General features: G+C 37.6%; 7 protein-coding genes, 1 long non-coding RNA gene and 1 other non-coding gene across 9 annotated transcripts; 4 read left to right on the forward strand and 5 right to left on the reverse strand.

Annotated features, from left to right (window-relative positions):
• Nucleotides 1–29,445: 29,445 nt before the first annotated feature.
• Nucleotides 29,446–74,946, reverse strand: LOC133032559 (uncharacterized). Its single transcript, XR_009685178.1, has 4 exons — nt 74,598–74,946; nt 73,674–73,736; nt 30,164–30,226; nt 29,446–29,664 (listed from the first exon to the last, which is right to left on the reverse strand). It is a non-coding gene; the product is annotated as an uncharacterized LOC133032559 (long non-coding RNA).
• LOC133032862 (small nucleolar RNA R71) lies at nt 68,549–68,655 on the forward strand. The gene has a single exon (XR_009685449.1). It is a non-coding gene; the product is annotated as a small nucleolar RNA R71 (small nucleolar RNA).
• Nucleotides 74,947–76,930: 1,984 nt separating the features above from the next.
• Nucleotides 76,931–81,673, forward strand: LOC115703193 (extra-large guanine nucleotide-binding protein 1). The gene is made up of 8 exons (XM_030630713.2): nt 76,931–78,780; nt 78,888–79,025; nt 79,126–79,230; nt 79,408–79,587; nt 79,825–79,999; nt 80,133–80,374; nt 80,575–80,738; nt 80,855–81,673. The coding sequence occupies exons 1-8, from the start codon at nt 77,707–77,709 to the stop codon at nt 81,456–81,458; spliced, it is 2,682 nt and encodes an 893-aa protein (XP_030486573.2). The 5' UTR covers nt 76,931–77,706; the 3' UTR covers nt 81,459–81,673.
• Nucleotides 81,674–89,517: 7,844 nt separating this feature from the next.
• Nucleotides 89,518–91,978, forward strand: LOC133031985 (uncharacterized). Its single transcript, XM_061105792.1, has 4 exons — nt 89,518–89,668; nt 90,174–91,020; nt 91,114–91,489; nt 91,787–91,978. Exons 1-4 carry the CDS (start codon nt 89,665–89,667, stop codon nt 91,976–91,978), a joined length of 1,419 nt encoding a protein of 472 aa, XP_060961775.1. The 5' UTR covers nt 89,518–89,664.
• Nucleotides 91,979–92,021: 43 nt separating this feature from the next.
• Nucleotides 92,022–92,995, forward strand: LOC133031986 (uncharacterized). Its single transcript, XM_061105793.1, has 2 exons — nt 92,022–92,609; nt 92,912–92,995. Exons 1-2 carry the CDS (start codon nt 92,022–92,024, stop codon nt 92,993–92,995), a joined length of 672 nt encoding a protein of 223 aa, XP_060961776.1.
• A 245-nt stretch (nt 92,996–93,240) lies between these two features.
• LOC133031987 (uncharacterized) lies at nt 93,241–96,434 on the reverse strand. Its single transcript, XM_061105794.1, has 4 exons — nt 95,844–96,434; nt 94,360–95,325; nt 93,592–94,106; nt 93,241–93,487 (listed from the first exon to the last, which is right to left on the reverse strand). The coding sequence occupies exons 1-4, from the start codon at nt 96,432–96,434 to the stop codon at nt 93,346–93,348; spliced, it is 2,214 nt and encodes a 737-aa protein (XP_060961777.1). The 3' UTR covers nt 93,241–93,345.
• A 15,738-nt stretch (nt 96,435–112,172) lies between these two features.
• LOC115703195 (uncharacterized) lies at nt 112,173–130,286 on the reverse strand. The gene is made up of 15 exons (XM_030630715.2): nt 129,866–130,286; nt 124,560–129,498; nt 124,292–124,477; nt 123,907–124,021; nt 120,746–121,799; nt 120,001–120,448; nt 119,701–119,754; nt 116,728–119,581; nt 116,525–116,638; nt 116,130–116,260; nt 114,934–115,026; nt 114,497–114,766; nt 113,752–114,388; nt 113,120–113,195; nt 112,173–113,039 (listed from the first exon to the last, which is right to left on the reverse strand). Exons 1-15 carry the CDS (start codon nt 130,111–130,113, stop codon nt 112,940–112,942), a joined length of 11,319 nt encoding a protein of 3,772 aa, XP_030486575.2. The 5' UTR covers nt 130,114–130,286; the 3' UTR covers nt 112,173–112,939.
• A 168-nt stretch (nt 130,287–130,454) lies between these two features.
• Nucleotides 130,455–131,273, reverse strand: LOC115715237 (uncharacterized). The gene has a single exon (XM_030644079.2). It carries the CDS (start codon nt 131,271–131,273, stop codon nt 130,455–130,457), a length of 819 nt encoding a protein of 272 aa, XP_030499939.2.
• Nucleotides 131,274–136,565: 5,292 nt separating this feature from the next.
• On the reverse strand, nt 136,566–137,837 carry LOC133031988 (uncharacterized). The gene is made up of 4 exons (XM_061105795.1): nt 137,429–137,837; nt 137,200–137,244; nt 137,061–137,108; nt 136,566–136,976 (listed from the first exon to the last, which is right to left on the reverse strand). The coding sequence occupies exons 2-4, from the start codon at nt 137,200–137,202 to the stop codon at nt 136,566–136,568; spliced, it is 462 nt and encodes a 153-aa protein (XP_060961778.1). The 5' UTR covers nt 137,203–137,244; nt 137,429–137,837.
• Nucleotides 137,838–144,179: the final 6,342 nt, after the last annotated feature.

A 144,179-nucleotide genomic window follows, 5' to 3' on the forward strand; every position in this document is an offset into this window, starting at 1 on the left:
ATCGATAGGGAAACTTTTAGTTCTTAGTTTTAGTCCCCGGGAAGTGATTTAGCGTGTCACTTATAGCGTTGTGATTTTTATGGTTTAGGAGCCGCAATCCGTTGCTCGGCTTCGGTTCCGGTCAGGTTGACCGCACACCCGAAATCTAATCCAGTGTAAGATTAGTATAACGGTATGCATATGTAGATTACATGTTTAGCGTGCATGTAGGAAGCCCGCTAGATTACATTAGTTATGTATTTAGGCTTCGAACCATCCAACCCCGTCACGCTCGGTGACGAGCCGGAGTATGACCAGCGGCGGAGTATGACCGGCTCGACCGATCAGCCGACACTTGGTTGGTGGTTCAGTGCTATTGACCTATCCCGTCGGTACAGGTGGAGTATGACCAAAGAAATTCTGAGTATGACCGGTTCGACCGATCAGGAGGATACTTGTCAATAGTACCGTCCCCTGAACGTTCAAAACTCAGTACCATGTTGGACATGGCAGTAGTGGCTCAGTACCATGTTGGACATGGCAGTAGCGGGACTCAGTATCGTGTTGGACACGGCAGTTAGTTATGTATGATATTATTATGCTTTTCTTACTGAGTCTGTCGACTCGCAGTTTATGTTCATGTGTAGGTAAAGGCAAGGCTGTAGCTGATGGACCGTGAGCGAGCTTATGAGATTGTACATGTCGGGGCGGTTACGCCTGGAGCGTACGATCCTCGGGACAGCAAGGCTGAGATTTTTGTAACTGTCGTTAGACGACTTTCATTTTGATGTAATAGTTAAACAGTGAAACTTTTTGTAAATATTTTTATAATCGGGATCCCGAGTCTTTTATAATATGTTTTACAAATTTAATCAAAAGCAAAATTTTAATTAATCACGTTTTTCCATAAACCTCGTCGATTAGCAACGAGCTGCACAGTACGTTTAAAAATCACGTAATACGCCTAAGGTAGTTAGGGTGTTACAGTCCTTCCCAGTTTGGTTTAAACACTCCAGCAAATGGATCTCATGTGTTTGCAAATACTTATCTTAACACCAAATCTCCAACATTAAAGAGTCTTTTCTTAACTCTTTTGTTAAAGTATCTCGTGATTCGATGTTGATAGGCTACATTAGTTATTTGTGACTCATTACGTCTTTCTTCAAGTAAGTCCAAGGATAGGCTCAGAAGCTCTTGGTTTTCTACTTGATTATAGAATTCACGCCTATGGGTCTCAGTATTAGCTTTTACTGGTAGCATTGCCTCCGAGCCAAATGCTAACGAGAATGGAGTGTGTCCCGTCGCTAATTTCTCTATTGTTCTGTGAGCCCAAAGTACTTGTGGTAGTTCATCTACCCATCTTCCTTTTGCAGCATCCAACTTTTTCTTAATAGTATCTTTTACGGTTTTATTAACTGCTTCTACTTGTCTAATTGCTTGGGGTCTTGATACTGACGAGAAGCTTTTGATAATTTTATTCCTTTCACAGAATTCAGTAAACACTTCGCCGTCAAACTGAGTCCTGTTATCAGATACTATTTTGATTGGTATTCCAAATCTGCAAATAATTTTCTTGACAACAAAATTGAGAACTTTTTTGCAAGTTATGGAAACTAGAGGTTCAACCTCTGTCCACTTTGTAAAGAAGTCAACTGCTACTACAACGTACTTTGCTCCTCCTCGCCCTGTGAGTAATGCCCCAATCAGATCAATTCCTCATATTGAAAATGGGTATGGCGAGATCATTCTCAATTTTAATGGTGGTATGCGAGGTATATGTGAAAACCTCTGGCACTTGTCGCATTTCTTGACAAATTCATGCGTGTCTTTGTTTATCGTTGGCCAATAGTATCCTTGACGGATAATCTTTTTTGATAAACTTTTCCAACCTGCATGATCTTCGCAAAAGCCCTCGTGGATTTATTTGATTATTTCAGTAGCTTCTGCCGGTAACACACATCGTAAGAGAGGCATTGAATATCCTCTCCTGTATAATTTTCCCTCGACTATTGTATAGCGAGGTATTGAATACAAGAGTTTGCGTGCCTCAGTTTTGTCTGTAGGAAGTTCCCTGTTAAGTAGATATTTGACTATGGGTGTCATCCATGTTGGCAAGGCGTCTATCATCTCAACCTCTTCCTTTTCACATATACTTGGGTCACTCAAGACTTCGACCGGTACAAGATTTAACTTATCGAGTTCATTGTGAGGCCAATTTTGCTAGTGCATCGACATTTGAGTTATGTTCTCTTAGAATTTGTTCAATTTTAAAATAATCAAAATTTTCCAAGTTCTTCCGAACTTTTTTTAAATATTTTGCCATCTTTAATCTTTTTGCCTTGTATTCACCTAGGACTTGATTAACAATCAATTGCCAGTCAATATAGCATATAATATTTTTAACTTTTTAAGCTTTAGCTATTCTCAAGCCAGCCAACAGAGCCTCATATTCTGCTTCGTTGTTTGAAGTATCAAATTGAAATCTTAATGCATAGTGGAATTTGAAGTTATCGGGCTACATCCTTATCACTCCTGCCCCTGAGCCATTCTCATTCGAAGCTCCATCAACATATAATTTCCAAGTTTTAGTATCGTGCTTGACGAGTGGATCTTTTCAATTAGAAAATCAGCCAAAACTTGGCCTTTGATTGATGTTCTCGAGTGGTAGGTTACAACAAAGTTTCCCAACTCGATTGACCATTTTATCAATCTTCCTGAAGCATCAGGTTTTGATAAAACTTGTCTTAGTGACTGATCAATTAAGACTTTTATGGGATGCACCTGGAAATAAGGTCGTAGTTTGCGAGATATATGAATCAAGCATAAGGCAAGTTTTTCAAGAGGGGGATATCTTGACTCTACCCCAAGTAACCTTTTACTAACATAGTAAACAGGTTGCTAGTGCTTTCCCTCTTCTCGCACCAAGGCTGCACTAATTGCATTCTCCGACACAGCTAAATAAAAGTATAAAGTTTCTCCAGTTATTGGTTTGGCCAAAACTGGAGGTGTTGATAAATGCTTCTTTATGCCTTTAAAAGCTTCCTCGCATTCTTCTGTCCATTCAAACTTCTTATTTCCTTGTAAAACATTAAAGAATGGTAAATATTTTTCTGTTGACTTTGAAATGAATCTGTTTAATGATGCCATTCTTCCTGTTAAGGCCTGGACTTCTTCCGGCATCGTTGGTGAAGGCATCTCGATTAGGGCCTTGATTTTTTTTGGGTTGGGTTCAATTCCTCTCGCATTTACTATGAAACCAAGAAATTTCCCCGAGGAGACCCCAAAAGAGCATTTCTTCGAGTTAAGCTTCATATTGTATTTTCTAAGTATCCCAAAGCATTCTTCGAGGTCCCTCGTGTGATCTTCTCTTTTTATCGACTTTACCGACATATTATCGACATAGACTTCCATATTGTAACGTCCCCGCTTCAAGCCTCCATTGGGTCCTTACACCCACGGAATAAATGGCTCTTATACACGAGTACGTCACTCTGGCTGCTTCCCGGATTGATGACTGACCCTACAGACCAACACGAGTGTTTTCAGCGTGCTTTGTCCTCACTCACACGCATCCTGGGAAAACTTCCCAGGAGGTCACCCATCCTTGAAATTGCTCCAAGCCAAGCACGCTTAACTGTGGAGTTCTTTCAAGATGGGCTACCGAAAAACAAGATGCACCTTGTTGATATAGGTAGTACCAATCAATCCATTTAAGCTCTCTTCAACTGTGTAGTCTCATACCTACACAGTCTTAGAATCATCCCACTTGACCTTCCCCGGGCGATGTGGGATTGCACAGCTTAACCGGTATTTCCCCTTACGGATCACGGGACTACTGACTGTCACACATATTTTGTCCAATATTTTTTTTTCAAACATCCCATTTACTAGTCGTTGATACGTTGCCCCAACATTTTTTAAACTAAAAGGCGTGACTTTATAACAATAAAGTCTCATATTTGTTACAAAACTTGTGTGTTCTTGATTAGGGACATGCATTTTGATCTGGTTATATCCAGAATATGCGTCCATAAATGTCATTAGCTCGTGTTCTGCAGTTGCATCCGCTAACTAGTCAATCCTTGGTAGTGGGAAACAATCTTTTGGACATGCCTTATTCAAGTCCAAAAAATCAATGCAAGTTCTCCAGGTGTCGTTTGGTTTTGGGACGAGAACAAGATTTGAAATCCACAAGGGATAAAAAGCCTCACAAATAAAGTCATTTGTCAATAATTTGTCCACCTCTTCTTTAAGTGCCCCTTGTCTCTCGGAATCTAAGGGTCACCACTTTTGTCTTTTTGCTGGGTAATAGGGATTGATATTCAAATGATGACAAATCACCTTAGGGTCAATCCCTATCATATATGAATGGCTCCAGGAAAATTGATCCTGGTTTGCCTTCAAAAAGTTAATTAGCTGCTTTTTTAGTTTTTCATCCATATTTTTCCCAATAAACACAAATTTAGTGAGATTGTGTGGATCTAAAATAACTTCTTCCAGCTCTTCAATTGGTTTTAGCTGGTTATTCTCATCTTGGATTCTAGGGTCTAGATCCTCTTTTTTCTTCTCGCCTTCTTCTGTTATGACCACCATTAATTGATGGTTGGCTCTTCTATTTTGAAGTTCTACATGATAATATTCGCAAGCCAACAACTAGTCGCCTCGTACCACACCTACTCCTGCTGGCGTTTGGAATTTTAGGGATAGGTGTTTGATTAAACTAACTGTCCCTAGTCAAATCAATGCAGGGCGACCCGTCAATATGTTATAAACTGATGGTAGATCAACAACTAAGAACTCCTGCATAAGTGTTGTAGATAACGGTGGCTCTCCCACAGTTAATGGGAGTCTAATGATGCCTTGGCTGGCAACACTATCACCAGTGAATCCACATAAGCTCACCATGCAAGGTTTTAACTTTGCATCTTGTAGTCCCATTTTCTTCAATGTATCCCTGTAAAGGATACTTACCGAGCTTCTATTATCCACCAACACTCTTTTTATTCTCTTGTTGGCGAGCTGAACTGTGATGACGAGAGAATCGACATGTGGAAACCTCACGTGTTTTGTATCTTCCTCCGATAATATAATTGGAGGTTCTTCTATTTTTACTTTTTTAGTGGTTCTGGAGCAAATACCGATTGCTCGTTCTTTATTTCATTAACATATCTTTTCTGGGCATTACTACTCTCTCCAACGAGATGTTGCCCTCCCGAGATAACCAGTATATCCTGGCCCTCAACCGGGGGAGGTTGCAATCTTTGGTTATCTGGGTTGTTGGGCTGATTGGGCTGGTTTGGCTCGTTCCTTTGACGCTTCTCATACTGTTTGAAATATCCACGCGATATTAGGCTCTCTATCTCGTCCTTCAGTTGCCGACACTCTTCGGTTGTATGCCCTATGTCTTTATGAAATCGAAATTTTTTTGTTGAATCTCGCTTATATCTCGCATGTCTCATTAGTTCAGGCTTGCAGAATGCAACCCTGTGCTCATTTGCAAAAAAGATGTTTTCACAAGTTTCATTCAACTCGGTGTACACGGTGTAAATTGGAACATATTTGTCGTGCTTTTTCTGTTTCTTCTTATTTTTAGATGATTCTCTCAAGTCATCCTTTCTTTTGGTGTTTGAACCATTCGGATTATCCACTTTTGTTGAGATAGTACTTTCTGTGGTAGTACTTGCATTGGGTTTGTTTCCTTAGCCAGTCTTCAGCAATTTCATCTAATTTCTTGCTTCCTTTTTGGCATAAACACTTGCGCTCTTTCATTTAATTCATTATTGTTTCTTACTGGACGACCTCTAAGTCATCCCATAACTCGCCCCCAGCTGTTGAAAGATCGGCTGTGATCCTAATTTCTAACTTTTGCAGCTGCTGTGCTGAAGCGACTCAGGTAAGCCTTAAGTGACTCGCGTGGTTACGCTTTATGTTAGTTAGGGATGATGCTTCAAGTCGTCTATCTGTAGCAGCTTTTAATTGTTTCTTAAAATCCTTGGACAACTATTCCCAAGACATTATCAAATGGTGGGTAAAATTATCGAACCAGCTGCTCGCTGCCCCAATTAAAGACGTTAGGAATAAAATGATCGCAAATTATTTGAGACATTGTTGGCTCGCATTATGGTATTAAAGTTATTCAGGTGAGTGACTGGGTCCGTAGTCCCATCATACTGGGAGATGTGTGGATTTTTGAATCCTTGGGGGAATTCAGAATATCGGGATGAAATGGCTCGATTTCCTCATCCAAGTCAGAGCCAGGTAATTTCCCATGTTCACCATCCTGATATTTTCTAAACTTATCCTTCAACTCAATGATTCGCAGTTGGATGGGATCCACTTGCTATTGGTTGACATTAAGTTGATGGCGTAAGTCAGGTGCATTCTGATTTAGTCGCTCGCGAAGATCGGGTTGTCTTCATTTCAAATGTTCACGAAGGTCAGGTTGTCTTTGCTCATAATTGCTCACAGATCTCGTCTTTGAGTAACTCTCAGATTGATAGCTTCGTGTATTGCTCATTCTTTCTTGATCAACATAACATCAAGGCCTGTTTCCTTCTCGTGTTTGCCTTCCTGATCGACTGTGTTCTTGAGATCTTGAGTGTCTCAAGCTAGAACTTGCCTCGTCTTGTACTGGCCTTCTCCTTCGAAAGAGATTAGATACACGTCCTCTATTTAGGTACGTGTATACACCTTCCATCTCGGATCGAGAAGGACGTTGAGGGTGTCTCAGTGGTAGCCCACTTATCCTAGGTTGAGTCTCAGGATTTCTCTCGTTATTACAGGGGATTTCCTGTTCCCTAGTTCGGGGCTACCTTGTGTCCTCATTCCTGCGAGAAGCCTCTGGTACACCATTACGTTCATTCCCTTGATTCATAAGTCCTTGAGATCTTTGAGGAACTTCTCGATGTTATTCTTGGTTATTTTGTTGTTCATCCACTGGAACATCCCTAGTACCCCCAAGTTGCTCCTCCTAGGTGTTTTGGGGATTTCCTTGATTCACTTCTTGTCTCTTGGCTCTTGAACCCTGAGGTCCACCTCGTGGTCTTCTTACCCCAGGATCAGGTTGATTCTGAGTATTAGTCCCTATAGTCACTTTAGCCGCTGCAGCCTCTCTATCTAACTCAGCATTTTGTCGGTTAGATTTGGCTAAGCATTGCCGAAGTTGTCTATTTTCTAATTCTACTAATGGTACATACCTAGTTAGATCTTAAGCATCCTCACTTCTAGGTACATATCCTGTAGAAGTATTAGTTTCTTCATTCCTTCCTTCTGGGTTTTGATTATCACCACCATAATTTCTTCTTGAACGTGTTGTTCCAGAAGTATGGGGTCTTTGAGAACCCATTGGCTCTTTCCCAAGGTGATGTGTAGTTTCCTCAGGACGATTTCCATCGTTTTAATTGTGATTAGCCATGGATAGATTTCGGTTTGTAAGGGGGGATTTTTTTGAGTTTTATCACTTAGGCTTTCAATGAAAGCACCAAACTGTTAACGCAGATTTTCGTTAACTAAATATAATAAACCTTTACGTAAGAAATATATCACAAAAATAGTAATAAACTATTAAATAACTCCAGGGATTTTACGTGGTTTTGCAGTTAATTCTACATACTCCTCGAGTCTATTTTATTATGATAGTTTTCTGTATAATTGATACAAGATACAATTGGTGATCTTTTTTCTCTCTAAATATTCGTCCCTTTTTCTGTGGAATTTGCCCCTATTTATAAGAATATGGGTCGGCAGTTATTTACATTTGGGATCAATTTGAAATGTAATCGTTCATGAAACGTGAACAATTCTCACGTTTCATTTAAATGCATGTAGGATAATACTGGATAACTACTTAATTTCTTTTTGTTCTTATCTTTATAGATAGTTATTGCTGATTTGGACAATTATATCTCGCTTAACCCCGAGTTATTATCTTTGTTTATCATAATGTGGAAAAAATCTAAGTGTTAATAGATAGTTCGCCTCGCCAAGTTTCTTTAGTTAGAATAGCGAGGTGGCTGTCTCGCTATTTGTAACCCGAGGTTGCTTTGCATGATTATATTCACTCTACTTAAATAAATGAATTATCTTTTTTGGTTGTGAACTCTGAGGCAGGTGTGTGTCCCGTCAATATAAGTTTCAATAGTCTTTTATCCTTATCTCGCTTAAGACTATGTAGTCAGCGAGTTATAAATATTTTTTATTATTCCTTTATTAGCGAGTTATTCTTTTTCTTTGCATTAAATGATATAATTTCATTATATCAGGTGGTTCATATTCCACTGCAAGACGTGTGTCACTTTCTGAAGTGTAGCCGAATTTCGGGTATAACAACAACAACAACAACACCAACAACAATAATAATAATAATAATAATATTTTTTGGTTGCTACCGATTTTTATTTTAGTTAGTTAGAATTTTTTTTTTTTTAAATTGTATATAAATATTTTTTTTAGTTAATTAATCAATTAATATTTATAAAAATAATTAAAAATAAAAAATTAGATAAAATTATTTTAAGTAATTTTAGAGTGTTATTTTATTAATTTAAATGAGATATTTAAGGAGAAAATAGATAGAGTTATTTTGAGTGATTTTAGAGCGTCGTATCACCGTATACTTCTCCTTTATATATAGATATATATAAATATATAGATTGATTGATAGGTATACGTTTTATAAATAAGAATGAATTAATATATTTAGGGTAAATGGCGGTAAAACTCCCAATACTTTCGTTTTGGTTTCACTAAAGCCCAAAAACCCAAATTTGTGCGGGTAAACCCCCAAAATCAAGAAACTACTAACAATTTACCATTTCCGTCTAAATTTAGCTGTTAAGTGCTAGGTTGGATTGTCCACGTGGACACAATATACACGTGGCACAATTTTATTGGTCCACGTAAAAAATTATTTAAAAAAATTAAAAATAAAATTAATTTAAAATTAAAATATATACATAAATAAAAAACAAAATTCTTTTTTTTTTATTTCTTTTTCTTTTCTTTCTTTTTTTTGTCTCTCTCTGTAACTCCTTCATCTCTTTCGCTATCTCTTTCTCTATCTCACCACCACCATCACTCTTCTTCAAAAATATCATCACCACCACCACCATCATCCACCACAGATGCCCACCACCACCATCACCATTCACAGCCACCGAAACCACCACCTACTGGTGCCAAAACCACCACCATTGCCTATTTTCAAATCCAAATCACAAAAAAAAAATCAAAACAAATCACCACCCACCGATATACACACATATATACACAAAACAAACCAATTTAAATAAATACAAATCCAACAAATAAACAAACACACATATATATATACACGAAATTTCAGTCCAAAAACACAAACACAGATCTATTAACAAAATTGCAAAGAAAAATTTTGAAAACCCTAAATGAGAGAGAGAGGGGGGTATCGGGCAAAGAGAATAGGGCTCGGTGGTCCTCGGCCAATGGCTCGGTGTCCTCGTCAACGACCAATGGCTCGGTGGTCCTCGTCGACGGCGGACCTGGACCTGCATCATCATCGAGAGAGAAGAGGGATGATAGAGAGAGACAGAGAAGAGGGCTGAGAGAGAAAGAAAGAGAAGAGGGTTGAGAGAGAGAGAGGCGATCGACTTACCTGGGTCGGGGGAGCCTCAGCAACGGCGTGCGCCTGGCACGGTGGTCGTCGGGAACGGCACCGTGGGTTAGGTACCTGCATCGAGAGAGAGAGAGAGAGAGAGAGAGAGAGAGAGAGAGAGAGAGAGAGAGAGAGAGAGAGAGAGAGAGAGAGAGAGAGAGAGAGAGAGAGAGAGAGAGAGAGAGAGAGAGAGAGAGAGAGAGAGAGAGAGAGAGAGAGAGAGAGAGAGAGAGAGAGAGAGAGAGAGAGAGAGAGAGAGAGAGAGAGAGAGAGAGAGGTTTCACCAGAAAAGGAAAAAAAACAAAAGAAAGAAAAAGAAAAAGAAAGAAAGGAAAAAAAGAAAGGAAAAAAAAAAGAAAAATTATTTTTTTTATTTCTAATTATGTTTTTAATTTTAAATTAATTTTATTTTAATTTTTTTAAATAATTTTTTACGTGGACTAATAAAATTGTGCCACGTGTATATTGTGTCCACGTGGACAAGCCAACTTGGCCGTTAACAGCTAAATTTGAACGAAAGTGTTAAATTGCTAACAGTTTCTTGGTTTTGGGAGTTTACCTGCACAAATTTGGGTTTTGAGAGTTTAGTGAAACCAAAATGAAAGTATTGGGGGTTTTGCCGCTATTTACCCATATATTTAATGAGTTATACGATATATGTATATTTATGAATTTTTTTTATTAACTAATATTTTGAAATAGTTAATATAGAATTATAATTAAGGAATAAGGATATAGATAATTATGTAGATATTTATAAAAAAAAATGAATTTTTTTTGTGTTATGGGTGCATATAATTTTCTTAATTAATAAATATATATATTTTAATTAATTATTAATTATTAATATTTATAAATTTAATATTAATAAATTTTTTAATTGATTATTAATCATTAATATTTATAAAATTAATAAAAAATTAAAAAATTAAGAAAATTAAAGAAATAAAAAATAATACTATTTAATTGTTTTTTTTTTTTAATTATTTTGAGGTCCTTTCTCGCGCCTCTCCCTCTCTTTTGGTGACCCACCGGAGCTATGGCGAAAAGGGCGAAATTGGCCGGGAAAGTTAAAGCTAAGGGCAAGAAGACAGGTCCTTCATCTTCAGATAGGGTCATCAAGACCAGATCCATGGATGAAATACTTGGAATAAAGGAATTAGAGGTTCTAGAGGCTTTCGAACCAGTGGAACAGTACCAAGAGCTTCCCTCCCCTGCTGCGACTGAAGCGTTCCAACGAAGTGAGTTTCAGCAGGAATTTTCTGTGTGGTTGGATGTTGCAAATAAGGCATCTCAGGATGTAAGTACTGGGAAGAATCCTTCTCCCCCAATACTTAGATCTAGTGTTGTTCGAAATCTGGAAACTGCGTTCAAAGGCTCGGAGTTGAAAAGTGAAGAGAAAGTGCAGGGTTCGAAAAACAAAGTGAAGATTGAGTTTGCTGACATTGAGGATGAAGTCAATTACTAGCAACCATCCCTTGTTTCCTATGTAATTGGTGCAAATCCTCCTGTCAACATTCTTGATGGCTTCGTGAGGTGTATATGGAAGGATTATGTGGTGAAAGTAGGGCTGCTGGCTAAGGGGATTTTCATCATCAGATTCCAAAACATGGAACAGAGGGATAAAGTGATGCAACAAGGATATGTATTCTTTGATAGGAAACCTATGGTGATGAAACCATGGAATCCTATTGATAATTTCACCAAGGAAGAAGTCACCAATGTCCCTACATGGATTCAACTGAAAGGCTTGGATATCAAGTATTGGGGGGAAACTTCTCTCTTCAAGATTGTTAGCCAAATTGGTGACCCGTTGCAAGTGGATAATATCACAAAGAACAGAGATCGACTTCAATATCCAAGGATTCTTGTTCAGGTTAGTCTTTCACAGGAATTTCCTAGCACGATTTCCTTCACTGATGAATTTGATCATGACATTGATTTGGAAGTTAAATATGAATGGATTCCTCTTGTGTGCTATCATTGTGCTGGTATTGGTCATGAGACAAGTAATTGCAGAAAAAAAGAGACAAAAGAGGAGAAAGAGAAGCAGGTGTGGGTTCCAAAACAGAAACAAAGTAAGGAAAATGAGGGGATTGATGAAGATGAGTTTCAGAAGGTAGCTAAAGGGAAAAAAGTGGTTGTGGATGAGGTTGTGGCCATAACCGAAATGAAGAACATGTTTGATTCTCTTACAGAGCACATTTACATTGGAGGGGGGGAGATCCCTCTACTTCCAATGGATAGGCTGCTATGTTGGAATGTAAGGGGGATTAACAGTCAACAGAAACATCAAGAAATCAAGAAATTGATTCACTCGAAGCAAGTTGGCTTGGTTAGTCTCCTTGAAACGAAGGTACAGAATAAAAATATGGGGAAATTGTATGCTAGTCTTTTTTCGGGTTGGTGCTTTTCGAATAATAATTCATGGTTGGATAAGGGGAGAATAATAATGGCGTGGCAACCAAATGTTTACACTGTCGACATTCGGTTTTGTTCAAGCCAAATGATGCACTGTTTGGTGCAGTTCAAACAACACCAGGGACATTTCCAACTTACCTTGATCTATGGATTCAATGATGAGAATAAAAGAGAGCAAATGTGGCATGATTTGGAAGAATTGGGCAAGAACATTAAGGAGCCTTGGCTAGTAATGGGAGACTTTAATGAGATCCTTAATGCTAGTGAGAGGGTTGGCAAAAGAGCTGGGAACAAGCCATCACAACGGTTTAGAGACTGCACTGATCAATGTGGTTTAAATGATTTGAAATTTTTCAGGCAATTTCTTTACCTGGAACAACAAGCAGAAGCCGGATGAAAGGGTATTTTCTAAGATTGACAGGGCTTTGGTGAACTTGGATTTGATGGAGTCTTTCGTGGATTCAGAAGCTGTCTTCCTACCTGAAGGTATTTTTGATCATAGCCCTATTCTTGTATCAATATACTTAGATAGGAGCTTTGGCAAAAAACCTTTTAGATATTTTAATATGTGGAGATTGGCACCAGGGTACGAAGATAGAGTGGGTCAAAGTTGGAATCAGCCGATTATGGGGACTAAAATGTTTAAAGTAGTCACTAAACTGAGAAGGCTGAAGCAGGTATTAAAAGATATCAACAAAGAGGGGTTCTCGGACATTCATAAAGCAGAGATCTTATCGAGGGAGGCATTAGCAGAGGCTCAAAAGGAACTGAGTACTGATCCTCTTAATGAGGAAAAAATGAGAATTGAACAGGATGCAAGCAGGAACTACTTAGAAATACACAAGGCTTATTCGTTATTCCTTACTCAGAAGGCAAAGGTGTCATGGCTAAAGTATGAAGATGAAAACTCAGCCTTGTTTCATGCTTCAATTAAAGCTAGAAGGAACCATAATAAAAAAATTTCTATTGAAGATGAGAAGGGGAATTGGTGTGATAATCTATATCGGGTTCAACAAGCATTTCTTGAGTACTATACAGGCCTGCTGGGTAGTTCTTTGGATCAAAGAAGGAAAGTTAATCAGAGTATTATTGATCTTGGGCCTAAGCTCAATGAAAGCCATAAAAGGATGTTGATAACAGATTACACACCCTCAGAAGTAAAGGAGGCTCTCTTTGCTATCCCTGGTACCAAGTCCCCTGGTCCTGATGGATTTGAGAGTGGTTTCTTTCAGGATAACTGGCAACTTGTGGGATCTGAAGTGGAGGAAGCAGTACTCTCTTTCCTGAACTCAGGAAAGATTTTAAAGGAGATCAATGCTACAACCATCACTCTTATTCCTAAGCTGACTTGTCCAAAGAGCGTTGCTGATTTTAGACCAATCTCCTATTGTAATGTACTATATAAAATTGCCACCAAGATGATTTGCAATAGATTAAGGACCATCTTGCCTGATCTTATTGCAGATAATCAAGGTGGTTTTGTTCATGGGAGATTCATTGCGCATAATGTGTTAGTTTGCCAGGATTTGGTAAGACTATATGGAAGAAAGAATTGCAAACCAAGTTGTATGATCAAAATTGATCTCAGGAAGGCATACGATACAATTGAATGGGATTTCATTGAGGAAATGATGATAGCTTTTGAGTTCCCAATCCAATTCATTTCCCTTGTAATGAATTGCATAAGAACTCCAAAGTTTTCATTACTCCTTAATGGATCCATGTGTGGTTTCTTCAATGCTAAAAGTGGATTACGACAAGGGGACCCCATGTCCCCATTGCTATTCGTATTGGGCATGGAATACTTATTAAGAATACTTAAGAAAGTGGGAGAATGGCCAGGCTTTAAATTTCATGACAAATGCTCTAGTATGAAGTTGAACCACCTCTGTTTTGCTGATGACCTTCTAATTTTCAGCAATGAGGATTTTATTTCGATAATGCTGATGCTTAAAGGGATGAAGTTATTTTCTACAACCTCTGGTCTCCTCCCTAATGAGCAAAAAACTGCCATTTATTGCTCAGGAATGGCAGATGGAGATGTTCAAAGAATACTTGAGGCATCAAACTTTAAGAGAAGTTCTCTTCCATTTAGATATCTGGGGATTCCTATATGTTCAAAGAAGATTAGTAAAGCTGAATGTCAAGAACTCCTTGAGAAAATGGTGAGCAGAATCCGAGCTTGGAGCACGAGGAATATTTCTTACATGGGAAGAGTAACTTTAATAAATGTTGTCTTGATCTCTATTCACACTTACTGGGCACAGATAATGATCTTGCCTAAGAAGTTACTCAAGGATATAGAAGCTGTATGCAGATCCTTTTTATGGAAAGGAATACAAGGAGGAGCAGGCCCTGGTTTAATAGCATGGGATGCAATCTGCAATACAAAAAACTCGGGGGGACTTGGTTTTAGGAATATTCAACAATGGAACATAGCAGCTCTTGGCAGGTACGTTTGGGACATTGCAAGGAAGAAGGACTGTTTATTTGTGAGGTGGATACACTCAGTATATTTGAAAGATCAACAATGGTGGGAGTATGATGCTCCCAATGACTGCAGCTGGTATTGGAAAAAAGTTGTTGGAGTGAAGAATCAGTTGAAGGAGAAACTTGATTCTGCTGGTTTTTTAATGCAGCAGTACATGATTCAAGTTGGATATAAATTGCTCTTCACCAACAATGAAAAAGTTCCTTGGAATAGAGATGTATGGGATAGACTTAGTATTCCAAAATACAAATTCATATTTTGGCTAGTCATGTGGGGAAGGTTAAACACCAAAGAGAGGATAGCCAAATATGACATACACATAGATGAGACATGTCTTTTCTGTGGAAAGGAGAAAGAATCGATCAATCATCTATTTTTTGCTTGTGATTATAGCAGGAAGTGCTTGCAATAGCTTAAAGCCTGGCTGTTATGACGAACAAATGCAGATTCAATTCACAGCCTGCTACGAAACATTAAGAACAACAAAGCCATATCAGCAACTCGCAGAAGCATGCTGAAGGTTGTCTTAGCCGGATTGGTGTATCATATTTGGGAGGCTAAAAGTGATGTATTGTGGAATCAAAAGGTAAGACTTGTTATAGCAGTGGTGAAACAGGTACAATAGGAGAGCAAACTCAGAATTATAGAAACAATGCCGAAAAAAACCAAAGATATAGATAGAGAATGGATTGGTAATATGTAATCATGTGCTGGAAAATGTAATACTGTAGTATATTTACTTACATAGAACACATAGGAGGGGGAAAAAAGAAGATTTTGGATGTAATCAAGTAAGTTGTAAATGTTGTGAATGTTGTTGAGCAATACAACAACTTTATTCATCAAAAAATAAAAAAAAAAAATAATACTATTTGAAGTGATTTAAAATTGACATGTGAGCACCTTATATTATAAATATATATTGATATAGGTGGAAAGAATCACTAGTCAATTAAAGAGTATAATTATTATTTATTATACATAGAGACGATTACAATTATAATGTGTAACTGCCGTTAGGTGTTGACTATAAGATTTTAGCAGCTTTCTTGAATTCGTGTAGCTGTTTTACATTTCCAGTATGTATATATAGTTGACTTTTGTGAAATCACAAAAATCGGACATCATTTTATACCCAAATTAATTATTAATATCCATTTTCTCCTTCCTCTAAATATCTTTGAGAAATAAATGTATCTATTCTTTTTCATTTCTAAATTAATTAATTGCAATTATACTCTAATTCAAATTTTTGGCCACTTATCTCTATTTAAAAAATTAAGAGAAAAACTAAAAAATAAGTCAAAATGGTAATTGACCCAGGGCCGGCCCAAGCATTTTGGAGGCCTTGCGCGAAATTTTAAAATTGAGCCCTTTAGAAAAAAAAAATAAAAAAATAAAACCATGTACATTAAAACTACAATTTTGTTAGTAGCTTTTTTTTTTAAAAAAAAAAAATTGCTTCATAAATTTTCAATTAATTTTTTATTTATTTATGAATAAATAATAGAAAAAAAAAAAAAAACATAGGCCCTTTTAAAAAAAAAAAAAAAAAAAAATTAGGCCATAAAAAAATGGAGACCTTGTGCAATGGCCCAAGCTGCCCAATGCTTGGGCCGGCCCTGAATTGACCAATACATTAAGCAAAATAAATAAATAAAAGCAATGATATTTATTATGGTGTAAATTTAGTGCATGGTATATTTATGTATAATTGAGTGCTAAAATAATAGTGTAGTGTTATATAATATTTTAGAACTTATAAGAAAATTTGTTTTTCAATAGCAATGATGTGCTAAATTTTGTGCAAAATTTTATGTTAAATTGGGCTCATGCTATTTTGAAATTTTTTATTAGTTTATATTTTACTTGATTTAATCAAGTGGTAGAGTCTAAAAATTTAGTTTTTTTATATCTTTTTTTTCTTTGTAAATAGACATTCTAATATAATTTATTTTTTGGTTGTTGTTTTGAGACCTTTCAAGTAGTTTTTCAGTGTTACACAAGTTAAATCTTCAACTCTTCTGGTATGCTATTTGAGGGCGTTATATTGAACTACTACAGATTATGAACCAAGATCAATACTTTATTTAGAGCATCACAAACAATATAAAACCACATACCTCCCATGTTTGCATTTTCCATTTTACTATGACACCAAATTCTTCAATGTATCCCAAGATAGTAGAAGAGGAGCCTATGAGAGCAAAACCCTTATACTCATCACCACACACCTTCACACCTTATACTAACACATATTAACCATTTTTATATCCAACACCTAACCCTAAGGGGTTTTATTAGGCTTATTGGGCTAATGAGTATAATTAGTGGTGGACTATAATTTAATGGGTCAATTATAGTTTTAGGGTGCTCTCATGTGCCTCTAATACATTTATTAATTATTAACCATCCCATTATGGTAGTGAGTAAATATTAGACACATAGTTAATGATTGTGTTTATGGTATTAAGCTCATGATTATATTAGTCCACAATAATAATTCTAACACGTTATAGTTTTACTGTCTAAATTTTGGGAGCAGTTTTGCCTCATGTTTTGCTCGCTTACTTTAGCAGTTTATGATTCGGCAAATCATGACTTTTGGTTAGACGATGAATTATCCTGGTTCAAGGAGATTCCTGCACGCGGTTTGTAGATATCTACATCATAAATTCATGAGTTATTCTAATCACTACGTCAAAAAAAATTGGCACATGCTAAAAGTTGTGTCAAATTTGATACAAGATATAGCATTTGTGGCAAATTTTGCACACAATAAATGTAATTTTTTAAAAGGATAATTAAAAAAAAAATTAAACAAAAACAACAAAAAAAGATTACAACAATACGGTTTGTACAAAATTTTCAATATTTTTACGGCTTTTTATTTACAAAAAAAAAAAAACCATCTTTTTGATATATTTATGTTGTACTCCTGCTATTTTATTGTTAATTTTCTATTATTTGTATATTATTTTTTATGTTGTTTTGTTATTATTTTTTTGTTACTTTTATGTGTTTTTTTGTTATTTTTTCTATTTTTATAGAATACCGCAAAAATATATATATATATATAAAAAAAAAACTTTGAACGTAAAATGTAAAAAATTTACAAAAATTAGTATTTTATGTAATTATTTCTTTTTTTTAGTTATAATTTTGTCATTGATCAGGAAAAGCTTTAATGTATATTTTTTAATTATAATATTATCACTAGTTATTTTTTAAATATTTAATTGATCGTCATTGATTTTTTACTTTTTGTCATAATTTACAACTTAAAATACTATTATACTCTAATAGCAAAAGTTGTCTAATTAAAATTGTAGCAAATGTAACATTTTCTTGTTTTTTTAACTAAATTTAGCATAATATTTACATCTTGCATCACAAGCAGTCTAAATTAAGTGTAACTTTTAATATGTATCAAATTTAGCATATATTGTACACTACTATTAATATAGAATTCAATTTTATAAACATGAACTAAAAAGTGCATATCACTTTATTGGAAATGCTCTAAAGTGTAAAACATAAAGTTCTAAGATTATCTCCAATATAAAATATAAATATTGTGATAAATTTAATACAAAAATAAGTAATGCTATATTTACTATTATGCTCCAACGTGCAATAGCATTTTATATTGTAAATTATGATAAAAAGTAAAATATCATTAATGATTATCAATAAAATAAATATTTAAAAATAATGTAATGGTAATATTGTAATAAAAAAAAATATTAAAGCTTATCATTAATAATAAATGGCAAAATTGTCATTAAAAAAAATTGTATTTATTCTGTACTAAATTTGGCACAATGTATAAAATGCTATACCTTATGTCAAATTTAGCCCAACTTTTAACATGAAGTATTTCTATTGATGTAATGCTATATGATAAATAGCACCTATCAATGGCGGACTCTAGATTTAAAGTGAGGAGGGCGTAATTTTTTTAAAGAAGTGGGTAAAAGTCAAATTAAAAAGAAAAAAAAAGTGTTGTTTGTAGGATTTAATAATTCAGCTTAACCATTGCACCAAACCTACGATTATGTCTTTAAATATCATCTTTTATTATAAGTATATGTTGTAACTAATTAAAATACATATATATTTTTTTCTGATATTTTTTAGGCCCCCTTGCTACAATGTGGGTCCGCCCCTGACACCTATAGTGATTAACACTCATGTAAGGTGTAATATTACTGGTGTAATTCAATATTATGTTCCACTTATTTTATATTAATAAAAATTATAGTTTATCGCTAACTAATTATAAAACGGTACCACCTCACAGTGGTGCTAAATACCTTGGTGTCCCGTAACAATGCTCTTTTAGCATATTTAAAATATATTATAAAATTTAGAGTATTGCTATAAGGCACTAATAATGCCTAAAGATGATGCATTATAGTTAGTTAGTGATATTCTATAAAAATTAAATACATTAAATTATATAAAGACCAATTCTTAATTATACGAATAACAATATTATACATTAAAAAATATCAAATACTACTAGTATCTTTTAGTATTTCTTCAAAATTTAACACATTATTAAAGAAGTAATTTTCTTAAAAATGCTAAAATATAACACTACATCATTGTTTTAGCACTTACAGATGCTCCACACATGTATAATTTTATATGAAGATCGCCTTGTCGGCTAAACATGAGACTTAACCAAAATCGTATCAAAATATTAAATCATAAAATATCATATGCGTATATAGCATATAATAAAAAATTAGGCAGGTGTTCATTACATATATGAAGCTTATCTTTAACGGACCGTATAATAATATTAATATATATTTTTTATTATACACATTGCGGACGGTCATAATTAAATTATACTTTTTTATTTTTGCCTCTTATTTATCAAACACGTACGTTCACAAATTTTGAAATGTTATTCTTTAAGTTAGATTTGAGATATCATCTAATTTAATTAAGTTTCAATTTTATATTCCGAATCCAAATTAAATTTGTATAATAACTCAAATTTAATAGAATCTGTAAAACTATCGATTGCATCAATTATTTTAAATTATTTATTTTTTTTAATATTTATTAAAAATATATATTTTTTATTTTACTTAATTAACAACAAAATAAAATAAATTTTTTACTTTATGTCTCCAACAATAAATTAAAAAAATAAATAAATTTAAAGAAAGAATAAAAAAAATATTGTACCTAGTACCTACAATAAATATTTAATTTTATTTTAAATTATATTTTCTTAATAAATAACAATTAAATATACATTTGATCTACTAAATTTTGAAATATATTTGCATATTATATGTATTAGAATTTTAATTACTTGTACTTACATTGAAATATCTTGTGAGTGCCACTGTCTAAGGTAGTACTTAGCCATTGAAGCTGGTCTTTTTCGAGTTGCTTGCAGCAAAGTTCTTAAATCGTCCATTTTAGCTCTAGAGAGCTCCATACAAATTTTCTAGGGATGTGCATAAATACTTGGGGGAGTTACATCCCATCACTTCTGTGGTTCTAGATTTTATCATATAAACATAGAGCGACCCCATGAGCAACTGGTCGCACGCTATTTGTTTCTCATATTTAGAGCATGTTTGGTATTGTTTTCTGTTTTTTGTTTTAAAAAATTGTTTTTAGAAATGAGAACAAAAAATAGTTTTTAAAGTTTTTAAAACACAAGTCATGTTTGGTTAGTGATTTTTAAAAACATTATTGACCAAAGGTGGATTGGTTTTTAAAACAGAAAACAACATTTTGTTGTTTTTAAAATTCTTGTTTTTTGTAACTTTGTTTTCTGAAAACTGTTTTTAAAAAACAAGGCCAAACAAGCCAAATTGTTTTTAAAAACAATTTTCTGTTTTTAAAAATAAAAAATAGTTTTTTAGTTATGATGCCAAACATGCACTTAGTTTTCACATAAACTTCTAATCTTACTACAAAAAATCTTATTTTTAGTCACAATAAAATTTATCACTAAAAGTAAAAAATTAGTGACTAATTATAAATCATGATTATTATGTTGTGACTAAAAAATCCGTGGCTAAAAGTATTAGTCACAAAACTTACAATTCGTTGTGACTAAATAAGTTTTTAGTCACAATACTTGTTGTGACTAAAACTAAATTAGTGACAACTTTTAACTAAATACTATGTATTAGTCACAAGTAATATTTTGTTGTGACTAAAAGTCATATTTAGTCAAAAAAAAAATTATGTTGTGACTAAAAAATTATCACAAAATGTAGAAATTTTTTGTAGTGTTGGTTGGCTATCACGAGTACCAATCCCTGCTGAAACGAACACCATTCAATCGGTGGCTTCTTATGATTGTGGTGACCATTTTTTTTCACAAAACATAGTTATTACGATCTAATTTCAAAATAAATTGTTGAGATAGTGTATTACAAAATAGTGTGCTTGTAAAACTACCAAATCCATTCTGAAACTCTAACTACGAAGCTCCATTGAAGCCTGGTGGGGAGCTACTTTGGACGTAGTTCTGAGTCTTTTTTGTCCTAAAATTACTGACATCAGAAGGTACCTACTGGTCCCTTTGCACTGCTCCTGATGCTGGTACGTTGGTCGAGTGAATATTGGTCCAACTGAAATATGGCTGTGTGAGCAATTTTTATCTGGTACCAAGTAAAGAAAATGACTTTTCACAAAAAAAAAAAAGGTAAAACTTAGCTTAATAAGATTGAGGAGATTTCTTTTTTTTTTTTTTGATAACTAAGATTGAGGAGATTGATTGCATTATAAAGGCTATGTCATAGCAAATTACAATAATGAGGGAATGAGCTAGAGGACACTTGTCACTCTTAGAAAAGTCCAGACCAAAAAAAACAGCAAGACTATAACCGAAAAGAGAGTGAAAATACCACACTGTAACACACACTAACAATATGATTAGACAACTTAATGTTTAATGTTTCTTAACACCCTAATCATATAGACACATGTATATATTATATACGATTTTATAAATATGTATACACGAACAAACAAACATTGAACTGATCCCACCACCAAGAAGCCGCACTACAATTCAGCTCAATTTTCTGTCCTTTTAAACGTTATCCCTAGCACCTCACCAATGCAATATTACTCAAAACGCCATTGTTTTTCCTATCCTATGCCGTGATATTCCGTATACTTTCTTCTTTGCCAATAAAATCTTGAACAAAATAGTGCGTGGGCCTAGTTACTTAGCTTTCATCATCCAATATAGAAATCGATTTCAGTTAAAGAGAATAATTAAAAGATCGAACAAAAGAATATCACATATTCAAGGGACAAATCTAGAAGCTACTTACACACATCCATTACAGCATATACATGAAAATAATGAATATATCAAGTGAGAAGTGATGACGTTGAAGTAAAGAGTAATTTCAGAAAGTAGTGTACAGTACTTGTCATGTTTTTAGATTGGATTGTTTCTTTTTGCGAGTGCGAGGTACTGGACCATACTTTATATGCTATACAACCATATATGGTACATTATGGTCACAAGACCACGAATATATAGATTCGAGTATATATATTAGAGGCAGTATTCACACTTGGTCGATAGTATATATGAGGCAGTTATCCACTTTTAGTGCTGTACACTTGGCTAAACTTCGATCTAACATTATTTCCCGAACTAGTCTTATTACCTATAGACAACAATACACTAACCAACAAAATGGGATCAGACAATAACTAGCTAAAACAACATATCATCACTCGATTATATTTATAGGTCCAAACACGACAAAAAATTTTCCCTTTCTACAGTATGTATATATATATATATATATAATATGTGCCTTGGCAATATACATATTTAATTTCTTATTATTATCTTAATTTGTCATGTAAATATTTGTAAATGGATTGAGAATTTATTAACATTTTAATTTGATGTAGAAGTTTGATGAGTTGACTTCTGACTTATGAATACAAGGCAGGCTTACGTGTTAGCTTGGTGTGAATAATTCTCGACATGATACCAATAATTGTGAAAGGATTAGTTACAAGTGTTTCGACATAATGGTAGTGATTTGGATTTCATGGACTTTACTTTTGTCATTTGTGTGACTCATGATCATTAACCACTTTTCACAAAAAAGTATTCATCACAAACGTGTTTTTCAAAATTTATCTGAAACGACATTCAATAGGTATTACAAATTAGAGAGAGGAAGAAGATGAAACTTTATTGATATTGAATTCATGTGAATGGACACTTATATATAACTAAGCCTAATCACCCATTCAAGTATACCCATAATAGAAACAATCCACTAACTAACTATACAAAACTGAACTTAAATTAATAGCCCCTTTTGACACCCATCTTGGGTCAGCCTTGAAAATATATGAACCCAAGACGAATTAAATTTTGGACCCTAAAAAATATATAAAAAAATAGAGGAAATTACACTTAGTATGGGATTTTAAAAGTTCTTATGATAAATATGGCACATTTAAGTTTGGCCAATTTATATAGTATTTTTTTATTTTTAGGTTTTTTTATGGTATTTGATATGCCATATATATGTAATTAGATTTCTAAATCTCATATTTAATGTTTTTATTTGTTTAGGAAGTTTTATTTGTCATTGATACCGAAAAAGTCACCGGAGTTTGCTGCCAATGTCGGAAAAGTCGTCGGAGTAGCGGTCGGTGCCGGAAAAGTCGTCGAAGTTGGTGTCGGCGTCGGAAAATTTGTCAAAATTAGCATTGTCGTCGGAAAAATCACCAAGAAACCGGTTTCTTGAAGTCTAAGAAACCGGTTTCTTGGTGATTTTTCCGTTGACAATGCCAATTCTGACGACTTTTCTGGCGCTAGCAGCTACTCCGGCGACTTTTCCGGCACCGACAGTAAACTTCAGAAAAGTCATCAGAATTGGCATAGTCGCCGGAAAAATTACCAAGAAACTGGTTTCTAGTTTCTTGATGAAGAAACCAATTTTTTGGTAATTTTTTCGATAATTTTTCTGACGACAATGGCAATTCTGAAGAATTTTCTAGCGTTGGTAGCAACTCTGACGACTAATACACCGGCAACTACTTTGGTGACTTTTCAGTACTGACAGTAAACTCTGGGAAATTCGTCAAAATTGGCATTGTTGCAGAAAAAATTATCGGAAAAATACCACGAAACTGGGTTTTTTTCTTCATCAAGAAACCAATTTCTTGGTAATTTTTTTTGTATTTTTTTTTCTCTATTTGGTTGATTGATGAAACTGGTTTCAATTATTTTCAGTGTATATCATTTTTGTTTTGTTTTCATAATCTTTATTATTGTTGTGTAACAAAATTAGTTCCTTGATGAAGAAACTACTTTTTTGGTGAAGAAACTAGTTTCTTGATGAAAAAACTACTTTCTTGGTGATTTTTCTAATGATTTTGCTGGCGACAATGCCAATTCTGACGACTTTTTTTACGCCGGCAATAACTCCGGCGATTTTTCCAACACCAGGAACTACTCCGGTAACTTTTTCGGCACCGACATCAAACTCTAGAATAGTCGTCGGACTTGGCATTGTCACTGGTAAAATTACTGAAAAATCACCAAACCGGTTTCTTCATCAAGAAACCAGTTTCTTGGTGATTTTTCCAGCGACAATGCTAATTTTGACGACTTTTTCGGCACCGACAGCAACTCCGGCGACTTTTCCGGCACGAGTGACAACTTCGACAATCACTATAATTTTATTTGTTTTATTTTTTTAAAAAAATAAATATGAAATGAATTTTAATATTTTTTATGGTAATTTAATTAAGTTTTTATTTTTTATAAATTTTAAATTCAGATTTCTTTTTAATGTTTTATATGGTTTTTTTAGAAAAAAAAATCATATTTTTAGTTTGATTGGTTAGATAATGTCATATTTAGTGACATTTACTTTTTATGCCATATTTATCATAACTTAAATAATTTTTGCCATATTTTTTAAAATAACCCAAAAAAATATCAAAAGAAGAGTGTTATGGGATTTGAAACCAAGACCTTAGACACTATGCCATCCACCTCAACCAACTAAACTATGAATATTTGTTACTTATAATATACTTAAATTTTACTTAAATAAAAGCCTAATAATTTTATTTTTTATTTGTTTATTTTAGGCCCCCGAAAAGTGTGGCCCCTAAGCACGAGCCTAGCCTGCCTATGCCTTGCGCCAACCTGTATATAATCTCATCGAAGTGGGTAGGAAACAAAAATTTAGTTAGTATGTCAACTAGATTTGTTTTGGAGGAGATATGATTCATCTTTAGACTACCATTAGTGATCTTTTCACAAATAATGTGGCGGTCGATCTCGACATATTTTATTCTTTCGTGATAAACTAGGTTCTCAAAAATATGTATGGCAGAACTTTATCGCGTAAAAGAACAAATGGAAGTGTGATATTGATGCTGAAATCTTGGAGAAGAGAGGTGAGGCAAGTAAATTTACACGTAGCATTTTTCATGGCACAGTACTATGCCTCAGTTGAACGCAACAAAGTCTATTGCTTCTTCTATTTTCAGGAAATGAGAGATTGGCCAAAAAAGATACAACATCTAGATATCGACCTGCTTCTTCTTCCTATTTTATTATAGATAAAGGAAAACTATTTTTCATGTAATAAGTTTCTATAAATAGTGGTATAATCTCACTAAGAAAGGAAGAGAGAATTAATCCACAAAAATACTCAAGAGAGAAAAGTGAATCTAAGAGAAAAAAATAACTAAGAGATCGATTGTATGAGCTTTAAAGAGGGAGAACACTTCATTCTTTCTCCCAAGTCAATATAACTGCAGGGGAGTAAGCTATTACCATTCTTATAGGGCCAAATCTCTTTAAAATCCCGTGTTCTTTTTATTTTACTGTTTTTGCTTTATATTATTTATTTTATCTAATCGCTTTATCTTGACTCACTGTCGTTGGCTAGAAGCAAAGTCAACATTTTGGTGCTTTCATTGAGAGCAAAAACACACGCTTTTGTCTTAATCCTGATAGGTAGACAGGATGGTTGTACAAACTCGAATGGGAAGCCTTACTGATCAATGAGATCTAATGGTGACAGATCCAAACACACAAACTCTAGGAAACACAAGAGGACCACTAGGGATAAACATCAAACAAATTAATACACAACCACTAACAGTAGGCCATGGAGTGACTTCTGCTTTGGTTGGGTTCACACTAGGCGTACAGGATACTGGGAACACAAGTACTGTTGTCGATGAGACTATTACTAGCACCAAGGTCACGTCCACTAATAATACTCAACGGCCAGTTGGACATGACACTAAACTTCAAAATCTACGAGAAGCACTTGGGCTTATGCAAGGCCATAACAACACTTTTCATCATGATCAGGTTGATCTCCGATAGTCATTAACCTTGCCTTCGACGAGCAAAGATGTCAATTCATAGAGTGGAGGGGCCAGAAGATGGAAGTCATGAGAGCACAGCAGGCAGCCATTGGCGATCGTTCTAGGCAGGCCATCGTCCTAATCAGAAGGGCCTACCAGTTTACCAGTCAACAACCAACAACTGAATCTAGTACTCCCCCTGAGCAAGTCAGAATGGTATGCAGCTAGACATACCGAACAGACTCGGAGTGGTTAGCCGTCCAATCCAAGGCCACAGGTCCAAACTGTGGGCCAAATGGTAGATGGCCAGATCTTGCCAGATCGCCCCTTGGGAGGATTTACACATTCAAACAACTCTACTCATACGGAGGTCTCAGGTTAGCCTCTCAGCCAAATAGGTCAAACGCCAAGACCATCTAGTGCTTCAGTGTTCGATTGACTAGCCACAGTGCATGACCTCAAAAACAATTTAAATCACATAAAGAGACTAGACCGACAAAACATTCCATTGATCGTCCAGCTAGATACCCACACCCAAGATCCAATTCAAAGAGATCCCAATGTGACATAGGTTAGTCACCAGGCTGAACAAGTTCATCTACTTGTGCAAGCACAAATAGATCAACTTAAAAACATCGTACAAGGCTTGACCGGCCCAAAAGTCACAGATCTCAAACTCGACCAGACGCGTGGATCACCATTCTCACTTAAAATTAAAGCTCTTGACCTACCCCCGATGTTCAAAACATGAATATGGAAAATTTACACAGAAAAGAAGATCATTTATCCCACTTAAAGTACTTTGAAATGTAGATGGATCTGCAAGGGGTAAGAGGCGATGTACGGTGCAGAATTTTTTTGGCCACGCTCGCAGAGGCTGCCTAAAACTGGTATTTCAACTTGCCTCTAAGAAAGTTTAATCCGTGGATTTCTTTCTCCTCAGAATTTCACGCACAGTTTTCTTCCTCCCGTCATCTTCCCTCACACCTAGAAGACCTGGTAGAAGTAAAGCAAGTGCCAGTTAAACCTCTAAGGGCCTATATTAGCAGGTTTATGAATAAAGCAAAAAAGGTTAAAGGGATGACGAAGGATGGGAGATTAGAAGCAATATTGGGGGGGGGGGGGCATTGAACCTTTTTGAGAGTTATATAAAGACATCAAAAGATTAAATGTGGGATCAATGGCTGAGTTTTTGGATCGAGCAGATGGATTCATTAAGCTCGAAGAAGTAGTACGACGTGTTGATACCATCGAGCAAAAGAAGAATCAATTGAACACCACTGTTGCTGGTACTTCCGCCCAGAATTTACATTATCCTAGCAACTCAAATTCAAATGGAAAGAGGTCAAACAATGGCAATAGACAGGGTAATACAAAGAAAAGCAAGTTCACTGGCAACACTGAACAAATTCTAGGGAGAATGCTTCTAAATTTAATGCTTTTTCGGTATTAACAGATGACATAGAGACAATTTATGCAACAACCTAGTCTATGGTGTCGTAAAAAAAACCATCTCCCATGAAAAAGGACATCAGTTCTGTCGTTTCACGCGAATTACGGCCATGACACAAATGGATAGAATAATTTGAAGCATGAGATTGAATTTTGGATTAGAAAAAATAACACGCGCTTACAAAAATATGTCAAGGTCGACCAAGAGCGACGGGCTGCCCATGCATATAATAACCAGAACCAACTAATGCCTCCACTAGTGGACGGGCATCTACAGGTGATCATTGGGGGCCCACTCCTCGATGAAGACTCAGGCAAAGCTAGAGAAAAGTATGTGCGGGTCTTGCAAAATGAACAAAATGACACAATTCTTGTTGTGGAAGAAAGAAAACCTAAAATACCACGAGTAGGGGGACCAACAATAACATTCACCAAAGCAGATGGTAGCCATGTTATCTTCCCACATAACGACCCTCTTGTTGTTAAAGTACAAATTGTAAACAAGATGGTAGCACAGACTATGGTGGATAATGGAGCTTCTTCAAATATTCTTTTCAAAACAATCTATGAGAAGATGGGACACTAGCTTAAAGACTTGATCCCTTGCAGTCAACTTGTATACGGGTTCTCCAGTCAGAGTGTGCACCATTTGGACAAATTCGCCTAACACTTACAGTTTGATAAGCTCGGATAAGCATCACTGTTATGGCACAATTCTTGGTGATCGATGTCCCTTCAACTTTTAATGTCATATTAGGTCGATCAAACATATATGATTTAAAAGTTGTCACATCAGTTTTTCATTTGTGCGTTAAGTTCCCATCTAAAAGGGGGGTAGGTTGTTTGAAAGGAAATTAAAGGAGTGCACAAAATGCTACAATCTTGCTCTATCTAAGGTAAAAAGGAGAATACCTCCAGCCAAAGTTCAGACAAGGGAGCATTGCCCAATAGGAACTCGCCCAAGGCAGGGACGAAGACATGGATCCTCGACTTGGGAAAATAAATACTAATGTTGGGCTAATAAAAGAATTAGAACAAGTGGAAATCGATGCAGATATCCCAACTAGGAAGCTGAAGATCGATAAAGACTTGTTACTATCTTAATAAAACTTCTGAGAGAAAACCTCAACATTTTTTCTTGGTCACATGTGGATATGGTCAGAATTGACCCCATTGTCATGTCTCACGCCGTGAACATTGATCCAAACTTTCGTCCCATCCAGCAGAAGAAAAGACAATTACATAAAGAGTGTGGACAGGCACTAAAAGAAGTGGCCAAAAGGCTATGGGTAAACAAGTTCATCATTGAAGCTTTCTACCCGGCTTGGGTGGCTAACCCCATACTAGGACCCAAGCCAAACAAAAAATGGCGAGTATGTATCAATTTTACTGGCCTCAACAAGGCGTGTCATAAGGACTGTTTTCCACTCCTAAGAATTGATCAACTTGTGGATGCAACAGCCGGACATGAAATCTTGAGCTTTATTGATGCATATTCGGGGTATAACCAAATCAAAATGCATCCACCTAGCAAAGAACATACAAGTTTCTGAATCAGATATGGGTCTATACTGCTATAAAGTGATGTCGTTCGGTCTGAAGAATGTAGGGGCTACCTATCAAAGGTTAGTAAAAAAAATGTTCAACAACCAGATCAGACAGAATATGGAAGTATATGTGGATGACATGCTCATAAAATCCAGGAAGGTTGGGGGGCACATAGAGGATTTGGATGAATGCTTCAAAATCCTCAAAAAATACAACATAAAACTCAATCCCTTAAATTGTTCCTTTGGGGTCAGCTCAAGTAAGTTTCTTGAATTTATTTTTAATGCTCCAAGAATAAAAGCCAACCCAGAAAAAATACAAGCCCTCCTGGATATGAAGTCGCCAACAAATAAAAAGGAAGTACAAAGCTTAATTGGTCGGATAGTCACACTCAGCAGATTCGTTTTAAAGTCAACGAGCAAGTGCGTTCCCGTAACGCCCTAAATAATTAGGCATGCTAACCAAAATACTTATGAAACCCTAATCCCCTAATCGGGATTACTAATCAAAATAGCGCATAATTTAAACTTTTATATTAAATAGAATGAAAATAAACTTGTAATACTTTTTAAACTTTTAAACAGTTGGGATCCCAAAAATATTTACAAATGCTATTACAAGTCATTTCTTTCTAGCCGACCTAAACGGCAAAATAGAATTCAAAAGTTCATCACTGATAGACCCTTAACCCGCTTGGTCTGATATGGCTTGAACATGTACATTCTTCGTCTTGCTCCTCAAACTCATGGTTGATCAGCCACTGACTTACCCTTTCCTGCACAGTAGAGCACCCGTGAGCCAAGTCCAGCAAGACAGTATAAATCACAACAATATAATATGCTCATCATACTATTTAATAGATATGTCATTCACATACGTCTGTATGACACAGACCTGATTATTATACCAACATGCCCATTTATGTCTACGTGGCGTAGACATATATGTTGCGCTCACACATCTATTTAAATCTACATGACGTAGACCCACGTGTTGCTCTCACACGTCTATTTACATTAAGGCCTTAGAAGTGGTTCATCTCGGTTATGAGTACCGAGTCCAACCTGATTATGCCTTGAGCGCATAATCCCTAAATCTCATTTCAATTAACATGGCATGGCATTTATACACATATATCACTAGGGTAATAACCCTAGGCTATTAGACCGTTCCTATTAGGGTAATAACCCTAATCCCGGTTACTAAACATTCATGCATATCATTCTCAATATAAGCGCCACTGCGCATACTCTACGTGCTAATCACTGTCTTACCTGATGTCCCGCAATAGTAGAGATTCCAAATCCCCGGGTGCTCCTGACCAGGTGCCCGTAATCCTAGTCACAATACCGGGATTTACACAAGTAGGGTTAATCCCTAAATCCACTTCCAAAAAAGTATAAGATTGGCATTCAAATCACAGATAATCACATAGAGCTTGAAAAGAGCTTTCCAACGGTATAAATAACGTCCCAAATAGAGTCCCGAGTCAAAAGTTATGGCCAAAATAAAATTCATCATTTCCCGATGAGATCCAACTGGAATTCCGATTGGAGCAGCCCTGAACCAACCGGAATTCTGGTTGTCTGGGCAGAGAACACGAAAATTTTCAATCTTTAAACCCCCAAAACTTACTCAAATCTTTCCCAAACACTACCAAACTTTCCAGAGCATCGTTATATATCATAATAAACATATTCCACAACTTAAACACAATAATTTCACTAAGAATCAAAAAGTGCCATTAAAGCACCAAGCTTGAGTTCCATGAACTCAAGCTTGCTTTTCACAACCAAATTCTCAATTTACCACTTACAGCAGCTAGCAAACACTAAGGATTTAAAACACATTATCAAGCATTAAAATCTAGCAATTAAACACATCAAAAATTCAGATTTATGCAAGATAAACACAAGCTCAACACTTTGAGCAAAATTCCTCCATGAACACACATACAAGAGCTAGAGTTCAAGGATAAACTCTACACCAATTTCACAGCTGCTAAGATTAATTAAAGAATCAATCTAACTCATAATTTCTAATAATATCACAACCTAAAATCACCCACAACAACCTTCAAGCATGATCAAAGATATAATATCATAAACACACTTAAATCCAAACACATGCATATCAAGATCAAAATCACTTATCCAAGCTTTTTCCAACATAAAATTCAGCAAGAGAATTCAATTAAAAATCTGAAAAAGCTACCTCAATTCCTTTCACAAGATAGCACCAAGCTTCCAACAAATTTTCCCTCACAATCCACCACAAAATCAAGCTATTTCTCACAAACTTAGGTTGAAAATTAAGAGAGGGTTTGAGAGAGGGAAAGGGTCAGCCAAGAATGAGTGAAAACCAGAAAATTACTTTGATTTTTCTCCGAAAATCACTTTTAATCAATGTAAATCAAATATGGTCAAATGACCATTTTGCCCCTATGGCTTAAATTCACACATACACCCTCACAAGGGTAATTTAGCCATTTCATGCATAAATAATTCACAATTAATTTCAGATTATCACTCATCAAATAAAATGCCAATTAAATCAATCTAATTTACATTTTGGGCCCGAACCCGATTCGGCCCGAAATTCCCGGTTGTGATTATACCGCGCCAACCTGTCAGAACACACCTAAAAAGACAACACAGGCATACTATATAATAATATAGTTCTATTAACGTAATTAAATTAATTTCATCAATTTACCCTTCTCGGGTCATAATTACCAAAGTGCCCCTGGCTCACCAACGGGGTCTTTAACATATTGAATTTCATATAAAATCACATATATTGAACTATATAATAATAATATAATTCCTCAATTTATTCATAATTATCCAATTAGGGTTTTGCTAATCCATTTCTTAATTCCGGGTATTACAATTACCCCCTCCTTATAGAAATTTCGTCCCGAAATTTACCTGAACAACTCCGGATATTTCTGCTGCATATCCGTCTCGAGTTCCCAGGTTGCCTGTTCTACCTTACTGTTCTTCCACAGTACTTTCACCAGTGCCACTGTCTTGCTTCTCAAGACTTTTTCTCTTCTATCGAGTATCTGCACTAGTTGCTCCTCATATGCAAGTCTGGCTGGAGTTCCAACACTTCGTAACTCAGAACATGGGACGAGTCTGAGACATACTTCTAAAGCATTGAAACATGAAATACATTATGTACAGCTGCCAGCGCTGGGGGCATAGCCAACCTGTACGCTACTTGCCCTATCCTCTCAAGGATTTCAAAAGGTCCAATGAATCTTGGGCTAAGTTTCCTTTCTTCCCAAAGCGCTTTATGCCTTTCATTGGAGATATTCGGAGAAATACCATGTCCCCGACCTGAAAATCAATATCTCAACGCTTTGGATTGGCATAACTCTTCTACCTACTCTGAGCCGCGAGCATTCGCGCTCTAATCTTATAAACTGCCTCACTTGTTTTCTGAACAGCTTCGGGACCCAAGAACTTTCTTTCACCCACTTCATCCAAGTGAATAGGTGATCTACATTTTCTTCCATATAAAACTTCATAAGAAGCCATCCCGATTGTTGCCTTATAGCTGTTGTTATAAGAGAACTCGATCAGGGGAAGGTACTTTACCCATGATCCTTCAAAGTCAAGCACACATGCCCGTAGCATGTCTTCTAGAATCTGTATCGTCCTCTCGGATTACCCATCCGTCTGAGGATGAAAAGCTGTGCTGAACTTTAACTGAGTTCCCATAGCTCGATGCAGACTTTCCCAGAATCTTGATGTAAACTTCGGATCTCTATTTGATACAATGGACTTTGGGACACCATGAAGACAAACAATTTCTCTGACATACAACTCAGCATACTGATCAATGGAAAAATTCGTCCGAATAGGTAAAAAGTGAGCAGACTTTGTAAACCTGTCCACTATGACCCACACAGAGTCAAATTGTCTCGTGGTTCTAGGCATACCTACCACGAAGTCCATAGCTATATCTTCCCATTTCCATTCTGGTATATTTAGTGGTTGCAGCAACCCTGCAGGTCGCTGGTGCTCAGCTTTCACTTGCTGACACGTAAGGCACTTTGCAACATATTCAGCGATGTCATTCTTCATGCCTGGCCACTAGAACATGGCTTTCAGGTCTTGATACATCTTCGTTGACCCTGGATGAACTGAATAAGGAGTCGTATGAGACTCATCCATGATCTCTTTCTTGATGTTCTCATCCATGGGCACACAAACTCGATTCCCGAATCTTAACATTCCCGTTTTATCCACTGAGAAATCACTAGCCTTCCCAGCCAAAACCCTGTTGGAAATTATTTTACCAGGATCTTAGATCTACTCACAAGTATGTTTATTAACATCCTAAATAAGAACTTTCTAAAACGATAAATTAAACACATATAAAGTTTAGGAAACCTTACATTGGGTGCAGCGGAATAATATGACTCCTTCCGTTCAGATATCTAGCCCTTGATTCCTTTCTGTAGCAGAGCATTATCAATATCTGAACCTAGATCTCTTTCTCTGAATCATTGATGCTGAATCTCCTTTGTTGATGATCTTTCTTCACGATCTTCCTCACTATGATTGAGGTATTGCTTGATGTGTGTGGGCACTACTCTAATCACTAAGGTAATTTCGAAATTCAAAGGAAGAAGAAAGAGAGAGAGTGGCGGCTAGAGAAGAGAGAGTGGAGGCTCAGGTTTTTCTGATTCAGAAAGTCTGAAGAAAAGTGTATTTTTCCTGAAGCCTTCACTATCTATTTATAGCATTCCACTAGGGTTAGATTTGAATTATATGGCATTAAAATAATGAAAAAATCAACTTAAAAACCTACAATAGGTGGCCGGCCAAGCATTAGTGGATTGGGCATTGGGTTTTGCAATTTTGCAATTTTAACACCTTTTGTATCTGATTTTCTCAAAAATGCCAATTTCCTAATTCAACCATTTAAATGCCAATTCTAACTATTTAATAACTATAAATAATTATTAAATAATATTGTCATTTATCATATTTATTAATTGAACCATACAAAGTATCATAATTAACAAATATGCCCCTATAAACTCTTTCTTTACAATTTCGCCCTTACTTAGTGAAAATTTCACAAATAGACATAGTCTAATTTGAGAATTATAATTGATTAATCAAAACCAATTACATGAGTCTTACAAGCAATATTATCTCAACTAGTGGGGGGACCATGGGTCTATATAACCGAGCTTCCAATAAGTTGATCAAGAATTTAGCACTAAAATTCACTAACTTATTAATTCTTTGTTGAATCCACGCATAGAACTTAGAATTGCACTCTCAGTATATAGAATGCTCTATATGTTCCACCATATAGACACATCATTAGTTATCCATTGTTATAATCCTAATGTGATCAATTATCCTCTATATGAATGATCTACACAGTAAAGGGATTAAATTACCGTAACACCCTACTATGTATTTTATCCTTAAAACACTTGACCCCGTATAAATGATATTTCAGCTTATGTGAAATGAGATCTCCACCATTTATTTTCGTTTGGTCAAGCTCGAAGGTGATCATCCTTTGCTTACTATTCGCCAGATAGAAGCTATAGATTCCATGTTTATGCTAGCGCTCCCACTCAATTGCACTACCGTGTTCCCAAAAAGTACGTTTCACCCTGACCTAAAAGTAGGTTTAACTAACAATTCAAGGAACACGAATAGCCTTTCAAGATTGAGCCTAATCATAACAGGATTAAGATCATTTGATCTAGGATCAACTAGGCGATATTGACTTGAATAGATTTTACGGTAAGTTTAATTAAATCTAAGTCAAAGTTCAATATCGGTCCCTTTCGATGCATACTCCATGCATCCAACCTGAGCTTTACTTTAACCAATGCTCTGGAAAGAACATAGCACTTCTCCAAATGCAAGTAAACTCTGTTGTAGATTATCATATCAGTAAAACCCTATGTCTGATAAATCTAGGAAAGACTTTATTCACATAGTCATGTTTACTTTCCAATGTGTTGACGGCACAATAAACAGGATCAAGTATGTGAAAAGGGTTTCAGATAAATTTATACATTATGTACATATAATCATGAAATAAATCATGTGAACCATGCAACATTAAATGTTATTTCTGATCTATATTAATAAGTAAATCTGATTATATTGAAATGAGTTTTATTTAGGGCATAAAACCCAACAAACCCTAGCTCGGGTTTTTGTCAATTCTGAATCTTGTTTTTATGCTTCTTTTATCCTCTCGAAAAGAGTATATTGCAGAGTAATATTAGCCAATTTCCCCACAACCAACTCCATCTTAGCTCGAGTCATTTCACTAGCTAGCTGTTGGGAGATTTGCTTCATAGAATTCAACTGACCTTGACCTTTTCTACTCAAGGCGTCAGCAACCGCGTTGGCTTTACCAGGGTGATAAAGGATCTCACAATCATAATCCTTCACCAACTCTAACCAACGTCTCTGCCTCATATTCAAGTCCTTCTAGGTAAAGAAGTATTGCAGACTCTTATGATCAGTGTATATCTCACATTTCTCGCCATAAAGGTAATGCCGCCAAATCTTTAGTGCAAATACCACTGCTGCGAGTTCTAGATCGTGAGTAGGGTACCTCTACTCATACTCCTTTAACTGCCGAGAAGCATAAGCTATTACCTTTTCAGCCTGCATAAGCAAACAACCGAGACCCTGTCTCAAGGCATCACAATATACCACAAAGTTTTCCTTATCTGAAGGAAGAGTTAGTACAGGAGCAATAATCAAGCGTTGCTTTAACTCCAGGTAACTTTTCTCACACCGATCAGTCCAAATAAACTTCTGATTCTTTCGCGCCAGCTCCGTTAAGGGTACAGAAATCTCTGAAAAACCCTCAACGAATCGACGATAATAACCAGCCTAACCCAGAAAACTTCTAACCTCTGTAGCTGATTTCGGTGCTGGTCAATCCCGAACAGCTTCAATTTTGGCCGGATCCACCATGATCCCATCTTTATCCACTATGTGCCCCAAAAATGAGACACGAGATAACCAGAATTCACACTTTTTAAATTTAGCATAGAGCTTATGATCCCGTAACCGTTGCAAAACTGCTCTGAGATGCAACTCATGCTCTTCTTCTGACTCGGAGTACACCAAGATGTCATCTATAAACACAATTACGCATCTATCCAGGTAGTCCTTAAACACCCGATTCATTAAATCCATGAATGTCGCAGGGGCATTAGTAAGTCCAAAAGACATCACAAGAAATTCATAGTGTCCATACCGAGTACGGAACGCAGTTTTCGGGATATTTTCCTCTCGAATTCTCAGCTGATGATAGCCTGAGCGAAGATCGATCTTGGAAAAGACCGTCTTCCCCTTCGGTTGATCAAATAGATCATCTATTCGAGGTAAAGGATACTTGTTCTTGATGGTAAGCTAGTTCAACTCCCGGTAATCAATACACATTCACAGGGTTCCGTCTTTCTTCTTCACAAACAAAATCGGAGCACCCCAAGGTGAGTAGCTCAGTCTGATGAATCCCAGATTCAATAACTCTTGCAATTGTACCTTCAATTCTTTCAACTCAGCTGGAGCCATTTGGTACGGTGCCTTAGATACTGGATCCACTCTCGGAGCCAGTTCAATAACAAATTCAATTTCCCGGACAGGTGGCAATCCCAGTAAATCTTCAAGAAAGACATCAAGGAACTCGAATACCAATCTCGTATTTTCAGGCCCTGATGTCACAGGTTGGCTGGTGTCCACTGCAGTGACTATGAACCCCAGACAACCTCTACCCATCAGGTCCTTAACTTTCAATAGTGATATTCTCGGTATGCGTGCCCCTTGAATCTTACCCATGAACACCGCTGGGTTAGCACCATCGGGCTCAAACACTACCATCTTCCGCTTGCAGTCAATCATCGCTCTGTACTTAGACAGAAAATCTATTCCCAGGATTATGTCAAAATCAGATAGTTGCAACTCAATTAGATTGGCGGTCAACTCACAACCGTCAATCCAAAAAGACAAGGACCGAATCCACCTTGTGGACACTATCAGGTCTCCCGAGGGTAACAGGGTTCCAAACCCCGAAGCATAAATATCACATGGCTTATGTAAACTTTCTATCACTCTACTCGATACATATGAATGAGTAGCTCACGAATCAAATAACACAGTATATGCACAACCATTAATAGACAACTGACCTGTCACAACTGACGAACTATCAGCAGCGTCTGCCTGAGTTATATTAAAAAGTCGCCCCGGGCTCTGAGCAGCATTCTTCTTAGGCTCTTCTTTCCTGGCTTGGGGACAGTCTCTGATAAAGTGGCCCACCATGCTACATTGGAAACATACCTTGGCTCGACACTCACCAGGATGATGCTTCTTGCATTTAGGACATTCTGGATATGATCGGAATGAGGACCAGCGACCCTGACGGCCACCTCTGTTTCCCTAAAACTTTCTATTTCCCCCTGAAGCTCCGAAAGCCTTAGCCTTCCGCTTGTGCTCAGGGTTGCCACTGTCACTAGCAGGAGGGTGCGATGCCATGACGGCATCCTTTGCAGCTTGCTCTTTCATTACTTGCTGCTCGGCCTCCTCAGCAATTAAGGCCAAGTCTACCACTCTCTTATATACAGTGTCATTTGATGTGGTAATTTTCAAGTCCCAACTGATCGTAGCCTTTAGTCCTCGAACATACTTCTACTTTCTGGTGAAATCTGTAGGTACTAGATCACCAGCAAATTTAGATAACCGATCGAATTCCAGAGTATACTCGGCCACCGACATTTTCCCTTGAGTCAACTTCACAAAATCTTCTTGATGTGAAGTCCTTACAGCAACATTATAAAATTTTTCCTCAAAAAGTTTCGTGAACTCTTCCCATGTCATCACACTGACATCTCAGGTTTGACCCACTATGTCCCACCAGACGCGGGCATGGTCTTGAAACATGAAGGTCGCACAATTCACCCTTTCAGTTCCCGTCACCCCCATATTATCAAGGATATGGGTGACAGTGCTCATCCACTGGTCGGCCTTAATAATATCAATACCTCCCAGAAAAGCCGAAGGTTGCAGCTTCACAAACCGCTCGAACACAGAGTCCTGGTGCGGCATAATGTATCCTTGGTTACCCACCACTAGCACAGGAGCTGGTGGTAACCCTTGATTAACTGGGGCAGCTTGTTGCCTTAAACGTTGCAACTCTTCCTCTTGACGAAGTATGACACTTCGCATTTCATGAAACATCTGCTGCCAGTCAGCAGGAGGATTAGCATTAACAGCCCCCGCATTATCCCCCGAATTCTGCGGAGGTGGAGGCGGTGCTGGTGGATCAGTTTGGGTAACCCCGGGCTCTACTTGCTCGCCCTGTGGTCTGGATGATTGCAGAGGGTCCATTACTAGTACCCCTGTAATCAACAACCCCAGCGAGTTAAGCACCAATACCACACTTACGCACTTATTGCCTTAAACCCTAACTCATTAGTTTACCTCATACATATTTACATAAACAAATAGCATTTATTGCATGGCATCACATAAGACATACATACTTTAGATGCTTGCATACTGCCTAAAATGGAAAGCGGTAAACAGATGATCACACAAACATTCAAGTATTTACTCTCAATACTTACTGCACCATGAGTCGAGCTTATCTCTGACGACGAATGTACATGTTCGGCCGGTCTACAGGAAGTTTAAAAACCTTGGCGCTCTGATACCAAATTGTAACGCCCTAAATAATTAGGCACGCTACCCAAAATACTTATGAAACCCTAATCCCCTAATCGGGATTACTAATGAAAATAGCGCAAAATTTAAACTTTTATATTAAACAGAATGAAAATAAACTTGTAATACTTTTTAAACTTTTAAACAGTTGGGATCCCAAAAATATTTACAAATGCTATTACAAGTCATTTCTTTCTAGTCGACCCAAACGGCAAAATAGAATTCAAAAGTTCATCACTGGTAGACCCTTAACCCGCTTGGTCTGATATGGCTTGAACATGTACATTCTTCGTCTTGCTCCTCAAACTCATGGTTGATCAGCCGCTGACTTACCCTTTCCTGCACAGTAGAGCACCCGTGAGCCAAGCCCAGCAAGACAGTATAAATCACAACAATATAATATGCTCATCATACTATTTAATAGATATGTCATTCACATACGTCTGTATGACACAGACCTGATTATTATACCAACATGCCCATCTATGTCTACGTGGCGTAGACCTATGTGTTGCGCTCACACATCTATTTAAATCTACATGATGTAGACCCACGTGTTGCTCTCACACGTCTATTTACATTAAGGCCTTATGTTGTCGAGTGAATTTCGCAACACCAAATTATATTATTTTATTAATACGAAAGAGAATTTTAAGAGAAATGACAAGCGCGAGTATTCAACCTAGAATGGCGAGTACTCGACTGGGAATGGGAAAACAATCAACAAAACTGGAAAATATCAGTAAGACAGAGAATTATAGTGGTTCAGCCAGATTGTGATCTGCTTAGTCCACTATAGCAAAGGATTCGTAGGTGCCATTTCATGGTGGATCACCTCTTTATATACAAAGCAGGTGTCCAATCGGTTACACAAGGATCACATTCATTGTTAATCCATTATTTACATATTGAATTGCAATAATTAAACTAAGCAACGTTAACATTAATAAATGAATGACAGTTACTAAGTTCATCAACGTATGCGTCTTCCGTACCTGCGAGTTGACTGTTCATATTCCGATGTACAACTCGCAGGGTTATCATTATGTTTAGGACGTCTGCGTCTTTAGATAGTCGCTTCTTGTAGACATCGTGTATTGAGCTGATAGAACCTAGACATGCGAGTCTATATTGCATTATAAAGGCTGCAGGGTTCTTAAGATCAACTCGTACTTACAGAGAATCGTTCTCCTGGTTTATACAAGGACAAGGGGAGGATGATCGCATGTATTCGATATATGCGATCTACTCTCTTGTCTCGGATGCGATTAGACTTCGGTCATGCTCGCCACCTCTCGCTGGTTATATCTTAAGCGAGGTTTAAAACTTCGAGGAGTCCCTCAGGGACATCTCAGCTTTCTGTGGAAAATCTGAGTATACGTGTCCTTTTAGTGGGGGTCTGGTCTCGAGTTTCTAGGTGAGAGAAATCTCACTATAACACATGCCCCTAGTTTCGCGATGTGACAGGTGCGGTCACAAGGGAAACTACATTCGAGAGACAGGTGAAAGGTTGTCACAAGGAGGTGACCTTTGGTTGTCCCTTCGAGGGTTTCGAAAAATGACGGCTATAATCATTACTTTTATTGCATTTATGGTGCCACGTCACAAAACTCTTTGGTTTCTGTGTAGGCGTGGCCATCTCTAGCCGTTGGATTGGGCGACTCTAGGCATTCCAACTGCCACGTGTCATGATCCCAATGAATGAGGGATTTTGGGTATTTAAACCCCCTGATTCGAACCAAAAATCCCCATTTTCCCTCATTTTCCTTCAACTCCCTTAACTTCTTTGTTCCTTCACTCTCAGAGAAACCACTAAGAAAAATCTCCGTAAATTGCCCAGATTTTCGCCTTTATTCGTGGGTTCTTCTTGATTCTGCATTGCTGTCAAGGGCGATTCGTGGAAACAGATTTATCAAAGTAAAAGGTTAGTTTTTGAATCTTCACCATGCTTCGTTTTCTGTTTGAGTGGGGACTATATTTTCTGGGTTTTTAGTGTGCATGAGGGTTGTTTAAGGATGAATGTTTATAGATGATATGTATGAGGCTATGTTTTTTAGGTAAAAACCTGGGTAACTTCATAGAATATGACCTGTAAGTTGGCATAACCGCATACGATATACTTGAATAGGCACTGTTTCACGCTTTGAATACTCGCGGGTATTCAGATAAACAATTCGAATACTCGCGGGTATTCAGATGAACAATTCGAATACTCGCGTATTGACAAGATTTACTTACTTTTGATTGTTGGCTAGATCTTTTAGGATTTTATATGCTGTGAATTAAGTCGCGAGAACATTAACTGAGTTTCCAAATGGTGGGTGTGTCACAGTATTCTAATGGTCATATACGCGGTTATATGTCCCTTGAGATACTGTGATACACCCAGCCATTTGTGACATGCGTTAACGTTCAAACGAGCGTACTCTTTGGCTGGTAGATATTCTCGAAACGGTGGGAGTACCTCAGTAACTTCAGGGTCAGGCTTGAAAATGCATGCCCCTTGAGTCACTGGGTTTCTCCCAGCCGTTTCTGGAGGTATATCGCTTGGCCCAGGATGCGTGATTTATTCGCATTTTTAGTATTATCTCTACTCGCATATTGATGGGGCGGTTAGCATTCGCAAGGATGCTAACCATTCTATCAAGTGCGACTTTATAGTTTAATGCGGGTGAGATCACTTATTTTGCTTTTCACACGTTTATCACGCTGAAAAGATCTTCTATCTTTCAGATGAGCGACTTGTCGGATAGCCAACAGCTCGGCTCTGGAGGCCGTGCATTCGATGGTGAAGTTGACTAGGAGGAAGACAGCTTTCTCCCAACCTCGATTTCAGAAGAGGTGGCCACACCAATAGAGCTAGGCCCGATGTCTTCTGCAGACATCGAAAGAATGGTGCAGGAACTTGCCGAACCTGGGACCATCGACATTCGAGATAGCGAGTCCACTGTGTCGGCCCGCGATTACCTTATTCACTCGAGGCATGCTCCTGACATCGAGGTCGAGGAGATGGACGATGATTGGACGGCCCCTGCTCGCGAGTCAGGCGAGGATGAAGAGGAGGCGGAAGGGAGCGGGACGGACTCGATTGACGACACTCAGCTGAATGAGCCCTTCGCGTGTGAAGATCTGATTTCGAGGGTTTCCAAATCAGATTTCACCACCTTTGTGAGGTTAAATTTGCTACCACTTGCGTTTCAGCGACCTAAACCGTCCCAGAGGGCGCATCTTCCGTTTACCAACCCTGCAATTATTCCTACAGAGGATGTGGTAATCTCAATACCCATTCTCCGATGTGGGGTATCGGTCCCCTTCCATCCTTTCATCGCAGCTATTCTCAAGCGATACGATGTATCACCTTTTCAACTAACTCCAAACAGTTATCGCACGACCCTAGCCTTCTATGCGATGTACATGGAATATGTTCATAGGGCTCCCTCAGTAGAAGAGTTCAGCTATTTCTACGACATAAAAAGCATAGGTCTTCATAACGGCTTCTACTGTTTTAGCAAATGGGCGACTTCTGAGATCAATGGAGTAGAAGGAATGGTGTCGAACATGGGGGACTGGAAATCGAAGTGGTTCTACGTCTTTAAAGTCCCTGGGATTAGAACTGACTTTAATCGCAGACCTAGTATGTCGCGTGTTTTTAACTTAGGCATTTTTTGAATTACTTTTGAGATCTTATGCTAACTCGCTCTTTCTTGTTCTCGCAGATAGACCAGCTCGACCGGCACTTGACGCGACTCGCAGAGAGACAGCTGAAATCCTCGGGAGCCTTCCGGTACAAGATCGCGACTGGCGATTACTGTGTACAACTGCGAAGTTGCGAGAACACCAGCTGATTCATGAGAACGCAAGTCTTCAAAGAGAGCCAGTATACAAAGAACCGTCTGAGAGGCAACAAGAGCGGATAGACAAACGTCACTCCAAGAAAACTTCTTGACCAATCTCAGGTAATTTATCTCTTGTTATAAACTGATGTCTTGAGTTTTATTTATACTTATCTTTCATTTATCCTCGCAGATATGACTTTTTTGAAGTCTGCGCCTGTCCTTAAGATCAAGCCGAAGGGTGGAGCAACGACGACCTCGCCCGTTGTCGCCCAGAAGAGGAAGAGCGATGTGGTGGCTACCCTTGCCGCAGACTCTTCCAAGAAGCTGGCCAAGACCGCACAGGACAAGGGGAAGAAGGTCGTAATCGATCCACCTGTTCGAGCTCGCGACTTTCTGGCCATGCAGGAGAAGTTCGTGGGCGAGGAGTTCATGTCCAAAGCGGAGAAGATCCCTTCTGAGGAGCTTGTTCCGCGCTCTGTGGAGTTGGCCTCGCATTCGATGACCCTGTTCATAAAAGCTGCTGCCGCAGGTTCGAAGGAAGCCGACTCGCTGAAGAGGCACAATGCCCAGCTTCAGGAGAACATGAAGAGGCTGAAGCAAGAGGCGGCTAGGAAGGATAAAGAGCTTGAAGAACTTTGCAAGGCTAAGGAGCAGGCTGAGCTCGAGGCCAAGAACTCGCGGGCGAAGATCGAGGAGATGACTCGCGACTTGAAGGCCGAGAAAGAGAATGGGAAGAAACAATATGATCACGCAGTTTCTGATTACATTTACACCACTCTTTCCAAAGTTCCAGACTTCGACTTCTCGATCCTCGGAGCAGAAGCCGCTGAAATGGCCGAGGCTTTTCGCGCTATGTCGCCTACTCAAACCCAAGGTGGTGGAGGGAACCTTCCTGAAGAGGTCGAGGGTGCGGATGCTGAAGAAGCCGAGAACGAGGCCATCAGCAAAATCGCAGATGAGACTGCTCCTGTTGTTCCAGATGCTTGATTTTCCTCTATGTTAAAATTGTTAAGCTTTTTAATTTTACTTCTCTTTTTTTTATATATATATGCGGTACAGGGGTACTCGCGCTTTGTACTTAGCCAAATTTCCTTTTTATTTTGGACAAATTTATATCCTCGCGGGGATAATTATCCTTTAACATTTTCGCAGTACACGGGTACTCGCGTTTTCTATATATATATTTGCGACTTTAATTACAGCTTGGTGTAATAAGTAGAAATATTTACAAGTCTTTTGATAAAATGTTGAAAAATTTAATGATCATGAATCAATTTCCTTTATATAATCAATAGTACATTTTGGCATATATACCCCCCTATACTTAGGATTTTTTTTTTCTTTTATGAAAAATATCTAAGTATAAGTACAAGAGTAAACATAGTTTAATAATGCGAGTACTATTGATAATATAATTTTAAACTCTCGCCATTCCAAGCTCGTGAAATCGCAGTTCCATCGAGTGTTGCGAGTCGGTATGTGGCATCACCAATTTTTTTTGCGATGAGATATGGTCCTTCCCAATTATCCCCAAAGACCCCATGTGACGGGTTTTTGGTATTTGGCATTACCCTTCTAAGGACCAAGTCTCCTGCTCGCAGGGCTTTTACTTTCACCTTGGAGTTAAAGTATCTTGCAGTTCGCTGCTGGTAAGCCGCATTTTTTAAGTGCGCTTGGTCACGCTTTTCCTCCAAAAGATCAAGGCAGAATAGCTGTTTCTCGTTGTTCTGCGAGATGTTGAAAATATCTCTGCGTAGGGAACCTGCCCCAATCTCAACTGGCAACATGGCCTCGCACCCGTAAGAAAGTGAGAAGGGTGTTTCGCCAGTTGTAGATCGAGGAGTTGTATTATAAGACCATAGGACTTGCGGTAACTCGTCTGGCCAAGCCCCTTTGCGATCTTCTAGTTTCCCTTTAATGGTGTTCTTGATTATTTTATTAACAGCTTCAGTTTGTCCATTACTCTGCGGGTAAGCAACTGCGGAGAATGCCTTCTTGATTCCCAAATCGTCGCATAGTTGTCACATCTCTTTGCAGTCAAACTATTTTCCATTGTCTGAGATGAGTTTGTGCGAAATGCCAAAGCGACAAATGATGGAGGTATAGACAAACCCGCGCAATTTTGTTGTTGTGATGGTTGCGAGCGCTTTGGCTTCGGCCCACTTCGTGAAGTAATCTACTGCGACTACCGCATATTTGACTCCACCTTTCCCTTTGGGTAACTCGCCGATTAGATCAATTCCCCATATTGCAAAGGGCCATGGACTTGTGATAGAATGGAGGTTACTCGGAGGTTGGTGGGTATATGTGGCTATTCGCTGACACCTGTCACACTTCTTCACAAACGCGAGAGCATCTTGTTGCAAAGTTGGCCAGTAATACCCTTGCCGCATGATTTTTAATGCAAGGGAGTTACCTTCGGTATGATTGCCACAAATCCGCTCGTGTACCTCACGAAGTATGTAACCACAATCCTCTCCGCTGATACATTTGAGAAGAGGTTGACTAAAACTCCTGTGATACAACCTTTGGTCATATATTACATAACGGGCGGCTCGCTGTCGCAACTTTCTTACTTCTATTTTATGATCAGGCAAGAGCCCTTTTTCCAGATATGTGAGGATAGGAGTCATCCAGGTAATCCCCTGAACGGTATCTATTTCCATGATCACTTCTTGATTTATAGTTGGGTGAGCCAATACGTCTACCGGAATCACATCGAGCAATTCGGCTTCTCTAGTGGAGGCCAAACGGGCCAATGCGTCTGCGTGTGAATTTTGACCACGCGGTACTCGAGACACGACTATATTTTTGAACTTCTGCATCATTTCGCGGACAATGGCTAAGTATTTAACCAATCTCCCGCCTCTTGCTAGGTATTCTCCATTCACCTGGCATACCACGATTTGGGAGTCGCTAAAAGCCTGAAGATACTCGACTTTCATCTCGAGAGCAAGTTTCAATCCTGCGATTAAAGCCTCATACTCGGCTTCATTGTTAGATGCAGAAAATTCAAAACGTAAAGCAGCGTGTACCTTGAAATTATTGGGACTGATTAACAAGATCCCACTACCACAACCTTCGCTATTTGAGGCTCCATCGACGTACAATGTCCACGTCTCTCTGTTCGCTATAGCAATGCCGCTTCTGTCCTCTATAAGTGCTACCTCGGTGCTGGGGAATTCAAGTATAAAATCTGCCAAGGCTTGCCCCTTGATCGCAGTTCTTGGTTTATACTTGATGTCAAACTGACTCAACTCCATTGCCCATTTTAACAATCTCCCCGATGCTTCTGGTTTCGCTAGAACTTGTCTTAAGGGATAGTTCGTCAAAACTTCAATGCTGTGAGCCTGGAAATAAGGTCGCAATTTTCTTGAGGATATTATCAAGGCGAAAGCCAATTTCTCCATTTGGGGATAACGCGTCTCGGCATCCAGTAATCGCTTACTGACATAATACACCGGGTATTGATGTCCTTGGTCCTCGCGTATTAGTACCGAACTAATCACCTATTCTGAAACGGCTAAATAGATGGATAGGACTTCTCCGGACAATGGCTTTGACAAGATCGGAGGTTGCCCCAAGTGTGTTTTTAAAGCTTGAAAGGCCTGCTCGCACTTTTCGTTCCAATGGAACTTTTTGTTGCCTTTCAAAATCTGAAAAAACTCCTTGCACTTATCAGAAGATCTGGATATAAAGCGGTTTAAAGCTGTGACTTTACCTGTGAGGCTTTGAACCTCCTTTGGCTTGGTTGGTGATGGCATTTCCACCAATGCCCTGATCTTCGCGGGATTGGCTTCTATTCCTCGCTGATTAACCATGAACCCAAGGAATTTCCCAGAGCCAACTCCAAAGACGCATTTCAGTGGATTTAAACGCATCTTATACCATCGTAATATATCAAACATGGTCTGTAAGTGGGCAATATGATCCTTCGCATGTTGTGATTTCACGAGCATATCGTCAACATATACCTCCATGGTTTTTCCAATGAGATCTGCGAACATCATGTTCACTAGCCTTTGATAAGTCGCACCTGCGTTTATTAAACCAAAAGGCATTACTTTGTAACAGTATAATCCTCGATCAGTAATGAACGAGGTATGCTCCTGGTCTAGTTCATACATCGGGATTTGATTATATCCTGAGTATGCATCCATGAAACTCAAGAGTTCGTGACCTGCAGTGGCATCAACAAGCTGGTCAATGCTAGGAAGGGGAAAGCTGTCTTTGGGACAGGCTTTGTTTAGATCTGTAAAGTCAACACATGTGCGCCATGAGCCATTAGGCTTTGGCACGAGTACGGGGTTTGCTAACCAGTTGGGGTAAAACGACTCCCGTATAAAGCCGCAGGCAAGGAGGCGTTCGACTTCTTCTTTTAGCACTTGGTACCTCGCGGGGTCCATTTTGCGGCGCTTTTGTCGGACACCTCGCGCCTCGGGGTCAATGTTCAAGCGATTACACATGACTTGCGGAGATATCCCGACCATATCTGAGTGTTTCCAAGCAAAAACATCAAGATTTTTCTTTAAAAAGGTCGTTAATTGTTCTCGCAGCTGAAAATTTAATTTAGAACCAATTTTTAAAACCTTGTTATTATCTACAGGATCTATAGGTACCTAAATTGTGTCTTCCGCGGCTTGGGCTGCGGCGGTGTGATCGAGGATTCTTGGATCCAAGTCTAGTTCATCTATATGCGGCACTTCCTCGATTCTGAGGATCTCCTGGAGAGGAGGTGGTGCCTCCAAAAAGTAGATAACATTTACCGTCCTTTTTTCTGCGAGTTTAACTGCTGCGTTGTAACATTCTCGCGATTCTGATTGGACTCCCCGCACAGAACCTACTCCAGCGGGAGTAGGGAACTTCATTGTCAGATGATAGATCGAGGTTATGATCTTCATCTCCTTCAGGATTGGTCGACCAATTACGGCGTTATACGCTGAGTACTGGTCGATTACTGCAAAATCTGCCATTGACTTGGCTGTCACTGGAGCAGTTTTTAAAGTGATTGGGAGTTTGATCATTCCTTTTATTGCTATGACATCTCCCGAAAAACCATAAATGCTCGATGTCATAGGTCGCAAATCCTTCTCCTGAAACCCCATCTGTTTGAATGCTTGGAAATTCAGCAGATTCACTGAACTCCCATTGTCAACAAGTATGCGATGGACATTATCCCCACCAATATTGGCGACTACCACTAGTGCATCAGAATGCGGGTGATGGACCCATCTCGCATCACTCTCCATAAAGGTGATGTCGTCGCATTCTTTCTTAAATAGCTTCTCGGGCCGCTCACTAAGATTATTCACATTGGTAAGCGGCTTCTCCTTGGCTTCTCTGGCATATCGTTCTTGTGATTTGCGAGAGTCCCCTGCGATATGAGGTCCTCCAATTATAGTCAGGATGTTGCGAGGTGTTCTGGAGCCACTCGCATTCTGGTTTTCTCCTTTGTTATTCGCTTGGGGACGACTTTCCTCGCTCTTCTTATACTTGTCGAATTTCCCTCTCCGGATTAGCTCCTTGATTTCATCCTGCAAGACCCAACATTCTAAAGTAGTGTGACCAATGTCCTTGTGGTACTTACAGAATTTTTTAGGGTCTCTCCTGTCGCGATTTCCCCTGATGGGGGGCGGCTTCTTGAAGACTCCGTTTCTTTCTTCGATTACGTAGATATGGTCTCGAGGGACTGCGAGTTCAGTATAATTAACGAAGCGAGGTCCACCTTTCCTTTTTGGCGAGGATTCCTTCTTTGGAGGAGACTTGGCCAGCTTCAGACTTCGCTGTCTTCGCGGGCTGCGTCTTCTTGGGCTTCGGCCCCTGGAGTTCTTCCCTCGTGGACTGCGAGATCGTGACCGCGGTATGGGTGACCGGCGCTTGTCCTTCCCTTTCTCTAACTCCGCTAGAGAATTCTCGATTCTTTTGTGAGGTTCGGCCATGGCGAAGAACTCAACTAAGGATTCGGGCCTTCGAGCCTGTAGCTCCTTCCAAAAGTCGGTCCTCGGCAAGATACCTGTTATCAGCATGCAAACAAGCGAAGACTCGGGGGCCTTCTCGACCTTTGTTACTTCTGCGTTAAAGCGTTTGAAATAGTCTTGTAAAGACTCACCAGGTTCTTGTTTGATGTTGGCCAAATTCGTATAAGGTGGCCTATACGTCATTGTGGCCTGGAAATGTGTGAGGAATAGGTCGACGAAGGTTTCCCACGTCGATATCGATGCCTCGGGTAATTGGGTGAACCAATCATGGGCATTTTCCTCGAGTGTTGCCGCAAGAATGCGGCACTTTGCGAGCTGCGGTACCTGGTCCACTTCCATTATAGTATTAAATTTTTCAAGATAATCTATCGGGTTAGAAGTACCTTTATATTTGAGGGACTCGGATAGACGAAACCCTTTTGGAAGTTGAGCCTGTCGCACTTCTGTAGTGAAAGGCGAGGTACCATGCAACTTATATATAGGCTTTCGTTGCTGCTCGAGCATTTTCAAAGCCTGCAGAAGCATGCTTTGGTCAATCCCTCCAGCCGCAGGAGCCGGGGCTGCTACAACTGCGGGGCTCGCAACTACTGCGGCAAGATTTGCTGGGACATTAATCCCAGTGGTCGCGATCGGCGCGGTAGGCGGGTTATTATAAGTATTGGCACCCTGATCGTCCGCATGGGGATCACGGAGTGTCTCAGTATTATGTTGGACGCGAGATCGTGCCCTGAAAACTGCGTTGAGATGATCACGCAGATCACCACGGTGTACCTGATAACGTCCTCCCTGTTGTGTCTGTACGGAGACGGACCTTGTGTACCTGCTTGGAGTGCGACCATGCGATGACGAAGAGGCTGACTCTGCGTTGTTGTCTCTTGATGGTCGGCTGCGAGGATTACGGCGCTCAGGATCTTCATCGACTTGTGTGCTTTGGTTTGGATACCTTGCGGATTGATCCCTCGACGTTGGATGGTTCAGGTCCAAACCTTCAGGGTTGGTTCTTCGTTCCCTGCATACACGGTTAGTATGACGTCTAGAAGTTGTTACTTGAGGGTTATCGGTGCGAATAGCAGGAACTCGAGGAGGGCGTCAGGCTCGGTTTTATCCATCTACTTCGGCCTGTAGTGCACGCAGTTGATCCTGAATCGCAGCATATTGATCAGTGGTGAGCTGGATCATTCCCTCGGATACCACCGCCGGAGTGACGGGGGGAAAATGCATGGTTGCTGGTGGCGTGGATGCGTCCCCAACTTGAGGGTCAGTCGTTTCTGGGAATAGGTTGAGAGGTCTGATATTGCTTCTCCCTACTCCGCCGTTAATGACGTCCACAGGTGGCGCTCCAGCTCCAGATAATGGTACGTTCATCATCCCAATGTTGATGGACCCGTTGTTAGCTCCGTTAGCGTGATTTCCAGCCATGATGATAGTGTTCTTTGAAATGAATGAAATCTTAGTCGTTCCCACAGACGGCGCCAAATGTTGTCGAGTGAATTTCGCAACACCAAATTATATTATTTTATTAATACGAAAGAGAATTTTAAGAGAAATGACAAGCGCGAGTATTCAACCTAGAATGGCGAGTACTCGACTGGGAATGGGAAAACAATCAACAAAACTGGAAAATATCAGTAAGACAGAGAATTATAGTGGTTCAGCCAGATTGTGATCTGCTTAGTCCACTGTAGCAAAGGATTCGTAGGTGCCATTTCATGGTGGATCACCTCTTTATATACAAAGCAGGTGTCCAATCGGTTACACAAGGATCACATTCATTGTTAATCCATTATTTACATATTGAATTGCAATAATTAAACTAAGCAACGTTAACATTAATAAATGAATGACAGTTACTAAGTTCATCAACGTATGCGTCTTCCGTACCTGCGAGTTGACTGTTCATATTCCGATGTACAACTCGCAGGGTTATCGTTATGTTTAGGACGTTTGCGTCTTTAGATAGTCGCTTCTTGTAGACATCGTGTGTTGAGCTGATAGAACCTAGACATGCGAGTCTATATTGCATTATAAAGGCTGCAGGGTTCTTAAGATCAACTCGTACTTACAGAGAATCGTTCTCCTGGTTTATACAAGGACAAGGGGAGGATGATCGCATATATTCGATATATGCGATCTACTCTCTTGTCTCGGATGCGATTAGACTTCGGTCATGCTCGCCACCTCTCGCTGGTTATATCTTAAGCGAGGTTTAAAACTTCGAGGAGTCCCTCAGGGACATCTCAGCTTTCTGTGGAAAATCTGAGTATACGTGTCCTTTTAGTGGGGGTCTGGTCTCGAGTTTCTAGGTGAGAGAAATCTCACTATAACACCTTAGAAGTGGTTCATCTCGGTTATGACTACCGAGTCCAACCTGATTATGCCTTGAGCGCATTGTTGTCGAGTGAATTTCGCAACACCAAATTATAATATTTTACTAATACGAAAGAGAATTTTAAGAGAACCGACAAGTGTGAGTATTCAACCTAGAACGGCGAGTACTCGACTAGGAATGGGAAAACGATCAACAAAACTGGAAAATAGCAATAAGACAGAGAATTATAGTGGTTAAGTCAGATTGTGATCTGCTTAGTCCACTGTAGCAAAGGATTCGTAGGTGCCATTTCATGGTGGATCACCTCTTTATATACAAAGCAGGTGTCCAATCGGTTACACAAGGATCACATTCATTGTTAATCCATTATTTACACATTGAATTGCAATAATAAAACTAAGCAACGTTAACATTAATAAATGAATGACAGTTACTAAGTTCATCAACGCATGCGTCTTCCATACCTGCGAGTTGACTGTTCATATTCCGATGTACAACTCGCAGGGTTATCACTATGTCTGCGTCTTTAGGTAGTCGCTTCTTCTAGACATCGTGTGTTGAGGCGATAGAACCTAGACATGCGAGTCTACATCGCTTTACAAAGGCTGTAGGGTTCCTAAGATCAACTCGTACTTACAGAGAATCGTTCTCCTGGTTGATACGAGGACAAGGGGAGGATGATCGCATATATTCGATATATGCGATCTACTCTCTTGTCTTGGATGCGATTAGACTTCGGTCATGCTCGCCACCTCTCGCTGGTTATACCTTAAGCGAGGTTTAAAACTTCGAGGAGACCCTCAGGGACATCTCAGCTTTCTGTGGAAAAACTGAGTATACGTGTCCTTCTAGTGGGGGTCTGGTCTCGAGTTTCTAGGTGAGAGAAATCTCACTATAACACATGCCCCTAGTTTCGCGACGTGACAGGTGCGGTCACAAGGGAAACTACATTCGAGAGACAGGTGAAAGGTTGTCACAAGGAGGTGACCTTTGGTTGTCCCTTCGAGGGTTTCGAAAAATGACGGCTATAATCATTATTTTGATTGCATTTATGGTGCCACGTCACAAAACTCTTCGGTTTTTGTGTAGGCGTGGTCATCTCTGGCCGTTGGATTAGGCGACTCTTGGCATTCCAACTGCCACGTGTCATGATCCCAATGAATGAGGGATTTGAGTATTTAAACCCCCTGATTCGAACCAAAAATCCCCATTTTCCCTCACTTTCCTTCAACTCCCTTAACTTCCTTGTTCTTTCACTCTCAGAGAAAACAGCACGAAAAATCTTCGTAAATTGCCCAGATTTTCGCCTTTATTCGTGGATTCTTCTTGATCCTATATTACTGTCAAGGGCGATTCGTGGAAACAGATTTATCAAAGTAAAAGGTTAGTTTTTTGAATCTTCACCATGCTTCGTTTTCTGTTTGAGTGGGGACTATATTTTCTGGGTTTTTAGTGTGCATGAGGGTTGTGTAAGGATGAATGTTTATGATATGCATGAGGCTATGTGTTTTAGGTAAAAACCTGGGTAATTTCATAGAATATGACCTGTAAATTGACATAACTGCATACGATATACTTGAATAGGCACTGTTTCACGTCTTGAATACTCGCGGGTATTCAGATGAACAACTTGAATACTCGCGGGTATTCAGATGAACAGCTTGAATACTCGCGGGTATTCAGATGAACAATTCGAATACTCGCGTATTGACAAGATTTATTTTCTTTTGATTGACGGCTAGATCTTTTAGGAGTTTTATATGCTGTGGGTTGAATTGCGAGGGTATCAATCGTTATTCCAAATGGTGGGTGTGTCTCAGTATTCTAATGGTCATATATGCGATTATATGCCCCTTGAGATACTGAGATACACCCAGCCATTTGCAATATGCGATGATACTCAAATGATCGTACTCCTTGGCTGATAGGTAGTCTCGGAACGGTGGGAGTATCCCAGTAACTTCAGGGTCATGCTTGAAAACGCATGCCCCTTGAGTCACTGGGATTCTCCCAGCCGTTTCTGGAGGTATATCGCTTGGCCCAGGATGCGTGACTTACTCGCGTTTTTAGTATTATCTCTGCTCGCATATTGATGGGGCGGTCAGTATTCGCAAGGATGCTGATCATTCTATCAAGTGCGACTTTATAGTTTAATGCGGGTGAGATCACTTATCTTGCTTTTCACACATCCATCACGCTGAAAAGATCTTCTATCTTTCAGATGAGCGACTTGTCGGATAGCCAACACCTCGGCTCTGGAGGCCGTGCATTCGACGGTGAAGTTGACTAGGAGGAAGACAGCTTTCTCCCAACCTCGATTTCAGAAGAGGAGGCCGCTCCAATAGAGCTAGGCCCAATGTCTTCTACAGACATCGAAAGGATGGTGCAGGAACTCGCCGAACCTGGGACCATCGACATTCGAGACAGTGAGTCCACGGTGTCGGCCCGCGACTACCTTATACACTCGAGGCATGCTCCTGACGTCGAGGTCGAGGAGATGGATGATGACTGGACGACCCCAGTTCGCGAGTCAGGCGAGGATGAAGAGGAGGCGGAAGGGAGCGGGACAGACTCGATCGACGATACTCAGCTGAATTAGCCCTTCGCGTGTGAAGATCTGATTTCGAGGGTTTCCAAATCAGATTTAACTACTTTTGTAAGGTTAAATTTACTCCGACTTGCGTTTCAACGACCTAAACCGTCCCAGAGGGCGCATCTTCCGTTTACCAACCCTGCGATTATTCCCACAGAGGATGTGGTAGTCTCAATACCCATTCTCCGATGTGGGGTATCGGTCCCCTTCCATCCCTTCATCGCAGCTATTCTCAGGCGATACGATGTATCACCTTTTCAACTAACTCCAAACAGTTAACGCACTGCCCTAGCCTTCTATGCGATGTACATGGAATATGTTCATAGGGCCCCCTCAGTAGAAGAGTTCAACTATTTCTACGACATAAAAAGCGTAGGTCTTCATAATGGCTTCTACTGTTTTAGCAAATGGGCGACTTCTGAGATCAATGGAGTAGAAGGAATGGTATCGAACATGGGGGACTGGAAATCGAAGTGGTTTTATGTCTTTAAAGTCCCTGGGATTAGAACTGACTTTAATCGCAGACCTAGTGTGTCGCGTATTTTTTAACTTAGACGTTTTCTGAGCTACTTTTGAGATCCTTTGCTTACTCGCTCTTTCTTGCTCTCGCAGATAGACCAGTTCGACCGGCACTTGACGTGACTCGCAGAGAGACAGTCGAAATCCTCGGGAGCCTTCCGGTAGAATATCGCGACTGGCGATTACTGTGTACAACTGCGAAGTTGCGAGAACACCAGCTGATTCCAGAGAACGCAAGTCTTCAAAGGGAGCCAGTATACAAAGAACCATCCGAGAGGCAACAAGAGCGAATAGACAAACGCCTTTCCAAGCAAACTTCTCGACCAATCTCAGGTAATTTATCTCTTGTTATAAACTAATAGATAGAGTTTGACTTATACTTATCTTTCATTTATCTTTGCAGATATGAATTTTTTGAAGTCCGCACCTGTCCTTAAGATCAAGCCGAAGGGTGGAGCAACGACGACCTCGCCCATTGTCGCCCAAAAGAGGAAGAGCGATGCGATGGCTACCCTTGCCACAGACTCTTCCAAGAAGCTGGCCAAGACCGCACAGGACAAGGGGAAGAAGGTCGTAATCGATCCACCTGTTCGAGCTCGCGACTTCTTAGCCATGCACGAGAAGTTCCTGGCCGAGATCCCTTCTGAGGAGCTTGTTACGCACTCTGTTGAGTTGGCCGTGCAGTCGATGACCCTGTTCATAAAAGCTGTTGCCGCTCCTTCGAAGGAAGCCGACTCGCTGAAGAGGCAAAATGCCCAGTTTTAGGAGAACATAAAAAGGCTGAAGCAAGAAGCGGCTAGGAAGGAGAAGGAGATTGAAGAACTTAGCAAGGCTAAGGAGCAGGCGAAGCTCGAGGTCAAGAACTCGCGGGCGATGATCGAGGAGATGACTCGCGATTTGGAGGCTGAGAAAGAGAATGGGAAGAAACAATATGATCAGGCAGTGTCTGATTACATTTACACCACTCTTTCCAAAGTTCCAGACTTCGACTTCTCTCTCCTCAGAGCAGAAGCCGCTGAGATGGCCGAGGCTTTTCGTGCCATGTCGCCTACTCAGACCCAAGGTGGTGGAGGGAACCTTCCTGATGAGGCCGAGGGTGCGGATACTGAAGAAGTCGAGAACGAGGTCATCAGCAAAGTTGCGGATGAGACTGCTCCTGTTGCTCCAGATGTCTAATTTTCCTCTATGTTATGCTTTTTAATTTTACTTCTCTCTTTTTCTTTATATGCGGTACAGGGGTACTCGCGCTTTTGTACTTAGACAAATTTCCTTTTATTTTGGACAAATTTATATCCTCGCGGGGATAATTATCCTTTAACATTTTCGCAGTACACGGGTACTCGCGTTTTCTATATATATTCGCGACTTTAATTACAGCTTGGTGTAATAAGTAGAAATATTTACAAGTCTGATAAAATTTTGAAAATTTAACAAATTTCATTCATATAATCAATAGTACATTCGGGCATATATACCCCCCTATACTTAGGATTTTTTCCTTGCATGAAAAATATCTAAGTATAAGTACAAGAGTGATCATAGTCAAATAATGCGAGTACTATTGATAATAAAATTTTAAACTCTCGCCATTCCATGCTCGTGGAATCGCAGTTCCATCGAGTGTTGCGAGTCGGTATGTGGCATCACCAATTTTTTCTGCGATGAGGTATGGTCCTTCCCAATTATCCCCAAAGACCCCATGTGACGGGTTTCTAGTATTTGGCATTACTCTTCTAAGGACCAAGTCTCCTGCTCGCAGGGCTTTTACCTTCACTCGGGAGTTAAAGTATCTTGCAGTTCGCTGTTGGTAAGCCGCATTTTTTAAGTGCGCTTGGTCACGCTTTTCCTCCAAAAGATCAAGGCAGAATAGCTGTTTCTCGTCGTTCTGTGAGATGTTGAAAATATCTCTACGCAGGGAACCTGCCCCAATCTCAACTGGCAACATGGCCTCGCACCCATAAGAAAGTGAGAAGGGTGTTTCGCCAGTTGTAGATCGAGGAGTTGTATTATAAGACCATAGGACTTGCGGTAACTCGTCTGGCCAAGCTCCTTTGCGATCTTCTAGTTTCCCTTTTATGGTGTGCTTGATTATTTTATTAATGGCTTCAGTTTGTCCATTACTCTGCGGGTAGGCAACTGCGGAGAAAGCCTTTTTAATTCCCAAATCGTCGCATAGTTGTCGCATCTCTTTGCAGTCAAACTGTTTTCCATTGTCTGGAATGAGTTTATGCAGAATGCCAAAGCGACAAATGATGGAGGTATAGACAAACTCGCGCAATTTTGTTCCTGTGATGGTTGCGAGTGCTTTGGCTTCGGCTCACTTCGTGAAGTAATCAACTGCGACTACCGCATATTTGACTCCACCTTTTCCTTTGGGTAACTCGCCGATTAGATCAATTCCCCATATTGCAAAGGGCCATGGACTTGTGATAGAATGAAGGTTACTCGGAGGCTGGTGGGTATAAGTGGCTATTCGCTGACACCTGTCACACTTCTTTGCAAATGTGAGAGCATCTTGTCGCAATGTTGGCCAGTAATACCCTTGTCGCATGATTTTTAACGCAAGGGAGTTACCTCCGGCATGATAGCCACAAATCCCCCCGTGTACTTCACGAAGTATGTAACCACAATCCTCTCCGCTGATACATTTGAGAAGAGGTTGACTAAAACTCCTGCGATATAACCTTTAGTCATATATTATATAACGGGTGGCTCGCTGTCGCAACTTTCGTGCTTCTATTTTATCATCGAGTAAGAGCCCCTTTTCCAGATATGCGAGGATAGGAGTCATCCAGGTAATCTCCTGAACGGTGTCTATCTCCATGATCACTTCTTGATTTATAGTAGGGTGAGCCAATATGTCTACCGGAATCACATCGAGCAATTCGGCTTCTCTAGTTGAGGCCAAACGGGCCAATGCGTCTGCGTGTGCATTTTGAGCACGTGGTACTCGAGACACGACTATATTTTTGAACTTCTGCATTATTTCGCGAACAATGGCTAAGTATTTAACCAATCTCCCATCTCTTGCTAGGTATTCTCCATTCACCTGGCATACCATGATTTGGGAGTCGCTAAAAGCCTGAAGATACTCGACTTTCATCTCGAGGGCAAGTTTCAATCCTGCGATTAAAGCCTCATACTCGGCTTCATTGTTAGATGCAGAAAACTCAAAACGTAAAGCAGTGTGTACCTTGAAATTATTGGGACTGATTAACAAGATCCCACTACCAGAACCTTCGCTATTTGAGGCTCCATCGACGTACAATGTCCATGTCTCTCTGCTTGCTATAGCAATGTCGCTTCTGTCCTCAATGACTGCCACCTCGGTGCTGGGGAATTCAAGTATAAAATCTGCCAAGGCTTGCCCCTTGATCGCAGTTCTCGGTTTATACTTGATGTCGAACTGACTCAACTCCATCGCCCATTTTAACAATCTCCCTGATGTTTCTGGTTTCGCTAGAACTTGTCTTAAGGGGAAGTTCGTCAAAACTTCAATGCTGTGAGCCTGTAAATAAGGTCGCAATTTTCTTGAGGATATTATCAAGGCGAAAGCAAATTTCTCCATTTGGGGATAACGCGTCTCGGCATCCAGTAATCGCTTACTGACGTAATACACTGGGTATTGGCGTCCTTGGTCCTCGCGTATTAGTACCGAACTAATCGCATTCTGAGACGGCCAAATAGATGGATAAGATTTCTCCGGACAATGGCTTTGACAAGATCGGAGGCTGCCCCAAGTGCGTTTTTAAAGCTTGAAAGGCCTGCTCGCATTTTTCGTTCCAATGGAACCTTTTGTTGCCTTTCAAAATCTGAAAAAACTCCTTGCACTTATCAGAAGATCTGGATATAAAGCGATTTAAAGCTGGGACTTTACCTGTGAGGCTCTGAACCTCCTTTGGCTTGGTCGGTGATGGCATTTCCACCAATGCCCTGATCTTCGCAGGATTGGCTTCTATTCCTCCCTGATTAACCATGAAACCAAGGAATTTCCCAGAGCCAACTCCAAAGACGCATTTCAGTGGATTTAAATGCATCTTATATCGTCGTAATATATCGAACATGGCCTGTAAGTGGGCAATATGATCCTTCTCATGTTGTGATTTTACGAGCATATTGTCAACATATACCTCCATGGTTTTTCCAATGAGATCTGCGAACATCATATTTACTAGCCTTTGATAAGTCGCACCTGCGTTTATTAAACCAAAAGGCATTACTTTGTAACAGTATAATCCTCGATCAGTAATGAACGAGGTATGCTCCTGGTCTGGTTCATACATCGGGATTTGATTATATCCCGAGTATGCATCCATGAAACTCAAGAGTTCATGAACTGCAGTGGCATCGACAAGCTAGTCAATGCTAGGAAGGGGAAAGTTGTCTTTGGGACAGGCTTTGTTTAGATCTGTAAAGTCAACACATGTGCGCCATGAGCCATTAGGCTTTGGCACAAGTACGGGGTTTGCTAACCAGTTGGGGTAAAACGACTCCGTATAAGCGCGAGCAAAGAGGCGGTCGACTTCTTCTTTTAGCGCTTGGTACCTCGCGGGGTCCATTTTGCGGCGCTTTTGTCGGACACCTCGCACTTCGGGGTCAATGTTCAAGCGATGACACATGACTTGCGTAGATATCCCGACCATATCTCAATTGTGTCTTCCGCGGCTTGGGCTGCGGCGGTGTGATCGAGGATTCTTGGATCTAAGTATGGTTCGTCTATGTGCGGCACTTCCTCGATTCTGAGGATCTCCTGGCGAGGAGGTGGTGCCTCCAAAAGGTAGATAACATTTACCGTCCTTTTTTCTGCGAGTTTAACAACTGCGTTATAACATTCTCGTGATTCGGATTGGACTCCAAGAACCTACTCCGGCGGGAGTAGGGAACTTCATTGTCGGATGATAGATCGAAGTTATGATCTTCATCTCCTTCGAGATTGGTCGACCAATTACGGCGTTATACGGCTGAGTGCGGTCGATTCTTGCGAAAATATGCCATTGACTTGGGCATCCTTTGGGCGAGTTCCCAAAGTGATTGGGAGTTTGATCATTCCTTTAATTGCTATGACATCTCCCAAAAAACCATAAATGCTCGATGTCATAGGTCGCAAATCCTTCTCCTGCAACCCCATTTGTTTGAAGGCTTGGAAATTCAGAAGATTCACTGAACTCCCATTGTCAACCAGTATGCGATGGACATTGTCCCCACCAATATTGGCGACTATCACCAGTGCATCAGAATGCGGGTGATGGACCCATCTCGCATCACTCTCCATAAAGGTGATGTCGTCGTATTCCTTCTTAAACAGCTTCTCGGGCCGCTCACTAAGATTGTTCACATTGGTGAGCGGCTTCTCCTTGGCTTCTCTGGCATATCGCTCTTGTGACTTGCGAGAGTCCCCTGCGATGTGAGGTCCTCCAATTATAGTCAGGATATTGTTACGAAAATTATGTTTATTACGCAAGTGTACGTATCAAGTAGTATCTCACGCAAGTGAGGTCGAACCACAGGGAATTGGATTAAGTACTACTAAACTATACTTATGATTCTATTTGGTAAAATAATAAGTTTGCAATTTAAAAGTAAATAACTCAGAAAATTAAAGAGAAAATAGACGACGATTAATCAAGATGAGAGATTAGGGAGGTGAATCCTGTTGATAAGCTACCTATGTTAATACCTAATTGCTATCCTTATCTCAATGTGAATGACAGATTATAAATTAACCTAACTCTTTTCAGATCTTTTAGGCTCTAAATCTTATGTTCTCTAATTAACTTCTTAATTAAATCAACATAAAATCAGCATTAAGCAATAATCTACTAGTCACTGAGGCTATGTAAATACTTTCGTTTTACATCAAAACCTAGACTATCCAAATTTTCGCATTCTCAATTCTCACTTTTCAGATTTCGAATTGAGATCATTAAACATGTAAAAGGTGATCAAGCTTGCACATGGAATTAAACACAAATCTAGATAATATTCACACATAAGATGAAGGAATGGCAATTATTTATTAACTAGGCATAAACTTAAACAACAATCATCATCCTCCCTTATTGGGAAATTTAGTTCATAATAACTCTAAAAACATCCATGATTAATTCAGAAATAAAAACAAACATAAAGAAGAACTCAAAGGGTAAAAGAAAGAACTAGAAGGTGATATCGCTTCGGGTCTTCAAGATAGCTTTCTCTCCACTTGCCTCCACTATTAGGTCTGTTTTTGCTTCGTTCTGACCTTCAATGTCGTATTCCTTATATAGGGATGAGTGGTGTGCCTCCAATTGAGAGAAAAATCAAAATTAGGTCAAATCTGCGATTTCCGTACCTAGTCGCGACTAGCATTTAAGCTGGTCGCGACTACGAAAAACTCGAAAAACCGAGTTTCGCAGGATTCTCGAAGTCGCGACCGGGGTCGCGACCGCGGAAAAAGGGTCGCGACACAGCTCTGGAGGTCGCGACTACGTGCGTACGGATAGGAATTTTCCAATTTTTTCCAAGTTTGTCCCGGTTTTTCGCCATTTAGTTGAATTCGAACTTTAACACTCGGGAACCTGAAATAATGAAAATCAAGCGTAAAACTGCTCCAAAAGACACCAATAGACGAGATAATGCTAATTTTAAAGACCCGAAACATAGGCTAATTATAACCTAACAAAATCCCCCAAACTAGATTCTTACTCGCCCCCGAGTAAGATAAAAAAAACTAACTACGCTATCAGATAATTACTACGCTGCTGACTCATGCTCTGTTTTCTTCCTTGCATAAACTAGAATTTTGATCCTACTAACTCTAACAATTAACTCGGATGCTCAATTAATAACACTATGTACAACTGCAACAATCTACTCAAATGTGAAACATTGTTATAAAAATTTTACTCTTTCCATTAATTCCACAATCCGATAACTCATAAGCTTGCATGCTTACCTTTTTCCACTAATGTTAACAGTGTTCTTCGGAATCATTAGGTCTTTTCAAGGCTTAGGTAGTATGGCTCAGATATTCAGGGATAGGCAAAAGAAAATACTGGCTCAAGATATCATAAGCACACAAACAGAACCCAAAAGCTTCTTACTTTTCTTTTTCAATACCCCATAGTGTTCCCACATCTACCAAGATTGAGAGAAGATAAATTTATTATTTTCCAACATCACTAAAATCATATACTTTACTTTTTTTCAGTGTTTTTTTTTTCTTTTCAGTGACATTGAATTACACAAATTTTTCTTTTTTTTCTTTTTTTTTTTTCTTCTCAATCTTACAAATTTTTTTCTCCCTCTCACTATTTCGTCACACTAAATGTTTCTTTTCCCCCAAACTAATCATATAGCTTATGATATCATGGATAATCATGGTGAGAACAAAAATTAATAGTGTGGTTGCAAAATTTCAAATCAGTGGGTGAAAACACAACAGGTTAAGGCTCAAAAGGGTAACTAGGGATACACATTATGGTAGGCTTGAAAGGCTCAAACTATCCAACAAATGCCTAAGTCATATTCCAATTGAACACTATCAAGGATTTCGCCTCAAAAGAATAAACATGCAAGTTCTAAGCTATCCTGTCAATCTTACCACAAACCATAATAAAACAATTATAACAATTTTCACAAATTGAATATTTGCAGAAAAACACAGGTTTCTAAGCATCCGAACTAATCCAAAGAGTTAACAGAATCAAGCACACAGTTATTTTACAGTTTCAGATCACATCACACTAATCAGCAGTATACAACTATCGTCAAGCTTATTGCCATTCCTTAACTAAAACAAAAACTAAAACAGAAAATTAAAATGCAGAAATTAAAGTGCAGAATTTAAAATTTTTAAGTCTCTCGCCCCAAACTAAATATTACATTGTCCCCAATGTATACAGTAATATGCAGAGAGAAGAAACTTACCTGAGACCCTTTCAGAAAGGGTTGGGTGGTGGCGGCTGGTCATAGGGATAGAGCAGGGGAGGTTAAGGCGAAATAGTTCGGGTCATCAATCCCACGATATTCATTCTGTTGATAAGAGAGTTGAGTTGCTGAACTTGTCCCTCATCATAAAGACTCCTTTGCACCATGTATTGTTGCATGTGGTTGTTCTGCTGAATTATATAACTCAGCTGTGCATGAGTGTAGTGTGTTGTAGGATCGATGGGCCCAGGCAATTGTAGTGGTTGCTCCTCTTCTTCTTCAACACTAGGCTCACGTTGCCGCCTACGCCCTTGCGGTGCATCGGGTGGTGGCTGGCCATAGGGGTGTGGCTCTTTCAGCCTGTTGACAAAGGCGATGTCCATCTTGCAAAGTGGCAACACCGTGTTGTCATACTCTAACTGGGGAACTTCATATGCCCCACAGAGTTCTGTGATAACTCCTGCCAAACAAAAACCACCTCCCGTGGCTCCTTGCACGATTTGGTCTATGCTTTGCCTTATGACTTGTCCAATGTTAATGTTGTACCCCTTCATTATGGCGTACACATATTTCAGGCGATCCATTTGGACATCGGAAAAATGCTTGTTGGGCACCAACCGAGCACTCACAAAGTACAGCCATGTTTTTTCACGGAGTTCGGCTCGCACGGTATAGAATATTTGGCGACCCCTCGGTGCCATCATTGTCATGGAACCTCAACCCGGGGAAATCCTTTGTCTACGCCACATCCACCATATCAAGCGCTCTTCCTCCTCGAATTCGGAGCGTTGTTCCTCCCCAGTGTAATACGGGACGAGAACATCACATTGAATGCATCGAGCGATGGCGGGAACTTTCTTTCCACGCACCTTCACTTCCCCATTCCGGCGGTCGGGCCAATTTGCAAGGAATTCACAGGCCATAGTAACATTAGCTTGAGCCAAGGGTATCCTAAGCTTCCCCACTTCATTCTTTCAATTTGAGCTCTGATTGTTTCAAGCGAGGTTGGCGCCTCGAGGATTTTTACTGCGGGAATTCAATACCCCGATCTTCAATATAAGGCCTATTCTTTAACCTCACGAAGCGATTGTGGGCCTCTATATTTCCAAAGCGGGTTCTATCAAAACCCGTTGGTGGTGGGTTTGAAGAAGAACCTTCCTCAACATTCCTAGTCCTCTTTGGTGCCATTTTTTTTTCTTTTTTTTCGAATTTTTTTTCGATTTTTTTTTACGAAACTTTTTTTTTTCTTTTTTTTCTAAAAAAATTGGGCAGCACTTCCCCTTAAATTTTCTCTATCCCAAAAATAAAAATTCACTCAAACAATATTCTTAAACACTCAATACCACAATACAATAATAACAACCCAATATCATCAATATTTTTGCACCACACACATTTATATCACTCAAAATCTAAAAAAAATTAATCAAATTCTTTAAAGAATGAAGAAAGTGATACTTACAAACCCGAAAAAGCTTTACTCCACCTCCATTGTTGAATGTTCTTGAAAGCTTGAGGTTGAAGTTGAAAACAATGGTGATTTTTGGATTTGGGTTATTTTTGGTGTGGGTTTTGATGATATGTGTAGATTGTTGAGTGAAATTGGGTTTTTGAATAGATTGGGTTTAAGAAATTTGAGAAAAGATGAAAAGATTGAAGATTGGAGATGAAAAATTGAATTTTTGAGATGGAAAAAGGGTAGGGTCGGCTGAGAGGATTTGAAATTTGAAATTTGTTGGTGTAGGGTTGAATGAGGGGGAAAGTGTGAATTTATAGAAATTTTGGTGAGCAAGTCGCGACTTGGCCTAAGGCTAGTCGCGACTAGCTTACGATAAAATTTCCTGCCTCTCTGGAAAATCAGGAAGTCGCGACTGAGGTCGCGACTTGGAAAATAGGTCGCGACTAGGCTTAAGGCTAGTCGCGACTACTGGGCTCCCGGTCGAATTTTTTTTTTTTTCACGCTTTTCACGATTCAATTAAAAAGAAATAATGTCTGGTACTAATCTAAAAATTGAAAATATTAACAATACTAAAGCATACTAAAACATAATCAAAAGTCTAACGAAAAATACTTGGGTTGCCTCCCAGAAGCGTTGTTTTTATCGTCATACAGCTGGACGCTGAGCCTTGCACTTTAAAGTGGCGCCAAGATCATGGCGAACTTGGCTTGGTCAAACTGACCTCCCAAGTAGAGCTTTAAACGCTGTCCATTAACTTTGAAAGTTGTTGGACTATCACCTTTTAACTCCACCGCTCCATAAGGAAACACCTTGACCACCGTGAATGGTCCCGACCACCTTGATTTCAACTTTCCGGAAAGCAGTTTCAGCCTTGAATTAAAGAGTAACACTTGCTGCCTGGTTGAAACTCTTTAAGTATAGACCTTGATCGTGCCACTTTTTAGTTCTCTCCTTGTATATCTTTGCGTTTTCATAGGCTTCGTTCACGAAACTCATCTAGCTAATTCAGTATATGTGATCTTTTCTCCTATGACTTTTAGTTCCATGTTAAGAGTCTTCATGCCCAAAAAGCTCTATGCTCTAACTCCACCGGTAAATGACAAGCCTTTCTAAACACCAACCGATATGGGGACATGCCAATCGGTGTTTTGAAAGCAGTTCTGTATGCCCACAATGCGTCATCTAATTTTCTTGACCAATCTTTCCTTGATCTTTGCACTATTTTCTCTAGAATCATCTTAATCTCCCGATTAGAAATTTCAGCTTGGCCATTACTTTGGGGATGGTATGGTAAAGCAGTTCGATGTCGGACACCATATCTTGAAAGAAGTGCTTGAAGCTTGCATTACGAAGTGACTCCCTTCATCGGCTTACTATTGCTCGAGGAGTACCAAGCCAGGAGTAAAAATGTTCTTTTGTAAGAAGCGGAGAACTGTCTTTCCATCATTTTGAGGTGTAGCTGAAGCTTCGACCCATTTAGACACATAATCAACAGCCAAAAGAATGTACTGGTTGCTAAAGGATGAAGGAAACGGACCCATAAAGTCTATTCCCCACACATCAAACAATTCAACTTCTAAAATTCTTGTTAAAGGCATCTCGTTTCTTCTTGAGATATTACCTGTTCGTTGACAACGATCACATGCCTTTACAAAAGTAGTAGCATCCTTGAATAGCGTTGGCCAAAAGAATCCACTTTGCAACACCTTTGCGAGTTGTTCTATTTCCCTTTAAAATGTCCCCCACATGGTAAAGCATGACAGTGATTTAGGATAGAATACATCTCATCTTCAGGCACACATCTCCTTATTATCTGATCAGCGCAGTGCTTGTAGAGGATTGGTTCTTCCCAATAGTAATGTTTCACCTCAGAAAAGAATTTCTTCAATTGTTGACGCGAAAGCTCGGGCGGAGTTATTTTTGCAGCCAAGAAATTAACATAGTCGGCGTACCACGGTACCATCGGGTTTTCCACTCACACTTCAAAGAGTTGTTCATCGGGAAATTGCTCATTTATTTGTACCTCCTTTGTATTCGACTCTCTTCCGGCTCTAATCTTGACAAGTGGTACCGCTACGAGGTTTTCGGTGCCTTTTTTATCTTTTATCTCTAAGTCGAAACTCTTGAAGTAGGAGTACCCAAGAATCGAGTCTTGGTTTTGCATCCTTTTTGGTCATAAGGTATTTGATTCTTGAATGATACGTAGACAATTACCTTATTTCCAATCGGGTAGGGTCGAAATTTGTCACAGCAAACACTATTGCCAACATTTCTTTCTCTGTAGTGGCGTAATTTAATTGAGCATCATTCGAGTTCTACGCATAGTAGATTGTGTGGAATACTCTGTCAACTCTCTGACCCAAAACCGCTCCAATGGCATAGTCACTTGCGTCACACATCAATTCAAACGGCAATTCCCAATTTGGTGAAGTTACGCATCGGTGCTGCAATCAATTTCTCCTTTAAAATCTTGAAAGCTTTTAAACAATCTTCTCCGAACTCAAATGGAACACCATTTACAAGTAAGCTAGATAAAGGTTTTGAGATTTTGGAGAAGTCCTTGATAAATCTGCGGTAGAAGCCAGCATGTCCTAGGAAACTCATCACTCCTTTTACGAAGCTTGGAGGTGGCAAATTTTCTATTGTTGAAACTTTAGCCTTATCCACCTCAATTCTCGCCTTTGAAATTTTGTGCCCAGAGAACAATTCCTTCGTTACCATAAAGTGGCACTTCTCCCAGTTTAACACCAAGTTAGACTTCTCGCACCTTGTTAGCACTTTTTCCAGATTTTCCAAACAATGATCAAAGGAAGACCCAAACACTGAGAAATCATCCATAAAAATTTCAATACAAGATTCAATCAAATCTGAAAAGATAGCCATCATACACCTTTGAAAAGTAGCGGGGCGTTGCACAATGGCCGAAAGGCATTCTTCGAAAGCAAAGGTACCGTAGGGACATGTGAAAGTAGTCTTCTCAGATCTTCGGGTGCTATAGCTATACGAGTGGTATCCGAATATCCATCAAGAAAACGGTAATATTCTTGCCCGCCAATGTTTGTCTAGCATTTGATCAATGAAGGGCAAAGGGAAGTGATCTTTTCTTGTTGCTTTGTTGAGTTTCCTGTAATCGATGCAAATCCTCCAACCAGTGACTGTTCTTGTAGGAATCAACTCATTCTTTTCATTTTTGATCACCGTCATTCCACCTTTCTTCGGGACCACTTGCACCGGGCTAACCCACTTACTATCTAAAATAGGATAAGCAACTCGGCATCCAACCACTTAACTACTTCTTTTCGACAACTTCTTTCATGGGTGTATTAAGTCTTCGTTGAGCATCAATTGTTGGTTTGGCATTGTCTTCCATGAGAATTCGATGCATCACTGTTGAAGGACTGATTCCTTTGACATCACCTAGTGTCCAAGCGATGGCCTTATTATGAGCTCGGAGTACCTGCGAAGTCACATCGGTTTCCACATCGGAGAGAGAGAGGCCGAAACAATAAGCCGCGACTTTTTATCTTGACCTAAAAATTCATACCTCAAGTGACTAGGAAGCACCTTCAATTCAAGTTACGGAGGCTTTTCGGTAGATGGCTTTAGCTCTTGGAAGCGCTCCCAATTCCTCGAAATATCTTGTTCGAGGGCCCAATAGGAATCGAGCCACTTCACATACCCCATGACCTCTTGTCCTTCTTGCTCGATCAAATCATCTTCGGTTAGACTTAGTTCAAGAGGATCATCTAGCGACTTTTTCTCACTCACCATTTCATCAATCAAGTCGAATGAAGAAACAGTTATCACTTGCCTTTGGGTACGTCATAGCCTTTAGCACATTAAAGACCACTTCTTCTCCTTGGACTCTCGAGCTTTAATTCACCCTTCGAACATCGATCGAAGGCAGCCGGTCGCCAGAATGGTCTCCCAAGAATAATTGGGACATTGCTATCTTCTTCCATATCTAAAACGATGAAATCATTTGGAAAGATGAACTTGTCAACCTTAACTAACACATCCTCGATGACTCCTGCAGGATGGGCTAGTGATCGGTCCCTTGATTGGAGAGTTCTTGTTGGCTTTGCTTCACCCATTTGTACCAATCTTTTAAACACGATAGAGGCATCAAGTTAATGCGGCTCCCAAGTCACAAAGTGCATTTATTCCCTCAATTTTCCCAATAGTACAAGGAATAGTGAAACTCCCTGGATCTACGAGTTTAGGAGGGAGTTTCTTCGTAGGATGGTATTTGCACTCTTCGATTAGAGCTGCATCTCATAATCCTCCATCTTTCTCTTCTTTGACGGGATTTCCTTCATAAACTTCACATAACTTGGCATGTTGCTCTAAAGCTTGACAAAGGGAATGTTAATGTGAAGTCTTTTGAAAAACTTCCGGGAATTTGGTGAGCTTGCTTGTCTAAGCTTGACTTTCTAAGCCTTTGAGGGTATGGTATTTTTACATGGTGATCACTATTGGTTGGTGGAGACTGTTGTGGTTGTGTTTGACTATCAGTAGCCTTCGTTGAAGTGGGTGTTGGGGTTGACATTAGTTGCTCTTCATTCTCCTTTTCTCCATTCACTAGTTGTGGCATTTCAGGACCATCATAATTTTTCCAGCTTCTCGGGGGTAATTGCCTTGCGAGTTTTCCTTGGGGTTTACTTCGGTTGTGCTAGGCAAATTCCCTTGAGGACGGGTTGCTACTTGAGTTGCTAGTTGGCCCATACGTATGCAGGTCTTTGATTGAAGATCTAGTTTCGATCATGAATTGAAGCGATAAATCTGTACTGCAAACTAGAATTTCCACGAGAGGTTTGTTGCGATTAAGCTGTTGATTCGATTCGGTTCGATTTCGTTGCTGATAGAACCCACTGTTTCTTCGGTTATTACCCTGGTTGAACCCATAGTTGTTGTTGTTGTTCTGTGAATAGTTTCCAATGGCTTTAGCTTCATCCATTGGCAAATCATCCACATCAGCTTGACACTGCGAAAAATGATGACTTCCTCACATAGCTTACAAACAACTTGGGCTTGTTTAGCTTGCCACCTTGAATTAGCTTTGTCGATGCCTCAACTTTGTCTTGTCAACTTTATGATGGCATCAACCTCTAACACACCAGCTACCTTCTTTGATTGACTCCTTTCAGTTGGCCATTGCTGATTGTTTAGAGCCATCTCCTCCAATAGATCATAAGCCTCATTAGCACTCTTCCTCATAAAGGCTCCTCCAGCTGCTGCATCAATTAAAGTTCTAGTGTTTCCTACCAACCCATTGTAAAAGTTGTGGACCAGCATCCACTTCTCTATACCATGATGAGGGCACTTTCTGATCAGATCTTTAAACCTCTCCCAAGCCTCATGGAGAGATTCATTATCTTGTTGGCGAAGTTATTGATTTCTCCCTCTCGGCTTTGCGAGACTTGGGGGAGGAAGAGCTTTGACAAGAATTTCGTTGCCAGATCATTCCAGGTGGCGATAGAGTTGGGTGGCAAGGAGTTTAGCCAACTCTTGGCTCGTTCTCTAAGAGAGAATGGGAACAGTCTCAGTCGAATAGCATCATCACTAACTCCATTAACTTTAAAAGTTTCACAAATTTCCATGAAGTTAGAGAGATGCAGGTTAGGATCTTCAGAAGGGAGGCCACCAAACTGAACTAAAGACTGCACCATTTGAAGTATGGCAGGTTTGATCTCAAAGTTATTTGCATCCTTTCTAGGTGGCACGATACACGGCACTCCCGTCGAGTAGGGAGAATGTAATCTCTCAAGTTGCGGCCATTAGCTTGATCTTCTTTGCGCCACCATTATTAGTTATTACTCCATTGTTTGCGGCATTAGCGACCATGATTTACGAAGTTTCGGCGATTCTTTGAAACTCCCTCTTGCCTCTTGTTCTTTCGGTTTCTCCTACAAGTTTTTCGATTTCGGGATCAGCGGTAATATCACGGCTTGTCCTTGACGGCGCATACACTTATGATTCCTAAAATAGATCACGAAAATATTGCGAAAAAGGTTAGAAAAATCAGCAGAAGAGAAAATATACCAAAGTAGAAGTTAGTATAATTTTGTGTAATATTAATCTTTAAACAATTCCCGTAGAGCGGCCAAAACTTGTTACGAAAATTATGTTTATTACGCAAGTGTACGTATCAAGTAGTATCTCACGCAAGTGAGGTCGAACCACAGGGAATTGGATTAAGTACTACTAAACTATACTTATGATTCTATTTGGTAAAATAATAAGTTTGCAATTTAAAAGTAAATAACTCAGAAAATTAAAGAGAAAATAGACAACGATTAATCAAGATGAGAGATTAGGGAGGTGAATCCTGTTGATAAGCTACCTATGTTAATACCTAATTGCTATCCTTATCTCAATGTGAATGACAGATTATAAATTAACCTAACTCTTTTCAGATCTTTTAGGTTCTAAATCTTATGTTCTCTAATTAACTTCTTAATTAAATCAACATAAAATCAGCATTAAGCAATAATCTACTAGTCACTGAGGCTATGTAAATACTTTCGTTTTACATCAAAACCTAGACTATCCAAATTTTAGCATTCTCAATTCTCACTTTTCAGATTTCGAATTGAGATCATTAAACATGTAAAAGGTGATCAAGCTTGCACATGGAATTAAACACAAATCTAGATAATATTCACACATAAGATGAAGGAATGGCAATTATTTATTAACTAGGCATAAACTTAAACAACAATCATCATCCTCCCTTATTGGGAAATTTAGTTCATAATAACTCTAAAAAAATCCATGATTAATTCAGAAATAAAAACAAACATAAAGAAGAACTCAAAGGGTAAAAGAAAGAACTAGAAGGTGATATCGCTCCGGGTCTTCAAGATAGCTTTCTCTCCACTTGCCTCCTTATTAGGTACGGTACATTTTTGCTTCGTTCGACCTTGATGTCGTATTCCTTATATAGGGATGAGTGGTGTGCCTCAATTGAGAGAAAAATCAAAATTAGGTCAAATCCGTGATTTTCGTACCTAGTCGCGACTAGCATTTAAGGCTGAGTCGCGACTACGAGCAAAACTCGAAAGCCGAGTTTACGCAAATTCTCGAAGTCGCGACCGGGGTCGCGACCGGAAAAAGGGTCGCGACACGGCTCTGCGGAGGTCGCGACTGCGTGCGTCTGGGCCGAATTTTCCAATTTTTTCCAAGTTTGTCCCGAGTTTTTTGCCATTTAGGCCGAATTCGAACTTTAACACCCCGGGAACCTGAAATAATGAAAATCAAGCGTAAAACTGCTCCAAAAGACACCAATAGACGAGATAATGCTAATTTTAAAGACCCGAAACATAGGCTAATTATAACCTAACAGATATTGCGAGGGGTTCTGGAGCCACTCGCATTTTGGTTTTCTCCTTTGTCATCCGCTTGGGGACGACTTTCCTCGCTCTTCTTGTACTTGTCGAATTTCCCTCTCCGGATTAGCTCTTCGATTTCATCCTGCAAGACCCAACATTCTAAAGTAGTGTGACCAATGTCCTTGTGGTACTTACAGAATTTTTTAGGGTCCCTCCTGTCGCTATTTCCCCTGATGGGGGGCAGCTTCTTGAAGACTCCGTTTCTTTCTTCAATTGCGTAGATATGGTCTCGATGGACTGCGAGTTCAGTATAATTGACGAAGCGAGGTCCACCTTTCCTTTTTGGCGAGGATTCCTTCTATGGAGGAGACTTGGCCAGCTTCGGACTTCGCTGTCTTCGTGTGCTGCGTCTTCTCGGGTTTCGGCCCATGGAGTTTTTCCCTCGTGGACTGCGAGATCGTGATCGCGGTATGGGTGACCGGCGCTTGGCCTTCCCTTTCTCTAACTCCGCTAGAGAATTCTCGATTCTTTTGTGAGGTTCGGCCATGGCGAAGAACTCCACTAAGGACTCGGGCCTTCGAGCTTGTAGTTCCTTCCAAAAGTCGGTCCTCGGCAAGATACCTGTTATCAACATGCAAACAAGCGAAGACTCGGGGGCCTTCTCGACCTTTGTTACTTCTGCGTTAAAGCGTTTGAAATAGTCTTGTAAAGACTCACCAGGTTCTTGTTTGATGTTGGCCAAAGTCGTATAAGGTGGCCTATACGTCATTGTGGCCTGGAAATGTGTGAGGAATAGGTCGACGAAGGTTTCCCACGTCGATATCAATGCCTCAGGTAATTGGGTGAACCAATCATGGGCATTTTCCTCGAGTGTTGCCGCAAGAATGCGGCACTTTGCGAGCTGCGGTACCTGGTCTACTTCTATTATAGTATTAAATTTTTTTAGATAGTCTATCGGGTTAGAAGTACCTTTATATTTGAGGGACTCGGATAGACGAAACCCTTTTGGAAGTTGAGCCTGTCGCACTTCTGTAGTAAAAGGCGAGGTGCCATGCAACTTATATATAGGCTTTCGTTGTTGCTCGAGCATTTTCAAAGCCTGCAGAAGCATGCTTTGGTCAATCCCTCCTGTCGCAGGAGACGGGGTCGCTGCAACTGCGGGGCTCGCAACTACTGCGGCAAGATTTGCTGGGACATTAATCCCAGTGGTCGCGATCGGCGCGATAGGCGGGTTATTATAGGTGTTGGCACCCTGATCGCCCGCATGGGGATCACGGAGTGTCTCAGTATCATGTGGGTCGCGAGAGCGTACCCTGAAAACTGCGTTGAGATGATCACGCAGATCACCTCGGTGTACCTGATAACGTCCTCCCTGTTGTGTCTGTACAGAGCCGGACCTTGTGTACCTGCTTGTAGTGCGACCATGCGACGACGAAGAGGCTGATTCTGCGTCGTTGTCTCTTGATGGTCGGCTGCGAGGATTACGGCGCTCAAGATCTTCATCAATTTGTGCGCTCTGGTTTGGAAACCTTGCGGATTGATCCCTTGACATTGGATGGTTCAGGTCCAGACCTTCAGGGTTAATTCTTTGTTCCATGCGTACACGGTTAGTATGACGTCTAGAAGTTGTTACCTAAGGGTTATCGGTGCGAATAGCAGGAACTCGAGGAGGGCGTCGGGCTCGGTTTTGTCCGTCTACTTCGGCCTTTAGTGCCCGCAGTTGATCCTGAATCGCAGCATATTGATCAGTGGTGAGCTGGATCATTCCCTCGGATACCACTGCCGGAGTAACGGGGGGAAAGTGCATGGTTGCTGGTGGCGTGGATGCCTCCCCAACTTGAGGATCAGTCGTTTCTGGGAATAGGTTGAGAGGTCTGATATTGCTTCTCCCTACTCCGCCGTTAATGACGTCCACAGGTGGCGCTCCAGCTCCAGATAGCGGTACATTCATCATTCCAATGTTGATGGACCCGTTGTTAACTCCGTTAGCGTGATTTCCAGCCATGATGATTATTGTTCTTTGAAATGAATGAAATCTTTTAGTCGATTCCCACAGACGGCGCCAAATGTTGTCGAGTGAATTTCTCAACACCAAATTATATTATTTTACTAATACGAAAGAGAATTTTAAGAGAACTGACAAGTGTGAGTATTCAACCTAGAACGGCGAGTACTCGACTAGGAATGGGAAAACGATCAACAAAACTGGAAAATAGCAATAAGACAGAGAATTATAGTGGTTCAGTCAGATTGTGATCTGCTTAGTCCACTGTAGCAAAGGATTCGTAGGTGCCATTTCATGGTGGATCACCTCTTTATATACAAAGCAGGTGTCCAATCGGTTACACAAGGATCACATTCATTGTTAATCCATTATTTACACATTGAATTTCAATAATAAAACTAAGCAACGTTAACATTAATAAATGAATGACAGTTACTAAGTTCATCAACGCATGCGTCTTCCATACCTGCGAGTTGACTGTTCATATTCCGATGTACAACTCGCAGGGTTATCACTATGTCTGCGTCTTTAGGTAGTCGCTTCTTCTAGACATCGTGTGTTGAGGCGATAGAACCTAGACATGCGAGTCTACATCGCTTTACAAAGGCTGTAGGGTTCCTAAGATCAACTCGTACTTACAGAGAATCGTTCTCCTGGTTGATACGAGGACAAGGGGAGGATGATCGCATATATTCGATATATGCGATCTACTCTCTTGTCTTGGATGCGATTAGACTTCGGTCATGCTCGCCACCTCTCGCTGGTTATACCTTAAGCGAGGTTTAAAACTTCGAGGAGACCCTCAGGGACATCTCAGCTTTCTGTGGAAAAACTGAGTATACGTGTCCTTCTAGTGGGGGTCTGGTCTCGAGTTTCTAGGTGAGAGAAATCTCACTATAACACGCATAATCCCTAAATCTCATTTCAATTAACATGGCATGGAATTTATACACATATATTACTAGGGTAATAACCCTAGGCTATTAGACCGTTCCTATTAGGGTAATAAACCTAATCCCGGTAACTAAACATTCATGCATATCATTCTCAATAAGCGCCACTGCGCATACTCTACGTGTTGATCATTGTCTTACCTGATGTCCAGCAATAGTAGAGATTCTAAATCCCCGGGTGCTCCTGACCAGGTGCCGGTAATCCTAGTCACAATGCCGAGATTTATACAAATAGGGTTAATCCCTAAATCCACTTCCACAAAAATATAAGATTGGCATTCAAATCACAGATAATCATATACAGCTCAAAAAGAGCTTTCCAACGATATAAAGAACGTCCCAAACGGAGTCCCGAGTCAAAAGTTATGGCCAAAACAAAATTCAGCATTTCCCGATGAACTCCAACCGAAATTCTAGTTGGAGCAGCCTTGAACCAACCGGAATTTCGGTTGTCTGGGCAAAGAACACGAAAATTTTCAATCTTTAAACCCCCAAAACTTACTCAAATCTTTCCCAAACACTACCAAACTTTCCAGAGCATCGTTATATGTCATAATAAACATATTCCACAACTTAAACACAATAATTTCACTAAAAATCAAAAAGTGTCATTAAAGCACCAAACTCAAGCTTGCTTTTCACAACCAAATTCTCAATTTACCACTTACAGCAGCTAGCAAACACTAAGGATTTAAACACATTATCAAGCATTAAAATCCAACAATTAAACACATCAAAAATTCAGATTTAAGCAAGATAAACACAAGCTCAACACTTTGAGCAAAATTCCTCCATGAACACACATACAAGAGCTAGAGTTCAAGGATAAACTCTACACCAATTTCACAGCTGCTAAGATTAATTAAAGAATCAACCTAACTCATAATTTCTAATAATATCACAACCTAAAATCACCCATAACAACCTTCAAGCATGATCAAAGATATAATATCATAAACACACTTAAATCCAAACACATGCATATCAAGATCAAAATCACTTATCCAAGCTTTTTCCAACATAAAATTCAGCAAGAGAATTCAATTAAAAAACTGAAAAAGCTACCTCAATTCCTTGCACAAGATAGCACCAAGCTTCCAACAAATTTTCCCTCACAATCCACCACAAAATCAAGCTATTTCTCACAAACTTAGGTTGAAAATTAAGAGAGGGTTTGAGAGAGGGAAAGGGTCGGCCAAGATTGAGTGAAAACCAGAAAATTACTTTGATTTTTCTCCAAAAATAACTTTTAATCAATGTAAATCAAATATGGTCAAATGACCATTTTGCCCCCATGGCTTAAATTCACACATACACCCTCACAAGGGTAATTTAGCCATTTCATGCATAAATAATTCACAATTAATTTCAGATTATCACTCATCAAATAAAATGCCAATTAAATCAATCCAATTTACATTTAGGGCCCGAACCCGGTTCGGCCCGAAATTCCCGGTTGTGACTATACCGCGTCAACCTGTCAGAACACACTTGAAAAGAAAACACAGGCATACTATATAATAATATAGTTCTATTAAGCACGTAATTAAATTAATTTCATCAATTTACCCTTCTCGGGTCATAATTACCAAAATACCCCTGGCTCACCAACGGGGTCTTTAACATATTAAATTTCATATAAAATCACATATATTGAACTATATAAATAATATAATTCCTTAATTTATTCATAATTATCCAATTAGGATTTTGCTAATCCATTTCTTAATTTTGGGTATTACAATTCCCTTCTTCAACATCCTTTGAGGCAACAAGAAGTTCGAGTGGAAAGAAGAATGTAAGAATGATTTCCAAGAACTAAAAAGACAACTTGCAAAATAAATAATAAGAATATATAATAACATGAATAATATACCGAATATGAACACTCTTTAAAATTAAATAAATTTAATTTCTATTATTCTCTACAGAGAATGATGAACAAGAAATACATGTCTAACGTGTTTAAATAACATTAGTCATTTTCATTGTCATTCTTATACTTTGATGTTTCAATACAATTTTCTTAATATTCTTTTTGGGTATTCAAAACCTACTATAAAATTGTATCAATAATAATTATTTTAATGATTCTTTAGTTGTATTCACATAAATACAATATTTTTGACAAATAGAAAATATTTACTTTAGGAAATATTTACCAAAATTTATATCAATATTAGACTACTTTTTATTGTCATCAAAGAATACAAGAACATATATATGAATATGTATTTATCTCTTTTATTATATTTCAGTCATCTTTATGATGAATATTATGTTTGCATAATCTTTATGATATATGTAAAATTTTATCGAGTACGCATAATTTTCAAGATGTATGCATAATTTATATATATTCTCTATCATATTATAGATAAATAATAAAAGCATATAATATATATAAGAATTTAATAATAAATATATGAGAATAAAAATATATACATACATATATAATATATAAATATATAAATAAAAAAGAAAAAAAAAATTAGTTCTTTATAACAGTCAGATGAGTATATATATAAATTTATATTTAGTGTATCTGATCGTAAAACAACTAAGGAACTTTAACAAAATATTTACTTTGAGGCTTGAGTGGAGACTCATGCTGATAAAATTAATATAGAATAGAATAGAGAAATAAATAAATAAGAGAGAGCAAATAGAAGAATAGAATGAGAGAGTAAATGAAAATTTTCTCAGTTGTTTATTCTAACAGGATAAACCTCTATTTATAACTAAAAGAATAAAAAACTAAATTTATATAATAAAAAATAAATAAAGTCAAGCGTGATAATTTAGACATTTATATATAATATTTTATAACAATATTCCCTTTTTTTTACGAGATAAGTTGATGAATACATCTTTTTCGTATTTATTAATTAAAAATACTTTTATATTAAATTTCATTAAAATGTACCGCTTTTATGAGTGGGTTGTCCAATATACTCTCATTATCCACTTAAATCTAGCACTTAATTTATATTAATCTAAGGAGTATAATGGGGATATCATCTATAAAAATAAGTATATCTTAAAGTATAAACATAAAATTAAAACAAATAAAATAAGGGAAATATACATGGTATACTAACTTTTATTAATTTTTTACAAAAATACTGCCAAGCGGTATTTTTTATTTTTTTACTGTATTTTTTTTATAAGTTTCATACTGCAGTATACTGTGTTAAGTTTCACTGGTGTTCTACTGGTGTTTTACTAGTGTTTTACTGTTGTTTTGAGTTATATTACTTTGTATTTTACTGGTGTTTTATAAAAACACAGTATTTTTGAAAAAATTTCCGTGTGACAGTATTTTTGTAAAAGTTAACCCAAATTTTAGTATTTTTATAAATTTCCCTAAAATAAAATGAGTATACAATATAATTTTTTTTTTTTTTAATACTTTTGGGCTGTATAAACTATGACGGGCCGAGCCCAGTTCATTAACTTACGGACTACGTCAACGCGGGGTGGTTTTGACTTAACCTGGACTTTATGACATGGAGTTCAAAGATGAGAAGCATCCTACTCAACGTTTCTTATTGTTGACACGTGTCTTATATGCTTTTGGAGGAAAATTCCTCTAAATGAGCCCTTTTGTTAACACTAGGTAGCCTTCCATTATATCTCTACATACGGCACATTGTGGACAATATTATCCTCAAGAACTTTTTTTTTTGCAATGATTATCCCCTCAAGGATTAAAGTCGTCCAACAATATTAATGGCTAAACAAGAGTCGTCCTTACTAGAACTCTCAATTTAATTTGACTTAGTCAACAGACAAGTTTTTGGTGGCAAAAACGCTACAAATTTGCGCATGAATAGAGTTGGGTTCCGAGCAAGTTCCTTTCATTGTAGCCGTCTCAAAGTCCACCCAGTAGTCAGTCTCCTCTGTCACTTGCTGACTTTTATGGAACCATAACGACTAAACCTATGCTAATAATTATTAATTTTATTATTTTAACAAGACTAATAATATATCACCTTCTTCCCCTCTCTGTCTCTGGTTTACGTTTAGAATGGAGTTTTGGCTCAATATGGACAACGTTCATCAAGCTTCTCAAATGGAATATCTTCGTTAATGGCGCTTGTTGTCTAAATACTTCAATTATTGCTTTTTATTTCGTGCGCTGTTTTTTTTTTTTTTTTGGAGGTAGTCGGCAATGGCAGCCATTTTCAGAAAATTGCGTCCAACAGCCACTTCTTCAGTTCCCGTTCACGAGGAAGAAGATACTTTTAACGTTGAATACTCTATAGCCTTGGAATATCATGGCCCTCCCGTAACTTACAATATTCCACACGCTGCCCCCGTTGACTTTGACCACATCCCAACAGCCGCAGCGGCCACCGTGGTCGCTTCGGCCTCTCTGCTCAACGATTCTTCAGTCCCGGTAATTCAACCAATCATGAAAAGGAAGGCGGAGACTCGACCTGAAGCGGTGACGCAAGCTGTGATTCGTTCAAACTCAAACAAAGACCCAAGGTTAACAGAGAGTAGTCTCAGATTTTCTGGCAACCTACAAATATCCGATGACATTCTCGGCGCTGGAGAGGAAGCTAATGAAGGTTTTGAGGATTACATGAACCCCACGAACTGGGAATCGACGGAATCTGGTTTAAGCTCGCGGAGTCTCTCGTCTGAGGTTTTCTCTCACAAGGCGGAAGACGAAGACTGCGGAGGTGAGACTCCTCACCATGTGAGAAGGATTTCAGTGGTGACGTTCCGCGATCCGGACTCGAACGACGTCGTTGAGAATACAGAGTGGAGTGAGTATGGTGAGGTTCAGGCTGTGGAACAGAGGCCTGTAGCCGTGAGAACAGGGAAAAAGGGGTCCTGTTATAGATGCCATACAGGGAATCGATTCACTGAGAAAGAGGTTTGCATTGTGTGTGGAGCTAAGTACTGTGCCAGTTGTGTGCTCAGAGCTATGGGGTCAATGCCTGAAGGAAGAAAATGCGTTACCTGTATTGGTTATAGGATTGATGAATCAAGAAGATGGACACTGGGAAAGCGTTCAAGGTTGCTTAAGAGATTACTCACTGATTTAGAGGTAGAGCAGATAATGAAATCGGAGTTGTTGAGTAAAGCCAATCAGCTTCCTTCAAATTTGGTCTTTGTTAATGGCGAGCCTCTTAGTCAAGAAGAGTTGGTTCGGTTGCAGAGTTGCTCAAACCCACCAAGAAAGTTAAAACCCGGTTCTTATTGGTACGATAATGTGTCAGGCTTTTGGGGAAAGGTGAGAATGGAAAAAGGAAAAGGAAAAAAATTGTTTGGTATATTTGTCCTGTTTTCTGAGTTTTTGATTGTTGTGATGGGCTCACATTACGTGTCTTTATGGAACAGCAAGGACGAGTGTATAACCAAATTATTAGTCCCCAGCTTAACATTGGGGGTCATATTAACAAAAATGCTAGCAATGGGAACACCAATATTATGATAAACAATAGAGAGATTACCAAAATAGAGCGCCGAATACTGCAGGTATGGTTGTTCATCCACAAAATATCATTGCTGTCTAAATTGGATTATCAACATCTTTAGCCATTGCATTAATGATCTCGTTTTGGGGTTTTCATTGCAGTTGGCAGGTGTGCCTTGTGAGGGAAATATTCACTATTGGGTAGACCGAGATGGGTCCTATCAAGAAGAAGGAATGAACAATGTCCTAGGCAAAATATGGGATAAAGTATGCTGTTTATCTTTTGAAATGACAAGGCTTTTGCAGTACATTCTTAGTATCATCGCAGTAGATGTTTGTTTTCGCTAGTTAATCCTGTACATGAAACCTGTTTTTTTTGTTTGTTTGAGAAATTGTACATTGAAACTTTAATGATCTGTGGACCTTACATAATGGTCTCAACAGGTTACAGTCAAGATAGCTTGTGCTGTCTTGTCTTTGCCAATTCCTTCTGATCCTTCTAACTCATCAACGGAAGAAAAGGACACCGCTCTCACAACACCAAATCAGTTTGAGGAGAAAATAGTTTACAAGTTTCTATTAGTGGGTTCTGATCGGAGTGGAACAAGTACAATATTTAAACAGGTTAGTTGTTGCTCTCTGCTTGTGCTAGTCTGATGGTTTATGTCATTAAGATCCTTGGTTATGATGAATACAACTCTCTTTTTCATTTGCATCCGGGATAAACATAAATTCATGTTCAGAAGTAGAACAATCAAGAATCTCTTTCTTCAGTTCACTTTGAAGATTACTACTAGAAAGAACAACAAGATTTTGTATTTGCTAGAACTAATGGAAGCTAATATCAACTTCTTATTTCAGGCTAAGCTTCTGTACAATGTTCCATTCACTGAAGACGAAAGGCAAAGCATTAAATGGATGATTCAAGCCAAGTTGTACAGCTATCTTGGCATACTGCTAGAGGGACGAGACAGATTCGAAGAGGAATGTTTGTTTGAGATGGAAAAGGACAAGCTCAATCAACCCGGTCCTTCAGGTACAGTACAATGACAATTGATTTTTCTTTGATTTTATTTAGTACCATTCATCTTATCAAACTTAAAAAACACACTTGATCTAAGTTTTGGAAATTTGGAGTAATATCTGAACTTATCTAGTTAAAACTACAGAGGTTACAGGGGAGACTGAGCAAACTACCATCTATTCAATTGGCAAACGATTGAAAGCTTTCTCAGATTGGCTGCTTAAAGTGATGGCTTCAGGTAATTTGGACGCCATATTTCCAGCTGCTACTCGTGAATATGCACAGTTCGTTGAGGATCTGTGGAATGACCCAGCCATTCAAGAAACATACAACCGAAGAAATGAACTCGAAATGCTTCCCCAAAATGCTTCATATTTCCTAAACCGGGTTAGATTACGCTCCTATGACAACTTTCCTTTAGTTTCAGCAAGTAGCCAAAGATTAAAGTTAAAACAAACGTCTCCACATTTTGGCTAGCATGAAAAAACCGTTTGGCTGTTCTCTATTATGTGTTGATAGTGTTACCCCACATATTTAGCACAAACTTATCTTTCATTAATCTAGAATATTGCCCTCTTTTTCTACAGGCTGCTGAGATTTCAAGAGCAGATTACACTCCCTCTGACATGGATATCTTGTATGCTGAGGGAATGACCCCATCCAACGGTGTTGCTTCGGTAGAGTTTTCATGTCAAAAGATGGAGCAAGAGAGCATGGTGGACGGTCTTTCACATAGTGATCCCACGATGAGGTTAGTTCTCCTATTATGCCATGCCCATGTCCAATATTGGTAATCAGGAGTGAGACATCTTAACTCTACTCTGTCGCAATCTTAAGCTTTAGCCACACTTTGCATGTCATCTGCAGGTGCCAACTCATAAGAGTTCATCCAAAAAGCTTGGGAGAAAACTGCAAGTGGCTGCAGATGTTTGAAGACGTAGACATAGTGCTGTTCTGCATTTCTCTATCGGACTACGATGAGTTTGTAGATGATGGAAATGGAGACCTGGTTAACAAGATGATGGCGAGCAAGCACCTCTTCGAAAGCATAGTAACTCACCCGTCATTTGAGAAGAAAGAATTCCTTCTACTACTCAACAAGTATGATCTGCTAGAGGAGAAGATTGAGTGTGCCACGATTTGCCCACTTTCCACCTGCGAATGGTTTCAGGACTTCCAGCCAGTGACCAGCTCCAATCCTAGCAGCAGCAGCAGCAGCAACACTAACACTAATAACACCACTTTGGCTCACAGAGCATTTCAGTATGTTGCCATGAAGTTCAAAACATTGTTCCATTCTTTGACTGATAGAAAGCTCTTTGTCTCTTTAATTAATGGATTGGAGTACGATACTGTAGATGAAGCTCTTAGATATGGTGGCGAGATTCTCAAATGGGTTGAAGAAAAACCAAAATTGCTTGCTGATCAGCAGATTTCTTCTACTAGCATTGAGGCTAGTTCTTCCTCATAACTCGTAAGGTTTTTATATTTTTGGGATCATCAACGTAGATATATTGTAATACAAATTTCTTTTGTATATATATACAAGGGCAGGCTAATGCATATGCCAATGTGGATGGAGCACAAGATGAGAAAGATAGTTTTTTTATTTTTTATTTTCACGGTTCATCTTTTTTATAAATATATGTGTAAAATTACTCTGTAGTTGTTAATTTTTTGGAAGCATCTCATCTTTTCATGATTCAAACGTAAAAACTAAAGATTAGATAAACCTTAATCCTATTCGACATAGATAGCCCAATCTTAGCTTTTTTTTTCCTTTTTTTTTTGCACAAAAGCACAATGGTAGCAACCTCAGAAAATCTTGGTAAATTCAGTAACACATCTTTGTCTGTTTCCAATGGTAAATGGCTAAAAATGATAGGTGCCAATCATCTAAAATTTGATTCTAAACAAGTCTCATATTTTATAAAACCATCGCCACAAAACTTTATCGTACAACAAAATTGATTGTGGTATTATAATACGAAACATATATATTCTTTTTCTCTTTCTGAAATCGAAAGAGGAAAGCTGTAGTATATTAACACAATATAAAGATTCAAATGATTATATTATTTGTTGAGCAAATGACCCTAATATACACAGAAAATTAAGCTTGCTGGTGATATTTACACCAATTAAAAACCACCATACAACAAAGTGAAGAAGCTGCTACTACAGAACATACTGATACATAATTAAAGAAGAGAAGAAGATGAAATTATCACACAGGGGCAAAACGGTCCATGAGCAAAAAAACAGTATCTTCAGAGAGAGTACTAGAACTAAAAGAAGAAGAAGAAGCAGCAGCCTTAATGTTCTCCTCGTTTTGAGATTCATGTTGGTTTTCATCTTGTTTGGGCTTCGACGACAACAAAACCAGGCGGCGTTTTCCGGCTGCTCCGACCTTCTGGCCGAGCTTTCCCAGCTCATTCATACACATCTCCACCACGGCTGACATTTTTCTTTTATATAATTTTGAAACCTTTTTTGTTTGACGATAAAGTAAGAAGGAGAAGTGGAGTCTTATATAGGGAAAAAATAAAACAATGAACGCAAGTGGGATGGAATGTATATGAGAATTACTACTAGCGTCAATAGTTTATAGGCACAAGATTTGAAAGTTTTGGGTTTTGGAATATACGAAATAGCACACAGTATCAATATTGAAATTGGAATATGCGAACCCCAATTGGGCAACGTGTCTGTTTTCTGTGTTTACTATTCTTTGAGATGGAAATGATTCCCTTAGAGACATCGCTTTGTCAAATTACACACGTTATTTAACATATTATTATTTTTTATTTGAAAAATTTGGAGCAAAATTCTTTTATATTTAAAATTTTATACACTTAAATTTTTTATTTTTTTTAACAAAATCCTCTTAAGTTTATTTATTTTTGTAAAAAAAATTTAAGGTTTCACTTAGATAATACCATTAAATATTAAATGGATTACTATTGTATCGACTTCGAGATTTTACTATTATATATACACAGATATATACAGTAGTAATCTAATTGATATTTAACGGTAATATTTAACTGTCGTATCAAATTAACAAAGAAAAATAAACATAAAAATATTTTGTTACAAAAAAAAAAAGTTAAATGTATAAAAATTAAAATATAAAAAAATTTTACTATAAATTACTCTTTCTATTTTGTCACTCCTTCACATTAGATTTGACGCTTTTTGTTACAAAAAAATACTCAAATAATGATCCACTCCCAAAAAAACATATACTTTTTAATTAAATTTTATAATTACATATATTTTCTTAAAAAATTAATTAGTGATAAAATAATTTAAAATAGTATTAGTTTTTTTTTTCATGTTACGAATGTTATTTTTAAGTAACTTTCAAAAGTAAAAGAAGATCACATAAATTCTAGACTAATTAGTTATTATAAAATGTTTTAAAATATTGTTATTGAGTATTAATATTATCTAGTATTTTTTATAAGTGAAACCTACGATTGCTTAGAGATATTTTTTAAAAGTTATTTTATTAAGTTATAAAAAAAAATACTTAATTACATTAATAGCAGTATGATACTGAGAAGAGTGTTAAATACTAGTAATACTTTTTAGCAATTCTTAAGTGTTATAAATGATTTGTGAATATAGATGATTACTTGATTTAAATGTATAGGATGATAACACTAATTGTTAATTTGGACATAATAACTAATAACTAATGCAGAGATGAACATCACCGAATGTTTAAAAAAGGACACTTAATTTATTTTTTATTTATTTATTGAAAAATTGAGGGAAATTTTGTAAATTAATGGAGCCTAACAGTCCCAAAATATGAAAGGCGAGAGTGACAACTTAAAACGATAAGGTTAGCTGTGGGAGCTACCCAACTCGTCATCATCCAATTATACAGTTCATAATAAATAAAAAATATTATCATTGGTTCAAAGACAATTGTAAATTTTAGCACAGAATTTTCAAACTAGCGACGGGAGACTTTTATTTTATTTTTTTCTTGGAGCTTTTCCAACTTTTATCTAGATATTTTCTGAGATCAGATATTTTCTTATTGATAGGAATTAGAGTATGGGTGGAATATATTTATTTTGTGATTCACCAAATGAAAAAAAAAAGTTTGGGGCTCATACCATAAATATATATATATATATATATACTAGCAAAAAACTACGTGCGAGACACGTATATTAAATTTATGTTAGTTTTTTGTATGTTATTTGAAAGTGATACAATTAAAAATTAAAGAAAAAATATTATTAATTATTAGGTGAGATTATTATTATGTGTATCTAAATATTATATTTTATAATGTTGTCAATTAAAAGTGAATACCAAATGCAATATATTAGTGTTTAAGAAAGCTTGATGATTTAAATATGTTCTTAAGTTAATCCAAAAATAAATTAAAAATTGATGTTCCAATACTTAAAGAAACATTACTTAAATGGGTGTAAGATAAAAAGAAAATTAAAAATCCTCTAAATTATTGATAATTGAAGATAGCATTTGTCTAAAAATTGTAGATAAGAAAACTAATCATAGTCATTGGTAGATTTCAATCTTCATTTGCTTCGATAGAAACAATAGTGTAATTTTTATATTTTGAACTTTTTCATTATTGCCGGGTCCGCATATATCTAGATTGTCCATTTTTTCGTTGATAAATTGAATATGGTAGTGTCGACAAAAAGTGAAAACTATGTCCATTTTTTTGCTAGTTTTACTGCTTTTGATAATTGATGTTTTTTTTTGTGGAATAATTTTTTTGTGTATAAAATTAATTTTCTTTTTTCTTAAGATAAAACGAAATTAGGGTAAGTAATTTTTTTTTGTTTTGATATTATTTTTATAATATTTTTTAAGATCATCAAAAAAAAAATTTAAAAAATATCAGTGTACATTTTTGTAAAGGATAATTTTATGATTTTTTTTTGACTCATGTGGACCCAACGCGCATGGATAATTCAGTTTTTTTTTTTGTTATTTCATATTAGAGAGAGTGAAAAAAAGCTATATATTATTTCAAAAAAAAAAAAGCTATATATTATATTTATTAACTATCCTTTCAAAGATAGAAAAGAAACAGAAGGACTGTGTATGAATATACTGCATAGTAAAACACATTAAGCTAATTAAACGTATTCTTCATAAGATCAAATTTTTAACATAATCCAAATATAGAATATAACATGTTTTTTGATGTGAAGGTTAAACATAACAAATGACATAGTTTAGTCTCCGTATAACACAACAACGATGTGAGCTCATTAATTTTGATAGAAACAATGCAGATTTGAAAAGATTCAATAAGGAGACAAAAATCTCAAAATGTTAGAAAATGAAAAATTAATCTTAAAAATTGGGGGATGATTTACGAATAAAAAGAAGACCCAATTGGATCAGAACCTAAAATTGGGGGACGATTTTTTTAAATTTCTCACAGCGAATTTGCGTCAGATCCTCCATTTTTCGCAGATTCACTCATCCATCTAGACGGCAATAAGAATTTGCTTGCTCTGTTCATTGAATAGTGGGAGTGGACTGCGATTGAAAAAAAAATATATAAATGAAGATAAATAGCTAGAGAAAACCTAAACGATTTGGTAAAAAAATTTCATATATAATTCGTTCTTTTCCTAATCTCTCTCAACAAACTAATTGTATATGCGGTTTGAGGTTCAATTTATTTTATATATATATTTTTTATTTCTAGAGTTATAGTTGTGATTATATATAGAGTTGAAATATACTAAATATCAGTTCAAACATCAATAGGATTTGTTTTATTATTATTTTATTATATATAAATAATATTTTATTATTTTATTAAATAAAAATAAAAAGTCACCCATGAATTTCTCATAAACCAAGAATTTCAGTTATATAGGCACACTTTATATAGAATAGATATTTAACAAGATTATGATAGGACCTAGTAAAAAAATTTTACCGTAGAGAACTTTTTTGACCATTGATTTTAGATGGGAAATTTGAGTTTCTATGCATTTTTTATACCTAAATTAATTATCTAAACTAATACTTATAACTCTTTAAAAAATAGGACTACTTTTACCTAAACCCCAAAATACCCCCCTCATTATTCTCAACCATTTCTCTCTCTTCCTCCTTTCTCTCTCAAATCAAACCCACCAAAACACACTGCCGATCCACCTCCCTTCCACCCAAAACCAACCATCGCACGAGCTGAACGGCGAACGCCACCTCCGACCGAGACGCCGACGGAGAGCCAACCGAACCCACACCTCCACCACCTCCGACCCTCTCTGAAATCTGAAGAAAAAAAAAAAAAAAAACCACGGTAGATGGTCGGACCTTGGGGTCAGATGGGGTCCGATGTCGGACCCCATCGGACCAGTCCGACCATCGAGACCTCTCTACGAAATACGAAAAAAAAAAAAAAAAAAAAGAAGAAGAAGAAACTAGAAAATGGCGAACATGGATTAGTGGTTGTAAACTGTAATATAAAAGGGGAAACCCAGGACCTGACCCAGGCAACCGGCAACGGAGCCCACCTCTCGTAGCCACGACTGTGACAATCACAGACAGAGGCACGGCCAGTCTCCCACAACCACACAACCCACCCTCTTCTCCTTCTTCTTCTCTTTCTCCTTCTCGGATCCCAATTCCTCATATTCTGCTTTTTTTCTAATCCTATTTAATAATTAAATGACAAATTTATTATAATTAAATTAATAATTAATAATTATTCCTTCTCTTTTCTCTCTGAGTATAACTATTTTAATTTTTTTAAAAAAGAAAAATTACTTTTTCAATTTTAATTTATACAACTTGCGTGTGTATAGCTCAGACACTAATGTGGTGTGCCTTTTCTTTTTTTTTTCTCTCTTTCTTTCTTTTCAAATTCGGACCATTTTGATTTTTGCCAGCCATCGGACTGTGGTTCTTTTTTTTTTTTTTTTTTAGATTTCGAGAGAGGTCGATGGTCGGACCTTGGGGTCCGATGGGGTCAGGCCAATCGGACCCCATCGGACTCCCAAGGTCCGACCATCGGCTACGAGTTTTTTTTTTTTTTTTTCAGATTTCAGAGAGGGTCGGAGGTGGTGGAGGTGTGGGTTCGGTTGGCTCTCCGTCGGCGTCTCGGTCGGAGGTGGCGTTCGCCGTTCAGCTCGTGCGATGGTTGGTTTTGGGTGGAAGGCAGGTGGATCGGCACTGTGTTTTGGTGGGTTTGATTTGAGAGAGAAAGGAGGAAGAGAGAGAAATGGTTGAGAATAATGAGGGGGTATTTTGGGGTTTAGGTAAAAGTAGTCCTATTTTTTCAAGAGTTATAAGTATTAGTTTAGATAATTAATTTGGGTATAAAAAATGCATAGACACTCAAATTTCCCTTTTAGATTATGTGCTTATTATAATGTAATGTGTATACTCTTACGATAGGACTGCTTGTATACGATTAAAACTTTATACATATTATAATAATATTTAATGATATTTATTTTTTAAAAAAATAATATTAATAATTAAAAATTTTATTAATTTTTATTTTGAATTATTTTTTTTGAAGTTATTTTGAATTATTTTTATATTGGTATTTATTTTCAAAAAAGAATTATTTTTTCTAAACTTATTTTTTTTTTGCTTTTCATAATTTACTGATGATTTTTTTTATGTTTATATCTAGTCTTTTCTTTGTTTTACTTTTAGGTTGTCGTAGTTCTGGTGTTATTGACTGTTTTTTCAGTGGCTTTTATCTTGTTATTTGGCTGCTCTTTTGAGACGTCACTTATAAAAAAAAGTTAATTAATTCGGTTTGATATTGTTTTTTTTTTTTTTGCCAAAAAAATTGAGTTTAAGAGAAGCAAGTTGGTACGGTTCCAATTAAAGAGCATTTAAAATCATTCAAGCGATCATACATCAGAAGAATTTTTGAAAATAAATATCTATATAAAAATAATTTAAATTAATTTTAGAAAATAATAATAATAATAATTAAAAAATAAAAATTAATATATTTTTTAATTACTAATATTATTTTATTTTTTATAATAAATATATTATTATAATATGTATAAAGTTTTAATTGTATACAAGCAGTCCTATAGTAAAAGTATATACCTTACATTATAATAACCACGTGATCTAAAATCAACGTTAAAAAAAAAAAAGTTTCCTACTGGTAGGGAACTTTTGCTAGGTCCTACCATAGTATTACCTATATGTATATAGGGCAAGATTGTGGTAGGAACTAGCAAAAGTTCCCTACCGATATGGAACTTTTTTTTACAATTGATTTTAGATCATGTAAGGTGTATACTCTTGCAATAGGATTGCTTGTATACAATTAAAATTTTATACATATTATAATAATATTTAATTATATATTTATTTTTAAAAATAAAATAATATTAATAATTAAAAAATTTATTAATTTTTAATTTTAATTATTATTTTTTTAAAGTTAAATCTCATTTAAATCTTGACAGTTTCCGCACTAATATTATTATTGCTCTAATTTTTTTTTTCACTCGATATATTAAACTAGTGTGTTCTCATTTTTTTTTCCTTTTATTTTTTTTTCCTTTTTTTTTGGTTGGAATTTTTTTTTTCCTTTTATTCATCAATAAATTTTAGGAGTTTTTTAATCAAGTCATTTTTTTTATCAATTTTAACTATTAATTACGTTGTATTATTATTATTATTATTATTATTATTATTATTATTATTATTATTATTATTTATTTTTATTTGTTAAAATTAAAATAATAATTTGGACCAATAATATTTCGACACGCAGAAGTATTTGTTTCCTATTTGAAATAGGATTATACGAACATTTAAAAAGACTAGTAAAAAGCGACGTGCGAGCTATGTATACTAAATTTTATGCTAGTTTTTTTCTATGTTATTTGAAAGTGATACAATTAAAAAAAATTAAAAAAAAATATTAGTAGTTATTATATGAGATTATTATTATGTGTATAAGAAGAAATCACAAATTAATTAATCTTATAATCTTAACTTTAATCAAATAGGGTTCTAGATATATGAACAATAAATAATCACGTAAAAATCAAAAATAATTATTTGAATAAAGAATTCAATATACACAGTTATATATATATATATATGAATCCCATTAATCAAAAATAATTATTCAATATATGAACAATAATTTGTCACGCTATATGTTTCCTAATAAAAAAATCCACTTCCTCATAGTCAAAAATAAACAATACATGTAATACAGATCTTTGTAATAGAGTACCTAAAAGAAATAAAACTTCAGTTACCATAATCGGAAAAGGTTTAAGTGAAGTAAGTAATAACTAAGAAGATCTAAATTACAAAGGGAAATTTGATAAATTATGCTTAAACATTAGAGGTGGTGTTTAATTATACTACCCTTTTAAAAATTTTATAACTATTCTCATCTTTTAATAGTGACCCCAAAATACCCCTCTCCTCTAACCCAAAAAATTTGCCTCTTCTCCCTCTCATCTTCATTCACGCACTCTCTCTCTCTCTTCTCTTCACGAACTCTCTCTCTCTCTCTTTCACTCTCTCTCACTCTTCACGCACTCTCTCTCTCTCTTCACACACACTCCCTTTTTGTCACTGCCGCCGATCGACCCTCTCCCGGCCGACTGCCACCTCCACCATTTTCACCCTCAACCTCCACCTCACTCAACAAAGCAATGGGTAAGTGTTTTTCTTAGTAAATAGTGTAGTTTTTTGTTGAATTGCATGGATCTGAACATTGTTAGTTGTCATATGTGACTTTTGTGTCCTTGAAATGGAGGTAGAGTTTGTGGCTAACAGTCTGTGGTTTTCTGGGTTTTTTTGTTTTTTGCGATTTTATGCGACATCATGCGATGTGTTGTGCGATTTCATGAGAAATCTGAGGTTAGGGATGACATGATTAATTTTGGCGACTTTGTACGATTATTATACGATGTTATGTGCGATAATGATGTTTGGCGATTGGTGTGCGATATGTTGTGCATCGTTATGCGATTTTGTTGACTATGTGATATTGTGCGACTTTATGCGATTTCTTTCCTTTGTTGTGCGATTATTGTGCGACATCATAACTGGTTTATATCATGTTTGTGTAAAGCGATTATTGTGCGATATTGTGCGATATTATGTGCGACATAGTATAGTGATTTTTTTATGTAAGTCTGTTTGTATTTCTTTGGGACAGATTCATCTGTATTTGTGCCTGTACTGTATGATGGCGTTTGGACTTTGGAGGGTTTCAACTGGGTATTTGATTCCTCAAAAAGTAAGACATTGATATTGGACGTTGACTGTACACTGAAAAAGTTGCGTGAAGTTTTGCATGAAGAGTTGGAGGTGGACCCCTTGGTGTATGAATTGAAGTTAGAAGTTCTTTACATGTACATGAAAGGCACTAAGTTTCCACCTGAGGTTTTAGTGAAAGATAGTCAACTACGAGTGTTCTTGAGCATGAAGGCAAAAATGAGTGTGGACAACTTGTTGCCACTATTTGTGACAAAGGTGAAGAAGAATGTGAATTTGGAGCAGACTCCCCGAAATGTAACCCCTAGAAGTGTTGTTGGGACCTTTGTCCCAGAAACTGAAATGGGGGTTGGTTTGGACGAGCAAGTTGGCACTAATGTAGATGATGAGAGAGTGGGTATCGAATTTCATCATTCAGATGAGTTCGATGCTCCCTTTTACAACAATGATCCTGTGGTTGATTTGGGTGTGGATGATGATGTGGCTACAGATGTACCTCCCCTGAGGATGGAACTAACTCCAAGCAACCAAGTAGAGCGACAAAGAAGACCCCCCCGTAGTGAGAATCGCCAAACACCAGGAACTAGTAGCAGTCGGCCAGGTCCTTCTGATAGTGCTCCTGTATCTGAATTTGAAGTTTCTACTAAATTCAAACCTCTTGTGTGGACAAGGGAAGACATAGAGGAAAATAATGTGTATACAACATCTCTTAGTGGTACGCCTTCAGGGGAGATATATCTTGGCAAGTTGTACAAAAACAAGGAAGAATTGAAGAATGTAGTTGGTAGGTATGCCTTTGAAAAATAATTTTGAGTGGATGGTAAGTAAGTACGGCGCGATGTGTTTTACGTTACTTGTAAGGATGAAAATTGTAAATGGAGATTAAGGGGGAAGAAGAAGGCACTTTGTGACATGTTTGAGGTTACTGTGTTTCACAACGAACACACATGTAACTTGGATTCTAGACATTCTGATCACCGGCAAGCAGCACCGTGGGTCATTGGTCACATTATTAAGAACAAGTACACATCTGATGGATCTAACTACAAAGCAAAAGACATACAGAGGGATATGTTTGATGAATATGGCATCAAGATGAGTTATGAGAAAGCTTGGAGATGTAGAGAGAAGGCAGTTATGTACAAGAGGGGTACTCCAGCAGAATCTTATACGAAATTATATGGTTACTTCTACATGCTGGAACGAAGAATCCGAGCACTATTACCGACATTGTCGGCGAGGATAACTTCGGTTCAAGTACTGTTTCGGTCACTCGATGCTTGTAGGAAGGGATTTAAGTATTGTCGTCTGTGATTAGTATCGACGGAACATTCTTGAAGACGAAGTATGGAGGAACACTGTTGAGTTCTTTGTTGCGTACGATGCAAACAACCAATTGTTTCGGTAGCCTTTGCAATTGTTGACGGTGAGAATCATGACTCTTGGAAGTATTTCTTGCGGAAGTTGAAGGAAGCCATTGGTCGGTTGAAAATCTTATGTTCATATCGGATAGGCATCAAAGCATTGAACATGTTGTTGTTGTTGTTTTCCCAGAAGCATGCCACTGTGCATGCTTCAAGCATATTACTTATGAATGTCAATCACAAGTTTAAGGCTGATGTATGCAACAAGCAAATATGGCTTGCAGCTTACGCATGGAACAAGACGGAATGTGATAGGCATTTTGAGGTCTTGAAACAGATGGACCCTGCCCATTGCTACATACGTCGAGCAAATAGGGTTTGAAAAGTGGGCTCGTCCTTATTGTCCAGGCGATCGGTACAACATAATGACAAGCAACGCTGCCGAAAGCTTCAACAAGGTGACAGAAGAATTCAGAAAATATCCAGTAACTATTTTGGTTGACTTCATCAGGTTCACACTTCAAAATTGGTTTGCTTCTCGTCTCGAAAAGGCTAGTAAGTGCGCTACTCCTTTGGCTACTACTTTTGAAAATGATTTAAAGGATCAACACAAAGATGGTATGTTCAGGAGTGTCCTTCGTAATGGTGCCCAATTGTTCAACGTTGGTACGAGTCCTCAAGGTGAGAGAGGTGGTGATGTGAACTTAGTGGAGAGAACATGCACTTGCGGACTTTTCCAAATGCTGAAAATCCCTTGTCCACATGCATGTGCCGCAGCAGTTAGTCAGAATGTGAGCGTGTACACACTTTGCTCTCCATATTACACTAAAGAAACGTGGAAGAAAACCTACGATGCCACAATTAATATTGTTGGCGAGGAGGATGAGTGGGTACTACCGGAACATATCAAGAACATAAGAATCGGGGTACCAGTGGAGAAAAAACCAGTAGGTCGGCCTAGGAAGAGCAATGCAGGTAGAAGACCGACGAAGCGTCGACCGTCTAGTGGTCAGGTGGTAGTGGAACCTCGTCATTGTTCGCTATGTCACGGTTCAGGGCACAACAGAGCTACATGCAAAGCTCGAGTTTGAACCATTTCTCCAATTTTTAAATGAATATGTGTTGTATTGCTGGTTGTTGGATATTGTGCTTTTTTCTCCTAGATTAATAATTTTTTGGTTTGTTTACCGATTTTAGGCGACATTATGCGATTAATGTGCGATTTATAACTGACAGGAGCTAGTTTGTAGTGTGTTTTGTATTTTGGCGATATCCTGCGATTATTGTGCGATTTTTGTGCGATGTTAACTGACAGGATCTTGTTTTTTGGTTGCTCGTTTCTGTATTGATTGGCGATCTTTGTGCGATTATGGTGCGATTTTTGTGCGATGTTAACTGACAGGATCCTGTTTTTGAGTTTGCTTTGGTTCTGTATTTTTGGCGACATTGTGCGATTATGGTGCGATTTTTCTGCGATGTGAAGAAATCTAGATTTGTTAGTTTGTGTATTTTGGCGATATTATGCGCGATGAATGTGCGATTTTAATGCGATTCCTAGCGAAATAATTTATCAAGAAGTCATCTTTTCACAGTATTTATGAAAAATTTAAAAAAGAAATAAATTGATACAAGCAACAATTTAAATAGCTTTAAATTTACTTGTTATATATAAATTTGGTGAGATTATAATACAATTACAAAATGGGAGTTTATGTGTACAAGATTAACAATGTAAAAACCTTCAAAAAACTACCACGTTAAGTTCTGGTAAAATAGGTCCACACACCACCTATGTCTAAAGGTGAGCATGTTATCATCATGCACATGCTCCAACGACCGATCCAGCATCAAGTGCTCAATGTGCTCCATGGCATACACTCCACAATTGCCACTAAAAAAAAAAGTAAATGTTAGCAACAATTAAGTTAAGTAATTCATAATGGAGTGCAAAATTAAATAAATTACTCAAAATATACAAAAGAAAAAGAGATTCACCTGCTGTTCGTTTGTGGTACAACCTCCGAGGTAGCTCGTCTATAATGGAGGGGTAGGAGCTGACTGAGATCGCCCAACTCCACCGGATGTACATAATTGTTGTATTGGAAATAACCGCTATCTCGAATTAGATTTGCAAAGAGGTCGCTGTAAGGCTTCAAATATGACTCCATGGCTGCCTCAACGGTGGCACCGATATCAGAATCATATACAATGATCTCCCAGTTCTCGATATCCACCTCAACTGCCACCCAGTGGCGCTCTTTCGGAAGGTGCAACACAAAGTATATGTACTCCTGCTTCTCCCAACATGGCAAGTATCTGTGCGGTATCCCCTGCACGTAACTCATGACGCTCTCATCCCATTTCATCTTGCTCCTGTCACCCTCACACATATTCCAAAACATGGAAAAGAATTGTGGAGCAGATGTGTCCAAAACTACACCTTTTCGGGTGTAGACTTCTGGGTATAGGGTCCGTCTTCTTCTCAATAAGTGCGCCATGGCATCAATTTGCTGTGTTCCAAATGAAAACAGTTAGAAAGAAGTCGCATAAAAGTCGCATAACAAATCGCATACAAGTCGCACAGCAAATTACCAAAATTGTCTCAAAAATCGCACAAACATCGCATTCAAATCGCATAAAGTCGCATAAACCAGATTATACTTAGAGTGAGTATGAATCGCATATAAATCGCATGTAAGTCGCATATAAGTCGCACAAACAATAAAAAACACAATAAATTAATTCTGTTAAGAAATAACTTACAGCATCTTCGAGCCATTCGTTCAGCACCATCAACTTCACGAACCACGATCTAGTGGCTTCGCCAGTGTGAACATCCCTAGGACGGCCATTGTCCCTAGCATAAGTGATCCACTTCTGGAAAAATTTTAACAGTCGGGCGTCCGCCGGTTTCAGGGTGTCTACTACCACGGGCCCATGTCGTTGTTTCTTCTTCCCAGCAGTGTAGTCATTCAAGAAAACCGGCTTCCGCTTTCGCCTAATCCTACAGAACTCCACTCCATCTGGTGGCCCCTGCAACTCTTCCACATCCTGAGATTCAGTATCACCCAGCGAAATGACAATGGCGTTTGCAGGAGTAGAAGGAACGTCACATGCGTCAGGTTGCCAATCTTCTGGGTAGACATCATCATCATCATCATATGTCGGCGGTGATGGATGTACCGTCTGTAATGGCTCTGCCGGGTCGGATGGATGTGTGGGGTCTGATTGTTGTGCCGGCCCTGATGGTTGTGTCGGCTCCGAAGGCTGCTTCTGTAACAAACTTATCACGGTCGCAATTTGATCCATGATAAGATTCTTCATCTCTTTCTGACTTCTCTTGAAGTCAGCCTTCATCTCAGTCTGGGCAGTAAGAATCGCAACTTGTTGCGCTTCTACCTTCTCCAATCTCTTAGCCAACAAGAGGTAGTCGGAGTCATTGGGTGGAGTAGAGCTTGGGGGCACAGTCGCAGGGGTTGGGGGCACGGTGGCAGATGTGGAGGCGTCTGCTGTTTCCTTGGGTGGGGATGGGGGAATAATTTTGGACCTTTCCACATATTCTGCGACCCGTTGGGCTTGGGTCTCAAATGCGGTCGAATCTTGCGCCCCGGCTTGTGTTTCTTCGACCTCATCCAACCCCATTTCCACTGTGGGGACCTCACCCTCACAATTGTCCTTCCAGTAATCAACCTCCCAATTCCGAGGATACAAGATTTGAAGCACAACCATCTGCAAAAACAAAGATCATGGTAAATCGCAAATAAATCGCACACAAATCGCAAATAAATCGCGTAAAACTAAAAAATCGCATACATATCGCACAAAAATCGCACTATATCGCCAAAAAACTACTACATATACATAGAAAACTATATTGCTACTGTAATCTAAAATCGCACAAAATCGCACAGTAATCGCATACAGTCGCACAAAAATATCAAAAAATACAAGTGGAAAACATGAGACATCCAAGAAATCGCACAACAATCGCACAAGAATCGCATAAAGTCGCTAAACAAATAAAACAAATGCAAGTAAAAATTTATAAGCAATGCAAGTAAAATCGCACAACATCGCACTATGATCGCACAAAGTCGCCAAAAAACTTATTAATCACTGAACATTAATAATGCACTGTAAAGTAAATCGCACAAATATCGCAAAATATCGCATCAAATATCGCATATAACACAGATTAAACTTAAAGCAAAAAATAATTGCGCTAAAATAGAAAAAGATTCACGTACCCTTTTCTCAAAGAGTGCAGCCACATCAGCTTGCTTCACATCATGTTTCGTGACTGTGTCGGGGGTGCTCCAGTTCAACATTCGAGGGAATCGAGTCCCTTTGCACTGGCCATACTTCTTCCCCAAAACTTGCATGGCCTCAAATGCCCAATATTGCAGCGCAGGAGCATATCCGTACACGTTGTACTTCGCTTCAGGTTGAGTAACCTTTTTATCCTTCTTGTGTTTCTTCTTGGTCTTATCGTTCTTATCCATGTAGTTTTGCCTAAGTTGTTGCATATTCTTAGTTGTGGAAGACAACAACTTCTGATAAGAAAGAAGACCCCAAGGATACTCGAAGAACTTCTCTTCATTTTCTACCAACTTTAGCATATCTATCCAGATATACACACCCTCGGCCCGTGACAGCAGAACACCCTCGACAAATGCACACAACCCCAGCTTGTATACATCGTCAGCCACATCGCAAGCCTCAAACGCTAGCCAAAGGGTTTTAAAGGTCACCCTTTTTGAGTTGTTGAGATAGTCTCGCAAGATCCAATCAGAATCACATTGTGCAGTCAATTCTTCTGACGAAGGACCACCGCTCATCTTTAAGCCCGTGATCAAACCGAACTCAGACCGTCCAAATCTAGCTTCGGTTTTACCCACCTAAAACCACACTTCATCATTTTTGGCCTCACTCACTTTCTTCTTCCTTAGTAACAACTGATGGACAATAACCCCACTGAATTTCAATTCACTGGCATTCCAAAAAACACCAAAGGGCGTCTCCTTCACCTTCCCAGTCAAGTTAAAAGCTTCAAATTTAGCCTTGATTGAAGCAAAATATCCGTTCCCTCTGTATGTTATACGCCCTGGAAAGTGCTCTGACAATGGCAGAATAAGTTCTGGAGCCATCTGCATTTAGAAAGCTTAATTAGACTAAAATCGCATTAAAATCGCACAAACATCGCCAAAACTCGCATAAATTAGGTGACAGTCAAAACGAATCGCAGACAGATCGCACAATAATCGCATAAGATCGCCAAAAAAAACAGAGCAACCACAACTAACAAATTAAGATCCTGTCAATTAACATCGCACAACAATCGCACATTAATCGCATAATATTGTTAAAATCGCACAACCTATACCATAAGCCTAACATCGCACAATAATCGCACAAATGTCGCCTAAAGTCGCTAAACATACAAGAAGTACTAACCTAGTCAATCATCGCACAATAATCGCACAAATGTCGCCTAAAGTCGCTAAACATACAAGAAGTACTAACCTAGGCAAACATCGCACAAAAATCGCATGTAAATCGCATAACGTCGCATAAACACGAAATCAAGAGAACAAAGTTTACCACGAAACCCATAATTTGCCCAGATTTTTCTTGCACAATTTATCACAAAAAACACATACTAAATAACAATTTCAGTTTAACCACAGATTTATCCATAAATTAAGGCATATTTCTAAGATAAATTAAACAAAAAAAATCCAAAATATACCTCTTTTAGTCGACGGTGGCAATGGCGGGGACGGTGCTCCGAGATTCGTGCGAGTGCAGTGGGTGGGTTCGCCTGGGTGGGTTCGACGGTGCGAGTGCAGTGGGTGGGTTCGCCTGGGTGGGTTCGACGGTGCGATGGTGGGTGGGTTCGACGGAGGGGTGGGTAGGTCGTGGGTCGTGTGGTTGTCGTAGGTGGTGCTGGTTCGAGAGAGAGAGAGGGCTGTTAGAGAGAGAGAGGGCTGGCTGTTAGAGAGAGAGGGTTGTTAGAGAGAATGGGGGGAAATTGAAAGGTTGGGGGTAATTTTGGAAGTAAATTGAAAAATAGGCACCCTTTTCCTATGTGTAAAATTTTTGTATAATTAAACAATTTTTATCATTTTTTAGCATAATATATCAAATTTCCCATTACAAAATGAAAATAACATGTCTATATGAGTATGATTTTTTTGCTATATGAGCATGATTGATCTAAGAGAAAATAGATAAACCTATAAACATATATAAATATACTTAATATTAATTTTGACAAAGAAACAATTCAATTATAAACAATTCTAAATACTAGCTTGACAATTTCAATACACTAATTACTCATTAAATAATCATAATGTATACATCATGATAATTTTATTTTATTTGATATCAAATGATAGAGATTATTAAGGTTTTCAGTCATGAAAAACACACTATGATAAAAAAAGTAATGCTCATTAATTGTATATTTCAAAGAAACCCAAATTTCCATGAATGTCCCTAATAAAATATAAACAATAAAGTTGTAAATTAAAAAAAAAAAAAAGTAGCAAAATTTCAGTTAATATAAGAAATAGAACAAATTTCCTATTAATTGTAACTTTCTCCAGACCTTCGGGAAAAGCATGAAAATAAAGGCTCGAATGGTACGATCCCTCCGTCACCCCAGAATGAAAGGGGTGATCTCGTAGTTCTTGGTCTGTGAAGATACGTTGTTAGGTGCTCCGTTTTATTTTCCCATTGAGGTCGAATCTACACGAAAATATGAATAAATTAGCTTCATCAACAAAAAAGAAAATTAAAGGGAAAAGACTTAATAATTACGTGACAAATAATTATTAATTGAATTAAAAAGTTAAGATTATAAGATTAATTCAAATTATTGTTCATATATTGATTAATCCCATTAATAAAAAATAATTCAATATATGAACCTTGTTTGATTAAATCAAATAGGGTTAGAAATACGGTAATTAAAGAAAATCTAGAACCTTATTTTTATTTTTATTTTTTTGGATTTAATGAGATTTATTTTATTTTTATTTTTTTATATATAAATAAAAAGTGATCCATGAATTTCTCATAAACCATTTTATTTTTAATAATAAATCATTTTATTTTTAATATAAATAAAAAGTCACCACCCATGAATTTCTCATAAACTAATCATTCTGTTATATAGGCACACTTTATATAGAATAGATAAGATATACAGTAGAACCTCTATTCAAGAATACACTTGGGACTAAGCAAATTATATTCTAATTGAGAGGTTATAACTAAATAAAGTTACACTAGAAAAAAAAAATTAAAATACCAAAAAATATCAATGTAACAATAATAACAATAAATAATTATTAATACCATATTATAATAGAATTGTTTTAAAGTAAATATAATGTTGATACATATATTACAATTTGGAATAAAATTATTAATTTTATGTAAATAAATTTACAAAATATATGTATATATTTTATAAAGATGTAATTATTCTTATATAGAGGTATACTTTGTTAATATGGGACTTAGAAAATGTATAACTAATTACAATTTAGAGGTTATTCTTTTGTATAACTGGCCCAAATTGGGACTCAATTTTTTTATAACAAATTAGAGGTTATTCTTAAATAGAGTATTCTTAAATAGAAGTTCTGCTGTAGAAATAAGAAATATATATTTATGATCCTAAAATTGAATAAAATATTTATTTATAAACAAGTCTAATATTTAATAAAACCATCCCCACAAAACTTTATCGTACAACAAAATTGATTGTGGTATTATAATACGAAACATATATTCTTTTTCTCTTTCTGAAATCGAAAGAGGAAAGCTGTAGTATATTAACACTGTTAAAATTACTACACAATGAGTATACTATTATCAATAATAATAAACACAATTAATACTCATAAACATTCAAGATCAATCATTTTATTTAGGGCATTGAATAATAATAAACATACCTTAATATTGTGCATTCTTTAATTGTGAGTCTCCTTGATTCACCACAACATCTTCTAAGCATTAAGAGAGCTTATGGAAAGCATCCCCTTGTAAAACTTTTACCACCATATCACCCATATATATATTCCTCTTCCACTAAAATCACACAGACACATATATATATATATATATGTATACTAATTTACCCTAGGGGTAGAGTGGACATAGTTTTTGGGTTTAAAATGCTAGTGGTGGTGGACTATAATTTAATGAGCCAATTTATAGTCATTTGGGTGCTTCCATGTGCCTCAAATGGAGATAATAAAACTGACCATCCCATTATGGTCCTAATTGCATAATCGGCATTATACCATGCATGTAGTTATCCACATATATTAATATTGACACTCTATGAGCAACACTTATTTATGTAAGTCCATATAAAATATTCTAACATTCTCCCAATTGGACTACATAATTATACCAATATGTGCTCACTAAGCAATAGTGTCAATACGCAGAAATCTCAAGAAACACTATTGTCTATAAGACTAATTATGCATCATATTATATCGACAGGATACATGTATAATACATAACGAGACATCTGATATTCATATAACAAGACGATAACTATTGATCTGGATCCACTCGACTATAGCACCGAGACTAAGCCATTAGCTCGCATCAACAAGTGTGCACACACAATATCAAAGAGTTATCCAGAATGTGCATGTATTCAACAATCAATAGCAATTCTCAACATGTCTATCATACATGAAAAACAATGACTCCCACTGATCAAATACATCTTTGGCTCCCAACAATCCATAACAAGAAATAACTTTTTCGTACATACGTTCAGGTAAATTGTGTCAGTGTAGTCATTAACATGTTGTCTGTAAGTGCGTGTTATGATACTGGTAGAGAACCTCACAACTTTCTCACTACATAGGGAACGTCATCGCCATTAATGGAGCAATGATGCTTCTCAAGTTCCGAGAGAAAGATATGATTGTGATATTTATTACATAAGTTCAGCAAGTTCACAATAGAATCAACTACTCTTAATACTGAAACAAAATATCACAATTGTAATGTACAATCAATGTCCTCGTAACACGCCACACATTCTACCTTTACAAATGAGAATGCTGTAAATGTCCATACAACACCTAGTCACATATAACTTCCCATATCATTACACTTTCTTTGTATAAAAGAGGAAGTTGTAGGTGTTCATATGACACTTAATTACAATATAGCTCCTCCTAGAATCATAAATGCTTATAAGTGAATTTTATCATCCATGCAGCCTATCCAATCGATATCAGTAAAACCAACTTTTATATGTCACAATATTGGTTTGTCGATTGTTAACAAATCCTTGGTACCATAAGAACGATAGCTCAAGTACCAATCCAGCATGCCTGCAACAAATATCCCAATAGGAATGCATGTACTTGAGCGAACCCTAGGCTGCCTTCAATAAGCATATATGCGCATGGGACAATTTCAATACTAATCTCTCGTTATTACTAATATACATGGACTTTAGGCCTTTCATAACAAATCATACTTTAGACTATTTAAAAATTCTCAATGAAATCAAAACATTAATCACAACAATAGTGAGTCAATGCAAACTATGAGACAATTTAGTTTACTGTTGATCTCATCACAAAGAATCTAAAATTATTAGACCATATAGAGTTCATCAAGGATTCTTCCTCTTTTAGAGATTATCAAATAACAGTTCAATCGTCTCCAGCATAGATCACTATCATAAAATATGAGCAATGTACTATATCAAGTAATAATATAAACGTATCATTGCTCCCACTGATCTCTCACATAGTATTGACTAACGATAATGCTTGAATTGACCATTTGAGAATTACAGTCATCACTATCTTGATGTCCTTCCTCAAAAGGGATTAAATCTATTGAACTCGGGTGTCCTTTTAGTTACCTTTTCCAGGCTTAATCGAGCCATTTAACATGGTGTGATCTTTAAACAAGAATTTAGTTCTCATATCCTTATGTATTGATTTCCAAATAGTCACCACTTTACAACTCATAACAAAGCTATTGTATAGTGGTAGACTTAGCTGGGTAAGCCCGGTGGTACAGATCAAGCCTAGCCAACAACTAACAATAGCTTCTAGGTGTAATAGGAGCTCCAGTTGCTCCAACCGTTCTAGTGGACAAGCTTTAATTCACCTTACTTTGACCATCAAGAAAATCTCCCAATTGATATGGGATTTAAGCTTAAAACTTTCACATTTGATCGTATCTTGGAAATCGTGATATAACCATATCAATTCTCCAAATAAGAATTAAGAACTACCAATGGCTATAGATTAGAACTTTAGAGGTATATGTAATCAAACTTGTCTCGTGTATAGAAACACAGGTTCATCAAACTGTCTCGATCCTTTATTTTTTATTTGTCCACATATAGAGTTTCTTACCATATTCTGGCCAATAGTAGATCATTAATAATAACAGCGGAAGCAACAAAATGAGGGATAAACCCAATTATCCCATAAAAAAATTTAAAACTTGTCTAATGCCAGCTTAAAACTTCAACATATGTAGCTTTATTTACTTATCAATAGTAATAACTAGGAGGGACATACGTATTAAACTGGATATTCTCAATAAAACCTTTGAGATATTCGTCTTCACTTATATGATTAAAGTCCAAGATTGTCAAATACAATGTCATATATTGCCTCATAATATTAAAACTCCTTAAATAGCCTTATATGTAAATCCTTATTCAGTGACAACATTCATGAGGCTATTCAAAATAAAGCGATATGATCCATTGAATCTCAGTATCTTGAGAGTTGTTGTGAAAGACTAATCTCATATGGTCTCTTTAGAAAACATCTAACATGGTTGTGAATATGGAATTATGTTTGTGATTATATTAGTTCATACAAGATTCCAAGATCTCTCCCACTTGGACAAATATTATTAACAAACACCATATTAATCTCCATCATGCAATAGGCAGTCAAATAAATTATGTATGATATCATATCGATAGGATATGTATACTACACATAATTTGGCCTAGGAGACATTCAAATATAATAACAACCATTAAACCAAGATGCAGGCAGTACAACAATTAAGACCATATATCAGTCTTATTGTGTATTTATCACTTTGAAAAATAATACACATAAAAAGTGACTGCATATTATTATGCATGCATGAATTAATCTCTTTTGATGTTTTCCATTTTAAAGCTTTCTAAAACATAAAAGCTTTAAACTTTTGATGAGTCCAAACTTTGAGAGACTATGTTTATGACATTCCTATCAGAGAGATCTTAACAAAGTAGTAATGAATACTCGATATCTCTCTAAATTTTATACATGGTACTGCAAATCATGAAAACTTTATGGACAAACAACTTACATGATCAACATGTATTTTATCTGTAGATAAGACAAAGCTTTAATTCGTCTATTCTTTCCATTTGTTGTCCAAAGTTGATACTAAGCCATCCATGTTACTACGTGAAAAATTTATTTAGACTTCAGTCAATCCAAAAAATTGTCATCTAATTATACCTTAGCCATATTCAAATTTTGGTAGCAACAATAATGTGATATAGAGTACACACGCATTAACACGATTATCACATCAAAATAGAAAATTGTAATCATACATCTATTGTAATATTAATCCAAAACTTGTCCACTTATGATCTATGCCTTATATTGATCCTTAAGCATAAAAACATTGTAATAATTGATTCAGTTCCATTGAAACTATTTCAAGGCACAAAACAAAACACACTAGTCCCCTGAACTCATCATTATGGAGCAAACATAAGAATTTCACTTCGAATATCCAGGGAAGTTCCTAAGCGAATTCATCCTCATAAAACTTGTCATATAAGGATCGATGGACAAATATATACCTCATTATAACAAGCTGACACCCATTGCAATACTCCCACTGAGCATGCAGTAGCTTGACATCTTTTACATTCAAATGTGATTTCAAGATTAATTTATCAATTTTGAGGCCTAGTCCAATTTTCCAATGAGAGATCGATATGACAAGACATATTATAGTCCCATTTGATAACTATGTGGTAGAGATTTTAGGATTGCTTTAAGCTAAAAAAATATCTTAGAGCAGTGCCACTATGTGAAAATAAGGATTATGCAATCTGCTCGTTTTCTTAGCTTTCTCAATGATCTATCAACGGAAACGATCATGTCATGCTAGAGTCTTTTAAACAAAATATATGACTCTTACGCAAGTAAGGACAACTACTTCAAATGTCATAACCAAATTCAAGTAATCCACTACCGATAGGGTAGAAAAGATTGTGTGGTTCATGACATCTAATTTGTTTCCTTCACCATAAAATCATCGATAGGATGACTAAATTGCATGTATGGATCTTAATAATAATTGTGATTGATACGGGAGAAAAGTATTAACATGAACCACAATTTTTGATAATCGACGTGTGAAAACTTACGACAAGTAAGCATAACACATTCAATGAATAATTTTAATCTCATAATTATCTAATGCCAAATGTACATTTTGAATTTCTAGCAATTCTATTACCGAAAATATCAATTAAATATTGACAATAATTTGTATGGTAAATGCGCAAATTATGATCAATATTTTATTACACATTTTTCATAGTATATGCCCCCAAAAGAATTTTATAATAATAACAAGAATAAAATTCACAAAAAATTCTCAAAATCACCAAAGGCATATATATAACAAGAATTATGAAATGATAATCAAATAAAAATGGGATTGTATGAGATTAAATTAATAATAAATTTGTCACAATTCTCACAATTTTATGATTAACGAAATTGACATGCTTAGACTCACGATAGGTGAGTACATAAGCACTCAATTAATTATTCCCTAACATAATTATACTATCAAAGAAAATGTCAATCATTTATACAATAGTGTTATGACATGAATATAATTATGATTCAATTGATAAATAACACATAATAAAATTGTGAGATTATAAATATTAAAAAATAATTTACCTTAATTTAATTATGTGATTATGAGTCAATTAATTATTTAAATTGGCCAAAATCAAAATATAATCACACAATTAAATGAAAACATTAAATTAGAGCAAAATGGTGAAAAAAAAAATGGTCCAAAAGAACCCTCCACGCGCTACGCAAATTGTGTGTGTGTGTTTTTTTTTTTTTTGAAAAATCTGGTCTGTCCGTACGACATGTCGTTTTGTAAAAACGACATGTCGTTCGCTGGAAGTGCAGCACATCCCTTAACATGAAACGACACGTCGTTTGTCTGAAGGAGAGCCCAAAAAACGACACGTCGTTTTGATGTCATCCCTGAACTTCAGCTGGGCATGCGGGTCAAATCCGGGTCGTGCGATCCGACAGCGAACCCGGTTTTCCGACCGACTGGAAACACCACCTGCGGTGCTCCGTTTTCGACGCCGTTTGAGGGGAAATTCACCATTTTTCATATTCTCTCTTTTTCCCAAACTCATTTCACCCGAAAAACACTCTAAACCCGCAAATCACATACCCATATTCGGCCATTAACAAACTTTTTTAAAAAAGCTTGGGTTCTCAGCATTTTCAACAAAAAACGGAAACGGGAAAAATGGTTTAAAATATGGATTAACTCAGTAATCATCTTCTAATCAAATTTTCTCTACGAATAATCCATATATATATATAATTTTCTTTTTTTTTTTTAAATAATAAGCCCTAAAATCAAATGCCCAAGCTCTGATACCAATTGTTAAAATTACTACACAATGAGTATACTATTATCAATAATAATAAACACAATTAATACTCATAAACATCCAAGATCAATCATTTTATTTAGGGCATTGAATAATAATAAACATACCTTAATATTGTGCATTCTTTAATTGTGAGTCTCCTTTATTCACCACAACATCTTCTAAGCATTAAGAGAGCTTATGGAAAGCATCCCCTTGTAAAACTTTTAACCATATCACCCATATATATATTCCTCTTCCACTAAAATCACACACACACAAATATATAAATATATGTATACTAATTTACCCTAGGGGTAGAGTGGACATAGTTTTTGGGTTTAAAATGCTAGTGGTGGTGGACTATAATTTAATGGGCCAATTTATAGTCATTTGGGTGCTTCCATGTGCCTCAAATGGAGATAATAAAACTGACCATCCCATTATGGTCCTAATTGCATAATCCACATTATACCATGCATATAGTTATCCACATATATTAATATTGACACTCTATGAACAACACTATGTAAGTCCATATAAAATATTCTAACAAACACAATATAAAGATTCGAATGATTATATTATTTCTTGAGCAAATGACCCTAATATACACAGAAAAGCTTGCTGGTGATATTTACACCAATTAAAAACCACCATACAACAAAGTCAAGAAGCTGCTACAACAGAACATACTGATACATAATTAAAGAAGAGAAGAAGATGATATTATCACACAGGGGCAAAACGGTCCATGAGCAAAAAAACAGTATCTTCAGAAAGAGTACTAGAACTATAAGAAGAAGAAGCAGCAGCAGCCTTAATGTTCTCCTTCTGAGATTCATGTTGGTTTTCATCTTGTTTGGGCTTCGAGGACAGAAAAACTAGGCGGCGTTTTCCGGCTGCTCCGACCTTCTGGCCGAGCTTTCCCAGCTCATTCATACACATCTCCACCACGGCTGACATTTTTCTTTTATATAATTTTGAAACCTTTTTTCTTTGACGATATAATAAGGAGGAGAAGTGGAGTCTTATATAGGGAAAAAATAAAACAATGAACGCAAGTGGGAATGTATATGAGAATTACTATTAGCGTCAATAGTTTATAGGCACAAGATTTGAAAGTTTTGGGTTTTGGAATATACGAAATAGCACACAGTATCAAATATTGAAATTGGAATATGCGAACCCCAATTGGGCAACGTGGCTGTTTTTTCTGTGTTTACTATTCTTTGAGATGGAAATGATTCCCTCTCCCTTTATTTTTATTTTTTTACTATTTTCAAAAATATGAGAAAAATTATTAAGGTTATGATAAATACGGTATAAATATAAATGTTATTAAATATGACATTATCTAATCAATCAAACTAAAAATATAATTTTTTTAACATTAAAAAAAATATGAATTTAAAATTCATAAAAAAATAAAAACTTAATTAAATTACAATAAAAAATATTAAAATTCTCTTCATATTTATTTTTTTTTAAAAAAAAATATAACAAATAAAACTATAGTGATCGCCGGAAAAGTCACCGGAGTTTGCTGCCGGCACCGAAAAAGTCATCGGAGTTACTGTCGGTGCCGGAAAAATCGCCAGAGTTGCTGCAAGCGTCAAAAAAGTCGTCAAAATCACCAAGAAACCGGTTTCTTGATGATTTTTCCGGTAATTTTACTGGTGACAATGTCAATTCTGACGATTATTCTGAAGTTTGATGTCGGTGCCGGAAAAGTCGTCGGAGTAGTTGTCGTTGTCAGAAAAATCGCCGGAGTTACTACCGGCGTAAAAAAAGTCATCAGAATTGGCATCGTCGCCAACAAAATCACTAGAAAAATTACCAAGAAACCGGTTTCTTCACCAAGAAAGTGGTTTCTTCATCAAGGAACTAGTTTCGTTACACAACAATAATAAAGATTATGAAAACAAAACAAAAAAGATATACACTGAAAAAAAAAAATTGAAACCACTTTCATCAATCAACCAAATAGAGAAAAAAAAACAAAAAAAAATACTCATAAATATAAACAAAACAACGCACAATGCACAACAATAATCTAAAACAAAATTGTAACGCCCCGATTTCCCGAGACGTCACACTAGCTAGTCCGTTTAAAACCATTTAAGATAAAGACAATAAAAGACTTCTTTAATGAAAAATAACTAAGCATGAGATCTCATTATTTTTAAAACAAAATATTTATTTATTCATAACCTTAAAATATAAAGCTTTACAAAAAACTATTTGAATCATAATCTTAAATGAAATATTTTTAAACCAAAACATCGTGACAATCCCCTAACATGTAATCCACGCCTCGAGCTCGCCACCCTCACTATATAGTTTTGCCTTTACCTGCACACAGAGTACCGTGAGCTAACGCCCAGTAAGAAGAGCTATGTAGGACATAACCCCCCCAACCAGATAACATAGTCATAAGTATAACAATATCACAACATCAAATCAATTCATACCATACTTGCATACATATACCAACATATCATATCACATACTATTCTCAAATACAATATAACATCACATCACAATGTAATCTTAATGCATGTTATACTCACACACATAACACATAGTATCTTATCGCACATTGTCCTCACATACGATAATCTACTCCCACTCATGTTGATCAGACATGAAGTGTAACTTTCCCTGCCTTGTGCTGTTCTCACACTCGGCATCCAATAGGGCAATCCCTTATCACAAGTTATACTCACCCATGATAGGATAACCTACAAGTAAACCCATACAAGCAGCCAAAAATATATCCTGCAGTGCTATGCTCACACCAGCAGTAGAAAACCTATCCTATAAGTGCTATCCTCACACAAACAGTCAAAAGCCTTATCACTATCACACACTAATAACATTAGCATAAAACAACAATCTACCATAGAATAAAACATGTAAATACAAATCCATAATACAGTTGTATGTTTCAACATACACCACTTACCTGAGATGTCCACTCTTCTTACCTCAGTTGTTAAGAACACCTTCTTGCTACTCCAAGCACCTCAATAAATTTTCTTGTTGAGGACAAGATCCTCAAATCCCACTGCTTAAGACTTGTTATCTCGTCACTACTACCTATAACAACACATGGTTCAAGGCCCTAACATTAAAATTCGTACTCTTACAGTACAGCAGAAAGATCACTATTTTTGACCAACAACTATACTAATTCAGTGAAAGTTGTCTTCATAAAAATTATAGGAAATTTCATTATCTTTCCAATGATATAAAGATCATTAAAAATGGACTAAAAATGAGGGAGTTATGATTGTTTTACTGAAACTATTTCTGAGAAAGAATATGGAGTAACGAATTACACAACTTAGCAAAAATACAAACTTTTGACATTGAATGGTTCAGAACTAGAAGATAACATCTTCATAAAAGTTTTAGAAAATTAAATTACCTTTCCAATGATACCAAAATCTTTGAAATTTGGAATTATATTCAAAGAGATATTACAATTTTACCAAAACAGTTTTGCAAGAACAAGATTCAAGAAACGAATCACATGATATTGAATAAAACTAATTTTTTGACATAGTATGACTTCGAATTAACAAAAAGTTTCTTCATAAAACTTATGGGAAATCGAATAAGCTTTCCAACGATATAAAAATCTCTAAAAACGGATCAATATCAAGAGAGATATCATCACTTTACTGAAACTTGTTTTTCTGAAAACGAAAAAATATAATAGATTCGAACCCTAGATAACATTTAGCATTATTGAGCAAGAAAATATTTCATACCTCTTCACATATTTCTATTCGATGTCTCAAGCCCGCAAGCCTTGATTATAAATCCAAAACTTTAAGAATGAAGGTAGAAAATATGAGAGGAGCAAACATGAAGAAGAATGAGGCTTTGACTAATTGGTTTGGAGAGGAAAAATAAAACTATGATAGTTTAGGGTTTGATAAAAAGATTATGAGATATCGTATTCTGATAGGTTTAGGTTAACTAAAAATAATAATATATAATAAAATGCTAAAATATTATTAAATCAACAAATATCTAAATTTTTAAATTTTAAAAGTAAGCCCTTTATTTCGTAACTTTAGGCTCAATTTTCACCTAGAAAAATTCCGAATTATGATATAACTATTTCTACAAAATTTATAGATCTTTGAATTATCTTTCCAACGCCACTGAAATCACCTCAATCGAAGCTCTAAAACTCTAGATATGATCATTTTACTAAAACAGTTTTTAATCCTCCGAATTTATCAAAACCTACGAATTTTTGTGACATTAATTCCATTATAATGTTATTTAATGCACTTCATACAATAGATTAAACCCACTAAATAATCTATAAAACTCTAATAGACTTTCATATTGGGTTTTAATTGAGTAATTATCCTAATTCGTAAAAACACCATAATTTTACCTTGACACTTACTATAATTTCAACTATGTTTAGAAATCTATCAATACTATTCTAAGCAATAGTCTCTATTCACTATTAGTAGAAATAAATAAATACTCATTCTCACACAAATTGTATAACAAATAAAATTTAAAATATAAGTATATTTTTACCGGGTATTACAAAAATATAAGTGTGAAAACCAGTTTCAAACCTAGAAACAAAATAATAAAAAGAAACTTAAAATAAAAAATATACAATAACATCATAAAATAGAGCAACCTCATTACAGAACCCTTAAAACCTGTAAAACCAGTTTCGAACTTATGAACCCTGTGAAACCAGATTCGACACTATGAAAAATCATAGCGAAATATAAATGCTAAACAATAAAGTTAACTGAAACAAGTTATCAAAATTGGCATAGTCGGTGGAGTTGCTTCCGACATCGGGAAAGTCACCGGAGTTGCTACCAGTGCTTAAAAAGTCATCGGAATTGGCATTATTGCTGGAAAAATCACAAAAAAATTACCAAGAAACTGGTCTCTTCATCAAGAAATTGGTTTCTTGATGAACAAAAGAAACCAGTTTCTTAGTGATTTTTCGGTAATTTTTTCGGCAACAATGCCAATTCTGATAAATTTCCCAGAGTTTACTATCAGTACTGAAAAGTCACCGGAGAAGCTGATGGTGTATTAGTTGTCAGATTTGCTACCAACGCCAAAAAATTCGTTAGAATTGCCATAGTCGTCAGAAAAAATCACCAGAAAAATTACCAAGAAACCAATTTCTTGGTAATTTTTCCAGCAACTATGCCGATTCTGATGACTTTTCTGAAGTTTGCTGTCGGTGCCGGAAAAGTCGTCGGAGTAGCTGCTAGCGTCAAAAAAGTAATCAGAATTGGCATTATCAACGGAAAAATCACCAAGAAAGTAGTTTCTTCATCAAGAAACCAGTTTCTTGGTGATTTTTTCAGTGATTTTTCCGGCGACAATGCTAATTCTGACAAATTTTTCGGCGCCGGCAGCAACTCCGATGACTTTTTCGACACTGACCGCTACTCCGGTGACTTTTCCGACATCAGTGACAAATAAAACTTCCTAAGCAAATAAAAACATTAAATATAAAATTTGAAAACCTAATTACATATATGGCATATCAAATAACATAAAAAGATTTCCAAACAAAAAAAAATATCATATAAATTGGTCAAACTTAAATGTGTCATATTTATCATAAGAACCTTTAAAATCCCATAGTAAATGTAATTTCCACTTTAATAAAACCAATAAAATTTAATGTAAGCCCAAATAAAAAATCTAACTGTAAAAGTATCATATTTTTGTTAGGGAAATTTGATTTTCTATACTTACATATACCTAATATTTTTTCTCTAAACACATAACATTTAATATTTGTGGGATATGACACATTTTAAAATATCCCTAAAATACCCCCATTTATATTACTGTCTCCTCTCTCTCTTCTTCTCTCTTTGTTATAAACAAAAAAAAAATTAAAGTGGGCATCGGGCCCTACATCGGGCCATACATCGGGCCCATCGGGCCAATCATCTGACCATCGGGCCCATCGGGCCAATCCTATAAAATGAAAAAAATTAAAAATAAATAAAGTGGGCATCTAACCATCGGGCCGACCATCGGGCCATACATCGGGCCCATCGGGCCAGTCCTATAAATAGAATTTTTTTTAAAAAAATCCAAAATAGGCATCAGACCATCGGGCCCTACATCGGGTCATGCATCAGGCCTTCATCTTCAAGCTCATATCAAACCAGAAAATCAGATTTTCTTGCCCAGAAAAATCACAGACCCTAGATCTACTCCATCTAACCCTAGATCTAATCAATAATGCACATATCTAACCTAAATCTATCAACTAACAACATTTTCACCATAATCAATAAGAAAAAAAAAATTAAAAAACCGAAACGAGAAAGGCTCATCGCTTGCTCAGTGGATGGGTTCCCTCCGTGGGGTGGTGGGTTCGGTGGGTTCTTCGTTCGAGTGGGGATTCGTAGGTGGTGCGATTTCAAATGCTAGAGAGAAAATGGGCGAAGAGAGAGAGAGAGAGAGAGAGAGAGAGAGAGAGAGAGAGAGAGAGAGAGAGAGAGAGAGAGAGAGAGTTTAGAAATGAGGGGGGTAAAATTGGGTTTAAGTAAAAGTTATCCCATTTTACAAATTATGTATAGTTTTATATTAGGATATCAATTTTAGTCCCTAATATGCATATAATTTCAAATATTAGGATATGGTTTTGTTGTGGTGAGCATTATGAAGCAGAGAAACTCTAATTTCCCTACATCATGTTCATTTTTATTCATTGAGCATTACTATCAAGCACATCACCACTCCAAGATGCGCATTTTGAGTAATTAGCAGATGCTATAACAATTATTAAATTAAAATAAGGAAACTCTAATACTAAATTATACTATTATAGTATAACACCTTGTGGTGGCGTGCCCTTTAGCATTAGACCATCTCATACAGTGTTAATAACAGATCTAACAAAACATAAGTTGAGTAACTCAGTTTAGTCAAAGTATTTTCAAGTAAAAAAAAAGTTGCTTCAGGTCACAAACCTATAATGAAAATACGCAAATTTACATGTAATAACCTGAGCCATGCAATGCAATCCACGTACGTCCAAACAAACTTGCCTAGAACAGATCTTGTCACATTGCACACTCTCACTCCGACCATGAACACATTTAGTTGTTGAGAATGGCAAACTGGAAGGCTTCCAAAAGCACTAGAACTGTGGGCATGGTTGGAAAAATATGATACACCATCCTACAAGTGTTCTTTCGCTCTCATTTACATCTGGGACACGGTCCAGTGTCGGAACAGTGTCTTGAATGCAACACTCAATAACTTATACTCCACATGATGCAGTCTGTCTTCTAAAAGAGTGTGTGGGCCAATATAGCACCTGTCTACAGCCTCATCTTGAAAGAAGGGAACTGGAGCATGTGAAGCTGAAAGTGAGAACAATGGTGCAGCAGCCTTCTGAGGTCGAACTTCCAATTTGGGGGTTCCCCACTTTTCTCCACAAAAGTGGATGGAATACCAGGGAAGCCTCTGCGGTTGGAAATACATGGAGCTATTCCATTACCTGACTGTTCTGTTCAAATATTCTTCAAGACCACTGCTTATTCTGAATGTTCACCGAATTTACAAAGTTCATATCCATGGCGTCCAACCTTCATACATGTTGCAGAGGTTGTCTATGCTAGTGGCTTGCTTAAGTAGATAATCCACCTGCTCTGAGATACTAATGTCTCTGAAATTTTAAGGTACAAACAAGGCTTAATGGCAGTAAATTAAACTGTAACAGAATAAAATTAAAAGACAATAACATACCTGTTATCAGAAATGTCTTGACCATCTAGTTTCATCTCAACTCGTCTCAAGACTGACATTGCATAAGGATTTTTGCCTGCATAGAGAATTAACTTTTAAATAACTGACAGAACAGTGGAAACTACTAATATATTTTATGGAGAAACATTTAAAAGCCCAACATTTCTCAGATGAAAGATATCGTCAGCAAGTGTTTTTAACAGGCCGTTGTATGGAAAGAATAAACAAGTTATCAGAATTATAAAACGCCTTAGTAGACGTGGTGAATCTTATAACCTGCCGATAACAGAACATACAAGTAACCTACTTCTATTATTCAACTATTCTTGCATCTCGTCACACATTAGTCATGACTTCCATGAATTGAAGTCAGCAACAATGATTTCTCAGCATTGCCATTCTGCCGTTTGTGTATATTGTAATAGTAGCAAAGAATTAATTATATTGTTTTAATACTGAATAATTGTTTCCTAATGCAAGGCCACAAGCAGCCAACTATATGATCATTTTCATCTTGCTGATGTGATACAATTCGTGAAGCATATTGACCAAGAAAACATTGTTAAATGGCAAGAAAAGATGCAACAGAGTTTAGATCAAAGAACTTTTGTATGATCGTTATTCATACTCACCCCTGCCTGCTCGAGCAGCAGCACTTGTATTAGGAAAAAGAGATTCACAATCTTCATCTTTAATTTTAACCTTGTTCAGCGAAGCTTTTTCATCACTGCCGCCTAAGTTTTCCTCTGTGCTCTTACTTGAAGAATGCAAAGCATCAGGAGCAGCAAGTTTACGATCACTTGGTGAAGCTATAGTTTTCTGATGTTCGCTTGGTTCATTAGCTGCTGAATTAAACAGACCAGTATAAGTCTCATCAATCTCTGCTACAGGTTGTGACTTTCCAAAAAGTGGAATTTCTTCATAGTCAATTTGAGCTACATGAACAGAATCTTGATAAACCGGCGATTCTCTCCTCCCAAGATCTTGTGAAAGTTGTCCCATTTCTTCACCAGGAAAACTTGCTTCAGGTGAGGTAATATCAGATTCAGAACCACTACTGCAGATACTATTTGGTGGAGATAACCATTCATTATCATCCAAAGAAGCACCAGCAAATGCGGGAAACTCTTTAGTATTTCCAGAATTTGATGTGGGGAGGTTTTCTCTCTCCTTGTCATCAAATTCAGTAGCATCAGCAGTAAGGTCTGCGCTTGACTGATCAATTCCTTGTGATTTTACTTCCTGACTCTCTCCTAGACCTTCAAGAGCCTGGCAAATATGGGAAAGAAAAAGGAAAATTAATAGTAATTTGCTTGCCATTGCCAAAATTTAAAAATAATGATACAAAATGAAATATCATTTACAGAAAGGCCGCACCTTATGAAGATTTCCAGCATGGAAACTTGCGATTTGCGCAAGCTTGATCAACAGGGAATAGAGCCCCTTTACAGACAATGCAAGTGAAGGTACCAATGGCCTCAAAGTTTGAAAAGCATCCCTAATTCTCAAATAATAAGACTGATATATAGCTTGTCCATGGATAGGAGATATTTCCATCTTGGTGTCTCCTTCCCTTGCCAGAGCATCGGTCATTGCAGCTACATCTTTAGACAGCACTGTTTCAAGGGGAAGAAGTATTGTATTTGCCTGCGAAATAATAAAATATATGGTCACAAGGAGATTAACAGTACATATTTGATCAGTGCTATCAAGCTCAGCACATTACTGCAGAACCATTTAAACTGAAACCTTCAAATCAATAAGACATATATATATATATAGAGAGAGAGAGAGAGAGAGAGAGAGAGAGAAACCTTTGAAAGATTTTCCATAAGAGAATGGTGTACTCCAGCTGCGTCCTTTCCCAGATTATGAACATCATGAAGATCTTCCGTTATTGCCAGGACCTATAAATATTTATCAAAACAAAAAAGGTTACCCAACATAGAGCACCAATAAAACTTATAATAGTACTGAAAATATTGCTAGTAATAAACAGAACATTAGTGATGTTTAAAAATACAAAAAACAAAATACAATAGACAATGGAAAATGAAAGCTTTAATAGAGAAGCAGTTCTTCATTGACCTTGTGGGGTACCCCAAAATAGAAAAGGAAATCGAAATGGTAAACAATAGAAAGGATATTATAGAAAATTAAAGAGAAATACAATAATAACTGGGTATTCGAGAGGCTCAGCACTCTCCCAAGAGCCAAGGCTCGCTTACAATATAATTCTTATCATATCCCACCATTCTTCTACCCCAAAAATTATACCATCTTACAATGACCTATACACCCTTTTTATTTACTATATTCAATAATCTCAGGGTCTATCTCGTTGTTTTATAGATACCCTCACTTACAATATAATTCTTATCATATCCCACACTCATTCTTCTACCCCAATATTTATACTATCTTACAATGACCCATATACCCTTTTTATTTACTATGATCTATAATCCCAGGGTCTATCACCTTATTTTATAGAGAATTTGGCCCTAAAACCAGCAGCAAGGAAAATAAATAACTAAGATGTAATTGTTGCTTTAAGATTATTCTTATAAAGAAAAGTAAACCTGAATGTGATGTTCAAAAATTATTGAATGCAAAATAAAATAAACCTTGAATCAATTGGTAAATGGAAAAAAGTGAGATATCAAGAGAAAGATATTGAATTTGTAGACATCAAAAGCCAAAGAAAGAATTTAAACTAAGTGGACTTCAAATAACTTTCTGGTAACATACTCTGCTAAGATTTTATCATAAACCCTAAACAAGAGGAGGAGACTGATGATAACCCACTTCCTATGCAACTAAACAGTCACACACAATACAGACAAAATATGGAAGACGACTTCCTAGCGAAAGCCAATAAATTAAATTTAATAAGCATTTAATCAACATAATTTAAAATAAAAAAATACAGAACATGAGATGTGTAACTGTTAAAATACATATAGAAATCAAACACTCCATGAAAACAGTGATAAGGTATGAGACAGACCTCTTCAAGCATAGAACCACATTCAGAAGTCAAAGCAGTATGAGTCTTCAAAACACGCCCATATGCTGCTAGTGCCACACTGGTCCCATAAGCACTATCCCTCATTGAAAGAATGGTGTTCTGTAAATCACCTGTAAGAAAAAAGAAAATAAATAGTTAAATAAGTAAATAAAAGTAAAATTGCTCATGTAAAAGATAATAATCTATAATCATTAATTTGGCGATGCACAAAAGCACACGCATGTGTGTGTGTGTGTGTGTGTGTGTGTGTGTGTGTGTGTGTGTGAGAGAGAGAGAGAGAGAGAGAGAGAGAGAGAGAGAGAGAGAGAGAGAGAGATAAATGCATGTCCTAGTAAGAAAATAAAATGTCAAATGTTACAGAGGGAAAACGTAACCTGAAGCTGACTTTGCTTTGAGAGATGCAATACGAAGTTCAGTAGTTGCAGCATGTAAGCCATTGGAAGCAGTTTCCATGGTACTTTGTGCAATCTTCCATTCTTGTTCAGTGCCTAATAAGTAACACATGCATACATTGTTAATCATATGTTAATAATACCACTTTTACAAATGAGTCAGTAATTGGCCTAAGTAATCTTACGAGTGAAAGAATGGTAAGTAATATCTAATCTTGTCAGTGCATTCATGTAAACTTGCTGCCATGTCCTGCCATCTCCGCCAGTTCTGAAAGGATAAAGCTCCCCAGGAAATCGAAAAATGCCATCTCTAGATGCTTCAAACTCCAAAATTGACATGGATACTTTGATAACATCTGATGCCTTTTCTCTAGCTTCCCAAAGCAGTTTCTGACGCCTCATCAAATGATCATGGAATTCAGGAGGTATCCCAGAAGTTTTACTAGAAGAATTTCCTGTCGTGCTGGAATTTGGCCCGCCACATGCCCACCCCATTGCTCTCTCAAGCTGCCCTTCAGCAGTAAGTGATGCTCTTTCACAAGCTTGCAGGGACTCCATTGACCTGGCTATTTTTGACATGGCAGAATGCATACTTTCTAGCAGCTTAGGTCTGCTAAGGTTTGTAACAATAGGATATAAACTGTCATCACTAGCAAGAAAATTCTGAAATTTGATTCTGCTGTTATGTGAAGGAATCAAAGTCACATCATGCATCCACTCCATCTGAACAATCTCTAAGCCAGTCTTGTGGATAGCATCCCTGAGCTCATTCACTTGCCTTTTCATAAGGAAAGCGGCTGATCTTGCTGCTCTTGCAGTTTCATGTGTATTACAGTATTCATCAAGCATATGTTGCACCTTTTTTACAACCCCAATATCATTTTTCACTTGATCGATAACAAGTTCATTCATTGCCTCTGTCAGCTGCTTCAAATGTTCATTTTCTTTGTCTAAGCAAGCCAATAAAGTAGGAACAACTCGTTCTTTCAAGTATTTACCAATATGTTCTTGAAGTTGCATCTTGAGCTTTCTCTTAAGCAGAGAAAAGAGTTGGTCAAACCCAAAATTTTTATCCACGTATGAAGATACATCATGAATGCATGCATCAAGAAAAGAATCGATAACTCCTACTTTCCAAACAAAGAAAGACTGGTCATCAAATAAGCTACCAAACTTCCATATACATTCAGATATAGGGTGCCCAGAACTCAACAAATCAGCAATTTCAGAAATTCCATTTGACTGAGAAGAAAAAGCACCTCCAATCGAAGAGAAAGCTCTATCAATTGACTCTACTTCAAAAAAAGGCTTAACTAGAGTAGTTAACGCCTTCCTTCCCAGGACATGCAGCCCACTCTCACCCTCAACACTAACTAGGGACCGAAACTGTCGTTCAGACAAAACCAAGGAATTCCTTATATCAGCTTCTCTTTTAATGAGAGAAGATGTACGGACATCTTTCTGGTTCCACGTTTGACGAAGATGGTCCAGCTGTGCTCTACAAGCTTCTTCTTGTGACGCAAGCTCTTCCGCTTCTTCCCAGGAGAGGTGATCCCTGCCTTTTAAAGCTGCTTCCTCAAGGGCCAGCTGTTGCTCAGTAATGAGTCCAACTTTAATAAAGTAGTTCTGGTCCAGTTCAGCCAAGGAGGCCCGCTCCATTTTTATTTCCACAAACTGCTCTAGTGCTGAATCAACAGAACCCCGAATTTGTGAAATTGATCCAAATACATCCATAATCTCCGAATTTAAAGAAACAGCCGATTTCATTATTTCTGGAAGAACAGTTTCAGTCATTTGCTCAATTAAGTTCTTACAGGATAGTAAACTTGATCTAAAAATCGAAGCCCAACTTTTTTCAGAATAAAATTGAGAATCATCTTTATCTGACTCAAGACTGGGTATACCAATCAATTGTTGTAGTTCACTTACAAACTCTGTTACCAGCATACATTTCTCCACTTGCTCTTCAAACTCACAGAAAATAGTTTCAAAATCATATTGAAACCTATTATTTGCATTTCCTCCTCCAACGCAACTACCAAAGATGTCAAGCAACCTACACTTGACTGCATTATACAAAGAACTGACAGCTATATTTAATACACATAATACTTTCTCCCGCTTCTCATCCAATTCTTCTGATATAACTATTTTTTTTCCATCATATTTAGATTGTCCAGATTGAATTGGAAGAGTTACATCTTCTTTACTTTCAAGACAAGCAGACTGCATGTATCTCGTAAAAGCAGACAGCAGACGGTCCTTAGCTTTTGATTCAGTCTCAAAGCCTACAGAACTCTCTAGCTCAGCACACTCTGCTTCAACCTTCTCTATATCTGACATGTACTTCTCCACTTGAAGACACAGTTCTATATGGTTATGTTTGACAGAATCAAGATCAGCCCCATGAGTCTTGGCAAAATGATCAGCAGCCTGTCTCTTTGCTATAGACAGGATATCGGAAGAAAGGGCACTAACAGACAGCTGCAAAACTTGTGCCCAGCCATGCACTGCACTGGTTGTAAGATAATTCAGAGGTAAAATTCTTTGCAAAGCCAAAGAATATACTTGAAGTGCTGTTAGTCCAGATGAGAGTCCAGCATCCAGTTCAGACACTAGGTCAGAGACTTCCCTGTCTATATCGTGGCATTGTACTTGTGTGGGTTCAGGAACAATGGTCAATGGAACCCCTGCCATCACGACAGCAGAAGAAAGTGACAAAGCTTCTTGCATGTTACTTAAATTTATCCGGGCATCAATTTCTGGAACTAAATTGCTTCGCAAAGCATCAAGAATCCTTCCATGCTTTTCAATCCAAGTTGCTGCTTCTTGAGCTTTCTCAGCAACCACAGCCTTTGCTTGAGAGAATTCTCGGGACTGAATTTCATATGATGCGCGAGTTTTCTCAAAACTACTAGTTGCTTCAGCAACAATCGATGTTGCAGATGTCTCTCGCAGCATTAGGTTAGCTCTCTCTTGGTCGGCTTGATAAAAGAGAGCAGAGGAAATTTCATATTGTTTTAGAGCTTCAGAAAACCTCTGATAACATAAACATATAGTCAGAATGAACAAAGAAGATAAAAAAATATGTTCAGAACACATAACTGCTGAAAAAGGAAGAAAGCTGAAGTGAGGTGAACCATAATGCTTATTCATACCTCAAGAGCAGATTCAACAGCTGGTAGTGTAGCCAATAAAAGATCGTGATGCTCCTGGTTATTATTGAAGAAAAAAAATTACTCACACATGTCCAAACATGCATGTTACGCTGTGACGCTAAAATGATTTATCAAATAAACGAGTTGCAAATGTGCATTTAAAAAAAAAATGTTATAGGCACATTGCAGTTCCTAACATCCAGGATTTACCAATATCAGGATGGAAAAGTGAAAATAAAATTCATACTTGGTACTCAGAAAGTGAAATTTCATACATTCTCTCTCATCAAGGAGACATACCTGTAGGGGCACTCGAATTTCCTGCACTCGAGAAGCAAATAAACTTAAACTAACAGCTAATTCCATACCCTTCCTTTCTTCACCACCAATTGCAGCATCATCATGGAAATCCCCTCGAGTCCATTCAACAAGTGGATCCCAAACAAACACTTCTAGCAACATTAATATTATATCTTTGTGCTTCCTTAATACGCCGATCACTGTTTCACAATTTGCCCTAAAGGTTCCTTCTATTCCAGTCAACCCCAATGCTGTTTCAATGGTCTGGGTAAGACGAAAGGGAACAATCTCTGGGACTTTAAGTCTCTGTCCTTTATCAAAACAAACATTATAGTCAATATGTACAATATCTCCACTGCAGAAATCAACAAGTATGTTATCAAGATGCCTATCTCCCAGGCCAAGAATGTGGCCCACCATGCTCATAGCAGCAACACTTCCAGAATACCTATGAGATAAGAAAACGGTTACATTGTATGTTCTACAGCTGTTCAAAAAGAGCTGTATGGTGCAGTGCATGCTAGTCTATTATAACAATATTATCATTTTGTTGTACAATTTACTAAAAGTTTATTATGATACCAGCAGTAGTCATCAGTCCATGCTAGTACCAAATTTTAAGTGATAAAAGCAACGTTGTTCTGGCAATCAACATGCAATACCAAATTGTATTTGGTTTAAAAAAGTACATATAAAACAGACTGTGAATCAACTCTTCAAAACTACTTTACATTCTCAATGATACCTTTTCAGTTTTGAGCTAAAAGCTCTGAAACCTTCACTGGCACACCATAATTCTTGATGAAGAAGCTGTTTAGGAGTTTCATCCATAAGATCAAGAAGAACTTTACATTTTACTTCATGAGGCCAGTCTCTTCGTGAGATTACTCTCCTTATGCCTTTTTCTTTAAGTGCAGGTATAATTTTACCGTAAAACATATCACTTGGCCGGGGAACAGGTGGAGGAACGGAAGTTTTTGCATTGCCACCACCCATTGCTGAGAGCTGTGCCAGTTGATTGCGACTTTGCCAAGACTTAAAGAGTGTATATATACTTATTACATTATCAACCCACTGAATAAGACCAGCACGACCACTGATTGGAGTCACAGAATAATAGCGAATCCCAAGAGAATAACCATGAGTTTCAGGAGAGGACCGCATAAAGCCATTTATAGCTTGCAATAACTGCATGATTCTCGCATCAAGGCGTAGATCTTCCCTTCCTTTCAAAAGATATGTGTACTTTAGACCGTCTGAACCCAGTATAACAAGTTTCTTAGGTTTAGTTTTGGTTGACAGTATATCCACTTGCTCCAAGAAAGAAGCAATTGTGACAGTTCCATTAAGATTAGCACTGTTAATGCCAGATTCAGATATTGTTACAAGCTTCTCAAGACCAGGCATTGGAACATCAGAAGAAGATAATGAAGCAAGTTGTGGTGCAACTTCTCTTAAGGAAATTGATGACTTCCTTTGGTAAGATGCCAAAGATGAGGCAATATGATCAAATGGTCGCCACACATCACTAAGTGCTGCAGATGATGCAGGAGGAGTCTTAAAGCGTAAGATGGCTGATTTCAACTGTTCTCTGTACTCCTCATGGAACCATACCTCATGAGGGGTTTCCGGATATCGAGATGTAGAAGCCAGACGACGTTCTAAGGCCACAACAATAGGAGCCATCATTGCAGCATATTTAGCAGCGTTAATCTTGTTCTTCTCACTTTGGCTGAGAGTAACATTTTCTGCAATTCTTGCAGCTTCCTCTTTCAATAAATTTATTCGCCGCATTACATCTGGAAATAGTTAATTAGACAACCTCATAAATATATATATAAATCTACAGAATACAAATAAATGTGAAAATGGCAGTAGTGTTATTTTGAACAAGTATTAAACATAATCTTAAATCCAGAATTTGCATTATGATCTATCTTTTCCTTCATGAGAAAACATTTTGTTCTCCAAGATATTTTAAGTAGGCAGAAACTATGGAAGATTTTAAAAAAATAAATCGTATACATTGATTTAACTTGAAACAAGTGAAATCTAAAATCAATATTGACAGAGAAAGTCATTCTTATCAAATATTAAATCAATTTTCATATGGAGGCAATTAAATTTAAATTGGATAGTTTGTGCATATAATATAATATGAATATACAAATATATATTTATATATAAAAAGTAACAAATTGATAGAATTTCCTTAGTTAGAAAAGTTCAATCAAAAAGCTACACCAAAATTGAGTCTCTCAAAGTATCTTTTTTTTATTAATCTCAACCAACAATTCATACAAAAATTCAGAGCTGTTCGAGAGGCTCTTCTCTCCTTATTTTCACCTTTCGAGAGGGTGAATCTCTCCACAACTTTCCTATACAATTTTCCCCCTCCCTTAGAGACCCCTCCTCTATATATATAGGCCCAGGTTACTATCAACTAATGCCAACTAGGATCCTATCACAAAAAGACAGCTCAGCCACTTAATTACAAAACTTAAAAGAGTATATATAAAAAAAATAAGACTGATATTAATAGACTAATTTATCATATTCGGCCCCTCCTCTTATAAACAAACTGAGGTCTATCACAAACAACTTTTAGGGACAAGATGGCCCTAAAAGAAAGTCCATGCACATAAATATGGAAAAGATGAACACCAATAATAGTCCACTCATTAGTTTTTTGAGGATATGATGGCTGCATTAGCAAAATATCACTGTTTATATAGGAAAGAACCTCAACGAATTGATAAGATAAAGCTTTGGGGATTAAAAAAATACTAGTCAATTCATTATTCTTAGTTCCATCCAAAAAAAGAAAAAGTAAATCATTATTCTTATTTTTTTCATATGTCGTGCATAAACTTTCTTGCCTTTCTTTTTTTAAGGAGGATAAATCCTCCATTGTATGCTAGCCAAGGACAACCTCTTTAGGTTAGTGGAGAAGTCCTTGGTGCTTTTGACGGACTATTAAGAGGTACCAAACACACAGAAAGAAGAGATCAATTTAGTATGTTTTTTAAAATTCACTTGAAAAATCTTAATGAGTTGAAAATCCAATCAATAAAGTTATGAAACAAACTAGGAATCAGCTTCCCATGAAAGCATACACACAAAAATTTCTTTCTGTAGGTCATGGCGTATTGTACCCATCTAATTTAGGCCAGTGCTGAGCTGTATGCCTTTCAGAAGGCAATATAAAATATATAGATAAAACCCCATACCGAAGCGTATACATAAAATGTCGTAAGGAAACCTTCCATTGAAATTCTACCAAATAAAAGATCTAAGTAGCTAGATTTAACGCCAAAAACTATAATAGGAATAATATAAAATTACTATATCCAGATAGAGGCATATCAATTATTTAATAAACACACATAAGTACGCCAACCTTATTCCTTTACAAAGGCTAAAATTATTGAATGATTACAAGTAAACCAATTATAACATTGAAGCAAATTAAACAAGTAGAACACTGCAATCCACATAGAAAAACTTGCTTGCTGCAGCTCCTCAATACAAAATGATAATAAGTTGTTCACTTTCACCTTTAGAAAGAAAAATGTATATTTTTTTTGAAGAAAGAAAGGAAAATATATTAAAGAATGTAAGATAAAAAACATTAAACCAAAATAAACTGAGCAGCAAGTTTTCCACTCAGAATGCTTGTGCACATAGTTGATGAAAAAGAAAAAACTTAGAACAAAGTGCTCAACAGTTTTGCAGCAATCATTAATAAACTGACCAGTCATGCCACACAACCCGTTATGCTGTATGTTATTGACTTGAGTTCAACTCAAACTTAAGTCAATAAAATAGGAAAGTTAAAAAAAAATTCAAATATTTTATGCTAGCATTATGTATAACAAAAAGCACAATCAAGAGAAATTAGCTGACCTGTGTGGAGATCCTGGAGCGTGCTGAGCCACAGCTCCTCCCAAAGAACAGTAACATTTCCCAGCTCATTTATCATAAGTTGAACATCCTGGACCAATCTTGGATAAAGTTTAGTCTGCATGTAACAAGACTCTCTGCTTCAACAATCTTGATTCCATTTCAAACAGGCATGTTATAAATTGTGATGCCAACTTCTTATAAATTAAAAATACATTATATATAATTTCCCCAGTAAAAGCTATTGTCAATCATTGGAAAAGAGGTTCATTGGTATAAATATTATAATAATGTTAAGCAAAATCACCTAAATTATGGTCAAATGGAACCTTGTTAAACAATAAGGCATAGATGAGTAAAGCATATTAGTGAAAGAAATTCCCATTACCAAACAGTCGAGTACGTGTTGAAGTTCCTGTGGAAGCTCTTCATTGGCATTCACATCAACTAGAGTTGGGTAAACAATAGAAGAAGGAGACTTCTTGGCCAACATCATTAATAAGCCCTCCAATTGACTACGAACCACTAGCTCGGGATGAGTAGTTAGTCGAGCAAATAATTGTGGTGTAACATCCTACAAAAGATTCATCGTCAGAATGTGTTATCTTCATCAAAAAATTATGTGATGCATGATACACTATGAAACACCTTCTCACCTGCCATGGTGATAGAGGAACAGTTGACAGAGCAGGTTCCAGTGTTTCTTTTAACTCCACCCCATAGTTGAGTAGAATATGCAAAATATACAGCGTAGCCCTTAAGGTATAGCTACTAGATTTTTGTTTCAGAAACTCAACACCAAAGCCTGCTAAATGACCATCACCAATCTTCACAGATGAATATGAAAGATATTGTATGAAGCCATGAGCTGCATGCCCAAACAATGAAACTCTTCTCTTCCTCAAAGTCCACCAAATTACAACTAAATTATTGACTAGAGATAATATTTCATATTCATCTAAGCCCAAATTTTTATGCAGGAAGCAAACTTTTAACTTGGAAGCTAGAGTGGCAGAAAAACATTCTTCGCCTGAGTTTTCTGTACCAGGTTCTCCAGCTGAAGCTTCAATAATATTCACTACCTGCTGCACCAAAACCTTTATAAGGTTCTCATTCCTCAAATGCTCTGCAGAAATTGTGTCACTATCAAACTTTTTCTGAAAGAGTTGTGTAATCAGAGATTCTATCCTTGTGTTCTCCTCTTCATTTAACTTAAATCTCCCAGGTAGAACTTCCTGGGTGAGGATAGGAGAAAACAAGCATGTATGGACAACATTTTCTTGAGGATTGAGAAGAGAATCTCTAGCTTGAGTTAAACACCAAGAAGCATAGCAAATCCAAGCCTTGCCCATAGTAGGACAAAGATTGGTAGACAATTTTGTAGCTGAACCTACCATTTCCTCAATAATAGGACCCATACTTGGACTACCACTCGAGGTTTCATCACTAAAGGTGGATCTATCTGTGTCAAAAGAACTCCCAAAATCTGAAAGCATATCAGCAACAATCTTATCAAGCCTCAAGTCTGTATAACTCTGCCTCAACCAAAGTGAGAGTTTCAAGCATGCCTTTGCCTTCAAAAAACTGTCATCCGAGTTGGTATCTAAAGATGCAGAAGAGATCATGCAAGGGCGCACATATGACCAAAGGCCTGTGAGAGCATCTTCAAATTTCCTTTCAGCGTGCATTAGCATAATTTCCTCAAACTGCAGAGATGAGACAAGGAAACCCTGGTATCTTTCTTCAGAGCAGCTCAAGATATGATCCTTGAGAAATTTCTTTAGACGACTAGCCAACATTAGATTGTTTTTCTTACGAGCTAGACCCAATAAATCTACACACAATTTTAGAGTGACAGGAGATGTTGGTGAAATTGCTCGATAAACCCTCATTACTTTTAGCCATTGATTACAATCTTCATATATTCTGCATGATGGATATTGCATGGATTGAACATATGAACTTAGAATTGATGGAAGTTGTTTGAATTTATCTTGGCTGTCTTTGAGCTGGTAACCATCTTCAAATACAAAGATGCAATGTAATTGGATGGCATATGCAACAGCCTCTCTTAACCCATCAAGAGGTAAAACAGCCAATGTCTCCTCCAGCATCAATCTGGCTTTATGCAATTCATGAGGCACCTTTTCTTCATTTCCCTCATTTTGCAAAAGCATAGCCTGTAAAAGCATTTGCTCGCTCCTATGCAAGCCCAAGCTAGGATCAAGTGTAAGCTCACTGCTACTTTTAGGTGTCAAATCAAGGAATGCCCATGTCGCCTGAAAATCTCCCTCATCATAACATGCTAAGGCATGAATTGCATTAATTTCATTGCCTGTTGTGGTTAGAGCACCAGAATAATTCTTCCCAGCATGCTTAGCACGAAGTGCTTGCAAGTCTAATAGCCAAGATTCTAGAGACTTCCAGTCACATACAGATGTATAACACTCAATCACACGTGCAATGACAAATTGTACACCATCAGAGCCCAAGGAACCAAGTGACTCCTCACTTTGTAGCAAGAGAATAAAGTGAGCAGCAGCCTTTTCATATTGACCTTCAGCCTGATGCACAAGTCCAGTAATCCATGAAAAGGGTCCCAATATTTCTTTATGAGTAAAAGCCTGGTTTTCCTCCCCAAACAAGGAAGAGAACATCATGGAAACCCATTTATGTAGGCCAATCAAAGCCTCTGATTCATGACTCTTACAGAGAGCTAGTGCCATGTGATGCAAAACCTTCATGATGTCCATAGAAAATCTACTTTTGATACTATGGAGGTGATCAGCTATATGGGCCCTAGAGTTGTCCTTCAAAGATAAGGCCACAACATTCCTGAGCTCTTGCAAACGCAAAGTACAGTACTGAATGGTAGCATCATGACATTGCAGAGCCAACCCAGCATTCATCATTGGATCACATATTCGAGAAAACCACTCCTCGCACACTTTTTTGTTGGCTCTAAAAAACAATGAACTTGAATGACTAGCCAATGGTAAAACAATAGAACCCTCATATGCATTGTATACATTTTTCTTTAGAGCCTCAACAAAATCCAGTAATAACCTCATTGGTAACAAGTGAGCACCAGATGCCCCAATCATACTTAAGTTCCCATCATTTTGCTCATTATCAAGTTGTAGTAAGTGTGAAATGTCCAAAAGCATCCGTTCTAACGCAGCAAAAGTTTGTGTTGGGCCCCCAAGGTTAGTTCGAAGTCGTAAGGCAATACAATACCTAGCTGCTTCATGTATAGCCCACCAGGCACCAGCCAAATTATTAACTGAACAATTCTTCTCAAGAGTATTCTCATCCACTTTGACATCCAACCATTTAACATTGGCACCAAAGTTTCCTGCTTCTTCAACTTGATTTAAAAGACTGTCTTTTGAACTACGACAACCATTAATTAAGCGTTGTATCCAAGATGAAAGAGGAACCTTCCATCTTTGTGAAATATAACTCAAGATAGAAACAAGTTGTTGTGAGTGAAGTTGTTGACAAAGTTGCTTCAAGGCAAAAATTTGCTTCCAATGCAAATTAGAATCATTGCCAAATTTAACAACCCTGGACCAAGATGATGTAGTTGTCTCATAGTCATGCAGCCCACATGAATACATTGTAATTGGTAATACATGAGAAAGCAACCTCATAAATGCATTTTTTATCTCATTATCTGGATCACCAAGTTTGTCTAGGACCATTTCAGCTATGTGATAAAAGTACAAAGGATGTACAACCCTTGCTTGCAGAAGCAACTTCAAAACTAATGCAACATGTGACCTCACTTTTGGTTCTCTATCTGATGCAGCATTCAAAATAGAGAAAAGCACATTCCTAATAATCCCCACATTTTCAAAAGCTTCATCAAAATAAGTTTTCGGGTTTGATTTTTTGTAAATAGCATTGATATTCTCAAAAAATCTCTGGATCCAACAAAGCGTTGCGATTTTAACTGCTAGAGGAGAAGAATAGTTGAGACCTTTAACATAGAGAGGACTGTACTTCCGAAGATGCTCAATAATGACAGTTGAATGTTCATTTATGAAGCAGTTAAGAATAATGAAATTTTCAGCAGAATTGTCCATAGAAGATTTTTCACAGTTCTGATTTCTTGTAGAGCACTTGTTCAAAAATTCAGCTTCAGATAGCCTATCCAATGTCTTGAGAACACTAACTTGCAACTCTACATCTGTGCGAACGGGTAAATCAAAAGGATTCAATTTCTCAATAATAAAAGAAAGTAATTCTTCAGACCTCTTAAGATATAATGGTGGAACATCTAATTGGCCAATCAAACTGGAATCCCTACCCAGTAAAACACAAGTCAATAAAACTTTCAAATCAAATTTAATCAATGCACACAATTCAAATTTCGAACAGACTTTAGTATTTTCAACACTATTGACTCCATCTACTTTACCCAAACTTTTCACTAGCAAATCCTTCAGTAGCTCTAGCTCTTCAATTAATGAAGACACTGCTTGTTGAACAACTTCCTTGTTTCCGTGTTGAAGTAGAAAAATATACGTGGCAGCTGAACTCCCTGTAACTAAATGATTTGGATGTAAACGCAGCTGAGATATTGGTGCATCGAACTGTAGTATCTTCTGCACAGCTGATGTGAGGAGACCAAACTTTTGCAACGATAGTAACTGGAGGTTAGTTTTTATAACCCCATGAACTTGATATGAGGTAATGTTCCCAGCTCCAACTGTTGGTGTGGTAGAAGTCATTTCCAAGCTTTGAAATAAGACATCAACTGTAGGTGTATAAAAGGTGGAAAATCTTTCACACAATATTTCTGCTAAAAGAGTTAAGCACTTCCATGAATCTCCAATCCATTCTGACCACCCAAACTTCTGACCAAACATGGATAGGCATCCCAACAACAACGGAACCATTTTGCTGAGTGGGTCACTTATTTGTTCCAATAAATTCAGTTCCAGTAACCCAGATGCAGTAGACTGCAAAACTACTGAGAAACAAGAAAGAAGAGCAAGCAACCTTCGAAACTGTTGTGGAGTTCCAGGACTTCCATCTTGAAGCAAAGCATCCATGTCACCAAGAAACTTAGAAAGCAGTCCAAGTGAGAATTGCAAGTTACCCACCCAATGTTTCTGGAATTGCAAGAAACTTTCCATAATGATTCGTCTATCTGATACAGCAAGGTCTGGCACCAATGCCCAACCCAATAGCAGATCCACAATGTCAAGAAAATGAGGCTGAAATGTCCTAGAAAACTTCAATGAAATCAGAGTTAAAACACTCAGAATCTGGTGCAACAAACTCAAGGAGGTTCTCTCATCCTCAAGAAGTACTTGGCACGCTTTAAGAATTGGCAAAGCAAATCTCTCAATTGCAGTAATGTCTCCGACATTTAGAAACTCCCTTAGGCTGTCCAAAGCCAATTCTGCGGCCCCATCACCAGAGATGACATTGCTCAGCAAAGGCAATGCCCAACCAATGAAACGATCAACCAACGTTCCAAGTAAAACATGGTTCGGTCTACCATTTGACGTTACAGGAGTCGAACATATAACAGCACAAAGAGCGCCATAGCCTACAGCAGCTTCCCTCCGCACTGGGTATGACCTGAGATCCAATATATCCAGAGATTACAGGACGCTCAAATTCTAAAATAAATATATATATATATAATGATTATCTAGCTTGTTTAACAAATCAACGCCTTACTTTGTGATACTATACCCCAAAGTGCAAATTACAGAGTATACATGAAGCTAAAATTCCCCTACAGAAATTTTACAAGGCAAACCCTTCTTCCATGAAGCTGATAACCCATTTGGCCTCTAAATTTTCAAATAAATATTTGATAAAAACGCATTCTTGAATTCCCGCTTTGTCTCATGCATTTCAGATTGAATTTGTATCTAAATATAGTTTAAAACAAATTGATGAAAAGAAAAACAAACTGGAATAGATTGAAGTGTTTGTTTACTTGTCAGAGAGAAGCTGACAGAAGCCCTGGGCAAGAAAGGTAGCTGAGTGGGTGACGAGGAGTGAGTTGGGCGTGTAGAGAATGGCGCGATGGAGTGAGTTCAAGGCGGAGATTCGACCGGCGTCGTTGTCTTCGGAGTTAAAAGCGGTGGTGGAGGTGGATGAGGAGGAGGGATCGTCTTTGGGGAGGGCTACGGAGAGAAGCCCCGCTAGTTGCTGCTGCTGCTGTTGGTGGAGTCCCTGCATCATTCATTCAATTCGAAATCGCATCTCTTATTTCTAATTGTTATGCTCTCAACCCATGACCGCCATAGCCAGAGAGTATTGAGAGTTCCCTCCCTTTTCTGGTTTTCGTTTCAGGAAAATATATATACAATAAACATAAAATAAAATAAATCTCAAAAGTCGAAGACTAAACGTGGAGTGGAGACCCTCAAACTAGGGATGGAAATGAAGCCTTTTTTTTCTTAAGAAAATAGTTCATAGATAAAAAGTTAGACACCGCCGTCATTACACAAAATGTTTACCTAGATAGAGAATACAAATACGCAGCTATATTGATTGTGGGTAAAAGTTTATTTTGCCACATTTTAAGCAACAAAATTACATGATCGACCAATACAAGAAAATACACACCCCACAAAATAAGGAGAAAGACTATTACAAAATGAAGAGTAATTTTTAACTTCCCATTGAGTCTCCTTGCCATTGAGAAAATTGATCACTACCCTTAAGTCGCTCTCCACAATAATGAACATGCATCCTTTTTCCTTGGCCTTGTCTAGGGCCAAACAACACTCAGCCTTTTCACAAAGGGCATCAGAAAAGTCCAACTTTGCTGTTCTTACCCAAGCCACCTCACCTTCATGGTTTCTAGTTACTATCGCAATACTCATGCTTTCCAAACCCACTTTTACGTCGCAGTTCAGTTTAATCCAATCATGAGGGGGAGGATGCCAAGCTTCCACCACAATCGAAGTAGGAGTAGGAAGGAGGAAAGCTCTATAATCTGCAAAGGAGTGATGAATATAGTCGATACAGCGCTTCACATTATCCAAATTATTATTGTGTACCTTATCATTGCGGACCCTCCAAATAGTATCAACGACAATTGAAGCATACAAAAAGACCTCATCAGCATTTACTCCTTTAGAATTTAGATTCCAGATGAATTTGACCCAGTCCCACATGCGGACACCTGTACCTAAAACAGGAAAAATACCCCACGGCGAGGATGGCCACAGATGGAAAGCCAAATCACACTTGAGGAACAAATGTTCCATAGATTCGTCCTCAACCCCACAAATAGGGCAACTCGCATCATCAATATGAAACTTTTTATGAATAATAGATCGAATTGGGAGGGCATTAGACAGAATGGTCCACCAAAGAACCTTATGGTGTTCCATAATGTTACTATTCCAAAGGAACAGAGCAACTTCACACTGAGAGGCCCTATGCAAAGCTTGCAAGACAAACGCCCACTACTCTCTTTAGTCTAGACCCATTTATCCTCTCCATGACCTGCAGGTCATGATGGTAGAGATATTATCTTTTTCAAACAGGCAGTTTAACTTTTGGGTGTCCCAATCCCCATCTTTTGCTAATAGTTCAACAACTTTAGTAAAACCAGAAGTTGAGGATCCATTAGATTTTGGGAGAAAATCCTTCCCATGGGCCACCCAAGGATCCTCCCAAATACTGGTATCTTTACCGTCTGAGTGCCTCTCTGACACCAGCATTAAACGCATAAGTCTATCAATGGACGGGAAGCGAATCGTTGCCTGCAAAAAGAAATAAATATCAATGATGACGGTCATAAATGCAACCCACGCACCTAGGGCACGTGCCACTATATTTATAAGGTAACCAGAGGCCGCGTACAAGCCTCATTTACCCTTTACTAAATGAGACTTGGGGGGTAAATGTTGCCTCATATTTTTCCTTAAATACGTGGCAGCGACTGCGTGTGACACGTAGATTTTAAGAGCACATCACTCACAAAAATTGGCTAAGTCATGAATGGACAGAGAAGTGCATTCACGGTCATAAATGCAACCCACGCGCCTAGGGCACGTGCCACTATATTTATAAGGTAATCGAAGGCCGCGTACAAGCCTCATTTACCCTTTACTAGTCGAATTTTTCTCTAAATACGTGACAGCGGCTGCGTGTGACATGTAGATTTCAAGATCACCTCACTCACAAAAATTGGCTAAGTCATGAATGGACAGAGAAGAGCCTCCCGGAGAGGAGCGTAAAGCACGCCTTTACTCTCCGGGAGCTAGAAATGTAACAATGCATTTCTCGGAGAAGAAGAGCCCGTTCGAGCAGTCATTTTGCATTTAATGCGGCATGTGAAAAACGTATTAGAACCTCTATAAGAGGATTTGACAAATGGTGTAAGCCTCTTTTACGGTGATTACACGATAATCAACGAGTCTAGTGACGGCTCCATTATGAAGACTCACATCAATCAAGGGAGGATAAAAGATTATTTTCACCTAATCCCTAAGATACCTACGGCATAGGTCATGTATGTCTTATTTTGTACACGCTAGGAATTTGTGCCCCTAAGGGGTTGATACTTAAAGACAAGTGATCCCTTTCTAGTGATTCTCCCAAAAAAACACTATAAATACCCCAAAAATAGAACGTAAAATGGGTCGATCGATCAATTAAGGAATCAAAGGGAGTAAAGAAAAGAGAGAGATTCACCAAGAACATTCTCTTTATAAACACCCTCATAAATAACAAAGACTCGTGGACTAATGTCCGAACCACGTAAAAATTACCTGCATTAAAGCTTCCATAGCTCTTCTCATTCTTTCATTTAATTGGTTGCCGAAAACCTCGGTCAACAGTATCATATCACTAAAAGTATATATGAAAAATATATGGTTAAGAAGTCTTATTATTCTTAACTTTTTTATTTTTTTTTTTAAAAGAGAAGCCTTATTGTTCTAATAAAATATAATAAGAAATTTGAATTGGATTTTTTTTAAAAAAAATTATAACTAATTGAGTAAGACTAAGTTTATCAGTCACTTATATAGAAAATAAATTATACTAACTTTGTGACAAACCAAAATAAAAGAATATTGATATATTTAATATAAAAGTATATCACCCACAATAATCTCTAAACCATGCGAGACTTTTGTGAAGTGACTCACATATTACTAAAAGCGTAAAAAATATTGAAAAAATGAGAAAATAAAGATATATTCAACAAAAATTAATAATGTAAAATAAAAATTTTAAAAATATATATTATTTTTATTTGTTAAAAAATTTAAGATTTTTTTTTATAAAAAATTTAAACATGTGACAAAGATTAAATAGTACAAAAATATGTGAAAATAAATAATATTAACTTTAAAACAAATAAAATATATATAACTTATAAATTTAAATATAATTTTAATTATTTAAATATTTTAAAACAAAGAATTATAAGAAAATAATTTTTATAGGAAAAATTATTTGAATAATTTTCTTATAATTATTTTAAACTTGATAAAGATTGAAAAATGTAATAATATAATTTGCATTCATTTGAAAAAAAAAATATAACTAATTAGATAAGAATAAGTTCATCAAGCACCCACATAAAAAATAAATTATGCTAATTTTGTGACAAATAAAAATAAAAGAATATTGATCTATTTAATGTAAAATTATATCACCCATAATAGTTTCTAAACCATGTGAGACTTTTGTGAAATGACTCTCGTATTACTAAAAGCATAAAAAATGTGGAAAATGAGAAAATAAAGATATATTCAACAAAATTAATAATGTAAAATAAAAATCTAAAAATATATATTATTTTTATTTGTTAAAAAACTTAAGAATTTTCTTAATTTAAATATTTGATAAAGATTAAATAGTGTAAAAATAAATAATATTAACTTTCTAACAAATAAAATATGTATAACCTATAAATTTAATATTCACAATAGTCTCATCTCACCAAAAATAAATATAAAAATATATATTTAAAGAGTTTTATTATTCAGATAAAATATCATGTATTAATAAATTAATGTAGTTTTAATTATTTAAATAAATAATTATATGAAAAATAATTAAATGATTTTATTAATAATTATTTTACACTTGACAGATATTGAAAAATATATTTTGCATTTATTTTTGAAATTTTTACATGAAAAATCCTTTTTACACACTTTATTACAAAATTACCCTCACACGCCTATTACTACATTTCTACTTACAAAGTTATTTTTATTACACATTTACCACTTACTCATCATACCATGCATACACGTGTGCTCTCCCCATGCATCATCAATCAAATCATACTCTCTTCCCTCTCTTTTTTCTTTTTGTTTTCATTTCATTTTCGATTCTTCATTTCTGTTCTCTAAGTTCATTTTGAATTCAAGTAACCTCCATTAACTACCCATAATTTATCACGTTTTTCCCTCTTATTTTTGGTTCATCCACGAATTTTCAACTTCCTCTTAGCCCACGATTTAGCAACTGTTTTTCCCTCTCTGTTTCAGTTTTTTTCAATCTTATTTATAGGATGGCAATCACTCGTTCATCTTCATCCCCTTCTCCAGTTCTCAAACAGAAATCAAAAATGGGCAAGAAATCTTTGGCCAACAAATCCAAGGGTAAACGCCCAATCATTGATGATTTTGATTCTGATTTTGAAGCTCCAATGCCGAAGCGTGTGAGACCCCATTCTTCGAAGAAAACGAAGCTGAACTTGGAGGAGCACACGCTTCCAGAAATTTCTGGGAAAAAATTTCAAAAATCTATTACACATGCTGAAGATCGGACTGAGGTTGGTTTTTAGTTTTATTTTCGTTTCCCCCTTTCTTCCATTTATGCTTTACCCAGATTTTGGCGTTTTCATGTTCATTATGCTTTGTGTAATTTTAGGGTTTCATTTGCGCATTTTGTTTCATGTTTTTAAATTTTTTAGTTATTTATTGTTGCTTTTGATCATTTCATTTGATTCTGGTCTGGGTGTTGTTCTTTAATTTGGTTTTGTTTTCTTTATTTTCAGTGTTTTTTTGTGCTTACAGGTTATGTGTTTTGTTTTCGTTTTTGGTGTTTTCAATCAACCGTCGGTAGTTTCTTTTCAGTTTTTTAATAGTTTGTTACTGGTATGTTTTGATGTGTTTTCGATTTTCATTAGGTTTAGTTGTTTGCTGTTATATTTTAGATTTCAAAACGATTTTCAAATCTTTGCTCTATATTTTTCTATAGTTGTATATGTTTTTTAGTTTGTTTGTTGTTTTAATATAGTTTTATTGTTCTTTTTATACTGCATTTTTCAATTTCTTTTAGGGTTAGTTGTTTACTGTTTTTTTTATGTTTCCAAACGATTTCAGGTCTTTACTGTTATTTTCTGTGTAGTTGTTTGCCATTGATAGTTTGTTTTTAGTTTGTTTGTAGTTGTATTACAGTTTTCATACTGTTTTATTCAGGATTTATAATTTATCTTGGCCCTTTTCGTTATGTTGCAGGTTTGGGACTGTAAATTTAGTCCTTCTGATTTTTACAGATCTAAGTGTGTATGCACCAGTGTTTATTCTGTGATAGATAATATTAAAAACACTTTATCTGTTAATTTGCTTTCTTTGTTTCGTCAGACTCAGTTTGGGCATTTTCTGGATATGCCTGAGTTTGTTTTTCATCCACAAGTCGTACATAGTTTATTACTAAGGGAAGTTTTACAGCCTAATCCTAAGGAGTTTTGGGCTAAGGTTGCTGGCCGTTGCATACGGTTTAGTGCCGAAGAATTTTACCTGATTTCTGGTTTAGATTGTTTCGGTGATTGCAACAAGTTGTTGTTTTCACAGGAAACAAATCAATTGGTAGAAACATGTTTCCGTGGTGTAAAAACTATTGACAACAAAGCCATCGAGGATGCTTTTTTGGGTAGTCGGTGGGGTTTGGATGAGTCTATTGGTTTGAAAATGGCTGTTTTGTATTTCATTCAGTGTTTTCTTCTTAGCAATACTCCTGACAAAGAAGTGTCTAGGTTTGTTCTAGATGTAGTTGATAGCGGTCGGTGGGATGAGTATTGTTGGGGTAGGGAATCATTTGAATTGACAATTGAGTATCGTGGAGCTTAGTGGTCTTGCGTCTCAGCAGAAGAAGTGAGTGTTTCTTTTAAGTTTCTTTTATGTTGTTTTTTAGTTTCTAAACTGTTTATTTTTTCTCTATGTTTTTTAACAGTGATTGTGGAGCATATGTTGCTGCCTTTGCTGAATTCTTTATACACGGAAAGGATGTCCCTGCAGACTTTGACATCGAAGTTTATCGAACCCGACTTGCTTCACTTTTCTACTCGTACGGACAAAGGAAAATTGACGAAAGTATTGACAGCGAGGATGAGAAGCAAACCAAGTCTTCTAAGGCATCTAAATTGAAGAAATAGGATCTTTTAATTTGGTGGCTCTATTCTGTTATTTGTTGAATCTATTTACTTGACAAGTTTTAGTGTTGTTGTTTCAATGTAGGTATTATATTTGATTTTATACTATGTAGCTGGTTTAAAACTTTTAGGATATTTGACATTCACTCCTTATAATATCTTTATTGTATAGGTTTGTATTTCCCAAAGTTGTTTGTTTTTTTTAATTGTTCAAGTTCTTATATACGGTCGCACAACTATAGAGAAACTATTAACCAACTAAATACAAACTATTAACCAACTATGTTGTTGCTGCATTGTATTCGATTGGTTGGAAGGCGCTTCTATGTGTAATTAATGAATTGTCATTTCCAAAGAATGTTGCATCGATGGTTGTTGTTGGGTTGTTGATGACATTCACACACATTGGGTATGTTGTGAAGTCGGGGTCTTTCAGTTTGAGTTGTATGTAGAAATGCAGGCTTTGATCATCCTTTATCCTCAATGGTTGGTATCCTTCCTTCACTTGATATTTCAGTTGCAAAACAGTGTTTTCTTGGTTGCATTCCAGGGCATCTTTGAGTTTCTGTTGCAAATCTTCATAGTTACAATTGGCAGAAATGTAGTGTCCACTGGCTTCATAATTTTCATAATTCATTCGATCATCGAATTTTCCATTGTAGAAGACTAGGAATGGAATGTCTTTCCTTTCCTGTGTTTTTGCAATGGTTATTAGTCCGAGGCAACGAATTTTAAAACTGGTTTTATTATGTTATGAAATAGAGTACAAACTTACTTCTATCTCTGTTCCTTTGTTCAAGCATTGTATTTCCTGTCCTGATTCCTGATTTTGCCATTTTTTTGGTTGTTAATAAACTACAAAGAAACGAGAATAAAACTATTAAGAAACTTCATTTAAATTTTGGGAAACTAACCATTTCTCAAACTGTTCTGTCCTCTATCTTTTCCACAATAAATTCCTGCAAAAAACGTAATGAAACTATTATTAAATGATTATGCAACTGTAAACCAACTGAAAAACCACAATTATATCCCCAAAATTACATAGTTCTTACTCATTGTCATTTTTCATCATGTTTATTCGAATCAGATCGATTTACAACTATTATAAAACTAATTTGCTACCATTAACATACATCTTACCTTGTATATATGCTAGCTCTTGGTACTTGTCATATAACACTTCTTCATGATTTCTAAACCATTTTCAAACGATAATGCAACTGTAAGCCAACGCAAAAAAAATTAAAAAAAAGTTATTAGTATCCCTTGTTTCCTTAATCAGAATCAGTTCTTGTTTATTGGTTTTACCATATGAATTGCCTGTTGCACACCATTGAATCAACCAGAATGCAACTAAAAATGCTGTGTATCATTGTTGAAAAAAAAATTCAGTTCATACCTTTTTTTTGGATTTGAGGGGGAGCTCCAGATCTGTTCAATACAGATTTACATTGCTTCAATCTGAATTTTCGACGATCGTTTGAGTGATATTGCACTATAAAAACCGAAATCAAATGTTGAATTTCAGTTTCTCCACGGTTGTCCTGCTCTTTTTTTAAAAAATTTTATGTTTAGATCGTTGGATTTGATCGTTTCCTATTGAAATTCGACGGGATTTACAGCTGTTTTACGATCGATCTGGTTTCATTATGGTTGCGTGGTCGACTGCATCGATGGAGCTTCATTCATCCTCTCCGTTTGTGACGTGCGGCTGAAGGTAAGGGCAAGTGGTATTTTTGTAATATTTTCCTTTTGGGCTGTACAAATGTTCATTGGGCCGGCCCACAGTATTGTTGTAATATTTTTCCCTTTTTAGAATATTCCTGTTTTTTTCCCTTTATTTTTAAAAAAAACTACAATTAATTGGGAAAGATTAGGTTTATCAATCACCTTCATAAAAATAATAAATAATCCTAACTTTGGAACAAACTAAAGCAAAAGAATAGTGATCTATATAATGTAAAAGTATATCACCCACAATGATTTTTAAACTATATGAGACTTTTTTAACATGACTCTCGTATTACTAAAAGCATATAAAAATATTAAAAAAATGTGAAAATGAGAAAAAAAGAAAAGCAAATAAAATTCACATAAAATGCCACATCACCTACGGGTGCACAAAATATGGGGCAAACCATTCAATCCGGCCAACACAACTTATCTTTTGTAGTAAGGGTTATGTTAAGAGTAGGTCATGGCTCACTGGGTTGAAAAATGATAGGCCATATAATTATGGGTTGGACACATTTTAACTCTATATAACCTAAACTAACCCATTTCTTAAAAGATGTTCCAAATTTAAGACAACTTTCATACATGAAATATATTTTATATTCACAAAATATATATAAATATATATTTTACGTTTTCATAAATAAAAAAATTATATTGTGATAACTTTAGAACGTGAATTAATCAAAACACATCACTAACATGTAGTCTATAGTTACCCTACTACTTCTACTAACAAGCTTGATGTGAGAATTTTTTTTTTGCTACTGAAAACCCGATCATTTATTTATCACACAAAATGATATTGGTGAGTACATGGGGACTCACCTCCCAAAAGTTCACTGGCCCAGAGCAGTCATGATCAAGACCCCATTTAGCAAGAAAATGGGCAGCCTTGTTAGACTCTCTTGGAACCCAAAAAACATCAACATCCAAAGAAGCAATCAACATAAGCAAATTAAGGAAAGAGCGGTTGATACTCCAATGAGGCGAAGAAGCAGAGCGAATAGCAGAGATCAAGACTTGGGAGTTGGAGAGGAGATCGGCTTTAGTCACATTAAGCTTTCTCAGCATCTGAAGACCCGAAATGGCTGCCTGAAGCTCTCCGTGAATAGGAGAGATGAAGCCAATCTTCTCCGCAGCCAGAGCCAGAATCGAACCCCCCTCATCACGAATCACCACTCCTACTGCCCCCACACCGTTCTTGTTAGCAAAGTCTACATTGGCTCTGATTCTTCCAGGTCTAGGTAACATCCATCTCGGAACCACCGGAGAACCTAACTGAATCCCAGTAGCATGGGAGGAACGAGCCAACCAAAAACCAGAAAAGTCACCATCAATCTTCTTCTTCATCTCCTCCACTCTCCACCGGGTCTGATTGTGAAAAGAATCGTTGCGGAAAAACCAAAGATTGTGATACAAAACAGCAGCAAACATGGAAAATTCCAAACAATCTTGAGACGGGAAATTATCGACAAGCAGATGAGGATTTAGAATCCAATTAACAACCTCCACACCCGAAGCGAGAGGGACTCTATCCAATCTCAAGTTCCACTTACTAGAGAGCCAAATGGCCCTAGTGACAGAGCAAAGAGAGAAAAAGTGGTTCGCCGAATCACCACCATCCACATTGCACAGATAACATTTCCCCACCACACTACCAAAGATGCCTTGTAATCTTGAGCCGAACATCAAACACTCACGGGCAATTTTCCACAAAAAAAGTTTGAGTCTCTCATGAAGGGGAGAGAGCCACAAATTAGTGAACAGCTTTGATCGGTGCATCTCATTGCAACAAAGATCCCAATAGGCAAATTTAAGGGAGAAATCACCAGAGGGGTTAGACTTCCATATTAATTTATCATACTCAGTAAGATCATTGTACCTGCACCTGGCGATCGAAGACGCTGCACTAGGTTTGAACCATCTCTCCAGGGACTCAACCCTCCAGCCAGTACCTTCTCCCGACCTTAGCTCTGGCAAAAGCAATTTTCCCCCAACTCTCGGATTGAAATCCTTGGCCCCCAACAGGATTCCATCACTACAAGACCACTCATATCTCCAAAGATCGACATTGGAGTCCTTGCCAAGAAGCCAGGCACTGTTGTTGAAGATAAATTCACGGGTCTTCCATATACCCCTCACCACCGGGGAAGCACCACGAGGTGGGGGCACTTGCCACCCTGCAGGGTCAAAAGTATACTTCCCTTTTATCACCTGAGTCCAGAGAGCGCCATGATTAGACGCAAGCAGCCATCCCAGTTTGGCAATTAAGCAGAAATTGATATCATGGAATTGACGAAAACCCAGTCCTCCCAGACTCTTTGGTTTGCAGATAGACCCCCAATGCAATAAAGAGAGGAACTTCCCTCCACCAGTGCCGCCTGTCCACCAAAAACGCCGAACCAGAGAGTCCAGCGAGTTTGTAGTTTTCTTAGGGAGAAGGAACACAGACATAGAGTATACAGGTATAGCAGAAACCACATTTTTAATAAGCACAGATCTGGCCGCTTGGGAGAGAAGCTTGGCCTTCCACCCATCCAATCTATCCCTGACTTTGTCAATCACGAACTTGAAATCATTGGCCCTTCTACCACTAACAAACATAGGATTCCCAAGAAAAGATTCCTCCCCCGACATTATATCGAATCCCAGCAACTCCGATAAGCTAAGGCCAATATTCAAGTTGCAATTCTTAGATAAGAGAATTCTGGATTTTCCCACATTAATCAATTGGCCTGACCAGCGGCAATAAGTATCCAGAACTTCTTTAAGCCGCATTACCTCATCCATCGACGCTTTAATGAAACAAATGGTGTCATCTGCATACATCAGATGTGAGACACTCGGGCCAGGGGTGGAACAAGTGTAGCCAGTGATCAACCCTTGAAGCTCCTTAGCACTAATCATTCTTGAAAGAACCTCCGAGCATAAGATGAATAAATATGGAGATAACGGGTCTCCTTGCCTTAGACCCCTCAAAGGCCGAAACATCTTAGTAAGCCCACCATTCAATAACACTTGGAAAGATACCGAAGTGATGCATTCCATAATCATTGAGCAAAAACGATCAGTAAAACCGAAAGCTCGAAGAACTTTTAAGACAAATCTCCAATCGAGTCTATCATAAGCCTTCGACATATCGCATTTAATCCCAATGAATGATTGACTCCCACGTCTGCGACTCATGTCGTGGACAATCTCATGGGCAATGATGGAATTCTCCGAAATCCACCGCCCCTTCACAAAAGCAGATTGATACGGCGAAATAATTTTGTCAAGAATCACTCTGAATCTGTTAGCCAGAAGTTTAGCAATAATTTTATAGCAAACGTTACATAAACTAATAGGGCGGAAATCGTCAAACTTACAGGCATTCCCTTTCTTAGGGATTAGGACAATGAAGGTTCGATTGACTTCCCTCGTGAATTTTCCAGAGACGAAAAATTTCTGAACAAAGCTCACCGTCTGCTGCCCAACCACCTCCCAGTGCGATTTGTAAAACTTAGCCGGAAAACCGTCAGGCCCCGGGGATTTAAGCTGAGGCATCTCCCAAACAACCCTTTTAACCTCTTCCTCCGAAGGGATCGCGCACAGTTGGGAATTCTCCTCATCAGAGATGGAAGGAGCAATAAGGGAAGATAAGTCGCAATCTCCCAGGTCCTCAGAGGGAGTGAAAAGGTCGATGAATTTGGCTCTAAAATACTCCACTATTTGATTTCTATCCTCTATCCAATTAGATCCATCCTCTGAGACCGCCCATATGAAATTCTTTTTACGTCTCACCATCATTGAAGCATGGAAAAACCGAGAATTACGATCCCCATCTTGGAGCCACAACTCTCTAGATTTCTGTCTCCAAATAGCCTCTTGCCTTGCTTCTATTTCTTCAATCTCCAGCATCAAAGCACTCTCCAATTCAAGATTATCCTTGGAGGGAACCCGGCTTTGCACATCAGAGAGACATTTTTCAAGCATAGTCAACTTACTTCTGCACAAACCAAAACACTCTTTGTTCCATTTTGCGAGAGAAGCAGCGGTATTTCTTAACTTGGAACATAGCACAAAGCTGTGGTAACCAAAATACACCTGTTGCCAAGCCTCCCGAATGACCCTCTTACAATCCTCATCCCTGTTCCAGGCATCCAAATAACGGAACGGGGCCTTGAACGGGGCCGAATCCAGTAACGTGTCAAGAACAATTGCTGCATGATCAGAGTAGCGAATCGAAAGATTCTTCGTTCCAGCCTTCGGGAAGTTAGATAACCAGTCCGTGGAGCAGACAACACGATCGAGTTTCTCCCGGATAAGATTATTCCAATCATGTCCGTTAGTCCACGTGAAAAGAGCCCCCATACCTTCCAAATCAACAGCCCCACTGTCGAATAAGAAATTACGCAGACCTCGACCTTCACTCTCACAAACCGGCCTTCCCCCTACCTTCTCCTGCTGACAAAGAACAGCATTCATATCGCCCATTGCAATCCAAGGATCCCCAAACCCCCTGACGACCTCCGTCATAGCCTCCCAAAACGGGATTCTCTCACTCCTTCTTGGAGGGGCGTACAGAAAACAGCCCACCCAAGCTTTAAAATTTCTATCCTCCCCAAACCTAACCACAATTTTGTCAAAACAGACCTCAATGACCTGCACATCCCAGCCCGCTCTCCAAAACAGAGCCACTCCACCAGCCGCTCCATTAGAAGAATGAGCTACCCCATTAGCAAAACCCAGCCTACGCCAAATCCCATCCATGTCGATCTCACTTCTTTTAGTTTCCATCAAGAACACTACGTCCGGGTTTACACTACGGATCAGAGCCCGTAGCGATTTAACTGCCTGAGGTTTGCCAAGACCTCGGCAGTTCCAGGAAAGGATTAACATGGAGGATTGGGGGGCATGTCTTGGCCCGCCTCCTCGGCCTGAAAAAAATCCTGTAAGTTATCATCTTCGACAGCATCTCCCTCTTCAGTTTCATTAACCGTCACCTCCCCAGAGAATTCAGAAACAATAGAAGAAGAGGAGATAGGAACCTCCGCGTTTTCCTTAATCGTCTGAATACATGTCTTCTTGTTCCAGTTCACACAGTCCGGCCCAATTATGGCCTCATCATTCCCATTAATAAATTCTCTATCTCCCTGGCCCAATCGTCGTTTCTTTCCCACAGATGGCCCATCTCGCAGTCCACTAAAACTCGACCCATCTGGCCTTAGGAGGCCCATTAGTTCCTTCCGCCCCTTAGCCCTATGATTTTTCCTTGGGCCCTTTGATTCATTCATCTTCGTAGGGCTCAGCACACTTTTAAAAACCATCGCCAGGTGTCCTACTTGGGGATCAGTAGGGACCACCTCTGCAGAATTGGGGGCGCCAACCAAATTCGTACCAACCGTACCATGCAATTCACCACCCACAATTGTACCTTCGTTTTGCATGGCCTCACCCCGCAACGTACCTTCCTTCTCAGTCACCGGAATCGATAACGGGTCGATTGAGCTTTCGACAACCGCCACCGCATCAACACCGCTAGACGTGCCCACCGATCTTTCCAGTAAAGCCTCCTGGTGTATGACACTATTCACCAGCCCAGGCTCAAAATCTTCCATATTCCTCTGAACTGGGCGGTCACCCAACTCTTCTAGTGGCTCAGGGCCCCTTTCAGGGAGAATTTCGAACTCTCTAGCCGCCTCTTCTGCCTGGACCCTTTCGAAGCAATGTTTTATCCGAGACCCAAATCTCATCCACGGGCCATACATGGGAACCGTATGATTAAAGTCGTCCGTTATGAGTCTCCTTCGCCTTCTGCAGAACATCTCCTCATGGCCTATCATTCCACATTTGAAACAACAGCATGGGAGATTCTCGAATTTAAAATAACACCAAAGGGATACCCCTTCCTCCATTGGAATATGCAAGCCAACCAGCAGGGGTTTTTTCAGATTCAGGGTAACCCTCAGGCGAAGATATTCCTCAGTCGGAAAACCATTACGCCACATCCTGTCTATGCTGATAACTCCACCTATTCTGTTAGCAATGGCAGTAGCATTCTTCTTAGTAAAGTATCTGGGTGGAACGTCATAAACCCTCACCCAGATCGGCATCAAATCCAGGTCCACGGATCCCCAGCGTCCATCAGCAGCCATCGGATACAAAACCATAT

This window comes from Cannabis sativa, chromosome X (genome assembly GCF_029168945.1).
Source record: "Cannabis sativa cultivar Pink pepper isolate KNU-18-1 chromosome X, ASM2916894v1, whole genome shotgun sequence".
Classification (NCBI taxonomy): domain Eukaryota; kingdom Viridiplantae; phylum Streptophyta; class Magnoliopsida; order Rosales; family Cannabaceae; genus Cannabis; species Cannabis sativa.

Bases quoted from the DNA above. Each gene is read 5' to 3' on its own strand.
- LOC115703193 (XM_030630713.2), top strand. From the start codon at position 77,707: ATGGCAGCCATTTTCAGAAAATTGCGTCCAACAGCCACTTCTTCAGTT. The intron at 78,781-78,887 runs GTGAGAATGGAA...TTTATGGAACAG, and splicing joins TGTCAGGCTTTTGGGGAAAG to CAAGGACGAGTGTATAACCA. The intron at 79,231-79,407 runs GTATGCTGTTTA...TGGTCTCAACAG, and splicing joins TAGGCAAAATATGGGATAAA to GTTACAGTCAAGATAGCTTG.
- LOC133031985 (XM_061105792.1), top strand. The intron at 91,021-91,113 runs GTATGCCTTTGA...TTGTAAATGGAG, and splicing joins TTGAAGAATGTAGTTGGTAG to ATTAAGGGGGAAGAAGAAGG. The intron at 91,490-91,786 runs GTACTGTTTCGG...TTGTTTTCCCAG, and splicing joins CGAGGATAACTTCGGTTCAA to AAGCATGCCACTGTGCATGC.
- LOC133031986 (XM_061105793.1), top strand. From the start codon at position 92,022: ATGACAAGCAACGCTGCCGAAAGCTTCAACAAGGTGACAGAAGAATTC. The intron at 92,610-92,911 runs GTGGTAGTGGAA...GTTAACTGACAG, and splicing joins GTCGACCGTCTAGTGGTCAG to GATCTTGTTTTTTGGTTGCT.
- LOC133031987 (XM_061105794.1), bottom strand. From the start codon at position 96,434: ATGAGCGGTGGTCCTTCGTCAGAAGAATTGACTGCACAATGTGATTCT. The intron at 95,326-95,843 runs GTACGTGAATCT...TTGTTTTTGCAG, and splicing joins CTGCACTCTTTGAGAAAAGG to ATGGTTGTGCTTCAAATCTT. The intron at 94,107-94,359 runs GTAAGTTATTTC...TTTGGAACACAG, and splicing joins ACGAATGGCTCGAAGATGCT to CAAATTGATGCCATGGCGCA.
- LOC115703195 (XM_030630715.2), bottom strand. From the start codon at position 130,113: ATGATGCAGGGACTCCACCAACAGCAGCAGCAGCAACTAGCGGGGCTT. The intron at 124,478-124,559 runs GTGAGAAGGTGT...AATCTTTTGTAG, and splicing joins TTCCTCTATCACCATGGCAG to GATGTTACACCACAATTATT. The intron at 113,040-113,119 runs GTATGTTATTGT...TTAAAATTTCAG, and splicing joins CAAGACATTTCTGATAACAG to AGACATTAGTATCTCAGAGC.
- LOC115715237 (XM_030644079.2), bottom strand. From the start codon at position 131,273: ATGGAACACCATAAGGTTCTTTGGTGGACCATTCTGTCTAATGCCCTC.
- LOC133031988 (XM_061105795.1), bottom strand. The intron at 136,977-137,060 runs GTAAGTTTGTAC...GCAAAAACACAG, and splicing joins ACAAAGGAACAGAGATAGAA to GAAAGGAAAGACATTCCATT.